The sequence below is a fragment of the Pelodiscus sinensis genome, chromosome 29 (assembly GCF_052426305.1).
Source record: "Pelodiscus sinensis isolate ZL-2025 chromosome 29, ASM5242630v1, whole genome shotgun sequence".
Taxonomy (NCBI): Eukaryota; Metazoa; Chordata; order Testudines; family Trionychidae; genus Pelodiscus; species Pelodiscus sinensis.
Window position 1 is genome coordinate 4082519 of NC_143080.1, and position 141956 is coordinate 4224474.

Consider the following 141956-nt stretch of genomic DNA (forward strand, 5'->3'; position numbering starts at 1 on the left):
TCTTCCCCTCCCAGGGGCATGTGGCGCTTAGAATGAACCAACAAGAAGCCTGCAATGTAGACGTAGCAAGTGCTGCATGCCACTGGCAGGGCGAGGGCAGGGACCGAGAGAGTTTGTGCCTGGGGGTGGGGAGTGCGTGATGCCTTTGCTCCCCCTCCCTCCCAGAAAAACACCAAGGCTATGTCTACAGTCGCGGCTTCTTGCGCAAGTAATACGCAAATGAGGCTAAGCGTGGAATATCGCCACGCCTCATTTGCATATCTAATGAGCCACCATTTTTTTTCAGAAGAGGCTCTTGCGCAAGGAGCATCTACACTGCCCCTTCTCACGCAAGAAAAACCCTCTTGCGCAATGCTGTTCTGCCTGAAAAGTAATAGGTGTAACGGCATTGCGCAAGAAGGGGCAGTGTAGATGCTCCTTCTTGCACAAGAGCCTCTTCTGAAAAAATGGTGGCTCATTAGGTATGCAAATGAGGCTCGGCGATATTCCACACGTAGCCTCATTTGCATATTACTCACGCAAGAAGCTGCGAGTGTAGACATAGCCCAACTGTTCTGAACAGCTAGCAGCTCCCTTTAGGCACCCAGGCCCCTGGCAGCAGGAGAAGATGCGCTCCCCCACTCCCAGGCCAATCAGGGTCTGCAGGTGAGGGAGTGCTGGTGTCCTAGCTTCACCCCTTCCGCCCAAGGCCCATCCTCTTGAGCAGCGGGGGGGAGCAGGAAGCAGGATGACACGACTTCAAAACATTGCAAAGTGGCCCCCTTTTAAAATGATTGCCGACCCCTATTTTAACCTGTGGTGGAAAACATGGGCAGCAACAAATCTCAGGCTTCAGACTGTACAACTGGGGTGTGGAACCACCTAAGCCTCATAGTAGTTTACAGGAGACAGCTGAGGCTGATCAAAAACTAACCTAAGCTGTGTAATTAAAGGACTTTAAAGAACAAATACTAATACCAGACTAGACTACTGCTCTGTATCTGATGCATCTTACTCCTAAGCAAATGGCACGCATCTGTTTGACAAACCACTGCAACGTGGTGACCCTTGGACTACACTGGAGTTTTGTGTACAGAACAGATTAATCCAGTAGATTAGCTTTCTCGGTGGAAGCATGTCTCCACAAAACATCCTGCTAGAACTAAGCAAGTTCCCAGCTAACAATTCTCCTTTCCCTAACGTCAAATTAATTACAATAATTCCCGGTCCCTCTCAGTGATTTTAGCAATTCTCAACAGGGACTGTGCTTCTTTTTATGCACATACAGTGCCCAGGACATTGGGGGTACTAACAACATTAAATGATAAAGTCCTTGTAAACTTGTATTGCTTAGGCTATCAGTTTTCACTTAAGAGGGTTAACCATGAAAGGCACAAATCATTAGCGAATACATTTTAATTTCTTCCTATTTACCATTAAATCAGATTAAGGCTGTAATTCTAAGGAAAAGCACTAAAAAACTACAGGCTGAAATCCAGTGCTCTGACCCCTAAGATATGTGGCACAGAAAGCACAGCCTGGAGACTAGGGGAGTCAAAGAGGGTTGCATCCTTGGGATTCTAGCCTGCTGCATCCCACTGGATAAATCTACATTGGAGCATGCAGAGGGGTGGGCAATAATTTTTGATGGGGGGCCCCTAGGAGGGCCCAGCCCAGTAGAACCAGTTCCGTGGTGGGACAGCAGAGGGGCTGGAACATCAGTGCGGGCTCCCCAATGCTGGGGAGGGGGGGGAAGCCCTGAGCCTCGGGGGCCAGATCCAGGCAAGCTCGGGGCTGCATAAAGCCCCCAGGCCTGAGGTTCCCCACCCCTGGAGTAGTCAGGTAGAGTCACTACTTGGCTACTCAATCTCCCCTCCCACTGCCTCTGTATCAGAGGCAGCAAGGGCTGGGGGTGGTACTGTCTTCATGGTGCATGGGAGAGGGGGCAGGCGAAGCAGAGCCGTGGTCCTGGAGCCGGTATGAGTCGGGACTGCTCAGTCTTGGCTCGTGCTGGCTCTGGGAGCCACCCATGCTGCAGCTCTGCATTTAAAAAGCAGAGCTGGATCAGGGGACCTACCCCCACTGCAGCTCTGCAGTTTAAATATAGTAGGAACTGAGCTGCCTACACACCTGGCTCCTACTACATTTAAACTGCAGAACAGCAGCTTATCAACTAATCACGTACGCAATACAATTTGTATCGAGTACACGATTAGTCAGTTACCCGCTTCTGAATATCCTTACTCCCATTGCCTGGAAAACAGCCATTGGGAGGCGAGACTGTCGGGGCGGGGGCAGCGTGCAAAGCCTCCCCCACCATCCCCCTGGCTCACAGCATTCAGACACACACACAGCCCTTCAGCCAGCTTTTCTGAGCAATATGGAGGTAGGGCAGACAGGGAGCCTGGCTGAGACTCTTGCTAGGCAGCCCACAGGACACATTTTGACTGCCCCTACACTATGGAGATGGTCTTAGCATGCCCCTGGCACCAAGGCATACAAAGGAGACAATCCTATGGTGTACCTGAGCCAGGGGGATTCTCCCCGAGCATCTTGCTGAATAAGTTCTGGCTCCTATATGCCATTAGAGCAGTGGACAGTGTATGAGGTACTGTCAGAACCGGGGTTTCACTGACAGGATGAGAGCAATCTCTGATTTCTAAAATGATTTTTGGTAAGAGTGGTGACTTACACACATGGAAGTTAAGACAGGTCTTGGGAAGCAAAATGCTTTTAAATAGAGACGAGACAATATTTTTACCAAAGAAATGTATTTGCATGTAAATAAACATGTTGGGGTTTTTTGCAGTATTTCCATAAAAGTTGAAAGTACACTCTACATTGAAAAAGAATGAAAAATTAGCAGGAAGTATTTACATGGGTGCCCACAAAAAAGCAGATCTGAAGACATTTATTTACATAATGACCATTTAGGAAAGAACCATTTTCTTTTAATCTCAACATCCATTTCTTAACCTGAGATTAAAAGGTTTGGCTTTTAAAAAAATTTATGTTTGTTTACACATTTATCTTTCCAATACTGAAAGATGTAAAATATCATAGAGAATAACAAAATATTTTAAAAATAAAACATTTGCAAGAGATCAAACATTTACATGTAAAATGTATGTGTAATATTGACAAGTGTACTTTATCTCTGATCAGTGCAATAGAAGCATCATGCAACTGTTGCCTGACTTTTAATGGCTGTCTTTCTCCCTTACTTAGTGTAAAACAAATAAAGGGAAAGGATTACAGTGCATCATAAGAGGATTGAAAAGCTATTTACCTGATACGACCACAGTTCAGAATTCAGTCTCTCTTGCAGCACTCAAAGTCACAGATGCTAAAAGAGTATGCAACTTTGTTCCCTGTATTTCTTTAGGTGTAGCAATTATGCCCACCCTCTGCAGGAGAAATTTAGAACCATGAACTTGAGTCGGAGGTAAGTAGTAAGGAAACACATTCAGCTGTTTCATTAAAATACATTTATAAATTAAATCTTAATTTGCAAAGCTGAACAATTTTTTTAAAAAGCTTTTCACTGTGTCTTATATTATTAAAACACCAGTCCATTTTATTACTTGAGGAAATTATTCCTTGAAAACCCCAACCTTGCTTTGCTTTTGTAACAGGGCTGCTAGCTTCAACTAAGCCTTCACACAGTCCAAAGCACTTTCAAAGATTATTTTAAATAAAGCAACTTCAATGAGAGGAACAGAACTAAAGCAGATGACAACCCGTTGCCATCTGAATAAGTACTATTTCCAAGAGCCAGACACTTTAGCAGGGTCTCAAGATAAAGTCATCTGTATTATACTTCTTATATCCTCTTCATAGACATCATACAGTCATAGGATTCTGATGCTGCATCAGATAATGTTATTTGCTGCATGTGTAGACTTTATTTACTATTTTCTATCACCTCAGCACATAAAGCTGGAGGTATGGGGTGAGAAGGAAACCATGGAATGCAGACCACGAGGAGCAAGGAATGAAGGTTGGAAAACACAAGGAGAGAGAGCTATTGTGTGTGCTAGAGGAATTCGCAAACCTGCTTTCTATGTGACAACAGCAATATCAGCATATAGCCTCAAATAAGCTGAAGACAGAAGGGAAAAGCCCAGAGCTAGCTGCATAGACACCACCCTGCTGAAAAGACACAAGTATTTTAATTTTCCAGGCGCTCTAGATGAGCCAGAAAAAAGAAGCTGTGTGCTCTGACTGTTATCAAGGGCCTGGACTATCTGCAAGACTGGAAATAGCTATAGTGGGAAGGAAACCTACACCTTGAAGTCTTTTCAAACTGCAAACCCAAAATAAGGGATATTCTCAAGCCCACAGGTGAAATCCTGGCCCCACTGAAGTGAATGGCATGACTCAGTGGAGCCAGGATTTCACTCAAAACATTTCCCTAGAATACCTAAAAGGGGTTGGGTTCACAGTACTCTTTCGGTACACTCTACCCCCTTGTTTGAAGTCTCTTCCATGTCTCCTCCTCTATCAAAGCAATCCTAACTGCTTTCATTTATAAAATAGACTTCCAGCTCCTATCCTCAAGGACTGAGACTAGCAGATCCTTCCTGTATCTTCCTTTAAAGTCTTGGTGAGAGAGAGAAAGAAAGGTGTAAATCGGGGCAATTATTGCTTCTATTGCAGCCAATCAGGTTTTACAGAGTCAAGACATTTCAGCATGTTTTTCAGCAACATAAGTACTAACACCAGCACAGGAAGGATTCACACCAATTGGTGAGCTAACAACTTCTCAAGAGGGGTGAGAGGGAGCGGGAGACTGGGGAATTCATGTGTGTGTCACTAGCCATGCTGCTGCGGAAAAACCTGCTGCATGCACAAATTTAAAATGGCCCAGGCACTTTTGCAACAGAATGATTAAAAAAATAAGGCCTGATTCCACAAAACATTTGCGTACACGAATCACAACAGATGCACTGACTTCAAATGGGACTTTTCGCAATGAATGAAGTAAGCATATTCTTAAGCATTTGCAGGATTTGGCCTTATATGTATGTCTGTCAAGGTTGTGAATGGTCATACATACAGCATTCAGGGGAATTTTGTTTCCTTTAAACCTCGCATACAGCTTAGACCATGGCAAAGCATGCTGCGATTTTACCAACTTCACCGAAGCTACAGTGGTTGCACGTTTTCCAAGCTTTCCTAACCCACAGCTAACCAAGCTTCCAGAGTTCCTTCAAACACTGCATCACACAATTTAAATATAAAGACTGCACAACAAACAAAAAGCATGAGGCATTCAAACAGAGACATAAATAAATAGCTAAAACGCAAGGTCAAACATCCACATAAATATCCTTCATCACTTTGACCTGGAATAAAACGCTGATGTCCATCAAAACACAGTGCCTGATTTTTGCAGAGCTGCTGATGTCAATGGAAGACGAAGGTCCTCAGCACCTCTAAGAATCAGACACTAAATGATGAAGAAACTCCACAAAAGAAACCTGCAAAGCATTTCTCTTTTCTCCAGACACCCTTCAAAAAAAGAGAAAACCACAAGCCCTAAACATTAAAATATGCCCTAACTTAATTAGCTCAAAACTAAAAACTTATTATGAAAAGGAAAAGGGAGGGGGGAAAAAGCAGATTCTCCCACAATAACCTATGTTTCTGCACCAGTTTAGGGTCTGTTCCTCCAAACACTTACCAACATGCTTAACTCTACGCCCCTTGACTTTTAGGACTATTAATACATGTAAAATTCAGCATGTGTGTAAATGTCTGCAGACTGGGGTCACAGTCAGAAGACTGGTTTGCCATCCCTAGTCAGAAAAATCAGCACTTGCAGGCAGCCTGTCCAGGTTTTGGATATCTTCAGGAATACTGTTTTCCTTTTAAACCATGTCCCTCAAGGGAAGTGTAGTATTCTGAAACTAACAATTTTTTTTTGCTGTCTCTAGAATCCACAGGACGGTGGGGGTTCTAAAGAGCTTTTAAAATTATTTTAAAAAAATTAATTGCCCATCAGAGCAACATCCATCAGGTCATCATCTTCCTCCCCAATCAGAAAATCAGGGCTTGGCCGGGATGGCCTGTCAGCAGATAGGATAGCACTGCTTGTCATGGACAAAGACTGGTCAGAAGAAATAGGTGATTTAGACCAACTTTCTGGTTTAATGCTGTGAGACTTCTTCTTGTCTCGGTCCTTGTCACGATCTCTATCTCTGTCCCGGTCTTTGTCTTTCACTTTCTTCTTCTCTTTTTTGTGCTTCTTGTGCTTTTCTGAGCTATATTCCGGTAGTGGCCTAATGCCATCATCAGAGCTGGGACTGTTCTGATAGGATTTTTCTGCTATAGAGGAGCCAGACTCGCTCTCACTGTCTATGTTTTGAGGAGTGTATGCTGGTGACTTACTGTGGCTGGGTGAGCAGCGTTCATGCTTTGGAGTAGACCCACTGATCAGAGGGGATCCATAGCTTTTGGAAGAAGCCATCTGAGGCCTTAAGCCATCTCCACCTCCTTCCCCAGGTTTCTGCAAGGTTACTTTGGCTTTAATGCTAGGGGAGCCACCGTCATGTTTGCTGATAATAATCTTGGCCACTCCAGTACTACCAATGTTTTTTGAATCCGAAGTCTTCTTGGAAGAGTCAACGGATCCTACAGAAACTTTAGATTTGTCTTTGTCACTTTTCTCCCGCTTCCCTTGAAACTCGCCTCCAGACATGTTGTGTTTGGAGGACAAAGAATGGCTTGAGGAATTGGAACTTGGCCCCATCTGTCCATCCATTGAGTCTTCGCCTCCAGGCCCACTAGTAACAACCCCATGTTTAAGTTTGTCTATGACTGCAATCAAGGATGGCTTCTTGTTTCTGCTTGGAGATTTGCCCTTGGAGCTTCCATGCTGGTTTTGAGATGAAGACATGGAAGAACCACTAGATGAAAAGGAAGATGAAGATGCTGTCGAAGAGTTTGATGAAGGAGGTGGCTTCTGGGACATGGATCCAGAGGATCCCATTCCTGAAGAGGATTTCATATTTGAGCCTGATCCAGTCCCAGACATATGAGTGCCTCCAGAACCTGAACTGATAGGTGATTTTGCTTTAGATGATGGAGGAGTACCTGGAACAGGTTTCATTGGAGAGGCAAGTTTGTCAGAACCCCCTGACGGTCTAGAATGTGAAGGAGAAATGTTTGGTTTAGGCATGGAAGTGTTCATAAGTGATGAAGGTTTCCCTTGTGGTTTCACCTTGGTGCCTCCAGAACTACTGCTGAGACCATGTTTGGTGATAGGGGAGGATCCAGGCTTTCCCACAGACTGAGCTGAGCTTTTTGACTGACCTGAACCCGAGCCACCCTGGCTGACATAGAGGCTGCTGCTCATCTTTGAGCCAGAAGACCCTTCTGATTTGCTGCTTTTTACTTTGCCTGAGGCAGAAGAGGAGGAGGAGGAAGAAGAGGAGGAATGGCTGTGATGGCTTTTGCTGCTCGAGGAGGAGACAGAGCCACTGCTTGTATACTGGCTGTGGGAAGGTTTGCCAACAGTCACTGTCCCTTTGGGGATCTGAATTGTGATTTTTGGAATAGGAGGAGTGGCTACACCAGGAGGAGTCTGAGATCTGCCTGAACTTCCAGGAGATTTTGACCCACCAGTGCTTGCTGGTGGGGTAAAAGGTCTGTTAGATGAACTATGAGAAGGCGATTTCCCTTCTATGTCCGCTTTCTTCCGCTTTGGAAGCTTTTCTTTACTTTTACCATCGCTGGACGGGGTCCGGCTGCGTTTTCCTGGCTTACCATCTAACACAGCACTTGATAAACTACTTCCAGAGCCATTGCCGCCTTCTTTTACCCGTTTCTGAGACTTTTCCTTTCCCAAATCCCCTGTACTTAGTAAAGGGCTCTGGCTTCCACTGTGATGCTCCATAATGTCTGAGGGCCCCAGGGTTTTGCTCGCAGCTGCAATAATACTAAAGTCAACCATGTCTGTCTGACTGCTTCCTTTAAATTTATTTTCTCCCCCATCACCCCCCAAGACTTGCACTCCCAAACTAGTTAGAGCCTGGGATGGAAAGCCCTTGAAATCATCAGCATCTCTACTCTGACTGCTCTCATCGAAGTACTCCTCCCCAAAGCCACTTTGACTTTGACTGTTCAGTAAGTCAGGATTGAAATCTACTCCATCTGGGAAAAAATGATTGGAAGAGTCACTGCTTGGGCTCACAGTAGCATCTGCTATAAGGTCGGCTGGATCAGTGTATGGGTTCTCACTAGTTGTCTGAAAGACATCTGGGTCAAATAGGGCACTTTGTGAATGTCCTGAACTAGAAGAGTCCCTCACAGGAGTCCCAATGGCTGGGCAGTCCTCATTAGTGCTGGGAAGCTTGGCTGCCTCTTCTGCTATATCAGACAGGATGTCAGTTACATCAGCTCCAATGCTGTCTGAACTAGAAAGTCGAACCATCCTCTGAATACTGGGCTGCGAGTGAGGTATAGATTGGGGGTACGTTGTAGGTGGAGTGCTGCACTGACTGGGAGCTGGAGTAATGTGAGGAGTATCCAGAGTATCAGCGGTCATGTTGACATCAAAAATAGGGTTCTGGGAGTCAACGTCCATTGAGAACAGCTCTCTCTGAAAGTCATCCTCAGTTTGATGCTTGGGCTTGTCTGCTGGTGTGCGAGATTTTTTTTTCTTTTGCTTGTTCCCTCCAGGGCCTATTTCCATTCTGGGGGAGCCAGAAGAAGAGTTCTGCCTTTCAAGAGGGCTGCTCCCATACAGAGTGGAGAAGTCCTGAGGAGGATTGTCTTTAAGGAGGTTCATGAGCATCGGGTGGTTCTTGGTGTTGCTTGCTGGTGAGGATACTGGTGGTGGCGTGTGATGGGGAGGGGTTGGACTTGAGCCTATGGTAGACCCCACATTCCCTGTGATCTGCAACAAACTAGTGAGAATAGGGTTCTGAGACACTTTGCTGAAGTCCTCCCCATGGCCCACCGAGTCATGCCTCTCTTTCATGCTCATGCTCATGTTAAACAGGGTAGTGATGGGCCCCCCAGGAAAAGTGTTTGTTGGTGTAGTGGTACCACTCATTGGGTTGCTGCCTGTGGTCATGCCGTACCCTGGGCTGCTGGCGGGGGGCAGGTTTTTCTTCACCATGTCTTCAACTGTTTCTGCAATAAGGGACAGGGCTGGTGTGTCTGCCTGAATGGTTTCTGCCTTTCTACGGATGGCTCTCATCGTTACCGGAATGGACATACATCTGCAAGACAGAAAGCATGAAGGATTTAATATGCAATTTGCTCATTTATGGAAACTCTCACCTACAGAGTTCTAAAACATTACCGTGAGTTAGGAATTATCCCCCTTTCGCAGGATGGTAAAGTAATGCAAATCCCAAGAGACTTGCTTGAGGTCACATGGCAAGACAGCAAATGAGCCAGGAATTGCCAGAATTAGAATCTTAATGCGTCATAGCTACATTGTCATACTCCTCTAATCACTGAACAACAGAGCTTCTCTACATTGCCTTAATATTAGCTGCTACAGTTCTAATTACAATCAAACTTTAATAATTAGTAACTAAGTAGTACTTAAGAGGAAGAAGGATGATCTTGTAGCTAAAGAGATTGGGAGTTCAGCAGGATGGCTCTGTTCCCATCTCTGCCACAAACTCCAGGTTTGACCCTGGGCAAAAGATCCGTGCCTCAGCTTCCCCAGCTATAAAATAGGAATAATCATACTGACCTCTAAAGTAGGTAATCCACCAATATTGATAAAAAAGTCTGTAGGGCTCTGTGTGTGCAGAGTCTTAATAAGACCTTCTGAATGCTCCCAATGTTGCCTGGAACTGAGTAATTTTGATAAAGGGCCTGTGTAAATATAAACCCTGGAGGCGTCAGGGATATCACATGTTGGAACCATGAGTGAGTCGCACGATAATCCAAAGAGAGGCAGAGACTTTGAAGGCAACTGCAAGCTCCTCATGAAGCATGAAAACACATACAACTAAGATAGGCCTCCAAAAAGCAAGTATTTAATAAGGTCAACAGCTGCTCCACAGTTAAGGCTGGTTTGCCTCGCTTTCTCCTAACCATCATTTGCCTGAAATCCACAGGCGAAGTGTAAATGGCTTCAAAACTGGTAAGTTATATCCAAGGGTGGCGCAGAAACTCTCAACCAAAGTTGAAGTCCATTAGAAACAGGGTTCTGGAATGATGTCACTCAAACAGAGGTGTTCACCAGAATTCAGAAAAAAAATTATTCTTAATGATCTTTTGTAGTGAGCAAATAGAAGATAATGGAAGCAGTATGTACCAATAGATAGGGCATTAAGGGTACATCCAGACTACGTTTATTTCCAAAAGGAGATATGCAAATTAGAACTGAATTTGCATATCTTCGGATCACTTTTTCGAAAGGTTTTTCGAAAGTGAAAGTAGTTTGGATGCATTTTTTTTTTGGAAAAACCCTCCGCATCCAGACTACTTTCACTTTCGAAATTTCCTCTTTCAAAATGTGATCGGAAGAAGATATGCAAATTCCCGTTAAATTTGCATATCCTCTTTCGAAATTAAAACAGTCTAGATGTGCCCTTAGACAGACTCAGGTGACATGGTTTATATTCCAGGCTCTGTGACCTTGAGCATATGACTTTACACCTGATGATGCCTCAGTTTCCCCATCTGTATTATGGGAATAACGATACTTAATAAGTCATGTGCTTTGAGATTTATGGATGAAAATTGCTACATAAGATCTAGGCATTATTGTTCCTTAGTATTCTTGTAGTGTTATTACTATTAAACATAGATTTCTAGCCTCCTCAAATCTATGTCAGATGTTTGTATCAGTGACTGTTAAGCAAGAGTTACTGATTTACTGATTTTCATTAGATACCTTCTGTTCAAAATTGGAAGACTATAAATGTTCAGCTTTGAAGCACTCCCTTTGGCTGAACAAACTGTAGTGCTTTATAAATAACTATGGAGGGGATCCACAATGGGATCTTTCTGCAGAATGAATTGTAAAATCACTGTCCCCTAGATATTTGGGACTGCCCAACAATAGGTGGGTGCTAACATTCTGGAGATTTACAGAAGATGCTCTGGATAACATCTAATAGCAACACTGAGAAGATCTGGTTTACCTCTGAACAACTTTGGCAATGAAGTCATCTGTACAGATGAGAGCATCAGAGAGCCCTTTATATAGTTTACAGTTCACATGTGTGGAGTCCTGCATGTCCATGACCACTGAAAGACAGAGAGAAGGTATTTGGGAGAAATTAAACTGTAGTGACAAAATATCCCTAATTTCACCTGAAACCCATTTATAAACACATGCTTTTCACTGAACCCTACTTACCACACACCAGGGAGTCATTCACAGGATGTTGGAAGGATACACTGAAACAGGAATCGGAGAGGGGACAAACTTCAAATTGCAGGATCCCAGGAGAATCTGAAAGACACAGGAGGTAGTAAATGCAACATCTCCACAGCACAAGAGATGCAGACAGACACGAGCTCAAATACGCCATCAAAAAGAACGAAGAATAAAATGAAGCAAAGCAACCTGGGCTGACTTCCTGTTCCCCAAACCCACCTGATTCTAAAATGCGACAGAAAACAATGCAGGATCTTCTCTAGTCAGAAAATGTTATGTCAGTCAGTGAGTCACCCACCTTCTTTTAAAACAGTTCGCTTGACACAACTGCCAATCAGTGTATTGTAGGCCACTTGATGCCTGATCAAGTTGAGGATGAGAGGGACCCGGCCAGGGTGCTGGAAGGCAATTTTACTAATGAGAGTTCCTTGCAGGCTTCTTCCATCTGGAAGAGGGGCGTCCTTGTTCAGGAAATAGCAGTGCTGCTGTCCTGGAAGAGCCTGGGAAACAATCTGTGCTTTACTCCAATGGTACTGATACAATGAAATAAAGACACCTTTAAATGTAAGTGCAGCTCCAAAATCTGTGCCATGCTAAATTACCTCTGTGGTTGGAATTGGCAAACATTGGAGATACACTTTCTAAGAATCAAATCCTTTTATAAGCCAATTTACAATCTGAACCAACAAAATACCAGTCTAGAAATACCATTGCCAGGAATGAGAATACTACTTTACACTTCTCTACTGCTCCATCAGAGAATCTCAAAACATTTTTATACACCGTAAACTTCACACTCCTTTTTGGGAAGTGGTTAAATACAGTCTCCTTTTTTATAGTTGAGGAAACAGACACAGCAGGTGAAATCCTGGACTCATTGAATTCAACTAGGGATATAAAAGGTTACCTGGTAAGCATTAGCGTTACTCGCATGCTTACCTGGTAACTGATTAACCGGAGGGCCGGGCCTGGTGGAAGCAGCCCTCTGGCCATGGCACAGCCGACCTGGCCAAGCTAGAACAGGCCCCTGCCCGTGGTAGCTGACTGGCAGGATCCCAGCCACAGGGGCCCTTTTCTGGAGCAGCTTCCACCACAGGATCCCAGCTGCTCTGCGCCAGCCCTCCATGGTTAACCAGTTAATGATACAATTTTAATCATTTAGCCAGTTAACTTTTTTAAATGGGTATTTACATCCCTAAGTTCAACCTGAGTTTTATATTGCCTTCAGTGTGCATAGGATTTCACACAAACCATTTCAGTGACTTATTTAAAGGTCATACAACAGTCAGTGGATGAGCCACATACAAAACCCAAGAATGCTAACTCCCAAATCTCTGCCCTGACCACCACAGTGACTCTTTACCTCCCATGACGAAAGCTCAATGAGTGGGAATTGACATGTAAACGCAAAAATATCGATCAGCCCACAAAAAGCCCATTCAATTTACATTAAGAATCGATCACAACTATAGAAGCCAGATCATTCCATGTTAACGTGAGCACTGGCATGTTCAATGGGAACTGCATCTTTCAACAAGACAGCCAACCCAGAAAGTACCTTCCTTTTCCCTCCACACATCAGCTATTAGTTTTCTAGTTCATGGTTTCATAGTATAGATTATTTCAATATCTTCCTATGACTCCAGTCTCTAGTATACCATCACTTTGGCTACCCTCAAAGTTCTCATCTGTCCAATTAACCCAATCATAATGGTCAGTCTGTCCTTTGGTGGAGCAGCTCATTAGCACAGGCACATGTTTAAAAGAGGCCATCTATCAAATGTTATTAGACAAAACTGCTGTTCTTCTCTGGTCATCTTGCCTTCCCTCCTTCCAAGATTTTTGTTTTGATATATGATTCTCAATTGAACATGAATATTAAACAAGACAACCCATGCAGACCAACTCACTGGTTGCACATGCACCAGTTATTTACCAACAGTCTGACAAAGTAGTACATAGCGGTTTTGGGTTACCTTTTCTAATGGTGGGTTGACCAGTTGCAAAAACAAACTGATGCAATTCAGAAGATGACAAATCAACAGTTAAGATAGGAAAATTAACCTATTGTGATTTGTGTTTTTTCCAGCATTCTGTTTTGGCTAATATCAATCATGTCTACACATGAAACTTGTACCTCTTTAAGTGTAAGTGCATCCATTCTAGGGGCTGTACTTAAAACATGCCCCAAATTGACAGTTAAAGTGGTACAAGAGAAGTTGTAGTTGTATTAAAGGTTCCAGTCCAGAGTTTCTAACTCTTTTCAACAGTCCTCAACCTGCTTAGTTCTCCAGTATTAGTGGCATACTTACTGCATAGAAGCGCATGTTGTGGTTTAAAGGTACAGAATCGGTCTCCTTGGATAACTCAAACTGTGTGATCAGCTCATACAGAGGGACAAACGTTGGTGGGGTGTCAAACAATGGGATTCCTGAGGAAACACAGCAGAGCAGAATGACCACATATGGAGCAAAAAGGAGCTGCACAATAATATGGATCTATTCAATCCTCAAAAGTCCATATAAAAGAGAGTAGAAGAGCTTGAATTAAACTCATTTGGTGTGCTTAGAACAATCTGCTAGTAAAAACGAGTGAATACTTGTTTGACAGAGTTACAACCCACCTGTGCAGCTCTGTAGTTTCTGAATGAAAGCCCGGGAGACTGGAATAGGTCGTGGGAACTTCAAGAAGAAGCAAGCTGGCAAGTCAACACTGTTGGCACTGGTGACTGATGAGAAGGATGGAGTCCTAAAACATTGAAATTAATTCTAATTTTTATTGCATAAATATTTATATTTAGTACATTATGTCCCTCTCACCCCAAAGTAGTGCCCGAGCTCTATACAAACATTAATGAATTTTTCCTCACAAAACACACACGTTAGAAAAGTAAAAATTGTTTCTGTGCATACATCATAATAAAGTATGTATATATTTTATGTGTAAGATACACATTTTATCCTATGCCCAAACATAAGTCTCTTATCTGTTACTTCTGAAAAATTATGACACTTGATTTAACACCTAAAAAATATACTTTACTCATGTCTCAAGTGAAAATTATTTCATAGATCGGGCACAAATTACATTACTGATGATATGACATTGTGCTATTGACAGAGCTTGGAAAGATGACTCAAAACAGTGACACACTCACAGCATCTGAATGAGGCCACTGAGTAAGACCCAGAAGAAGTGCCCTTTCCTTACCCTTTGTTGTCAACAGGATGAGATCCCATAATTAATGGTGCAATTGGGAGTTTGGACATAGCCAAGGTTCCCTCGATTGTTATTGATGCGTTCATGCCCAAAGACCGAGGGACTGGAAGAGGAGGCAAGAGAAAGACCATATCAAAAACTGAGGAAAAAAACATTAATCTGCTTTATGAGTTTAAAATATTGCTCACTTATAGATTTGTTATTTATCTATGTATCTCTTTCAAAGTTTAATATCATCTAGTTTGAATGTACAGCCTTTTATTTATGCTATTTGAAGTTGTATATCTCATTTCTACGTGTCTGGTACCTGTCAGCAACAGATTTCAAGTGAATTTACAACCTTGTAGTACATTTCTATGTGCAAAATTATTCATGATTTTGGAGCAGTTTAGTCTTCTTTTTCCAAGTTGTATCATTCTTGCTAGGTATGGAAATTTTGAGTTACTATATAAAATGCTAACAAAAAGCAAACCTGTATGTAGAGATGTGAAAGTTTATTATTACAGTCCGACAAAAAGCCATACAAGTGAAACCAAGGAAAAGAGCTCTCTCGGGGTTTTTTTAATTAATCATTATAAAATCAACCTAGAGTCAAGCATCCTGGATGAAATTCACCTCTGTGCAGACAGACAGCATATTTTGAGGGGTTAATTGGGACTTATAGTGATGCACCAGCTTTGTGCAGGTCTGCACAGAAGTGGATTTCACCTCCAGAGGGCAACTGTTCTCAGAAAAAGGGAGAAATGACCAAGGGTTTGCATGTGCTTATCAAACCTGAGCCCTCAGTCAGTCTGTCCTTGATTCTCTCATATTTCAGAGTGGTGGATGCAGACAGTCAAATGGTCTTGACATCCTGAGCATGGCTGCCCATCCCCAGGTGAAGCTGGAGTAGGAGGGGATCTAGTTTAAATTCTGTCACTGGAGTTAGGCCCTGAATGGATTATGAACTTTACATAAGTGGATGATCAAAAGCACTGGAGCTCTGCTTCACCATGCTCCACTAACTCTTGCAACACATCTGGCATAACCTCTCAGTTATGTCAGGGATAAGGCCGGTGTAGAAAGCAGAAGAGGATCCTCTGCCAGCTTTCTGATAGTGAGGACTTCCCCTATGCAATAGGAATTTTCCATCAGCCAGTTCCAGACATGAAGGCCATTTTGGGCTGCTTGTGAAGCAAATCCCTGCCATCAATCTTCAGAATTCTACACTTTCCTAAAAAATCTAAACTCTCCCAGCAGTGAGACAGTCATGCATGCTATAAGGAAGCTGTCTTCTTCTACAATATTGTTGCCTCTGACTTTGAACAAGTTTTAGACAGACTGAAAATCCTATGTGCCTAAAGTACAATTGGTGGTCAGAAGCAGCCTTTTAGGTGGCATACCGTTGTTCTCGTGCAAAACAATGGGGTTTCCGGTGCCTTCTTCAAATAAATCATAGGGTGAAATGTAATACTTGAGATTCATCAGGTGACCTGTGAAAAACAGGCTTGTTAATGAGGATGCTGATGGATGAGTTACTCCAATCCTTCATAAAAGTCACAAGTAATCATGCCACATTCACTCTGCAAGATTGCACAGCACATGATGTGCAAAGCTATCACTATGCCTTCAAACAGTCACTCTTTTTAACAGAGACCAAGCTGTCTGATGGAGAGAAGTGGTGTTTTGTAAATCCAGTATGATAAGTGATTTTGTAAAAATAAAACTGCCTTACTAGATCATAAGGTACTTAGAAATATGTAGATGACCACAACTCTTAAACTAGCAATTCTTACCCACTATTAGCATCTGATAATATGAAGCTCAGCTACTATCCATTAAGGTTTTAGTCACCTGAATAAATCAGACAACTAAGAAGTGTCTGTTCAAACCCCTTTTTTCTCTTTTGGTTACACAAAAGACACAGATACCTCCACTTCTTGGGGTGAGATACCCAACACTGCCATGCAGAATCTTGTCAAGAGGACTTGCATTGGTGGCTTGCCTACAACAGAGAGAATCGTAGATTTATAATGTGCTGGAGGATAGTTCAAATCCCAAACATCTAACCACTGGTGGCTCCTTTAAGATCTTACAATACAGTTGACACTCAGACAGAAGTAAGCTCCATGCTGTAATTGGAAAATGTTTCAAATTATTTGCAAAACGAGTCATCCATTTCCCCACTAGCTAAGTAGGTTTTAGTCCATTAAATTTACTACAATAAAAGCTATCCTCAGTGGTTCCCAACCTGTTTTCCTGGAACAACTCTTGTGATGGGCTGATCAGCCACTTGCCAATCTCATCTCAGTGTCTCCTCCTACTATATATTAGAAAAGTTGCTATAGCTATATTTTTAGTCAGTCTCTCGTTCACTCTGTCTCGCCTCTTTTTCTCTTTCTATTCTCTTTTCTGCTCTCAGCCTGTTTTTTTCCTCTCTTTCTATTTCGACTGCTCGTTCTCCAATTAAACACAGACCTTGGAAAAGCCTAAAAATGGATTAACAATTTCTATAATACTTTGTATCAAAATCCAGTTGCATTGGGTTGCTTTAATGTCAGCATCAGTTTTTAAAAAGAAGTCAAAATACCAGCTCATCATGCCACCAATTTAAACCCAGGTACTGAGAAAAACAAAGGTGTATAAGTGTCCTTACCAGTACATCACTGCCATCTTTGAGAGATCCAGCTCCAAAGACTGAAGAGCCAAGTACATTTTAGTTTTAAGTTTGCTGGGGAAAAAAAGCAGCATGGAAAAAAAATACAATAAATTGCATGGAACCTGGAGTTACTCAGAACTTCAGATTAAATTACCGATTAAAAATATGACCCTAATCATGGTATTAAATCACTAGAGACAGTCATTTTTCCTATTATGGTTTCAATGTAAACTGATTAAAGCCATATAAACAGTGAATGATATAATGTCTCAAATCTTAGATTGTATAATATATTTTGTTTTCTTAACTTGTACAGAGCAAATCATGTATATATGTATTCCTAATATGATATCTGTGTACTTCATGATTATAATAAAAGATAACATATGGGGATTTACATGTACATCTGTTTTTTAAATAAAAAATCCACAGAACCATAGAGGAGAAAATGAAAATAAACATTTTTATGTTATGGTAAAATACTGTGAAACTACATTTTAATCTCTGTCTAGAACTCAACACTGGCTCCTTAGGTTGCTGACAGTTTTAAGGTCATGTAATCAAGTGTGTGAGAGTGCAATTGGCACAGTATTCGCTAAAAACTGGACCCCGCAAAGTGCTAAGTATCTTCTGGGAGATGCTCAGTGATATGTACTCTAAGAATTTGTTTACACTACAGGACAAAGTCAAATTAAGATACACAGCTTCAGCTACGTTAATTGCATAGGTGAAGTCAAAGTAGCTTAATTCTGCTTTTGGCTCTGTCTACACTGCAGGAAGTCGAAGGAAGAACATTCTTCCTTCCACGTCCCTTACTACTCGTGAAAGCAGGGTTACCGGCATCAACCAGAGTTCCTCTCTAACTTTGAATTAGCTGTCTTAACTAGACCGCCAATTCAAACCCTAGAAGATCGACAGCGACAACTTCAATCTTCCTCTGTAGCACAGACGTAACTTAACTGAAGTAAATGGGAGCTGTTGGGTATTTAACAGTTCAGGCCAGGTCTGTGTCAGTGAAAATGGATTTTGGATTGAAATATTCCCTTGTATTGTTGTTAAGCCCCTGAAATAATACCACTGTGTTAGGAGTGAAATCAGAGAAACAGAACAAACATGAAACTGACCAGTTTATTGTCTAACCTGATATGAAGTTAAATGTAAACATGCAGCATAAATATAGAAGTGATGTTTTAAAAATTCTTTTAGTATGAATTTAGGCCTTGATCCCGCAAACATGTATGAACCAAAGTAAGCCCTCTGAGGCAAGAGACTGTCTTTCTGTTTTGTACTTTTACAATATCTAACATGGTGACTCTCAAACTTTTGTACTGTTGTCCCCTTTCACATAGCAAGCCTCTGAGTGTGACTTGTCTTATAAATAAAAAACACTTTTTTGTATATATTTAACACCATTATAAATGCTGGATGCAAAGCAGGATTTGAGGAGGCTGACAGCTTGTGACCCTCATGCAATAATCTTGCAACCCACTGAGGGGTCCTGACCCCCAGTTTGCAAACCCTTGGACTAACATAATGGGATCCTGGTCCACAACTGGGACTCCTAGGTGCAATGGTGATTTAAATATATGTACATATGTATGCAGAGGATCAGAGCATTAGTTAGAAGATTTGTTAATCCAGTTCAGTGATCTTTAAATATAGTGCTTTTTATGTATAAAGAGAGATGGTTATTAATATAAAGAACATTTTTCAAATCTCTTAGTGTAAGAAAATTGATAAATGGATTTCCAAGCAAATGACATAACATGTTATTGATTTGTAACTTGGGCCCCAACATTATAAACATTTATACACACACAGTCTTAACTTTAAGTACACAAACAGGCCCTCAGAAGCCTGTGTAAAATTAACATGGGTTTAGTACTTGCCAATTGGGGACTGTTAAGATTGATTATATAACCATAAGGAGGGGTACTGGAGGGTGGGGGAAAACACACTACATGGTATATACTTACTTGTCTCCAGGAAGTTTATAAAGATTTACAAGCCCCTTTAGATGCTTAGAGAATTCATCAAAGTTTTTCTCTCTAGGGGTGAAAAAAATTGTCACTGTTAAGTAATTTAGATCAAGTTTTAGTTGTAAGAATTATTACAACTTAAATCACACAGGAATTTACTTTTGCAACACGAAAACTGCAAAAATGTTTCTTTAATGACTGTCCTTAATATTCAAAGTTGATTTACTTTTGGTTTTTAAATGTCTCTGCAAAACCTGCTGGTTATAAGACAATGGTGTGGTCTTGTACAAAAGCTTCAAAGAGTCAGGAATCCCTCACCAAATGAAGCCAGAAAACCCCTTGTGAAAGTGTGGAGGCTTTATGAAGAAGGAAAAGTAACCAACTGCTGTACACTTCCAGCCATAAAATAGTATTCCTGATCAATATCGGAGAAAGGAATCTTTTTCAGGATGCAATGAACTGGTTTTGCTCACCTCAGCTGTTGCACCAGTTCTGGACAGCTCTGAAAGGGAAAAAGCACACACTACATTCACTTCAAATTAATCTGTGACTTTCAAACATTTCTATGACTAAAATACAAGCACAGAATGAGGTTTCTTTCCATTATCTTCTGGTGAGAAAGTTTTACGCTCACTGCCTATGCAGTATGGTTCTGATGCGCTATTTGTCAATCACTTGCAGCACAAATTCAATTAATATATTATATTAGTTTTCAAACTTGGGGGCCTTAAGCTGAACACCTAAATCTGTAGATAGGCATCTAATGGAAGTGGCATAGCTTTCAAAGGTGCAATTAAACCAATGGGAATTGCTGATACTATCGCTTTTGAAAATTCAGGTCACGTCTTTAACATGCCTAACTTTTGGACTCCAAGTTGGAATACTTTGACCCAAGTTTCCACCTTTCACTTATAGAACTGTAAGTTTTATCAAAGATACAGAAGGAAATAGATACAAAGCTGCAGACAACTGTAATTCTGCTTTGTCAATTGATAATACTCTGAATTCAAAGAAAAATATGGACCATTATCTAAGTGGTTTTTGTTCACATGAACAGAACTGAACTAAATACCAAATTTAGGAGTGAGAAGGAATAGCCACAAGGAGGTTTTCTGTGAGAACTAGATGGGCATACCTTACACAACTGATTCCTTGTGTTTGTGCTGAGTGGAAGCAAACCCTTCCCTTTGGCGTTACCCATCTCCTCCTTCTAGGTTATACGTACCACAGGATTTTCTCCATGGTGTGCCACCTTGACATCACACAGCAGCCCTGTAGGATCTAACTGGACTTCCACATAGAACATGTCTGAAGTGATGTAACATTCAGTGCCATTTGCACTAAGGTGAGATCCAAGGCTTACATACAAAACAAAACAAAAATTGCTATGAGATGCACACAAAAAACAATCAAACCAGCAGTGAGCTTATGATGAGTCTGTACAGATACACAGAAAATGCCTTTGCCACAAAGGACGACTTACCCATTTTGCCTAGCTATAGACTCCAAGCGATCTGTCATGGCGGGCAGAGATGATACTAAACAGGAAAGACGCAAGATTGAATAACTCTTAATTTCTCCACAGGATTGTATTCCTTTGGCACTAAACGCTGTCTCAACTATCTTCCTCACACACACAAGCCAAAGTTACTTAAATTATGCACTTATACAATTACACATCTGGGTTTGCACACACATGAATTATAGACATGCAAAATATAATAGGAGCGATTTTTAGAAGAAAAATATATATTACCCACCAGCACAGTCAAAACTGAAAAGGAATGAACTGATATTCTTCCATGTTCCCATACAAAATCACTTTTGGGTTGAGGCCAGGCATATGGTTTAGAATAAAATACCACTAGCAATCTAAACTTCAACATTCTGCTATCGCATTAGTAGTAAATGTGTGTGCACACACACAAATGCACATAAAATAAGCACAGAATGAAACAGTTGCTATTGCTGTTTATTTTTACCATTTTTAATATTTCAATCATTTTTCATTCTAAACACCATGGAAGACATAAGTACATTTTTGTTGTTACATTACCAACCTTTTAATGCTTTCTGCAAAGTCTCCAAACAGCTCACCAGATGTTGATGGCCCCCAGAGTTCAGCACAACTCGTTTTTCCTGAGTGAAAGGAGAAAACAACCACCATTTGTATGCAATGTTCATCAAGACTGAATCATCATAACTGTTAGTCAGGCCCAAATGTCATTTATTCAGACATTGTAAAGTTAATTAAATCCCATCCCAGAATTACTCTTCCATTTAGTGCTCTAAAATGAGAACAAGAGCACAATAACTTAAAGATATCCACTGCATGTTCTTTCTCTTTATTTTCTGAAGTAGCTGATTGAATTGTAAGAATTTACTAGCTTTTTGTATATGCATAATCCTAAAGAAACTGAGAAATAATGAAGAAAAATGGGAGGGGGAAGTAAATAGCCATGCATGCAGATTTCTCACACTACAGAACAATATTTGCAGAAAACTTTGGGTTATCCTTCCCTTACCCAGTGCTGCCATTTTAAAACACACACCAGCTGGGCAGTGGTGCTGAAACTGAAAGCAACGTGTTAGGGACACGTCTGCAATAATTTGGTGAAGCTCTTCACAAATACACTGTACTTCTATCTTCTATCGGTAGAGGAGTCTAAAAGAGACCATGCTGCACAAATGCACCAACAGCTAGTTGCCAAAAGGGATTGGTACTTTAGTTGAGAGTAGGGACTGCAGTCCAGTGGTTAAGGGCAGCAGGATCCTGGGTTCTATTCCTGACTATGCTGAAGCTCCTTTATGGGCTCTTGGGTAAGCTGCTGCTTTCTTTTGTGCCTGTGTTTCCCCTTTGTCTGTTTTGTCTATTTAATTTACAGATTCTCTCAGGCAAGAACTATTTCTTCCTGTTTGGTTTAGCACAATGAAGACCCAGATCGTGGCTACACTCTCTAGGTGAAACAGGTAAAATCCTATTTTCTGTGAGTGGTTGTAAGGATTAATATTTTGCAAAACATCTTGAGCTAGCTGGTCATAGTAGTATTACTGCTAATACAGAAGCAAAATGCAGGACAATGTAGCACTTTAAAGACTAACAAGATGGTTTATTAGATGATGAGCTTTCGTGGGCCAGACCCACTTCCTCAGATCAAATAGTGGAAGAAAGTAGTCACAACCATATATACCAAAGGACTGTGACTACTTTCTTCCACTATTTGATCTGAGGAAGTGGGTCTGGCCCACGAAAGCTCATCATCTAATAAACCATCTTGTTAGTCTTTAAAGTGCTACATTGTCCTGCATTTTGCTTCAACTACCCAAGACTAACACGGCTACATTTCTATCACTATGCTAATACAGAGTCTGTGCCACCATTCTCCCAGGAAACAATCGCATCCAGACTCAACCAATTCTCACCATGACTTGACGGACAAGCTTCATCGTTTCAGTCCAAGGTCTGTTTTGGTTAAACTTTGCATGAAGTCTTTCCAAGAGAGAACTCATCTTATTCAGCTTCTCCGTTTCTACAGGACAAATGACATGGAAACTCAGATAGGGGCATGCCACAGGTTTAATCTCAGTTCTGAGAATGATATTCAAACATTTACTTATTAAAACCCCTACAAGTTCCAAAAAAAAGTGTCCTTTGCCCTTAACAGCAACATAAAACAATTCAGAGAAATTTTACTTATTCCCACTTTACTCCTTCTCTCACACTCTCTCTCTCTCTCTCTCACTCTCTCAAATAATCCAAAGACTGTTCCAATGATCATTAAAACCCAGGAGATTATAAAACTTCAAAGATCTCTTGGGGAATCAATAGGACTACATATGTGAGTAAGATCTGAAAGTGGGATTTGGTCCCATCTTGTCTAGTCTTAGTATTATAAAATAATTGACTGGGTACCCTTTGCAAGAGGATGGTTTAAAGAACTGCTGAACCCTCAAAGAAAATAAAGCAGAGGTGGCATGGCGGGGGCAGGGAGTGCATGGAATTGATAGGAGTAACATAAGCCCAGGCTTATCGGTTAATCGTTTACTTGACTATACGCCAACATCCCTAATCACCTGCTCTCACAATTACTCATTACATATTCCTCAATCATTTGCATTCTGTGGGTCACCAGGAAGGAAGCCGAAGACCACAGTCTGCGAGCCACTGTACTCACATTCACATATATTATTTTCTTTTTTAAAAACACCTTCATGGCACTGAATGGAAGCCATTATAACACTATAAAGACTCCAGCTGGAGCCCATTTACAGTGAAGGTTCCCAGGCAGCGACAGTTGGAATGTGATACAAGGGTGGACAGGGATGTCCAACTGCCAGTGCCTCAGAGCACTCAACATTCTATGATTCAAAGGTATTCTGGCCTGCTGAGGGATGGAGCCAATACATAAGGGTTGATATCTCCTGGGCGCAGTGTCATTAGGTTGCAGCGGTGTCCTTGAACTGGGACTTCACACTGCAAGGAAGTGAAATAACTGAGTATTTCACAGTACATGGGGCTTCAAGGGACACCATCACTTGAAATCTAATAATTTTTTAAAAGGAGTGTCATGTCTCAGTCTCTTCTCTAGCATCACAACCCTAAACTCATATCCCCACTCTGGTGTGGTGTGGTGTCCTAACGGGTAGGGTGGGGGGAGAACAGACTGCACCTGGTGCATAGGATTGCAGTGTCACTCAGGTTTGGCCTAACCACACCTCTATTGCAGTGATTTTCAAACTTTTTCCTCACGACCTAGCTAAAGAAAATGGTTGATGCCTGTGAGCCATCATTTTACTGGAGTGCAGGCTTCAGTGCGGGGCCCCAGGGATGAAGGGTAAGGCAGACTTCTTGCCTGTCCTGGCACAGTGGACCACTTTGCACCTAGGAAGCAACCAGCAACAGGTTGAGCTCCAGAGACTGCTGCTGTCCCAAGCTTTGGCTCCGCATTCCCATGGGCCGGTTCCTGGTTTGTCTCCGGCCTTGCCAAGCAAAAAAGGACAGAGCTCATTTTGGGCTTGGTTTGAAATAGGATTGGCTTCATTTTTAGGCTTGTTTTGCTTTTTTATCTTGTGAGAGTTGGCTCTCACCTTCACCCAGGAGCCAGACTTGCTGCTGACTGCTTCCAGGGCACAGCGCAGTCCTCAGTGCCAGGAGAGGCAGGAAGCTGGCCTCAGCACTAGGGATGTTAAATATTGGTTAATTGAATAGTTGATTAACCTCATGAATTCTTATTGGCTAATCGACTATTCTATAGTCCCCAGGAAGCCCCTGTCTTGGGGAGAGGGTCTGTGCTCCCGAATCTGGCACAAGCCAGAATTGAGCTGGGCTGTCTGCCCACCTGGCTCCTAATACACTTTAAATGCATAGCAGCAGCGGGGGTAGGTCCAGGACCCAATGCAAGCCGGGACGGAGCTGGGTGGCTGGCCAGCCTGCTAAAAAATTTACTGTCAAGTTAGGGGAGGGGGGAAATGCATGTAATCTATAGCATTAACCTATAAGCTTTTGCTTATTGGTTAACTGACTACACTATTACCATACTTAGCACCCCACCTGTCACCTTGTCCACCCTACAGCAAGACAACCCAGTGCCTAACTTTTTGTGACTCAGTACTGAGTCTCAATCCATACTTTGAAAATTACTGCTCTATGGGAGTCAGAGAGGGCTCAACAACTCCGCTCTCACCAGGGCCTCCCCTTTGCATCAAACTGGGAGAAATGAACATTTGCCTGATTTTGCTCCCATGGATTCATTATTTCTGTGTGTGCAACTGAACCCATCCTACAGCCAACAGCTGCTGTCATTAGAAAAGGAACAGGTTTCTCTATAGTTAGACTCATTGAAATGTACAGCAATCACCACCATTTATTTTGGCAACCTCATCTAAGCTGTCAGATCCAAGGAAAACACACAATGATAACACTTTGATGATGTAATTTACTGCTCACGTAAACAAACATATAGGGACTTTTCTAAACTCAGGTTGATGGTGGAATGGATCAGAGGTTCCCAAACTGTGGGGAACGCTGAAGGGTCCAGTCACGAGGGGTCCAGTCCAGCAGAGGAAGCAGGCAGGAATCTTTGTGGACAATCTGGACACTCAACTGTTGGGATCAGGTTCCCTGTTCATCTCATTCTGCCACTGTTACCAATTGGCCCATACCATGCTTTGCTGGGCAAGTAGAAGACACTCTGCAAGCAAGAAGCTGTAGGCTGTTCCCTTACTTTTGATAATCCTGCAGGACACAGCCTCTGCCTGCCCCAACCCATCAGTGCAGCCGCAGAGATCCAAGCCCCGTCTGTTTCCCCTGCTGGACAGTGTCTCAGCAGGGGAAGCAGACAGAGCCTCAATACCCCAAGGACACACCAAAGGGCCAAAGTCAGGAGGGGACTACTAATCATTGGATGCAGCATTCTGCTGCCCTCCTGATCCCAGCCTTTCATCAGGACTCCATTTGCTTCCCTTCATAGTAGGTGTGACAGGCAGGGAGTCAGTTCTCAGCACCCAAGACCACCCCAAACCCTATAGGAAATGGAAACTCCTCCTTGGTACATCGGCTGTGTCTAGACTGGCAAGTTTTTCTGCAAAAAAAAAAAACTTGCCAGCTGTCTACACTGGCCGCTTGACTTTCCGCAAGAAAACTGACTTCCTACTGTCTGAAATCAGTGCTTCTTACGGAAATACTATGCTGCTCCCGTTTGGGTAAAAGTCCCTTTTGCGCAAAGCTTTTGTGCAAAAGGGCCACTGTAGACAGCTCAGATTCGTTTTGCACAAAAAAAGCCCTGATTGCGAAAATGGCGATCGGGGCTTTTTTGCGCAAAAGTGCATCTAGATTGGCACGGACGCTTTTCCGCAAAAGCACTTTCTGCAGAAAAGCGTCTGTGCCAATCTAGACACTCTTTTCCGCAAACGCTTTTAACGGAAAACTTTTCTGTTAAAAGCATTTGCAGAAAATCATGCCAGTCTAGACGTAGCCATCTACTCTGATTCCTATATGTAGCAGGCATCCCTCCCCAATCCTGGGTATTGAACATCCACCCCATTGGTACTAGACATCCCACACAGGTGAGCATGTGAATAGCACATGAATGCCCAAAGGCATGCTCAGAAAAAATTTGGGAACTTTAGACAAACTGTATCATTCACTCACAGTATAATAGCAACTGAAGGGCATGTTTAATGAAGATGGCAACAATCTGGTCTATTTTATGCTACTCTCGTCCCAAGAAGATGTATAGTATTGCATCTTGATAAAAAAAAGCAAGCTATTTTAATCAACAAAGCCTGGCATAGGATGACCTGTTTCTTTCTATGCGGCATACAGGATCAAGTTGAAGCAACATAGCTTGGGTACCCACACTTTTTGTATGCCAGGAGTCCATGCAGCCCCAGATAGACCATCTCATACTAGACCAGTGACAGGCAACTAAGGATAGTGAGTGGCTCCATCTCAGTGGGCCGCAGATTGTCATAACCAAGACGGTCTCCCAGGCTAAGGTAGTGTTGCACACAGCGCTCACATACCTAGATTTTGCAGTGCAGGCCAATTAAACCAGAGCAGTGCTTTGACGGGACACAGAGGGAGCACACAGCTCTCTCGGTCAAGGTGGTGTGCAATCAGCATGCACTTCACGTGCCTTTATTTTACATGTGTGTCACTTTAGCAATACCAGCAGGAGGGAAGCCAGTGGAATCTGGCCACCCTGCATGTGAGCAAGGGGTAAACAAAGTGTCTCAGAGGGTCAAGGGGGGAAACACACGTAAAACCCCCAAGATGGTTTAATAGGTGATGAGCTTTCGTGGGCCAGGCCCAATTCCTCAGACCAAATAGTGGAAGAAAATGGTGACAATTTTCTTCCACTATTTGATCTGAGGAAGTGGGTCTGGCCCACGAAAGCTCATCACCTAATAAACCATCTTGTTAGTCTTTAAAGTGCTGCATCGTCCTGTATTTTGTTTCAGCTACACCAGACTAACACGGCTACATCTCTATCACTGTAAAACCCCCAGGAGCTGCAGGCTGCCCACCACTGAACCAAACAGCTGTGCTGTCCTCAGGCTGCACCCAAGACGACACAGCAGCCGGTGCGAGGGACATGAAGCCCCATGCAACCAAACACACCGGTAGGGCACCAGTGGGCGAAGAACTCCAGTGCGTGCGGGCTGCAGTGCTGTTTTATGAAGGGGGGGCAGCTCCTTGGCCCCCTCCCGTGCAGGGGAGCATGGTAATAATCGGGGGTGGGGGTGGGGGAGGGAGGAACTAAGTGGCCCAGGGCTAGGCAAAGAGCAGGGATCAACCCCCACCCTGCAGAGCTGAGGGGCTGCAGAATCTCGGGGGGGTCTAGAATCTAGAATCGGGGGGCCGCAGGATCTCAGGATCTCGGGGGGGGTGAATCTCCCCCCTTCCCTAGAAGTCAGGGCGTCCCCTACTGGTTCCCCTCCCCCCTGCAGTGCGGGGCTCCCCTCCGCCCTCCAAGGGGCGAGCCCCCCCCCGGCTCGCCGCCCCCCCAGCGGGCAGGGCGGGCCCCCGAGCCCGGACTCACCCTCGGCGCCCCCCTGTGCCGCCTTCATCCCGCGGGCCTGTGAGGGGCCCAGGAGAAAGGGCCCCGGGGCAGGCCGCAGGCGCCGGCCTGGCGCAGAGCAGCGACCCGCGGCCTGGCCCCTCCCGCGCGGGCCTCAGTCCGCGGCGGCCGCCGCCAGCCCAACGGCCATCGCCGCGCTCCAACGCGCGCGACACTTCCGCCTTCTCGCGGCCTCCCGGACGCCTCGCGAGCGCGGGACGGGCGTGGGCTCGTCCTCTCGCGAGACTTGGCGCCCCTCTTGGCAGCCGGGCCCGGCGTGCGGCGTTCCCCGGCCCAGGAGGCACGTGTGCGCCCATGCCGGGCCCAGCAGGGCCAGCGCGCAGCCCCGGCAGCTGCTTCCGGGAGGGAAGAGGGGCGGGGATTGTGCGTCGGCAGCTGGAAAAAAAAATTTCCGCGCTGTAGCCGGAGTGTTGCAAACAAACAAAAAAAAATTGCAAGAAATTGACACAAATAGTTTAAAACAAAAACTTTTAAACGGCAAAGTTACATTGCCCCGCCCCTGCCTTTGCAAAATAGCAAAAAAATAAAAACTTGATTACTGCAGAGGGAAGTGCAGGCAAGCTGTCATTTAAAAAAAATCCAAAACCCCCCAACCATCTAAGCGATTAAGCAGCACAAAATACTTTAAAGGATGCCCGAGTCTTTTCTCGACCAGAAAGAATGTTGTCCTAACTTAAGTTCCTCATTGACTGTTTCAGTTGTCACTTTACTATTATGAAATCAGGATCCCCGACATCAATAGGAGGCAGAACATTTCCTGTGTAAAACGAGGCAGTGAAGAGATTCAAGTGTGTTACTAGGTGATGGGCAGGGGTTACAGAGGAAGCTGCAGAAGCAGCCCCTCTGAAGTCAGACCAGCAATGAAAGTAACAAAATTACTGGTACTGTCCTACTGCAAGCTGGGTTCCTTCCAACTCTTTAAATAGCTCAGTGTTGGCTTTTGCCACAGCTCAGCCAGTGTTTGCTGGAGCTGCGTACACCCCCTTACTTTCTCCTCTGAGTCAGACTCCATAAAAAACTTACAGTAATCCAATCTGAATCCACTTTAGGTTGTAAAATGGGACAAGAAAGGACTTGAGGGACTAGTGGTTTCATTACATATGCCAATTACATCACTCTGTACATACCTAATTCACACTATTGGTGTTGGCTACAAGGTGGTTGAGGCAATCTTTTACTTCAACTTCTTGGTGGTAAGAGAACATAAATACATTGCCCTGATACTGAGATCCATAGGTCCTATACATGCCTACCACATCCTTTGATGTATTTCACCCAGTGCACTAAATGCTCTAATAACTATTTAGGTGAAAGGAGAAGTCAGTATGCTCTCCAAGTGAGCTCACAATTAGACAACACCAAGTCAGCAGTTAACTACATACTTTTCATAAAATTATGATTTATCTGATCTCAGTCCTCATCCTCAAAAGGAAGACATACATATATATATATATATACACACACACACCTTCAAAGTACAAGCCTCGGTCCCAAACCTCACCTTGAATGGTTTCTTGCAGTATATATTAAATCCTTACACCTATCAGTCCCACCTTGCATTTTACTAGGACACTCTTGAGTATGTCCCCCAGACCTAAAGAAGAGTTGTATACATTCAAACAACTGTCTCTTTCACCAACAGAAGCTGGTCCAACAGAAGATGTATCTAATATTTAATGTATTGCAGGTGAGGTAATATCTGATCCATAACTTCTGCTACAGGGATTGTTAGACAAAAAAATTAGGCCATACATTAATGGTTACAGTTCTAAACATACCTGAAGTGAGCTTTTCAATTTACTATAGATTTTAAATTTTTTCTCCCCAAAGAAGTTGTAGTTAATAAGCACCTTTACAATTAACAAAAATCCATGTAAAACAACATCTATTTTCAGAACATATTAAGTATTTTTACATTCTTTTTATCCAGTAGTTATTTTTGCTCCTTTTCTTTGAGTTACATCTTCTGCAGTTGAAGATTTCTTGACCTTTGCAACAGATTGCTTTTAACAGAAGGCCTCAAAGCACTTTACAGGCATTTAAGAATAAAGAGGTCATCACTAGCACTCTAATGGGGGTAACAATACAAGAAAAAAATCCCAAGCACAGGGCATTCTACTGGAGGAAGATAAAGGGTCTAGTTCTTAGTAGGCAGTCCCAGTCAGGCCTAAATGCACAGCTCCAGCTCCCTGTAGCTTAAACAGAAAGATTCCCTTTTGCAGAATTCAAGACTAATGCCTGTTTCATTCCTATAGTTTCACAAATAACATTTTCTTCTTGGGAAAGCCTGCCTAACCATTTTTTCCTCCTCCCCAACTCCAGAAGCACAACCTCTCTACACTAAACACACCTAGCCTGCTTTTGTACCTTCCCTTTTTCTGGCCTTGACTGCCAGTTAATAAGCCACAGCTGAAGACCCTCTTCCTGAGTGGTAGCTCAGGCAATTTTTATGAATGGAGTAGACTCTTTCTTTCCCCAAGGAAACCATGTATCCCCATTCAATGGCTAATCGTGCAGATGTAACTCACACACCTAGTGGGTGTAGTTCACTGTCCCAGTAGTGGCACTTAGACCACTTACAGAGAGATGTAAGAATGCGTGAGCTCTACAGCCCCAACTAAAAGCCACCTACCTTTATAGCTCAGGCTGTAGAAGCTCCTACACCAGCGGTTCTTAACCTGGGGTGCATGCATCCCCTGGGGGTGCAAAATACCTTTTTGGGGGGTGCGAGACATGCCAGATTTTTATGATATATCATGTTTAAAGAATTGACCTACTTCAATGATTTTTAATAAGGGGTATGAGAACATATTTTGAGAACCAAAGAGGTGCAGGCTGCAGTAAGGTTAAGAACCACTGTCCTACACTAAAACAAAATACAAGTCTATGTATTTTGTTTCAGCTACACCAGACTAACATGGCTACATTTCTATCACTGTCCTACACTAAGCACTAGAGGGCCTAGGTTCAAATCTACCCTGTGGCAGTTGCACAAGATACATATGACTAGGGTTACCAGGTAGATTCCCCCTCCCCCCCCAAAATACCAGACACACTTGATCGTGGGCAGGGGAGGTGGGGCAGGCTGGGAGGAAGGGGGGCGGGAAGCAGAGCTGGGAGGAGGATTGGGGGCCAGGGGGATGGAAAAGGAGGGAGGGGGGACGGGAAGCAGAACTGGGGGGGATCGGGGGCTGCGGGGGCTGGATGGGAGGATGGGCGGCCAGAGGAGGGGGAGGAGCAAAGCTGGCAGGGGGGTGCAGCCACTGGCTGCAGCTGCAGTCCAACAGTCTGCACTCCCGGCAGGCACTCCCTCTATTTTCTAGTAGAAGCCGGGTGGGGGCAGGGGGAGTGGCTGGGAGCTGTTCCCCCGTCGGGCTTCTGCATGCAACCAGAAGCTCCCAGCTGGGAGGCTGGACCGCAAATGGCGCTGGGAGCCTCTAGTTGTGCACAGAAGCCAGCAGGGGGAGCGGCTGGGAGTCCGGGCCACTGCCCCTGCCCCGCCCCACCTGGCTTTTGCACACAACCACAGGGCTCCCAGCGCCAATCGCGGCCCCGCCTCCCAGTCGCTCCCCCGCCCCCGCCAGGCTTCCGTCCAGTGCCCAGCTGAAAAATCAGAAAATACTGGACATTACACATTTCCAGTATTTTCTGAATTTTTCTACCGGACAGAGGGCGCAAATACCGGACTGTCCGGTAGAAAACCGGACACTTGGCAACCCTACAATGACTTATCATCACATACACGCCTGGACTTAGGGCAAAGTGAGCAAGGAGGCTGCATTGGGCCCTGTGCCGTTAAGTCCCTGCACTGCCTGGCACCCTCCTACTTGCTTGCTTCCCTTGCTGGGAGTTGCCTGGCCATGTGGTGCAGCTAACCACAACATGCTGCCTTGGGCTCTGCAAACTCATTGGCTGGGCCTGATCACATGTCCAAGTGAGGTAGTGAATACAAATACATGAATATGTAACAAAAAAAGTAAGGGAAATTTGTCCCAATAAAGCAGTAGATTTGCTGATTTACTACATATCCGAGGCTATGTCTACACTCGCGGCGTCTTGCGCCAGAAATATGCAAATGAGGGTAAGCATGGACTATTGCAGAGCCTCATTTGCATACCTAATGAGCCGCTATTTTAGCAGAAGAGGCTCTTGTGCCAGAAGGAGCTGTCTACACTGCTCCTTCTTGTGCAACAAAAACCCTCTTGAGCAATGCCGTTACGCCGATTACTTTTCAGGAAGAACGGCATTGCGCAAGAGGGTTTTTCTTAGCCAGATTCTGTCTCTTTTCTGTTTGGTTTGGTGAGAAGCAATCCCATTCCAGGCATATCCTATTTTCCTGGCACAACCAAACCTTTATGTTCCTTTAAACTCTCTTGGGCTATGTCTACACTCGCAGCTTCTTAGCCAGAATCTGGCTAAGAAAAACCCTCTTGCGCAATGCCGTTCTTCCTGAAAAGTAATCAGCATAACGGCACTGTGCAAGAGGGTTTGTGTTGCGCAAGAAGGAGCAGTGTAGACAGCTCCTTCCGGCGCAAGAGCCTCTTCTGCAAAAATGGCGGCTCATTAGGTATGCGAATGAGGCTCGGCGATATTCCACGCTTAGCCTCATTTGCATATTTCTGGCGCAAGAAGCCGTGAGTGTAAACGTAGCCCAAGAGAGTTTAAAGGAACATAAAGGTTTGGTTATGCCAGGAAAATAGGATATGCCTGGAATGGGATTGCTTCTCACCAAACCAAACAGAAAAGAGACAGAATCACCAGGCAGATGAAAGCAGCTGGCGAGGGGTGTGCCCCCCTCATATGAGACTGCCACAGCCCTGAGGCGCCCACCCCCACAGGGCCTTGTTAGGGAGGGCTCAAACTCCCCTCTCCCAATTTGTACAGGACACTGTTGGCTGTTCCCCTTTGTCAGGGAGTGACAGGGAAGTGCACAGTTTGCTGCTTTCCTCACTATGCCTGGAGAGCACAGGGGACAGATGAACCTGCACCAGTCCCATCTATACCCCTCCCCCAGCTGTGCCCGCTGGAATTCCAGTGGACATGGAGAGGTACTTCTCATGTGGCCCCAATCTGTTGTGGTGAGAGAGAGCTGGGGTTGTCCTCTCTCCCCAGGGCAGCCTGCAAACTGAACCCCTCATCCCTAGCCCCACCCCCAAAACAATGATTCAGATGAAGCATGCACATTTTCATTAAACAAAAACATAAATTAAGGAGCTGAGCAATGCTGGGTAAATCTTCTATTGCAATATAAATGGGGAGAAATGCTACCTAGAACTATAATGGTTGTCATTTTTTTTAAACAAAACAATCATTCTGAAATTCATGAGAGGTGTGGAGATGCAACTTGTATCCTTCCGCTCCAGAAAGCACTAAAGGAGAGTTTCCTTCAGCTGTTAGCAGTATAGGGCCTCTGATGTACAGTTCTGATTCCTTACAGTAGGAAAACTGTGTTAAATACTTCTGTGTGCCAATCAGCTCATTACAATTTCTTAATCAATCACAGAACTCCCTGTGAAACAAACACACATTATAGGAAATCAAATCAGGGTGCAAGGTCATCTGTTTACCACTTTTTTACTGAGACCCTGATTCTGCAATGAGCTCCAAGTGGTAGGAGCCCCAAAAAGGAAGATAGAAGATGACTTGATTGTGGTTTTGAAATAAAGATTTCCAACGATAAAGGGTTTTTAATCTAACAGACAAAAAGATCCAAAGGTTAGAAATGTAAGCTAGACAAAATCAAATGGAAGATTACAAGCATATTTGTTAATAACGTGTGGGTTGAAAAGGTCGGGAGTATTAACAGTTGGAACAGCTTGCTGAGGGGAGTAATGGATTCTCCATCTCTTGGAATGTTTACATCAAGATTGGATGTCTCGCTAGAAGATATACTCTACTTCAGTCAGAAATTATTGGGCTTGATATAGTAATTCCTGGCTGAGTGTAATTCTGTGGCCTGTGTTAAGTAGGAAAGCAAACAAGATGATCACAATAATCCTTTCTGGCCTTAAAATGGTAAAGTTAATGGAGCTCTGTGTGGGCTTAAGTTGCTTTCCATACTGAGCTCATTGCAGAATTGTGGCCTTTAGCAGCAGGAGGTGGATGCAAAAGCAGCCATAAACCACAAAATATTTGTATTTCTTTTGCCATCCTTGAAGACTGTGAACTGAAGTGACCATGATACAAACCTACATCTGTCTTCTGCTGTGACTGTTTGAACCTTACAGTTTTCAATACATTTAATGATGCATTACTGGGGCCACTACTATATCATTCATAGCAATCCTTCATGTATGGCTCTCAAATCTCAAAATCCAGTCCTTTTTACTGTTGTCTCTTTTTCAAATAAGATAGGGATGGAAACTTCAAGAGAGTATTTTTTTTTTGTCAGATGGAGGGGAGGGAGTTTTTACTTGCTTATTCTATTTGATTTAACATTTTAAAACAGGCATTTTTAGGCCCTTACTATACTATTCACTATCTGTCCAATCTGGACGCCTTCACCCAAGCTTTTGCTCAGTCCTTACTCAGATAAAATATCCACTGAAGTGAGTCAAAGTAATTGTGAGGTCATATCTTTTAGGACACCAACTTCTGTAGGTAAAAGAGACAAGCTTTTAAACAAGAGCTCTTCTTATCTTGAAAGCTTGTCTCTCTCCCCGACAGAACTTCATCCGATAACATATATTATCTCACACACCTTGGCTACGTCTACGCTAGCGCGTTCTCGCACAAAAACTCTTTTGCGCAAGAGTTCTTCTGCAAAAACTCTTCCAGAAGAGAGCGTCTACACTGGCATGTGCTTTTGCGCAAGAGCATCCATGCCAGTGTAGACAGTCTCTTGCGCAAGAAAGCTCTGATGGCCATTTTAACCATAGGGCTTTCTTGCACAAGAAATTCATGTTGCCTGTCTACACTGGCCTCTTCTGGAAGAGCTCTTTTGCAAGAGGGCTTATTCCTGAGCGGGAGTGTCAGAGTTCTAGTGCAAGAACACTTGATTTTATACATTAGAACGTCAGTTTACTTGCACAAGAACACAAGGCCAGTGTAGACAGGCAGCAAGTTTTTGCGCAAGAGCGGCCACTTTTGCGCGAGATCGTGCCAATGTAGACACAGCCCTTTTGTGCAAAAAATATGCAAATGACGCAAAGCGTGGAATATCGCTGCGCCTCATTTGCATAATTAATTAGGCTCCGTTTTTGCGCAAAAAAACCCTCTTGTACAAGAGCCATTCTTACTTGAAGAAACAGGAAGGACGGCTCTTGCGCAAGAAGGTTTTTTTGGGCAAAAGACATAGCCCTTGTCTCCCTAATATCCTAGGTCTGCAACTACACCACCTGCTTTAAAGTGAGTGACAATTGAAGCAATGGCAGGACAAACTTTTAGACATTGCTGCTGATTTTGGGTGCTTCATTTTCTGGGTGGAGTCAGGTGAGGTAAGTAAATAAAGTGAGCGACAATTTGAGCAATGGTAATTGGTAAGTAAATAAAAGTTGGGGGGGAGGAGAGGAGATGAGAATCATAAGACTGGGACAAACTTAAAAAACAAGGAATAGTCTATCTGCAGCACCTTAAAGACTAACAAAACATGTAGATGAAACAAAAAACAGGACTATGTAGCACTTTAAAGACTAACAAGATGATTTATTAGGTGATGAGCTTTCGTGGGCCAGACCCACTTCCTCAGATCAAATAGTAGATCTGATTTGATCTGTGGAAGTGGGTCTGGCCCACGAAAGCTCATCACCTAATAAATCATCTTGTTAGTCTTTGAAGTGCATGAGCTTTTGTCGGTACAACCCATTTCTTCAGATGAACGGAGTTAGGACTCCTGGGTTCTGTTTTGGCCATGGAACAGGAGCAGGGTCTAGTGTTTAGAACAGGAGAGTGTGGGTTATACACCTGGCTTCTCTATGAAACTGAGCCTAGAGAGGCACCAACCCTCACCCCCACCCCCATGTCACTGCCTTGAGGGCACTGCTGGCTGCTTCACATGTTTTGTGGGGCCTATTGCATGGCACTCAGGCTCTCTTTGAAGCTGGGAAGGGGCCCTGAGGCTCCTCCACACAAGTATCTGGGGCAGGGGCTTGGTGATTTGACCACACTCTGCATCTCAATAAAGTTTTGCAGGGGAAGAAAGTATGTGGGGGAGGGGGAAAGGAGGCGCTGTCCGCACAGTGCGGCTCAATAAAGTTTTGTTGAAAAGAGCCGTTGCCTTGGGCTTGCTTGTTTCTCTGGCCGCGTTACCAGGTGGCTCAATAAAGTTTTGTTGAGCAGCCCCGCGCGGAGCTCTCGCGAGGCTGGCGCGGGCCCGGCCGGAGCGTCTCGCGGCCTTTGCCTCGGGGAGAGAGGGAGGGGGAAGCTCTCGGCCGTCACGCGAGAGCGTCGCGAGAGTTGGCGGCTGCCCCCTTGGAAGCGGGGCCGTTTCGCTTTGGGAAGTGAGAGGGGAGGCGGCCCCGGGCGCGGGGCGGACAAAGGGGGCGCGAGCCGGGCACCCGCCGCGCCGCGGCTGAGGGGGCGGGAGCCGGGGACTCTCCGCGGAGGGAGGCGCTGAGGGAGCCGGGCCTAGGGATCTACCCAGGGGGCCCCTGCCCGGGGGACCCTCTGCCCAGGCCCAGGGGCCCGCTCCAGGCCCCAGCCACCCCCCTTCCCCAGACCCCCCCCTTGGGTCTTTCCAGGCCCTTTAATTGCCTGCCCAGGGGCCCTGTGAGGTCAAGTCCCCCTCCCCCACCCCAGGGGCCTGATCCAAAGGGCTGCACCCCATGAAGGAGGGAGGGAGTTAGAACCAGGGAGGCAAGGCGCAGGGGGGGGGGAGAAGTGGTTGTGAATGGTGGGAGGAGAAAGGCAGGCCACGGAAAGAGGCCTGTAGCTGGGGGAGGGGTGTCGGTGCCTGGGGTTTAAAGTTTGGGGGCTTTGGAGGATTCCCCCCTCCCCTCTTCCAAGCACAGTGGAGAAGGAATGCCAAATCCAGAGAGACATGGGGGCAAGAAGGATGGAGGAGGAGGGGGGTCGTTGCAGCAGCAGACATCCAGCAGTGGCAGTTCGAACAGCAAGGAGAGGCACCGGCTGGTCTCCAGACACAAGAGGCACAGGTCCAAGCACTCTAAAGATTCGCCGCTGGTGGCTCAAGAGACGGCGGCGCCGCTGGGTGCGATGATCAAGCCACTGGTGGAATATGATGACATCAGCTCCGACTCGGACACCTTCTCCGATGATGTGGCCCTCAAGTTGGAAAGGAGGGAGAATGATGAGAGGAAGGGGAGCTCAGACAGGAGTGACAGGTTGCACAAGCACCGGCACCACCAGCACAAGCGTGTTCGGGAGCTGAACAGGAGTAAGCAGGTGGAAAAAGAGAAGAAGTTGGAAAAGACTCAGGAGGTGTCCATCAGGTCAGGATCCATCAAGGACCGAGTGTCCGGGACCTCCAAAAGACTCAATGAGGAGAATGAAGAACACTTTAAATCACAGCCATCAAGAAGCAGCAACAAGGACTCCAGGTCAGCCAAAGCACACAAGGAGAAGTCCAGAAAAGAGCGGGAGCTGAAGTCTGGGCACAAAGACCGCAGTAAAAGCCATCGAAAAAGGGACATTGTGAAAAGCTACAAAAGCACTGACAGTCCAAAACGGAAATCCCGGAGTCCTCACAGGAAATGGGCTGACAGCCCCAAACAGGATGACAGCCCTTCTGGAGCATCTTACACCCAAGAATACGATCTTAGCCCTCCACGGTCTCATACATCCAGCAACTATGACTCATACAAGAAGAGCCCAGGTGGCTCATCACGCAGGCAGTCAGTCAGCCCACCCTACAAGGAACCCGTAGCATACCAGTCCAACACTCGATCTCCTAGTCCTTATGGTCGAAGACAGAGGTCCATCAGCCCGTACAACAGGAGACGCTCATCCAGTTATGAGAGGGGAAGTGGGTCGTACAGCGGAAGGTCACCCAGCCCGTACAGCCGAAGGCGCTCAAGCAGTCCTTTTGTTGCCAAGCGGTCCGTGAGCCGAAGTCCAGTAGCCAGGTGTGTGATCTCTCTGTTTTTTGTGTGTTGGGAGGGAGATTGGATGGCTTTGGAGGGGTGATTGATTGACCCTCTAGATCAGTGTTTCTCAACCAGTGGTATGAGTACCCTTACGGGTATTTGAGAGAAGTCTGGGGAGGTTACGTCAACACAACTGAAATTTGGAGAAAACTGAATTTTTTTTAAGTTTTACAGCGCTTTATTATTTGTACTTTTTACACCCAAAAATTTCACTGCATGCCCAGCTATGATTAAGTTGTTTAACCAAATACGCTGCAATGGTAGAAACAATTTGTGTGTGTCTGAAAACTGTAGGTCCTGGGGGTCATTATAATTTTTTTTAAAAAGGAGGTACTTTATTAAAAAAAAAAAAAAGGTTGAGAAACATTGCTCAAGATCACATGTTCAGTTCTGACCTAGGTAATTAGTGTGCACTTATTATTGCCAAGGGCTCCTCACTGCTCCATGGGGCTCGTTACCGATCCCTTTGGATAGATGTCCACTTCTTAAAACCACCAGAGGCCAAGACTGAATGAGCCAGTAGGATTGAGTTACACTTGCCTCTAGCTGTGGGCCTTGCAGAACAGTCATGAAGTGTTGTGCGGAAGTTTGCACTTGGTGAGAGTGTTCTGTGGAAAACTTTTAAAATTTCTAGTGCTGAAAATCCAACATCTTTTGCTACCACTAAGTATTTTTAAAAGTTCTCTCATTCTGGAAACTTTGATCCAAATTCTAGGAAAGAGATTATAGTTTTCAGAAGGCTTGTTTAATTCAGCGCATATCTCACTCTGAACTGATTAATTTTTTTCTTTCCTTTCCTCATCATTAGAGTTGTCCATATTTAAGTTGCTTCTTTATAGTTTAACTTGCTTTTCTCAAGCTAAGTGTTCTGCTCAGTTATAGATCATTTGCTTCCATTCGTTTTAAATAGTCCCTTGGCATTCTAGAAGGTCAATTAGGTAACTTTTTTTTAGTTTGGAACACGGATTTTTTTTCTTTTTATGCTCCAGTAACTTTGACACGCACACAGACACACACACATTTTGTTTGAAATTAGTAATAGTGTTGCATTTTGTTTCAATTTTATAGTAATGAAGAGTGTTTTGAGTACAGATTGGTAGATAGCCTAATATGGATTATTTTTCAATCTAGAATTTTTGTCTCAGTGAGCCTCCAGTTCTAGGCATGCGTGTAGTGGAACTGGCTATAGATTTATCATAATTCAGAAAAGAACTTCTACGTGAAATAAGTTCTTATGATAAACTAGCAAAACAATATGTACAATGTTAGTTGTGTTGCTTCCCAGGATTCCATTGGTGAACGAGATTGGGTCTGCACATCTTTACCTGTGTGATTTGAACTTCTCATTTGGGTAGTCCCATTAAATTTAGTGCTTTGGAATTGAGCCCTAAAACAACATCCATTGCTCTTCACATATAAGGTTTTCCAGTGAAAATCAGGACTAGTATAGACTAAAAATCCTGTCTTTGTCTGAACTGCAAATAGCTATCTCAATGTAAAATCCTAGTAGTGATAAGGCATCTGTAAATTTTGCCTCAAGTTAGCTCATTGGAGTCACCCCTGTTCTCCCCCATCTTTAGTTTATTTTGATAAACTATATCGAAGTAAAAGCTTCCTGTCCATTAATTTTGAAATATGATCTAGTGGAGCTGTGTACATGTAAAACCCAAATCTTTTTGGGAAATGAAAACCTTGTTTTCACAGGTCACGTGCTTTTACATCTCTAGAAAAATCCTGAGTGGCAGATGCCTTGTATATCTTTTCTGGCTGTGCTATGTAGCCTCTGGTAAGGGTGTATAGCTACTCTTCTTTAACCAGCAAAAGGGTTGCTGTTGAATTGGAGGGTGACAGTAGGGATGTGAACGACTAGTCAACTATCCTATAAGCAAATGCTTATCCGATAGTCGACAGGCTAGTCGACTAGTCACTTCCCCCCTCCCCTCTTGCTGCCTCTATCAGAAAGAGGCAGCGGGGGAGAGGGGGAATAGAGGAGGAGGTGGTTCCAAGTGGTCGCGCCGTGTGGAGCCTGGGGTCAGCTGGGAACTCTCCCGCTGACCCTGGACTTCATATAGCACTGCTGATTTGAAACACTGTGGAGCCTGATGTTGGGCTCTCTTTGGTGTTTCAAAGCAGCAGCGCCACATGGAGCTGAGGGTCAGCTTTGAAATGCCACAGGGAGCGTGAGGCCAGTTGGGGGACTGCTATAATTTAAAGGCAGAAGTGCCTTTATCAACTTTATTGAATAGTTGATGCAATTTGCTTCGACTATTCGATTGGCCAAATAATTGAAATTTTACATCCCTTGGTAACAGAGGAAGCAACACTAAAGTGCTGTGTTTTCCTTCCTCTTCCCCCCCAACACATCTCAAAAAAAGCAATATTTGATTTGGTCTGTAAAATGATAGTTGCTCTTGTGAAAAATCACTTTTTCCAAAGCTGGTCTTATGGAAGCAGCTTTGAATGTGCTTCCATGAACTTGCATAGCCATGTGAGAGCGTTTTCAAGGATACCTTTGTGGTACAGCACTTAGCTAGTTAATCAAACAACAACAAAAAATTCCAAAGGTCATTACTCATTTACACTATGTATTTGAATTCTTTGAATCTAGGATTAAATTGATAACCCACCACAGTCCCCCCCCTTCTCATAAAGTTGGTCTACACTTTTTGTACAACCCACTGTTTAATCAAAACTCAGTTTCACTGTGCAACACAAAACAAAAAATAAGGGGTCAATTGTATTTGCAAGATGTCTTCAGAAAATGGCCACCCTAATGTACAATATTACCCTTCCACAGGCAAAGGGAAGTTTTCAGATCTTTCTTTTATTTCTAAATGTTAAGCAAACTTAAAAATAAGAACTTCTGTATGTTGTTGGTCACTGAACCTGCATTCAATGAGGAAAGTTCAGTGTAAATTACTCAAGGGGATGAATGAGTCTTTCCTGTGGCACTGATGTTTTTTCATTGGCAGAGGGTAAAATACTTCCTAGTGATTCTTTTAAACTCCCACCCCTTCCCAAAAAGCAGTCTGAAAAGGAAAATGGTGAATACATCTATTTCTCTATAGTCACGGTTGGCCTTTATAGCCAGGGCTCAACAAACCACGGGCGAGTAGATTTCAGCCAGTCGTTCAGAGTGCCCCATTCACCGGCGCTTCGCACATGCGCAGTGCCGGTCTGGCGCATGCACAGTACGGGGCTGGCAAGTGACTCTCGCTGGGGTTTGTCAAACCCTATTTATAGCAGTTGTAATAACTATACCATTGCAGTTATAGCCAGGAGAAAGAATTCGGGTTAACACCCCCTGCACGCTCACGCGTGCGCGCACACACACACACACACACACACACACACACTTGCTGAATGTGGGCTTATACACTACTATGAGATTAGTTTCTGGATTTGTATGTGCACCATAGTCACTGGTGTGCAGCACAGAATCACAATATGGGGTTACCAAATGTCTGTGAAACTGGATTTAGAGGGTTTAATTTGAGGTAGTTTCTTAAGTTGTTAAAATAAGAAATCAGGAGTCAAGGCAGCTAGGTTCTAGTTCAGGGATGGACAAGATATGGCCCACAGGCCGAATCTGGCCCAACAAACTGTTTGTTTGGCCTGCCCTGCTATGGCTCCACATCCAGGCCAATTGAGGCCTGGGGACAGGAGAGCACCTGAAGTCTTCTCCCTCCCGCCAGGGGCTTGCAGCACCAGAGGGAACCATTTGCTGTTCAAAATCTCTGACATTTCCTGTGGGCACCATGTGCCCCTGGCAGGGCCAAGGTAGACCCCCTGCGGTTCCTTGCCCCATGGGGGAGAGTGTAAAGTCTCCTCCCTGGGTATGTGGGGCCTAAAGGGAACTGCCCCTGCCTGAGGCCCCGCCCCTTCCACCAGAGGCTCTACCCCTTTGGGGCCTGACCCATGAACATTTGTGAAGTGGCCCCCCTACAAAAATTATTGTCCACCCCTATTCTAGTCCCAGCTTTGCCACTAACTTTCATTTCACTGTTATACTTGTGATTTGCCACATACCCTCACTTGTGAGATAGCAAGCCTAAAAACACTAAGCCTCTGAGTGCTTCACATGACAGGCTTTCTGGAAGTGTCCAGTTCTGGGCGCTCTCATGTCTTCTTCAGCATTCATCATTGGTTGAGGGGAAACTGTTGCTAACATCTCTTAGCAATATCCAGTTTCATAATGCAGATAGGGCTAGAGATTTCTCCGAGTCTTTCCTCCAAAGATACCTTTCTTTGGTACAGCTCTGTTTGTATCAGGGAAATGAATCTCCTGCCATTGTATTTGGGTTTTCTGTAGTGAGCCATTCTCTTGCATTGATACCTTATCTTAATCCACTAGTCTGATGGCTAGCTTTTTACATGTCCTGTTTCCTCCATTAGAAATGTAGGAATTTTTAAACCATACCGCTATAACTGGAAAGAAAAGTTTGAGAGTCTATAAAGCTGAGAAGTACCTAAAAAGTTGACTGGGTGACAGACACCTTGTGGACCCTCTTTGGGTCTCTTAAGGGTACATTTAAGTACTTTTTAAGTACTATAAACTGGGTAATATGCAGTGCAGTGCGATTTCAAAGGTGATATGTGAGGGCAAATGTCGTTAACCTCTTGGCTAGAGATAAAGTTACTCGAGGATTACTCTAGACAGGGTAAATGCCTTACAGAACTTGAAAACATATTTCAAGGCAGACATCAATGACAAAAACTGTTATTGCCTAGTGAAGAGCAGGTTTCCAGATCAATGCTAGGAATCAGTTGTAGCTGGATTTGGTGCTGTTTAGGTGTCAAAATTAAGTGTTCTCTGTTTGCAGCTAACCATGTCATACAAGTTCTGTTAGGAATGTTGTCCTCAGCAAAGTCTGCAAGTGTGACCTCTTCGTGCAGTGTAAGCATGCTGCTAGCTATTTCAGCTCCTGACAGTTTTGCAGTGGGATGTGGAAAGTGAACTATTATCCAAATGGCAAATTCTGCCTGTGTGTGTGACAGTTAAACTGATTAGCCAGAGTCCCCTGAAGAGGACGGGCCAGCTTGAGGTATATTGTCAACTTCTGTTTAAACACAATTTCTATGAACATTGAAAACAGACTCTGAAATAGGTCTGACTTTTTTATATACTTATTGCTGTTTATATTTATATTTATATATAATATATATATATATATATATTACACACACACACACACTTAGTCACAGTGAAATAAGCCATTTTTATACTTTAGCTTATTTTTAAAGCAGGTATGTCATCAGATAGTTCTTTAATATAATTTGAACGGGATAAGATAATTGTCGTTTTAATCTCTTATACTGCATTTCAATTATAGTTGAAAAATCTGCTAACAGCTGCCACATTAAACACAGTTGCTCTGGCATGTTTCCTGAGCAGTGCGGAAAAAGGAATTTCTCTTAGTATGATCTAAAATCATGCTATATTTTGTACTGTGGTCAGGGAAGTCTATGAATAGACCATATAATAAAAATCATTTGTGAGCATGCTTTGAACAACAGCATTGGTAGAACCTTAGTTTTTATTATTTAGTAACATGTGGCTTCCAAATCCATTAGGGTACATCTACACAGCAGGGCTAAAGTCAAATTAAGCTAGGCAACTTCAGCTACTTCAATTGCGTAGCTTAAGTCGAAATAGCTTAACTCGGCTTTAGGCACTGTCTGCACAGCAGGAAGTCGAAGGAAGAACACTCTTCCTTCAACTTCCCTTACTTTTCGTAAAATGAGGGTTACAGGAGTGGGAGTAAGAAGTCCTCCAGCTCGACATTATTATGAAATAAAGGCTTGTAGAGTAAGTGTATTCTTTGCTATTTTGGAATAATGTCAGTTATTCTGAAATAACGCGCTATGTAGATATGCCCTTAGAGTCCACCGTACACACATTACTCCTCTTGAGAGAACACAGTCCCATGAGCTGCAAAATCCCAGTCTTCCTTGAAGAAGAGAAAATGTTCACTGGTCTGAATTTAAAATATCAGTTTTCTGGCTTTTTTCAGTCTTTCTAGTGACTCTTCATCCTTAATAACCTCTGAATTCATAGGCATTGCAGACTTTTGCCTAATCCAAGCTCATCCTCTGTTCACTTTATGTACTTTTAAAGGAAGACATTTTTCTTCTTATTTGTGGCTCACACAACAGTGCAGATTTCCAAATTCATTTAATATCTCTGCTAATGTAATACATTGTAGCCAAATGTGAGATGCATCCCATTTAGAGCATCACTGAACATGTCTAAGGATGAAAGTCCCAAATTGTCTTTCTGACTTGCAATGTGCAAATGCATTTATGGTAAGAGTAAAACCTCTACTTGAAGTGAAGACATTCTGTGGAGGAAAGTGGCATTCGCTAGGAGAATGCTTTACTGTTACACCATTTATTAATGCCACAGGGTTGTGCAAAACATTCTCACAAGCAGTACTCATGTCTTATCACTGTATCTTCTCTCCTGCTCTGCTGTCCTGAAAGATTCCTAAACTGTCAGCTTATCCTCTCAACTAAAATCCTCAGTCAAGCACTGTGCATCTGTTCTCCTCTTTAACTTGAAGTTTGGTCTAACCTTCATCCTTCAATTCTGTTATTTTAATTATTGATGATTTGTAAACAGCAAGACCGTGGAAGCTCATTAAGTGTTGGATTATTTTCAAGTGTCATCAAACTGATGCTATTAATTTAAGTCTCCTCAGACAATCTTTGGGTATGTTCTGAAGTGTAGTTGACAATTTATGAATGTTCTTGTCTTTAAAGAGAGTTATAGCTTTTGTTAATTTCAGTGTCTAACAAAGTATAGGTCAGTCTACATCTCAGTTTTCTGCTTCCTGCTCTTTCCATAGGAAGTCTGTGAAGTCCCGAAGTCGAAGTCCTGTATATTCAAGACATTCATCATCTCACAGTAAAAAGCAGAGGTCCGGTTCACGTAGTCGCCATTCCAGTATATCACCTGCTAGGCTACCATTGAACTCCAGCCTGGGAGCAGAACTTAGCAGGAAGAAGAAGGAGAGAGCTGCAGCGGCGGCGGCGGCAGCAAAGATGGATGGGAAGGAGGCAAAGAACTCGCCTGTCTTTCTGTCTGTAAAAGAGAACAGCTCGTCCGAGGTGAAGGAGGCAGGAATAGAGTCTAAAAAGGTACCCAAAGTCATTAAATCGGAAAAATCAGCCTCTGATACGGAACTGGTTAATTTAATACACATGAATGCAGAGACTAAAACATCTCTGGAGCCGATTAAAACCAAGACAGAAGAGAATTCTGAGAAGAAGCATGCAGCCCCAGTTAAAGACTCAAAAACGATGGGAACAAAAGAATCAAAGTCTGTAGTAGTGAAAGAGGAGATTGCAACTCCAAAAGAGACAGAGCCAACAGAGAAGGAGAACCCACCCCCACTGCCCTCTATAAAATCACCTCCTCCCCCTCTACCAACAGCAACACCACCACCCCAGATTGCTCCATTGCCGCCTTTGCCTCCATCACCAGCTGTTCCACCTCTACCACTTGCCCAACTGACTTCTGTTCAGGTCCCTACTTCCATCCCAGCCTCTTTGCCATCTTCTTCCCATTCAAGAACATCTGCTTTGTCCACTCAGGCAAACTCTCAGCCCTCTGTCCAGGTCTCTACAAAACTACAAGTGTCTGTGACTGCTGCTATCCCACACCTGAAGACTTCAACGCTGCCTCCACTTCCACTCCCACCTGTCCTACTTGGGGAAGATGACTTGGATAGGTAAGATCACATGGAAAACTTGGGTTCTGCTTGGGTTGGAAAACATTTACAAACACTAACAGAGACAAGATTTTATTTTTTTAATCTTGCTGACTCTTTCCTTACCCTGCACATGTTTCCTAGAAGATATCTAGTTTTGTACTTGATTCCTGTGCCATTCTACTGAAAACACCGCTCATGACCAAATGCCCTCTGACATTGTTATTTGTGAGGTTATAGACTTGTCAGTCTCTCCATCCAGAATACCTCTTTTGAGGGACTTATAATTCAGTGCTGATACTGACACACAATCTCAGTGAGGAAGAGAAGTTTAGAGGCTTTCATCAAGCCAATCTGATTACGGATCCAGTAGTCCTCTTGTCTGAAATCTGCTCTGCATGGAAGTACCTCTGTTAATTTTAATGGGGCTTCACATAGAGAAGAGATCCAGGTGTATGCAGCAACTTGCAAGAGTAGATCCTGAGTTACTAAAAAAAATGAAATGCCCCAAAAAGCTGTGTTAAAGTAACACTAAAGAGCAAGTCATCTGAGAGAGAGAGCAGAAAGCAATGTTGCACTTAGAGCGAGTTGTTGGGACATGAAGGCCTTATCTACCTGAACAAAATTTCAGTGCTTTAACCTACATTGGGTTTTTAAATAATTGTTAATTGGCTTATGCTAAAATAAAAGTGGCGCATGAGAGCCAAATATTTAGTTTAAGAGCTAAATATTTTAGTTTATTATAAACCCAGTTTAAACTGAAATAAATCTGTTGGCACAAGGGTTCAAATCAGTCTGACTAAGCTGCTTTAAAATTGCACCTGGTGCAATTTTGTCCTATAGACAGGAAAGAAAAGAATGTCAGAAGTTAAGTAGCAGATTTGGGAGGAAGGTTGTTAGGAGTAAGCAAATAATGCATATTTCAGTACTTTTGATGGTTGCATCTATATGTAATACTCTGGAGGTTTAATATGGAACATGTTCTTTATCTGTGCCATATGCTGCTGTTATATAGTTTTAATGTGGAAGAGGGTAACTCTTTACCTGTCTATCATTAAAGGCTTTTGTTTACATAGGGATGCTCAGGAAGTTAATCCAAATTAACTTCGAAGTAGATTACTTAAACCATATTAAACCCATGTGTGGATACTCTTATTCAGAATAAATGTGACTTCAATTTTGATTGTGTAACTCACAGGTTTAATGCAGCTTAACCAATCCACTTGAATTTCACACCTTAAATTAATTCTAATTGATTCTCCTGAGACTTCCTTTGTAGATGAGCCCTATGCAGAACATCAAGACTTAGTCCTTTCCCAAGTGAGTTGTAATGTTGTCTGCTACATGAATAATTTCTAGATCTAACTAGATTTAACTAATCCCCTAGATGATTTGAAACACACACTTTTTATGATAATCGAAGAAGGAATGGGCAAAGGAAATAGAATCAATTGAAAAAAGATTAAAAACTTTTTTGTTGTTGCACTATACTGAAGTTTTGGCATCTGATGAAATATTAGGTCCTCACTATTTTTTACTTGACTAATTTGCTCACCAAAACCCTTGCTTTCTCTTTGCTTCTCAGTAAAGAGGTACTGAGATGTGTTAATATAAGATTTAATTACTCTTGCATAATGTAAAAAAACCCAACAATTTCCAAGCATGCTCTGAAATATTATTACCACTTCTTATGTGAGCAAAGTTTATCATTGCGCAAAAGCCTGCGGAGCGTCCACACCTCAAATGAGCTCTTGCGCAATTAAATGGGCAGTTAAACGGCAGAGCAGAGCGCTTTTTCCACCATAGGTAAACCTCCTTTTCTGAAGCATAACTGCTATTAGCGCTACAGCTATTGCTCAAGAAGGCAAGAGTGGACGCTCGAGAGGAGTGCAAGAAACCCCTATGGGATAAAGCACATCAGAGCTTTCTTGTGCAAGAGCGTCCATGCAGTGTGGACACTCTCTTGCGCAAAAGCACATGGCTTTTGCGATGTGCTTTGAGGTGTGGATGTGCTCTTATGCAAGAAGTTTTTGTGCAAAAACTCTTGCGCAAAAGGCTTCTTGCGCAAGAAGCATGTAGTGTAGACTTAGCCTTACTGTTCTCATTGGCTCTTTCAGACATTAGTATTAGCAAGGTATTGTTGTAATTGAGATCATTACAATACATTATAAAATGACCTGTGAATCCTTATGTTGTCTTTCACAAACAGCACTTGATTTAGTGTTGTTCAGTTTGTTTCTGTTCAGCTTTTTAGGGAGCAGTGAGAGTAGAAAGATTAGCCTTAACATGGTACCTAGATAAGTTCTCGCATTGGAAAAGCACACACTAAACATAATGCTGTGGTTGCAAAGATGGTATAATTGATTCAGCTCTGCTGTTGTTAAAACAGCCGTATTAAGCATCACAAACTTTACCATAAAGACTCATACCTCTGTGTGGTTGCGATGAAAGTACTAATATTGTACCTGTTCCCAGATGAGTGGCTGAGTAGACTTTTTCAACTTTTAACTTGGAACTTTGTCAGTTTCTTCCTTTGATCTATAACGTACTTGCAGATTATATTTCCACCCAAATATTGGCAAGCAAGTTCTCAGCCAGTCCATTGAAACAAGGAGACAAGCAAACAAAGTCACTTAATTAGGTTTAGCAGGTGTTAGTTGCAAATAACACATTAACCATGTACAGTACATTGTTTTCAATCACTTAAAAGTATTTGTTGCTTGTGAACCAAACATTTCTTTATTCTGTTTCTAATGTGGAAAAAACATGCCCTTCTTGATTTCTAAGACTATGGTAAGTAGTGATGTTAAATATCGGGTAATCACATGAAATTTTTGCAGTTACACGACTATTCAGTAGTCCCTGGGGGTGGGGCTGGCATGGGGAGCTGGTCCGCGACTCTGATACAGATACAGAGGCAACAACGCAGAGTGGTAGCAGCTCCTGTCTATGGTGGGGTCTGAGCTCCCCACAGACTCTGTCTGCAGGGACCTCAGCCCCCAACAGACAGAGGCTGCTTTGCAGCAGCCTCCTCTGCCTGTCCTTGTCCCCTGCTGCTGCCTCTGATAAAAGGGGGGGACAACATAGAGCCAGCACTGGCTCCTGCTCAGCCCCTTCCCTCCCTGTTGTCTCTGATACAGAGGCAGCAAGGCCGGGGGAAATGCATGTAGTCAAGAAGATTAACCAGTAAGCCTAGGCTTATCGGTTAATAGTATAGTTGACTACACATTGACATCCCTAATGGCAAGCATGAAGTTTAGAATCCCATTTGAATTGGCCAAGTACAAACTGCAGCTCAGTTGAGTAAATACAGATTCTTGTATTTCTCTTCATGCTTGTGTAACACTAAAAGACTTGTGATGTATCATTCCAAAGGATTCACCTTTGGGCTCAGGTGCACCATGGAGTGTTTCATCCTTTAGGGAGGGCCTGAGGAGGGAGTGAAAATGAAGGTTTAGAATGGAATAGTTCCATCATTTTAGGCATGTGATGGCTGATGTCACACCAAGTCTCATAGCTTGAATTCCTCAGGATCTCTGGCGGTAATGACTGTCCCCAAAATAGCTAAGAGATGTGCCAATTACTGTTGTTTAAAGTGGCTACAACTGTTCTGCTGTTATGGGATTTTGTTTCCTTAGTTTTTTGAATTGATGAGGTTTTGCTTTCTTGAAGCTTTGCAATTCACCTTTCAGGTTTTCCAGTCCATCTGTGTGCAGTGCTCTTATGCTTAGGCAATCCAGATTTTTTTTAGATTTAATTTTTAAAAAAAGAATGTCATGCATATAGTCTGAGTGCCCTGACCATAGCTAAATTTAAAATAGCCACCCAGCAGCATTCAAATTAACTCCAGCTAGCCAGCAGCCTTAAGTCATCTAACGAACGTTACAATTTACATAAGTTAGCAGATAACAGTAGAACCCCCCCCCCCGAAAAGCCTCTCTACTCCAGACGCTACCTAGCAACACATCTCCATCCTTCCCCCAAAACCCTGTCTGTCAAATACTTTTGGAGGAGTATCAAATTCAGGCTTTTTTGGATGAAGGTGTGTGGCGCGTGTTAAAACACTGCATAATGTTACAGATCTGGATCAAATTCACTGCTAGCAAAAGTGGTTCATACTCTTATCCTGGTGGTAAATGGCATACGCAGGGTGACGAATCTAGGCACTAAATCCAAATGAATAACTTTTAAATATTCCTCAAATATCTTGCTTAAAACATATGATAAAGCTGGTGAAATAATTCGACCAAGTCTGTCAGACATGGTACTTGAGTTAGGGACCTTTGACCTACATTTAGAGAATGTCTACACTGCAGCTAGGAACATGCTTGGGCTAGAGCACTGAAAATAGCAGGATAGCACAGGCAGCAGCTTGTGTTGGCTGCCCAAGCACAAACCTGCTCAACCCCCCCCCCCCCCCCCCGGAAATGTTCGTATTCCCTCGGCTAATCCAAGCTGCTACTCAGGCTACCCCTGTTTCACTTGCTATTTTTAGACTGACAGATTCAAATCCCATTTTGGGGCCTTTTCTTGTGAGTCTTAACACTGAGGTTCTTTGCATTCATTAAGAGTGACCAATATAGGGGCCATCCTGCTCTTCTAAGTCAACAGCAGTGCTTTGGGTGGCAAGAGCAGGCCCACAGATCTTTCTGTGGTGTCGGTTGTTACTTACACGGATTATAAGGACCATAGTGATGCACATAATGAAAGTTTTCCTCCGGTACTCTTGAGTATTGGGGCTTTTCTGGTTAGTTCCTCAAACCTGTGTGGTGACCTCAGTAACAATGAAAAGACCATTTTCCTCCCCACTCCTTTAAAGAGCATCAGACCTCAGTAATTCCAAAGGGGAAAGTACTTCTCTCAAAACCTCCTTCCATGTTTTGCCTCTGTATTCATTTGTGAAATACACTGTATTTTACCATAGGTTTCAGCTAGTTTGGGAAGTGGCTAGTGAATAAGGTAACTTTCCTAATTTTGTATTCTCATCACTTCAGTTATGTTGGCTTCTTTGTCCTGAGGGAGCAGAGTTTTAGACCTGCTGATGTTGATAAGCATCAACACCGCTCCCCCCAATAAGTTGCCCTAAGAGTGACCCAAGAAAGACTGTCAGTATTTCAGTAGACAGCTTTTCCTTTTCCTGGGAAGGGTGCTGTCTTGTACAGGGTAAGTATTATGAATAATGTGATTTGCCTACTGCCATTCAACTTGGATTTTAATTCCCAGTTTATGCAGCTTCAGGAATTCTCCCTAACCTTCCCCTTCCTCCCGCCCATCCCTTGATTCTGGATGTCAGTCTCCCCAGTCTTCTGCTAGTTAAAGACAACACTGCAACCGTTGGTGCCATAATAAAAGAAGAAATGAACTGTCAATCTATCTGCAATATGCAAAGTTACTATTGCCCCACTTCTGTCTTTGCTAATGAGTTACAAGCAGTGTATGGAGAGATGGTTAATTTTGCTTGTATGTAGTAGGATTGCAATGGCCATTAATAGGTCAGAACATGCCTTTAAACCTGTTTTATTGAGTGGGCAGGAGATAGGAAGTAGGGATCAGTAAATGGATAACAGGTTATATCCCAAATTTGTTAGTGTGTGTGTATATATGACATTAAGAATTTTTATTCCACTATCATGAGAGATTTTAGTTGCAAAGAGCTGTGTGGTCTTTTGAGGCTGGACTGTGGCTTTTAATTTAGTATTTTTCAACTTTGAGTGTCTAGAGCTAGACTCCTAAATCCATGTTTAGTCCCCTAATTTCAGGCACTCAAGTCTGACTCTTTTGACCTATGATCCTCTTTATTTGAAATGACATTTGAAGTCTGACCACATTGTATTAACTTGTAATTTTCCGGGATTTAGTCCAAAGGAGATTCTTCCTCCAAAACTTGTGAAGAAAGAGAGAGAGCAGAGACCACGACACTTGCTCATGGACCTCCCGCTCCCTCCAGAGCTTCCTGGAGGGGATCCATCTCCCCCAGAGTCTCCAGAACCAAAGGCAGCCACGCCACCTCAGCAACCATTCAAAAAGAGACCAAAGTAAGTGCACAGTAAACTGTGTCGTCTTATGGTGGTGATCTTTTGTTTATATGGTACCTCTCATCCAAAGGATCCCAAAGTGTTTTAGAATGTAGCTATAAATCGGACATGGAAACTGCTTTCCCTGCTACAAAAATGCACCCCGTCAAGGTTAAATCTGCAATAGTATTAGCAGTTCGCTGGAACCTTGCAAGTTGCTTTTAGGGTGAGAAAAAAAATTCCAAATGTATCTGATGAATCCGCAGAAAGAAATGTAAATAGGCACAATGCAATTTTCCCATTTGGAGTCTAGCCAGGACACTGCTATTGGCTCCACAAAAAGTATTAGTGGATTTTTAATAACTACACACATTCACGATCTCAGTTTTATATTTCTTCAAGGCATGTTCTATTTTACAGAACAACTAACCTCTCTCCTGGACAACCAATCAGTTTTCCTAGAGACCATTTGACTTCAAAAATTGTTTAAAAGAAACAAAGCCCCTGTTATACTGACTTCCTTTTATTCTTTCCATCCACTCCTTTGGGTTTCTGGTTCACGTTTTACAGGGTTATGGCTGTCTGTGAGTCTTAATATGGGTGTTTGTCCAGGAAGGAGAATGGAGTCCTTTCTCCATCCTTTTGAATATTAACTAACTAGAAGTGGCTACAGTGATGGGAAAAAGAGCAGGTGAAATGTATGTTTGCATCACCCACCAAATAGAGCTTGTAATTCAAACTTTATTTCATCAAGGTTCTGACAGATCCCATTGTTCTATAATCTATCAAATGATCCTTCCTATTGGGTGAATTACTGGCGTGTTTCATGTTCGCCTTAAACCTAGTCTACCTTGAAAATTCCTATCAACTCTCATTGCCTTGAAAAAAAATATTGTGGCTGAGTTTAGAAAAGATCTCTCATTTGGATGCCAAACAGCTTTATGTAGAATCTTCTGTGTTTCTAGGAAACAGTTGTTTATGAAAGGGGCTACATACTTCACCAGTGTTGTGGGGAAAGGTATTTTCCACTCCGTGGGCATACTTGACTTTCTTTAATGCTAATGAGAAGTGTGCATTCATCAAATGAGTAAACTCATTTGTACAATTAGGAGTGTCGTCTGTCTTTTTTTTCCTTTCACGAGGCATTGTGCTACATTGTGCCCTAAATAATCATCAAATATCCTATGTCTATGCAGAAGTTTTCCAAATACTTACCAAATCTAAAATCATTAAAGAGTTATGTTACAGTAAAGAGAGCTGATCCAAACCACACTCATGTTAAGATTTTTGGCAGGATTCCATGCATCATTCTCTGCTGATAAGTCTGGACAGATCCATTTTTTTTTGAGCTACAGGCTAACCGGAGAATGGTGAGAGATACTGAGAACCAGAGTTCCCTGTAAGCTGTGTACTTGGGTAACCACCCAGGAGAAATTCAAATGCTGCCCAGCTGATTAGCAGAGCACCCTCTGCCAGCAGCATGTGTTTCTCCTGGTGGTGCACATCTGTACATGGCTCAGTGCAAATAACAAAATTTATTCCACACGTGAATGGAAAAAACTAGAGGGAATGTTGCTGAAAACCTTTTTGTACTGTGTTTTGGTATATCATAACCCTTCATCCCTGTTTTAGATAATTGTATATGGGAAAATAAAGGGGTAACATTGAATGGAGTTTGGTTTATGCTTTTTGGCCTCGAACAACTGTTAAGTCTGTGCTTTAAATGTAGGAATCTGATAAAGCATAACACTGTGATGACGGGCATAGAGAAATGTTCCATTTGACTATTCTACTATATAGTTCACTAAAGGCTACTGAAGTAAACATTTACAAATTAACACTGAATGAAAGTCTTGAAAATGACCGTGGAAACTAGCCTGTTCTAGGGCTCTTCTTAGGGCAGGTTGAAACAATGACGACAGCTGTTGCCATTTTAAATTGAAGATGGCATTTGTTGCTTGGATAGTTAAAGTTTATTGTGGATTTTTTCCTGTTCTTAGTATGATGTATAAATATTGTTGGGTGGGGTGGGTAAATATAAATGTGTATCTGGTGATGTCCCCTGTACCAAGTAAAGAAAATTGACCTCCATCTAGCGCAGTATTTCTCAATGACCAGTCTGTAGACTGGTGCCAGTCCTGAAATGTGCTTGACACAGCAAGCCAGTCCCTGGTATGGGAAAGGTTGAAAAATACTGATCTAGCGCACTGCATAACATTTCTAACTCTGCACTCAGACTAAGGAATGTGATGGAATTCCTTTGCATGTTGAGGATTACTATCTAGATTTAAGATATACCATAGTCCGCGGACCAATCCTGTGTAATTAGCTGGATAGCTTAAACGACCAAATTGCTCTCCAGTCTATTAATTTTTAGGATTTAAATTTTAAACACTCATTAAATCAATTATGGTCAAGTCTTATTGTCTACTCTTCACTTTTACAGAATCTGTTGTCCTCGTTATGGTGAGAGGAGACAGACAGAAAGCGACTGGGGAAAGCGCTGCGTGGATAAATTTGATATCATTGGGATTATTGGAGAGGGAACATATGGGCAAGTGTACAAAGCCAAGGACAAGGATACAGGTAAAGATTAGATATAGTCTTAGTCTGAGGCCAGGCCTACACTAAAGGGGAAGGTTAGGAGCAGGCGTACTGTCCGCTCATGGGGGCTCCCTTTGAGTTTGATTTAGCAGGTCTAATAAAGACCTACTAAATCTAACTCTGGAAGATCAGTCACAGCAGCAATCTTTCCTCTGATGAAGACATGGCCTGCGTAAGGTAATATTGAAATAATTTCCTTATGTAATTCTTGGGTATCTTTTTTAGTATTTTTGGTGCTCTCACAGTGAGCCTGCTTAAAAGTTCATTCCAGTTTAAGTATTGTCACTACTCAATGGGGAATACAGCTATGATTCTAACTGACATTATTCTTTTTTCCATTTTCCCCTCCCCATCCCATCCCCTCTCTTTCTGTACTATTTATTTGAACCCTGGATCCCTTAACTCCATTCATCTAAAGAAGTGGGTTGTGCCCCTGAAAGCTCATGATACCATTTATGTTTTTTGTTAGTTCCTAAGGTGCTGCTAGACTATTTGTTACTATTTAAGTTTATGTAGCTATGACCAGTAATGGACTTAGAGGCCTGTGGGAGAACCAAGCTCCCAAACCCCAATGACTCTGTCAGAGTTGGGTGCTTAATTGTCCTTTTGTGCCTGTGAAAATCTCCCCAGTGTGCACCCACAGTGTTACCCTGTCTTGTAAACCCACAAATTTGTTTCATTTCTGATGTTTAGCAAGCCAGCCATGGGATCATTTGCGCAACAAAGCCTCTTAACATAAAGAGACTGAAGCAAAGAAGTCTCCGAGAGATAGCAATGTTAGTCTCTAACTTTAACACTATTGATCATTAGAGGCGAACTTAGAGACGAACACATTTATTACATCATGAGCTTTCGTGGGGAAAACCCCCTTCATCAGATGAGTTGGAGTGGGAATCACAGAATCCAAGGTCTCATGATCTAATAAATGTGTTAGTCTCTAAGGTGCCCCAGGACTGCTCATTGTTTTCAAAGCAGAGAAGTTCAACAAAAATGTGATCCTGTTCAGAACTCGCCTTTTTCTGCCTAGGTGTTGTAGGACCTGTGGCTCTCCCCCTCCTTGGTTTTGTGGGTATACTATGGGAGAGTGTGCTAATCCTGCACTTTGTAATTTGCATATAGATGGTATTCTCGCCCCATTTAGCAGAGTTTAGTAGATGAGACAGCATTGTACAGAGTGAGGTTGCTTATTACGAAGTGTTTCACACAGTGTCCTACAGTGTTTTTTCTGGTGAATTGCAAAGTAAGTAAAAACAGTAAGATGGAATTCAGATGGAGTAATATAACACTTTTGGAAAATGTCTTAGTGCAGGGATAGTGCAACAGTGACTCAGGGCTGCATTTGGCCCATCAGATCATCGCATTTGGCCCACCATGGCTCCGCTAAGCAGGCATCTAGCAACATGTGGGGTAAAGGGATAGGCGAGAACATACACACATTATCTGACTGTGTTGAGAACCAGCAGGCCAGATCAGGGAGCTGGACCTAGCTTTCTGAGATAATAACTGTTGTTATCGGATGAGCTCGTGCTCCAGCTCCCGCTCTGGAGTCCAGGACCTGATGCAAATACACCCCACATCGCATCCTCTGTGGGGCAGGACCCAACAAACACATACCTGAGCCCAGAGGGTTGTAGTGGTTTTTGTGGCCGCCTACTACCTTAATGTTGCCCATCTGTCTTACTTTAAATTGCAGTGTTCTTTTATTACCAAAATTACTGAATTCTAGAAAGGTCTGTGGTAGGAACATAATTGAAGACTAAATGAGCCATTTTCTTAATGAAAACTAATTATGAAAAGCATAATTCAAAAGCCTGGGCAGAGCAGAGGCAGGACAGTATTGAGACTGGATTATTTGGAGTATCTGCAAACACTTTGACACTGATTTGTTTTGGCAGGTGAGCTGGTGGCTTTAAAGAAAGTGCGCTTGGACAATGAGAAGGAAGGCTTCCCCATAACAGCCATCCGTGAGATCAAAATCCTTCGGCAGTTGATCCATCGCAGCGTTGTTAACATGAAGGAAATAGTTACGGACAAACAAGATGCACTGGACTTCAAGAAGGACAAAGGTATTGCTAGCTGCATGGTGTATTTAACTAACAGACATTCTACAGCTCTTTGTTAACTTCTCCGGTGTGAAGGTGGCTCTAGCAATCTGAAACAGTATGAAAGAGTTACTTGCTAGAGAAAACTCTAGAATTGTCTGTTGCTGCATATCTGCCTCTGGATTAAAAAGAAGTTTGCCTGTATTTTATGACTGCAAAGCACAGCAATAAAATCTGCGCAGCCTGCTGCTGATTTTTCCCTTCAGTGTTAATAGGTACCAGATATTATCCTTTTTGTGGGTTGCCTGCAAAAGGATACACCCTTTCTGATCACTTGGAAGCGTTCACAAGACTCAGGGCATTCATACAAGTAACCATCTTTGCAGCAGTCATATAGCAGCCACTATCTCACCAGCTGCTACAGGCTGAGATCAATAGTTATAGTATTTGGAAACTGGTATCGTCTCTGATGCACGAAATAACAGACTCCAGCTTTTTCTCCCTTACCTTGCGGAGCCAATGCAGGTATCAGATCATCTGCAATGTTGGGGATAGGAAATTTGTTCCTACTACTTATTTCTATTAGCCCTCCTGAGCAAACACAGTTGAGGGACTTAGCTGGAGTCTCTCTTGTGCATCGACAACAGAATTGTGGCTTAAATCTTAATCGGTTACACTTGAACAACCCTGTTCTTGTTGAAGACTATCATAAGCGTAAGAGATGCAGCTCCTTTATTAATGGGGTGAGGCAAAAGGTCCAGGCTGACTTTGCAGAACTGACTGTTAGAAGGAATATATTTGTTCTTGTAAACTAAGCAGTCTTGATATGAATGTGACTGAGAGAATGTCACTGTACCAACATGTCACTTAACAGAGCAGAAGCACACTTAGCACGTCCCAAAGGTAAAGTGTATTGGTTTCTATCCCTGGAGGTCTGTGAGTGATTGTCTTTAAAACTGAGTTAGCCTTTGCTGATGTAGCTGTGGCAATTTTCTCCCCAGCATGGGGCATAACTTTATGATGCTGGATAATCATAGAATGATAGAATACTAGAACTGGAAGGGACCATGAAAAGCTGTTGGCTGTCTCAGGAACCAGTTAATGGTGTCGAAGGTTTTCCATCCTCTCACTTCTAAATTTTGAAGGTGCTTTTAAAAATACAACCATTCTAGGTTGCACTTGGAGAGTCCTTTCTTCCAGTGGATTCAGGTCCTCGATTTCCATAGGCAGTCTATGCTGATGCTTCCACTCTGGCCTTTTGTGACTTGCTATGAAAAGAAAAGGGCTACACACCCACCTTCTGGAGATTAGAACCAACCCCGCCTCACAAGTATGTAGCTGAGCACATAGTCACATTTTTCCCCCCTAAATCTCGGCCTTTATCAAGCAATTCCAATTCATAACCACAAATTTTGAAATTGTTGAATCTACTTCTCAGTCCCTGTCTTAAACTCTGTTTCTGTGGCAGGTGCCTTTTACCTTGTGTTTGAATATATGGACCATGACCTCATGGGGCTGCTAGAATCCGGCTTGGTGCATTTCTCAGAGGACCATATCAAGTCTTTCATGAAACAGTTGATGGAGGGTCTGGATTATTGTCACAAAAAGAACTTCCTTCATCGAGACATTAAATGTTCCAACATCTTATTAAACAACAGGTAACCTGTCACTGGATAGGGCAGAAGATGATTTTATCAAACTGGCTAATTTTAAGTTTGAGCCCACTGATGGGTAGGGATGTAAGTGACTAGTTGAGTCACTACTCGACTAGTTGTTCCCCCCCCCCCCCCTTGCTGCCTCTCTTAGTGGCAACAAGGGGGGGAAACAGGAGCCAGTGCAGGGAGGGAACTGCCTTAAAAGATGGCTCTTGCTGCATTTAGAATGCAGAGCCTCAGTGGGGATAGTTCTCGGGGGCAGTGTTAGTGGGGTCTGCTTAGTCTTGGCTCACGCCGCCCTGGGGAGCTAACCTTGCTGTGGCTCTGCAGTTTAACTACTTTTAATCCATAGAGCTGCAGCAGGGGTAGCGAGTGCCCCCCTTATCAATTAATCGAGTAGTCAATGGAAATTCCATCAACTACTTGATTAGCTGTTAATCCGCATTTTAACATCCTTACTGATGGGAAAGAATACAAGGGTATTATCTGCTGTAGTGATGTGTGTTTCCGCTAAAGTGACAGATTGTTCTAATTAAGCAATAGGTTCCCTGGGAGCGGCATCTGTAGTAGGAGTGATCTTGAACCAAAGGTGAATGAGCTTAATAACCTACTGGTTAAGTTTCCGTTGGGGACAGCCTGTCCACAAGAGACCTTTTGCTGGGAAATGTTCTGCTCCTTATCTCCATCTCTCAAGAATGGCAGGGAGTGTCCTGGTGCAGTTTCTGACTCTACAACGTTTCACCCAAACGTGTATTTAATGCAGGTGTTTAGGGGACTGGTTTGGTTATGTTAAAGCAAACATTGGAATAGGAAATGGCGTCCTGGAATGGATCGTTCCGGATGCATCACAAGGTTAAACCTTGCTGCTAAAAACCCTCTGCAAAACCATCATAAGGGACGTTCTAGAAAGGCTGAGGTCTAATAAATAAGGTGTTTGTTCAGTGATAGAGCCCAAAGGAGAATTCCTGCAGCTATTGCTGGTAGGTTCAAGTCCCAGATCTTCCTGGGGGAGAATGTAATGGTTTTATTCCAGCACCATTTCCCTTGGGTCCTTCGTTGGCACGAATGAACGTGAGAAAGGAGTCATTATCACTCTCAACGTCTCTTGGTTTTTCTGATTCTTTCCTCCCCCACTTCCCATCAGATGCAGTTACCATTTGGGTTCCCATGTCATAGCCACCACCCGTGCGCTGCACTGTCAGAGTTGAATTCCTTTGCTGTTTAGAGGCTGAGAATGGGGTGGTGGCAGTGTATTGGCGATGGGTTCTTACATCCCTCCCTCTTGATCACATGGTGACCAATTTTACGAATGGTATAAAAGTCTCAGATCGACTTCCAGTGTAGTCTTCTGCTAAAATCGATGAGTGCAGCATAGTTCTTTGTGCTATAGGTTATAAATTGGAGACAGTATGCTTGGATTCTTCAGGTCTCTTATCTGAACTCCAGTGAGGAACATTAAAACTGATAGACTCACATACCTTGGTATTTGTATAAGAAATAATGGTTCTGGGGGGACCATAGCCCATTAGATGTCATAAAATTGTATGCTTTTATGTCTTTATCCTTCCATAGAGCATTGAGCAAGGATCTGGAATACTGCATACAGATGTGGTCTCCTCATCTCAAAAAAGATATACTGACATTAGAAGAGGTTCAGAGAAGGGCAACTAAAATGATTAGGGGTTTGGAACGGGTCCCATATGAGGAGAGATTAAAGAGACTGGGACTTTTCAGCTTGGAAAAGAGGCGACTAAGGGGGGATATGATAGAGGTCTATAAAATCATGAGTGGTGTGGAGAAAGTGAATAAGGAAACGTTATTTACTTGTTCCCATAATATAAGAACTAGGGGCCACCAAATGAAATTAATGGATAGCAGGTTTAAAACAAATAAAAGGAAGGTCTTCTTCACACAGCACATAGTCAATCTGTGGAACTCCTTGCCTGAGGAGGTTGTGAAGGCTAGGACTATAACAGGGTTTAAAAGAGAACTAGCTAAATTCATGGAGGTTAAGTCCATAAATGATTATTAGCCAGCCTGGGTAAGGAATGGTATCCCTAGCGTCTGTTTGTCAGAAGGTGGAGATGGATGGCAGGAGAGAGATCGCTTGATCATTACCTGCTCGATTCACTCCCTCTGGGGCACCAGGTATTGGCCGCTGTCAGCAGACAAGGTATTGGGCTGGATGAACCTTTGGTCTGACCCCGTCTGGCCATTCTTATGTTAAAAATCAGAGCGATATATCGAACATGATCAATTGCCAAACACCAGTTGTCATTGGTTCTTTCTATTATCTTCCTTACTGTTTCCACAAGTGATCCAATCTGTAGCTCATGCCAGTAGTTGTGCTTTTGTTTTTCAGTGGGCAGATCAAACTTGCAGATTTTGGGCTTGCCCGACTGTACAGCTCTGAAGAGAGGTGAGTCACTCAAAGGGGGAATTTGCAAACATGTGACTCGAACCTTTGATTATCTTGATGCCCCAGCTTGGGAAGCTATCAGGCAACCCCTTACAGAGTAAACATGTAATACTTTGCCCTTGTCCAATAACCTTTCTTAAGACAAACCCAGCTGACTGTGCAGAAGTTTCACTTCCTTAACTACCATGAGTTTGCCCTTTAAATTTTAGTAGCAATATTTTTCACTTTTTGCCTTAACTGGTGAGTAGGGTTGCTGTCAAACCTCAGCTACCTTACCCTGCACTTCAGTGCTTGGTGAAGCGATTCCTGTATGTGGGTGTTTGGGTGAGGATTTCTGAAGCTAGCCACTTAACAAAGTGGTTTGATTTTCAGACGTGCGGCCCACCTGTGATTCTCATTGATTTACAGAGGAACTGTGTGTTCCCCGCACATCTGAAAACAGAGTTGCTTTTGTTTAGATGCCCAACTCTAGGTCCCTACATTGGAAAGCCAAGGTCATGGTTCTTAAAGCATTTTGCGATCCACTGACATGAACAGAACTGTACAGATGCAAATCTGTTATTTTACCTTACAGCCGTCCATACACAAATAAAGTCATTACGTTGTGGTATCGCCCTCCCGAATTGCTGCTAGGCGAGGAACGTTACACGCCAGCTATAGACGTGTGGAGCTGTGGGTAAGCACCTTGTATTATTCGATAGCATTTTATTTGAGTTGTGAGTCAGAAAAAGTCCAATCAAAGTGCTAAAGGTTCTGCTTGAAGAGCCTCCTGTAATGTGTGTTATCTGTTGGACACGCAGCAGAAGCCATGCAACTAGATTGCACTTGAATTCATTGCTGCGTTAGACATTTGAGAAGTCCTAAAAACATAGTGGTGATGTGACCTTTCTGTCTTTATCAGAGCTATCGTTAATTAGACTTTAACATAAGGGATCCTCTAAATGGGTGAGGATGGCCTGCTAAAATTAAATAACAGTATCTCTCACTGTGAAGGGCTTAATTCCTGGTTATATAATGGCTTTCTATTTCAACATGTGTAAGACCACCACCATTAGTATACATCGCTGCTTTCATTGTGACCCTTTTGGACAAATTTTCAGCTGAACTCAGCAGACAACAGGCTGGGCTCTGTTTTGTAAAACTGCTTACTTACGTTGGCCTTTTAGTGGAATCTGAGCTCTCTGGACACTTGGTGTGCGTCTGCACAGCAGGGCTAAACTCGAAATACACCATGCAAATTGAGCTACATAAATTGCGTAGCTTATTTCAAAATTGGGAGCATCTATATAGCACTTATATCGAAATAAAGCCCTCTTCCTCTTACTTCCCTTCTCTTACAATGAGGGTTACAGGAGTCCTCCAGCTTGACAGTATTGACACTATTTCAAAATAACTACCTGCTGTGTAGATGCGGACTAAGTTATTTCGGAATAGTGCTGGTTATTTCAAAACAATGTTGCAGTGTAGATGAACCCTCTGGCCCTGACTAGAGGGTGGTGATCCCTTTTGAAATCTGTGACCATGGCGCAGAGTTGTTGTGCAGAGTCTAATATAGAAAGAATTCATGTTAGCCCAATACAGCTCATACCATCTGAATTTGGCGCTAATTGGTACTCTTTTCATAAAGCTCAACACGGAGGCCAGGGACTGAATGGATGATGGAGACTGAAATCTTTTATTTGCCTAGCTGGAGGTATAATACTCAATTTAACTTTTTCAAGGCATTAGCCTGGCCCAGCTAAGCCTTCACGATCCTGTTGGCACTTCTCTTTGCCTGAATAGAGTTAAGACATCACAGGGTTGACATCTTAACAGGGCCCCTAGCAAATGTTGCTTCCCAAATGTATGTGGTGGCTGACTCTGCACACAGGTTAGTCGGTCAGTTCCCAGTTTTGACTCTGATGCAGATGAGCCCCCAGGCAAAGCTGCTTATAGACAGAAACGCAACGCTAGTCAAGTGATCATCCCCAGTGTCTGCTGTTGTGACCTGTCGGTTTTTCTCTTCCAGCTGTATCCTCGGGGAACTGTTTACAAAGAAGCCTATTTTCCAAGCCAATCTGGAACTGGCTCAGCTTGAATTAATCAGGTAAAGCATTGCACACGCATGCCTGGGAGAAGTAGTACTATGGAAACTGCTCATGCACTTAAGCTTAGCTATTACAGCAGTTCTCATTCCCTAACCAGTTAACAAAGTGAGACCAGCAGTGACAGTAACTACTGATATAAGTAGACAGGCCTCTAGGTGTTTGTGCTTGCAAATCAGGCTGATGCCTGACTCTTCACATCTGCCCCACTAGTAAAGTGAAGGGGTGGGTATTTGAGTATAAAAATCACTCCTGCAAAAATAGAATTCAGCACTGTTAACTTTGTCAAATGGTTTTAAAACCAAGGTAAGGCTCTATTTCAGATATCGCTTTTACCTGAGCTTTCGTCTAATCTTCCTCCGTTTGCCCCTATACCTAGGTGTTGGTATGCTAAGCTGATTCAGAGAGGAAATTGTTTCACTTGGGCAGCTCTCCTGCTGGCTGTGCTGCGCTTGCTGATCGTGTTCTTGCTCTCTGGTTCTCTTGTAGCCGACTCTGCGGGAGCCCCTGCCCCGCTGTGTGGCCAGATGTCATCAAGCTGCCCTACTTCAACACTATGAAACCGAAGAAGCAATACCGAAGGCGCCTGAGGGAGGAGTTCTCTTTGTGAGTTTGACAAGAGCAGATGAGTGACTGTGTTTGTGGCTTTGTGATCGTCTGTCGCTGCCTGATAGTGATGTTACTCTAACATCTGCTGGGTACCTTCTTCTGTCTTGAGTGGGAGGGCAGGTAGTAGTGGGATGAAGAGAGAGGGTTCCCATTTCTCTGTCCCCTTCGGGAGGAGGGGGACCTCTTTCCTGTCCCAGGAAAACTTTGAATTTAATTTACCGCTTTGAATTTAATTTTTGCTAAAAAATGAGCTGGCTGCTAACCCCACTTACAGCTGTTGGCAGCAGCACTTGCTTTAAGTCCACTGGCTAGAGAATCTCCTGCCCAGCAGCTCTGTCAGACTCCCTTCATGAGAACCAGGCCCAAGGGACTAGCTCTGCACTGGCTGCCTGCAAGTCTTGTCTCGGAAGTAATTAATCATGCACTCTGCCTTGTGCAGTCAGACATGAATTTAAAGTCTCTGCTGGCTAACGTGATGCTGAAAATATTATGATTTACTGCCACAGATGCTTTGGAGTGCGCCCCTTGCTTGGGCCCGGATGGTGGATATTTCTCCTGTCTCAAGGGGAGTGGGAAGCCTTTTTCTGAGCATGGGGCACACTTTGCTCCCACCCTCTCCTTTGAGACTGCCTCTTAATTCTAGCCTTGTCCCTATCATCTGTACCCAGCATTCCTTCAGCTGCTCTTGATCTGCTGGACCACATGCTGACGCTGGACCCCAACAAACGTTGCACAGCAGAACAGGCCCTGCAGAGCGATTTCCTTAAGGATGTTGACCTCAGCAAGATGGCTCCTCCAGAGTAAGTATCAGTTGTCTTTGCCCGCTGCAGGTTGCCAGAGCTCTGATTCCTAGGCTCTTTGCTCTGACCTGGCGCAGCTGTGGGCAAGTCACTTTACCTTTGTGTGAGGGTCCCACATCTCTCTCTCTGGGCCTGATGCTCAGTTTATTAATGCTTGTAAAGTTCTCGGAGATCCTCGGCTAGAAGACGACGTAGAAGGGTGAAGTATCATTGGAAACCTCCATCCTCTTTGCCTGGGAGTTCAGTACGGCTTATTCATTGACTAGAAGGTTTGCTGTTTAGAACAGCATCCCACATCTCCACCCCACTAGGGATGTAAAATCCCAACTAATGGGTTAGCCAGTGAAACCTCTTTAACCAGTTAACCAATTAAAGGGGGAACTGGCATGGAGGCCCCTGCCCGCAGCAAATAGGGAGCTGCTCCAGCCCTTACCGGTTAACTGGTTAAACATTCACATGCCTACACCTGTGCAACCCTGTTCTGTATCCTTTCGCTCTCTGCTTGCAGGGATGACAGGCTTTGAAATACCTGTGACCTCTTCAGAGCTGCAAAGGGCAGCCCCGGTTGTGAGACAGTCACTTTGTCTCACAGTTTAGCACAATGTCATGTGAATGGCCAGATCCTGATGGCTTTGAGTTTAAAAAAACTGCTGGAGCAGCTGGCTGCTACCAAGCAAAACCTAGCACTGTAAACACAAGAACATAAGAGCGGCCACACTGGGTCAGACCAAAGGTCCATGTAACCCAGTGACCTGTCGGCCGACAGTGGCCAATGCCAAATGCCCCAGAGGGAAGGATCACAACAGGCAATCCTCACGTGATCCCTCGCCTGTCGCCCATTTCCAGACAAACAGAGGCTAAGGACATCATTCCTTCCCATCCTGGCTAAGAGCCTCCTAACCCCCTAATAGCTACCTAACCTCCGTGATTCCATCTAGCTCTTTTTTTAACCCTGTTAAAGTTCTAGCCTTCACCACCTCCTGTGGCAATGAGTTCCACAGGTTGACTGTGCGCTTGAGTGAAGAAAAACTTTCTTTTGTTTGTTTTAAACCTGCTGCCTTTTCATTTCATTTGGTGGCCCCCTAGTTCTTACATTGTGGGAAAAAGTAAATAACATCAAATAAAAAAGACACTTGAATTGCTAGAGAGCTATCAGTGAGGCAGTGGTTATTGTGTCTCATCTCTCTAATTGCCGATAGAGGAATCCAGAAATATGTAAGGCAGTGAAATGGGTGTCTGGGTTTTCCCTGGGCCTGTGTACTAGATTTAAGAGGGCTGTTTTTTTTTTTTTTTTTTTCATGCAATCTGAGTCTTCTGTCTGAATTACACCCAGTTACCCTTTTATTGAGCCCTAAATAGGAGCTAAGTGCACCAAAGATAATCTAGTTCTGGCTTAAGCTTCCTCTACAGATGAAGCAGTGTGAGCACAGAAAAGTCATCTTGATCACAATACCCTCCTTGTGTTACGCTGCCATCAGAGCAGTGTCTCAGTGCTGCTTTTGTGCTATTGAAAATTTCCTCTGCCCATGCAAGTGTTTAACTCAGGACTTCCCAGAAGGTGTTTTTGTCGCATTCCCAATTTTTTCTCTTCTCACAAAGTCTTGTCCTCTTCCAGCCTCCCTCACTGGCAGGATTGCCACGAGCTGTGGAGCAAGAAACGCCGACGGCAGCGGCAGAGCGGGATCACAGTGGAGGAGCCTCCATTGTCTAAAGTTTCTCGGAAAGAAACTACCTCTGTAACGAGCACAGACGCTGTCAAGAACAGCAGCAGCCCGGCACACCCACAGCCTGCCCCACTCAAGATAGAGCCGGGCGCTGGAGATGCTATAGGTCAGTTCAGTGTCGTCACAGTGGGTGCCAATGGGAACTTTGTCCATTGAAAATGTTTCCAACTGGTCACTAAAGCCCCTGGACAAATTTATAATTCAGCTGGCGTATACAGTGTCTGAGAGGAAATGAGAGTTTAGTCCATATCATTCTGACCCGCCTGCTGCTTTGCATGTTTGGCGACAAGCACTAAAGAGAAACTTGAGTCCTTTTAAGAGCAGCAATGTATCTGCGAGTGTATTGAAGGAAACAATTGTGCACTGGCAGGTGGATGGGCTGGATGGCTTAAGAATTTTATTCTGTGACTGTTTTTGACCTAGTTGTATGTTGCGTTATAATGGCTAACCTTCAGAGTGGGAGAAGATGGGACTAGATGAAATCCAAATTATCTGTTGGTGTTTGCCCATTAATCATTATAGTAAAGATTATGCCTGATAGAAAACATTTGCAGGATCAGGACTGTAACCCGTTCCTGAAGCTGCACCTATTCATGCTGGTTCCTAAATATTCTGTAAACACAAGGGAGTTCTATAGACCCCGGCAGAAGACACATCCAATGGTGTCTAAAGAAATCTGTTGTCTATATTATGGCATCAGCAAGGAACCCCAGTCGGGGGTAAAGACCACTGGTTGGCTGAGATGGGGAAACTTTTTCCAGTTGGGGCCATTGGCCCTCAGAAAAATCAGTTGGGGCCCACACAAGTCAAAAGGAAAAAGAAACCTCACTAAACTCACCCGTAGTCAGGGCCGGATGAACTCTTCTGGGAGTTTGGGGCTATAGATTTTTGTGGGGCCCCCAAGCTCTGGGGTGGGGCCAGAAAGAGGGGTTCAGCATGTGGGAGGGGGGTGTGGACTGAGGCCAGAGAGTGGGTGTAGTGGGGGGGGGGGGAGATAAGGGCTCCAATGGGTGATTCAGGGTGGGGGCTAGGGACGAGGCATTTGGGGTGCAGAAAGGTGCTCCAGGCTGTGGCCAAGGGGTTTGAATTGCAGAAGGGTACTCAGGGCAGAAGGTTGGGATAGGGGTGCAGGGGCTAGGTGGGACTCTGGGTGCGGGGCACTTACCTAGGGCAGCTCCCCAGTGGTGGTGAGGGGAAGCAGGTAGCTCAGTGCAGCACTGCCCTATGCTTTCCTTTAGGCACTACCCCCTGTAGCTCCCATTGGCCGGGAATTCCCACGCCCACCCGGCCAGGCAGGGCCAGATAATGTGCAGGGGCCTCCTTAGCCCAGGGTCCTGGGCTGCAGCCCCCCAAGCCCCTTTCTTAATACTGCCCTGCCTGTGGTGGGAGCAGCGTCGGGGTGCCAGCACTCACATTCCAGTCCTGCACAGGCTCCGGCCCTCCGGCCCACAAGTGAAGCAGTGGGATCGAATGCGATCCATGGGCCAGAGGTTCCCTGCCCCTGTGTTCGGTGCTATAAAGACCAGTAACAAAGAAGGCAGTCCTTGCCCATGAAGATTGTGAGCTGGGACGCGACAGGTGGGATGAAAGGAGAAGGCAGTGGGATTGTGTGTTTTATTGTTCCCTGGAGTGGCAAATCAGAAGTCACAGCTTGCTGTTGGCCTAACGAGTAATAGAAGCTTCTTTTCAGGCTCCGGACTGTTTTACAAAAAAAAGAACAATAGCTGGTAAAATAGCTGGTTCCTTGGCAGTGGTTTGAGAGTGTCCTGGCAACAAAGCCTCAGAGGGGTAGCCGTGTTAGTCTGGATCTGCAAAAGCGACAAGGAGTCCTGTGGCACCTGATAGACTTACAGATGTATTGGAGCATAAACTTTCGTGGGCAAAGACCCACTTCATCAGATGCAACAAATGGCACTCACTTGCAGTCAGCACTGCTGCTGTGCTCCAGCTTAGTATGGGGGTGTGAAAGGTTAACTGGTTAACCAGTAAGCTTACTGCTTACGGTTACCCAGTGTGGCTGGGGTAGGGGAGGGGCTACTTCAGCCTTGCAGCCAGGGGCTGCTTTGGCTAGGAGGCTGCAGGCAAGGACTGCTATGGCCTGGCTGAAGAAGCCCCTGCCTGTGATGGCGGGAGGGGGATGTGTTCCAACCAATGGTTGGCATGGGGGCCACTTGCTCCCCCACAGTCAGTTTGGGTAGCCAAATACATGGGATTTTACATCCCTAGCTTAGTGTGACAGGAGGCTACTCCCCGGTGGGATCCTATTTCAGATGAGACTTTGACACATGCTGATCGGGACCGAGTTCCACTTGCTCTCAGAGCAGATTCCAGCCTGAGAAATTACATTTTGCCCAGCACAGTTTCCCCTGCCACTTTAATTGGATACACCCTCATGTGCACTTCCTGCCAAAATTCGTCCCTCATGCTGCTAAACAGCTGCTGTGTTCCACCCCAGAAGGATCTGCTTTCCAGCACTTCCGCTCTGCAAAGCTCTCTGGGGAATTCTTCTGGTTCAAAACTGCTAGGGGAATGTACTGTATTAACATCAGAAAGGAGAATGAAGATAAGCCCAAAGAGCCAACACTGGGTGCTCAGATCCGGCCATCAGAAGGTGTTTTAATAAACTGACATGGAATTTCTTTCCTAAAACTCCCTCTGCTTTTTAAAAAAAGGGGGGTGGTTTTTCTGCTCTCTTTTCCAAAGTAATGGTTATGGATGTGTGGGCAAGCCCTGTTCTGTGACACTTCTTGTATTCTCGGCAGGCTTTGGAGAGATCACGCAGCAGCTGAATCAAAGTGAACTGGCTGTTTTACTGAACTTGCTGCAGAGCCAGACTGATCTCAGCGTGCCACAGATGGCCCAGCTGTTGAACGTACACTCTAACCCAGAGATGCAGCAGCAGCTGGAAGCTCTCAACCAGTCCATCAGCGCTCTGACAGAAGCCACAACTCAGCAGCAGGACTCTCAGAACATGACTGCGGAGGAAGCCCTAGAAGAAGAGCCACCCACAGAGGTCCACCCGCCAGAGGAGCAGGCAACCCCAGAAGCGGCTAGCACTCAGGGAGATATGCAGAACATGCTGGCAGTTCTGCTGAGTCAGCTGATGAAGACCCAGGAACCTGCTGTAAACCTGGAGGAAAGCAATGGGGAAAAGAGCAGTGAGCCATGTGGGCCAAGGCAAACCCCTACCACGCAGCAGGAGGAAAGCACAGGTAAATAATCGTGACTGTTGCTTGTGGACCTGGGTGCCATTCACCCTTCTGAGGAATCTTAAGCCTTCCATAAAAGTGCATCTTGTTTATTACTGTGACGGTGGGGAGCCAGGTCCTGTGCGCGTTGTAAGGAAGGTTATTGACAGAGGATTGGAAAGAAGCTTGGGGCCAGGCTTACACTAGCTTTGGTGGGGTGTCAGACTGCAGGGCTCTCTGGGGGAGGTGCATGGCCACTCACTCAAGTCCTTTATGTGAGAGACTGGGTGCAGCGGAACCACTTAAATAGGCTTGAGCAGCTAGGGCACATGGTTAAACCTTCCTGAGTAGCTGAGTAGTCCACAGAGATTTCAGAAATCTGTCCGCCTACCTCATTTCTCCAGAGCACTTAAAAATCCTTTCCAGTGCGGTGAATGGACAGTAAAGTTTGAAACGATTCCTCTTGTAAAAGACAAACCTGACAAGTTCTTTCTTGGTGTGATATGATGCCTAGGGACTGATTAACATTGGCCAGTGGTACTATGCTAATAAACTCATGTTGCATTTACACACATGCAGGCAGGTTTTGCATGGGACATCAGAGCTGCACAGCGACTATTTCCTCTTAGTGTCTTCCTCACGCATGCAGAAATGTGTATAGAAAAGTCGGAGGGGGAGGGGGTGTTGGGAATGGGACCGACAGGGAATGCAGCAGCAGTTCTGAAAGGAAAAAAACTTGCACACCTGGCTTCACTGCACCTGGTTTTAGACCATTCTAATGGCCTCTCTCATGAGTCCTAAAATTCAACACACTCAACCAAAATTGAGCTGAGTGGCCGTTCCTAAGAGGATAAATGAGCGTTTTTTTTATAAAAGATCTGGCTTGGGTCAGTAGAATCTTGGATTTCCTTTCCAGAGGTGAGTTTAAATGTGCATCCATATTTTCCATTATTGCCAACATAGCATCACAGGATGATAGGAGCAGCAGACTATAAAAGCTCCTGCTGCATATGAATTACAATTTATTTCTCCTGAGAGCCTCTTTCAGCCTTATTCACAGCTCCTCTCTGTAGTACAGCAGAAGATACTGTTTTTTGGTAATAGAAATCGCTCCTTCCAAATGCACGCATCCATCAGCATTTGGTCATGATCATACTTTTGCCCCAGTAAAGAAACATAATTAGGTTACGGTAGAACTGGTTCAAGTGCAGTGCAACAGCTTGTATTATTATTAACTGTTTGAAAATTAGGAACTGGTCCAAAAGAGTCTGTCTTGTCCTCTGGATTCTAACACAACCTAGTTTTAAAGTGCAGTTAATAGTCAGAAAAATAAACTTTTTAAAAAATACGACAGGGAAGCATGTGCTTAATGTTCTGACCAAATCTGATCGGCTTTAAGTCAAAAGATGGTTTTCATAATGACCTTTGTTGGAAGCCCCACCTGGGCTCTGACTCTCAAGTGATATTATTGCTGCCTATCTTGGCATCACCTGTAACAAGAATCACCATTCAACTGATTGTGTTGTTGACAATGAGCTCATGTTGAATGACACGGTTGGCCCAACAGCCAAAACAGGTTTTGTGAGTAAAGCCAGCACATCAACGCAGGGACATCCAGGAAAGCAGATAGGTCCAACAGGAAATTGCATTCTCTCTCTCATTTTTTAAATGCATAGTCACTTGTCTGACTTGGCTGCACTTTAACTGGGAATAGGATGGAATCCTTCACTGTTGCAATGTACGAAAGCAGACTGCTTTGTTCTTACCACTGGCTCAGTAGCAGCAGTAAGTAGGCACCAGTGACAGTTGTGACCCCACCAACGTGCAAAAAATGGTAATTTGTTCTCACAAGGAGAGAGAATTTTGAAGCGAACATTCTAATAGTTCAAATGTGGGCAAAACATCACAGCAGAAACTGATTGTCCTTTTTGTAACTGGCAATCTGTAACTCATGTGAAACCACTTTTATATTTTTAAAATACATACATAAACTTAGACTGTCCTTGTGCACATTTATTTCTTAAGCTGCTAGAAAACAAGCCAAGTAAAGAATACAGTTCTTGGCACAAGTTTCCTAATATGGTGGTGAAGGGAAATTATGGTTTACTCTGGGGCTCGGATCTCGGTCAAAACTTTGTTCTTGATTTTTACACAGTGGGTCCTTGCATCATCAGTAACATTGCATACAGTTAGCCCCAGGATACAGCTTCTAGTACGTGTATTAATAGAGCACTGAGGCCCTTTTGCAGCAGCAGGAGGTACTGCTTTCACGATGCACACTCTTGTCATGTGGCTTCATAGCTGTCTTTCTCACCCTTTCTGGGTTAGCCTTTGATCTAAAAATAGGAATTGTGTCCATGGGTAGCCATGTGTTAGGAAAGCTGTTCTTGATGAGCCAATAACGTGGGGCGGGGGTAGTAATAAAAAATGATAATAAACATGTACACTTACCTTTCAAGGATTGCCAGCTTTTAAAAACTCCGCCTCTTTCTCAGTCCATCCCTGAGAGCAGGCTGTCTCCAGTGGTGGGCTGTTTTCTGTGAATGTGTTGATATGTTAACATGTGATTTGAGATGTTTAAAAGAAGTAACCCTTCCACAGCATGTCCTCCTCGCATTCTCCCACCAGAGAAGAGACCCCCCGAGCCCCCTGGACCACCACCACCACCACCTCCTCTGTCTGAAGGAGATCTCTCCAGTGCAGCACAGGAGTTGAACCCAGCCGTGACGGCTGCTCTGCTGCAGCTTTTTTCTCAGCAAGAGGCGGAGCCACTAAGCCACTCGACGCACGATCACCAAGCCTTGAGATCTGCGGACGACGTCAGATCGCAGTCGTCCAGGACTTACGACACTGAGGGTTCGGAGGGGGGATTCGGTGCTGACGAGCCGAACGCTGGCCAGACTTTAACAGAACCCTCAGCCCAGACTCTGGGGAAAAGCAGGACTTTTTTGGGCTCTGTGAGCCACCATGGGGAGGCAAGCAATTACCAGGGCACAGGATCTGTCCAGTTTCCAGGGGACCAGGACCTCCGTTTCACCAGAGTCCCTTTAGTGTTACATTCAGTTATTGGGCAACCCTTTGTAAAAGCTGAGGGGAGCAACAACACACTGGTACATCCAGAGGCCAAAATTCAAAACTACAACGAGCTGGGGTCAGGGACTGCTGGCTCCAGTGGGACAGGAACGGGTCACAACTGGGGTGTTTATGGGAAGGCCTATCGTGGGCCTAGTAGAGTGCCTCCAAGAGGGGGAAGGGGGAGAGGGGTTCCTTATTAAGAGACTTGAGTTTTGTGATGATCTCCTCCGCCCCTCCCCCTTGCCTCTCAACCTTTAGTGAATTTTTTTTTGTTTGTTTGTTTGTTTTTTGCCAGAGCAAGGTATTGTCTGCGTTTCGGCTACTGCAAAGCTCTATGTTGTATTCCTTGCTCGCTAGCTGGTGCCCTCTAAAATACTGTAAGAGTCCTGGCTGGGCATTGTGCTAGCCAAACTTCTCACTTGGTTAGTGACAGAAACAGTGAGTTTTCAGCTTTAGGCTGCAGATGGTGGGGATCATTTAAAACTAGGAAATAAACGTTTTACTAGCCTGGCCCTAGGGCTTCTCAGAAAGAGAACCACCTTGGTGTTCAGGTAGGGCTCAGAGAGGGTCAGTTTCCCAAAACAATTTGTTTTTCAGGGTTTTTTTTTTTTTTAATTATTCATGGAATGGTGCCTATATGACCTATACTGGATTTGGAGAACCAGGAGATGGCACTGGTTGGTATTACAAATTTTTATTTAGCATCCCTTCTTTCCACTAAGCTGCTGGACACCCCCTCCCCCACCTTTTCAGGTCAGATCTTCTTGCAGAGTTTTACACTTGGGAGATTAAGAGGTCCGTGTGTCTCTCTTCCTCCCCAAATCCTACATTGTTTGTTTTGATGGTAGCCTTAGTGCATTGGCTTTCGAAAGGGCTCTTTGTTTTTTTTTGTTTGTTTTTTAAATTTCATTTTTATTCTTCCTCCATACATTTGCAGTGGGAATGGTCTTTTTAGATGCTCAAGAGCCTAAGAGAACTCCTAACTTTAAAAGAGCAGCAAGAAAAAAAAAAAAAACCTTTGTAATTCTTAAATTCTAAAACATTTTAAGATTTAAAGCAGAAATTTTCTCTGGGGGAAACTTTGCCAGCTGGGAGTGTCTTTTGTAAATGTCGATCATGCGCTCAGGGCTGGTGGTGTGTGTCTGCTGTTTCAAACCAGGCTGGCAGCAGTGGAATACTTCGAGGGTTAACAGGTGTTAATGTATCATTTCTATATACATATATATATTTTTGGTGTGGTCAAGAAAGTATTTACAATGGATTTTCTTCTCCTGCAGAACATTGCAATGTTGTCCATTTCAGTAAGACTTCTAAACAAACATGAATAAAACAAGAATACACATTTGGGGTTTTTTTCTTCCAAGTGGGTTTTTCCGAAGGAAAGCATACAACTATTCTTTCAGTTTTTCAAATAACAGTGTTGACGTGTGAAATGGATCAGAATCTGTATGGCCGTGAGAGCTTCTGATCATTGTGAAAGGAATTTGATAGGATTTCTTGTTTTTTTTTTTCAAAATTAAAACCACACCATCACTACCTACAGGGAGAAAATCTGCCTATAAACACAGACAAGTGACGGTAGGAGAGAGCTTTCAAGAGGCTGGTAGAAGGAGAGAAAATATATATTATTCTGTAACGTATCCAAGTCCATTTGTATGAACACATTTTTATATTGTTGATTCAGCAAAAACTAGTAACACAATTTGCCAAAATTCCAAGTGTAAATTTGTGGATTTTTTTCAATTGCCAGTTCATGCCTAATGTGCAAAAATAGTCTTGTAAAAATGCAGTGTGCCCTAAATGAAACAGTAACCTCTCCAGACAGTTATTTAGCTCTGCCTATATTTTTATTTTCAACATGTAGCTGCCAGACATCTTGGCACATTTTTTAGATATCCTGACTCTTCCTCCCAAGTCTGTTGAATTTGGAAGAATTGGTACAGGCCTGAGTCTGTGCATGAAGCAGATGCATCCTTTTAGATTGGATTTCCTTTCCTCTTTTGTTTCCAGTTTTTATCCCTGGAACTTTCACTTACCCCTGGAGTTTCTCCAGAAACTAAAGGGGGAAATATACTTGAATTCCTCTGACCTGTGTGATTCACTGTCCAGCAGAACTGAATTCCAGGAGTTCTAGTCCAGAGCCTCCGTCTTGGGAGCTGCTTCGTGTGACCAGACCAGCTGAGCTCCATGTTCTGAGCGCAGCAGCTCTCAAGATCCAATCTCTCTTGGCTCTTGTAGTGAAACTTGGCTCCAAGATTCAATGCTCTAAACCCCAATTGATAGGTAGCCTGTCCTGCCAATTTCACCATAAGCGTGAATAACGAGAACAGCCATTCACACTGTTTTTATACATGTATTTGTGTTATAAACCATCAAATGCTATTATGGTTGATTTGATTGCATCAGTCAATAAAAAACTACATGGGATGCCCTAAAAACATGCTGAGGGTCCCAAAGGCAGTGGTAATGTGAAAGTGGATGTTTGTTCCCCTTTCAATTCTGAATTGAAAAAAAAACCTGTTTTGTCTTGGTTTTAGTTTTTAATTTTAACCTCCCCACACCCTCATGTGCACCTGATATTTGACCTGATCCGGCACCCATCTATTTCAGTCACTATTGGATCATGCCTTTGAATACCAGGGCTTCTAGTATTTGCTGTTCATCTGTTACGTTTTAAACATGCCGAGCAAAGTTGGACAGAATTAAATCTCCATGATTAGAATGACGGCGGGACAAAGTCACTGAGCGCCATCCAAAATGTTTACTGAATTGCGCCATGAAGACATTAATTTCATTGCACGTGTGGAACAGAAGAGACAGTAGCTGGGTTTCTGATGAAGGGAGCATGTAGGTGGAAGAGGCACAAGCCTCTCCTTTGTGTTTATAATCATGGGGAAGGTTGGTGACAGCTGTTTATTTTCTCCCTTTCATTAGCCATAGCTGAATTTATCCTGAGGGGCTCTGTACATAGAAGACTAAAGGATTTAAAAAGGAAAAAAAATTGTATGTGACCATAAGCTGATGGGACAAGTTACAGGCAACTTCTTAGATGATTTTTTTTTTCTTAATGTTAGATCATCTTTGGGTTTAACAGCAATGTCTTAAAGCTGTAGCCACTGCGTTCCACAGCGGAGAAGTGTCTGACACCCTCACCCTATTGTACCTCTCCCGAGTTTCGTTTGAGACTGAGCGCGCCTTCTTTTGGTTGTACCTTTGTCTCTGTACAGATATTTTGTAATATATTAATTTTTTTCTTTTCAGTTTATAAAAATGGAAAGTGGAGATTGGAAGATTAAATATTTCCTGTTACCGTATTATCTTTTGCTCCATTGCTTTGAGTTATTACGCTCCTCCTTGTAGTCTTCAAAGTATGTTTGGTAACTTTTGCTTTTAAAGGATTCTTTTTCCTACTTCTCCCATTCCCAAGTATAGCTTGATGCCGAATGGCCAGAGATAACGGTAAGTGGGTGTAATCTTAATGCTGATCGCTGTGGGTGAATGGGATTTGCCATAATCCACCAGCATGTAGTCCCGGCCTCTTAGATTCACTGTTTAATACCAGTGTGCCAGACAGTAGAAACGAGACCAGAGCTCCAGGGGGCTGTCAGTCTGTCCTTCCCTGACTCTTGTCTGTTGCTCAGAACTGTGGCTTTGAAGTGTTTGTTACTTGTGCTTTTCTAATGCTCGCTCTGATTAGGGCAGTGGGGCGGGGGGGGGAGCAGGCCCTGGACACTGGGGCTTTTTGCTTCTTTGGGCAACACTTTAATTACATCTTACGTTGATGTAGATGGGGGGTGGGAAATAAGGGCCGTACAAATCAGGAGGACCATGTGAACAGAAGGAGGGGAAGCAATGCTAGAATAGGGACTGAGCCGGGTCAGAGAGGCTGTTGGGCGTGTTGAAGGAAGATTGTTATAATGGCACTGGGGGTGTATGGCGCACACCCAACCTAGCGAATATGCCAAACCAGGGCAGATTTCCTGGCCAAGGGGCTTGTGAAGAAACAGGACGGCCCCTTCTGAAAGAGCTGCAGGAGAGCAGATCAGTGTGAGGTCTTTGTTCCTGGCATGTGTTCCAGAAGAAGCATCTGAGCCGGGAGGGGATTTGTTGCCCATTGATTGGAAAAATCTTTTCCAATGTAAAAACGTGGTGTGAAGGTTAGGGATGTAATAGTGGAGTCAATTAACTGATAAGCAAAAGCGTATAGGTTAATGTTATAGATGACACACATTTCTCCCCCCCTCTGCCAGTACATTTTTTAGCAGCCCAGCTTAGTCCTGGTTCATGCTGGGTCCGGAACCTGCTCCTGCTGCGGCTCTGCATTTCAAGTGTATTAGGAGCCGGGCAGGCAGACAGCCCAGCTCCGTTCCAACTCGTGCCAGGTCTGGGAGCTCAGACCCATTCCCCCCTTCCCCCGACAAGGGCTGCTGCCACCCCGCACTGCTGCCTCTTTACCAGAGACAATAGCGCAGGGCGACTGGCAACCCGTCTGTGAGAGGGGCTGGTTTTTAAACTGGCTCCCCTCACAGACCAGCTCCTGCCTGGCACCCCGCGCTGCTGCCTCTGATACAGCGGCGGCAGCAGCACGGAGTGGCAGGTGGCTCCAGGGGAATGAGGCGCACTGGCTGCCGGCCCCGCCCCCAGGGACTATAGAATAGTCACCTCACCAATAAGAACTCATGAGGTTACTCGACTATTCAATGAAACGATATTTAAAATCCCTAGTGAAGGTGCCAACACAGGGAGCAGCCAGATGCCAGTCTGGGTCGGACTAGGCGGGTGATGCCTGTGGAGTGACTTGAACATAAAGAGGAGCTGAAGCCAGCGCAGTATCTGAGGAGGTCGGGAGACATTGGCTAAGCCAGAGTTTCGCAAACTGGGGGTCCTGACCCCCCAGGGGGTCGTGAGCAACTTAGAGGGGGGGTCATGGTATCACAAGTTTGAGAACCCCTGAGCTAAGCCATTGAGATGGCCTCAGCCAGCAGGAGGGAGAACAGGAGAACAGATACTTCTGAGTGGGGACCGTGGTCTGGAGACCGCTGAGAAAGCAGCAAGAAGGTTTAGTAAGGGCCTGGGAAGGGAGAGCGAGGAAGGGGAGCTGGCTGGCAATAGAGATGAGAGTAGAAGAGCGGGGAGCAGAGAGTGGAAGGAGATGCAGGGGTCTGAAGCTAGAGCCTGGCAAAGAATCGGCAGCTCACGAAGGGGATGGGAGTTCATGCCAACAAGAGGAGAGAGCATGTGGAAAGGATGCTCTGATGCTCAGGAGGCAACCTGGCTCCTGTTCCTTCCCTTTGTGGGGGTGACCTGAGCAGCCTGGGGGAGGGCCTGCCTCTCAGGGTATGTCTACACTGCACGTGTTCTGAATTCCGGTTGGCTAACTTGGGTTAAAAGAGCAAGGAGGGGGCATAGCAACTCTTCTCACGGGTTGGCAGGGAAGCTGCTGGATAGGCACTAACCCGAACGCCAAGCTGAGCTGGGTCCTCCCCTGTTGCAACTGGAGGGCAGGACGTGCGTTTTGCATTGAAAGTGCACCCTGGAGTCGGGTTTTCCAAAGATCTCAGTAGCCATCTCAGCGTTTCCTGAATGGTTGCTTTTCGCAAAAGGGCAGCACAGTGCCAAGCTCTTCGGGGTGAGCATGGCCCTTGCCTCATGGGGAGACTTGCCCCATTATTTTGCTAGTGGGAGGGAGGGCAGGCAGGCAAGGCATCCTTACTGCTATCCATCCATCCCCTCTGTCTGGACTTGCCCTTTCCACATGGCAGCTTTTGCCCTGCCCCCAATACCAGAATGAGCCAAAGCATGCTGGCTGTTGACTCATGCAAAGCATGGCAGTGGGGAGACTTTACAAATAAAAAGGGGCCCTTTGCCCATCATGGACAGGGGGCTCCTCCTTACAGCATAGGATTTGGGGGTGCAATGAGGCCAGGCCACCTCGCCAAGAGGGCTGGCCTTCTGCTGCTGTGCCCCTGGGGAGAGCCGTTCCTCGGGTTTTACCTGCGCCATTGGATGTGAGCGCGAGCCCTACCAGAGCAGAGGGAATGGAAGGGTTAGTTCCGCCTGAGCTCCTGAGTTTAGTGTCTGCTGCTTCAGAGCAGGTCCTCAGAAAGCCAATTAAATATAGACATTTGACGGGGGAGGGTTAGAAACCAAAGAATCTTCTTGAACTCCCCCAGAGCCACCTCGGTATCTCAGCGTGGCGTGGTGCGTTTCCCAGCGAGGCTGTTGGAAAGTTTGTAGGCCAGGAGTTCTCAAACAGGGTTGGGACCGTAGGGGGTTACGAGGTTACTACAGGGGGCGTTGCGAACTGTCAGGCTCCACCCCCAGCCCTGCTTTGCCTCCATTTCCAGTGGTGTTAAATATCAAATGGGGTGTTAATGTATAAGGGCAGAGACGCCCAGAGGCGTGCGATGTGTAGGGGGTCACCCGTACACCCGTTTGAGAACCACGAATAGCTCGGCCCAGCAGGGTGAGCTAAGCACATCAGGACCAACTTAGCTTGGAGTCTCTCTTGCTTGGTCTATTGGCTGGGATACCTGTAGGCTACCCGGGCTCCCTTCCCGTGGGCCCATCTCCTGCCTTGGCAGAGGGTCAGGCAGGATGCTGTCAGTCGGTCTCTGCCCATTGTGAAGCTAGCTCCCAGCCCTATGCTGGTGGTGTGAATCTCATTGTGACGGCAGCTGCCGTGACTCTGGAGTGGCCCAGGGGAAGGGAAAAGGCGATGAACTGGATCCAAACTGGAGTTAGCTCCTTTCTGTCTTCCAATGGAAGCAGCCGTCTGCGGATGGGAACACCTTGAATGGTTTTGCCCAGTACCCTCTTGCAACTGGCATGTTATCTTTGGCTGGGTGCCCTTGCCGGTGTGGGTGCAGCAAGCAGCAGGCTAAGAGTTAACTCCAGCTACTCCCCAGGCCCCCCCTGCACAGATGGAAGTGGAGGGAGTCAGGAAGTGGGGAAAATCAGGGCGTGAGCGCTTCCACCAGGGAGCCTTAAAAACCTTAGCTTACTGGGATGCGGTGTAATGGTTAGTCGGCAGATCGGTTAGCCTGTCTTCCCACCAGAGCCTTCGAGACTGGAGTGTCTCATTGCCTGATGGAGGGCCCCTTTGCTTCCCTGTTCCGGCAAAACTCTTGGTAGCTGTAAAAGCCGGCTGAATTATACACCTGTGCGCGGGAAGTTCTATCTGCAAGCTGCTTATTGTTGGATAACCTGGGTGGATTCCCAGCAGCAGGCATTCACTTAGCTTGTTACCTGGCCATGGGACATCCTGGGAAGGCCATTCATCACCCCTGATATGACTGCTTCCGACTTGATTTATGTCCCTGCTGAATGAGTCCTGCAGGGAGAGGCTAACTACTCAGAGCTTCATGGGGTTTTGATCCGTTTTAAAGGTTGGGATCAGGAAGATGCTGTTGGGCCTATTTGGTTCATCCCTTTGCTGTTGGGAGTTGTAAAGGTTCTTGTAGGGAACTGAAACTCTAATCCTACCTGTGGGCCAGCTCTCCACATGCTATTCTGCCTTGCCCAGCAAGAGTCCAACGACCTGCACAGGACTTACTCCTTAGTCATGCAGAATTCCCACTGCTTTTCAGCAGGAAACTTGTGCGAGGAAATTCGGCAAGATCCAGGGCTGAGAATTGGGCTCTTCATGGCTTCATGTGCGTGTCATCCATGTGCAGGTTCATCTTCTCTGTATCGTTCCAAGCGGTGGCCCTGATGGGGCGAAGTAGAGAAATCCGAGGCTGATTTTTTTGACCCCCCCCCCCCCCCCCGGTGCCAGATTGGTTTGCGGCTCTGATGGTTGTCGCTACAGAGGAAGGCAGCTTAGGGGAACGGGGTAGGGAACTGTAAGGTTTGAAATGCCCGTTAGTGCCCTGATATTGCAGGGTCCAATCCAAAGAAGGCCCCCTCTAGCCATAGAGTTCTGTGCAGTTTGCTTTTGTCTAGGTCTTTCAGATAATTCATGGAGAAGCCTTCTCTGTTGGGCATGGTGGAGTATCCATGATCATGGCTCCCCTCAGGAGGGGCGAGATCATCGTTTCTGTGGAGCATTTAGGAAGGGAGAGGTTATTCCGTCGAAAGGGCAGCTCTAAGATAGGTGAAATTCAAGCATTGAGCTACTTTGCCCTGTGGAGTTGTTCCCCTTTTCCCCCCTGTCCCGTGTGTTGCATTTGCCAACAAAAGGAGGTTTCTTCACTGTGCGCGTTGTACTGGTGTAAACTGCTGGATAGAGAGCTCCTGGGTCACAGAGCAGGCAGCTGTCCTGGCTCTACTCTAAGGTTTGGGGAGTGGTTCCCTGGGCTCCTTCAATCCTAGGTTACTTTGCTCACAAAAAGCCCCAGACCTGCTGGTTTCTCCAGGTTGAGGAGTGCGGACTTTCCTTAAACCATGAGCTCGCTGGAGCTAGAAAGGCCCCTTCTCAGGAAGTGCTTGGTTTGTGGCAGACGTGGCTGTGAATGCCTAGCTGGCGAGACGGTAGCGTTCCACAGGGGTGTGCCATCACCAGCAGCAAATTGGGACTTCGTCCTCGTGTACCTGGGCCCGTTCTGCACTCGGGGGGAGGGGAAGGCTTTCTCAGTACCGCAGGAGAGCGCGCTCGGTGGGTGTAAGCTGTGTTCACCTCAAGCCGGCAGCCCCACCTCAGAACTCACGGGAGATGTGAACCCTGAAAGGTGACTTGGGAGGGATTGGTTTTCGAAGGGCGCGCGTGCTTGTGTGCTGCTTTGTGACGTGAGGAAGACGGCAGGCGTTGGCTCGTTAACCCCCGTCAGAAGTAAACTTGTGACCTGGCACTTCTATTGCTCATGAAATAGACTCCAGATCCGCTTGGTCCTAACCTTGTGCCTTACCCACTGCCTCAGGTCTGTCACCTCTTGTCGTCCCTTTGGCTGGAGGTTTTGGGGGATGTCTCGTGTTGTGTGAGTTGTCTTAGCCCTGACTGGCGGGGGTGAGGGGCCTTGCCAAAGAGACTTCCTCCCGCATGTTTGAACGAAGCCAGGGTTCACCAAAAGTGAGCTGCTAACAAGCCATGCATCAGCCCGCTGTGCTGACCGTCTCTGCCAGGCCTGGCCTAACGGAACACATTTGAAATGCTTATCTAGTTATTGCCTCTCTTGCCCTCCCCCTGCCCCCTCCCCCTACACAACAGCAGTCCCACTTCCCATGGGTTGTCTCGTTTGGGGAAAAATCAGGTCTGTAACTCTCCACTGGACATAGCAATGACAGAACTTCTGGAGTCAGATGGATTTCCTGCCATCTCATTCGTCTAGGCCTTCTAACCCCCGACTGCCCTCTTTGCTGACTCTTCCCACTGTTGATTGCACCAAAGAGAACAGGAATCTCGATTTTTATTTTTATTTTTCCCCTCTCCCTAGCATGGACAATACTCTGTTCATTCACACGCATCCCTCTGGATTCGGACTCTTTCCTCAACACTTAGCCTAACCAAAGTATAGGTCCCAGCCTGAAACAGGGAGATGAGAGCCCTTGTCAAATAACCCTACGTTCAAACAAGCCTCACCAGGACTTCAAGGGATGCAATTAACTTGCAAGGTAGTCAGTTTAGAAGGGGATGGTGGAAGTGGCAGGGGCTGTAGTTGTGTAAAGTCTCCCCTGGCTTTACAACCACATTTTCCAAGCAGGTTTAAATGGCCCTTTTTTAAAACCACTTCTGTGAAACCCATGCAAGCAACTTGGGGAAACGGACTAGATTCCAAACACCATCAAAATTGCAAAGTAACCAAACTGGAAACTTAAAGGCAATTTTTCTCAACTCTGTTACAGGAATCTTGGAAGGGGAGAGTTCCAAATAACAGTAGGGTTTGGGTTTGTTTGTTTTTAAATAATTCAGACTGGTTTGGCTGACTTTATCTTGAGAGTATGGGTTTGTTACTGGAGTTCCTTGTGCAGTTTGTGTCTGGGATGAATTAATTACTGGGCCAAAACTCGGCATGAGGGTGCTAAAAGAGCGTAAGAAGGTAAAATCCCAGGCCTTTGTAGCAAAAAGAAACAGACCCCCTTGAAATGCCAGGCCCATCACTGAAGACTTATTTTAAATATCCCATTGCCTCTCTGATTTGTAGTCAAGGAGGGATTCTTGTTCTGGGTGCCTACAACGTCTCATATTGATATCACGGTAGCTCCTGGAGGTCCCAGTGCTGCACAGACACAGCAAGTGACGTTATTTGCCCCATAGAGCTTACAGACACACTTGTTAGAGTCCTACTTATTTTATTAGCCCCCCCCAAAAAAAACCCTTAAGTCCAATTTTTTTTCCTACTCTTTCTGCTTTATTTTCCTAAGGCCTGATCCAGCTGCAATCCTTCTGCTGCACTGTAAATGCCCGGGTCTGATTTATTCTCATCCTGTTCTCCAAGCAGTAAAGTGTCTCCGACTTATTAATTGGACTGGGCTTAAGGAGGGGGAAGCTGGTTAAATCTTCTGGGCTTTGGGTTGCCTTCCTGAAGGATCCCATTAGCAGATTCCTATGAACAATGGTCATCGTCTTTGTCAGTTCTTCCCCTTTAAAAAAGTCTCTGCTCTGGCCTTCAGCTGATGTGAGCAAGGGCCGTGGGAGTCTTCCACAGCCAGTTCTCGCGGTGAGGCTGTTGTGATTCGCTGCAAGACAAAAGGTTCCGTCTGTCTCCTAAACTGACCTAGGCCTTGGGCAACCCCAGGTGTCGTTCCCATCAGCCTCCTCGCGCTGCCCGGTCTGTCTCCCCAAGGCGTTGTCCAAGTGGCTTTTCAAGCTGGCTGCTTACAGTGTCGGGGAGACTGTCCTGTTAATGCCAGAGTAAGAACTCCAACATAGCCTGTGCTTCCACCCTCCCCTTTCACCTCTGCCTGCCGCTCGCTTTCACATGTGGGCCACAAGCATTCGGCATCTTTGGCTTCCCATCTGAGATCCCCAAGTCCTTCAGCTCATTCTACCCAAGCCCCACTCCATCAGCTGCAGAGAGACCAAAGCTCTTTTACATGGTTAGACATCTTAAAACTCCCTCTAGCCCAGTGTCTTGAGTGCCATGCCAGAAAGTGCAAACATTTTTGCAGGAGACAATTAGGAAATGATCGGCCTATTGGAGGGATTTCTTCCTACTCTCAGGCAGTTAGAGATTGGATTTGCCCTAGTATAGGAACATTCCAAAACTCTTGGTTACTTTTTACATCTTTGCTGTGGCTACTCTTGTTCTCCATAAAGATGTTTGGTCCTTTCTGGAACTCTGCTAAACTCTTGGCTGCTTTGAAATCATGGGGCAATGAGTTCCACAGGCTAGCCATGCCCTCACTGCTCCCTAGATGAGGTTGGATGAGTCTGTAGATACCTCCCTCTTGGTCTGATTTGGAATGGTGTGAACCCAGGTGGAATCTGGTTATTGTACATGTTGGAAGATTCCTATTTTAACTCCTTGACTAGTTAAGCTTGTGTGGAAGAGTACCGTGCAATGCTGCTGCGGTAAGATCCAAAACCGAGGGTAATGGCATTAAATGCTTTAGTTTGACCCAAGAAAAGCCTCTTGCCTACATTTTGGTAACTGAGCTGCCTTGTTTCTGGCTATACAATTTCTGTTGGGTTTGATGATTGCACTCTGTGTTCTTGGCACTGTGGGCACGTCCACACTACATGTAAGATTGACGCTGCTGCAGTCAATCTTCCAGGGCTCGATTTAGTGGGTGTAGTATAGCCCCCCCAATATCGAACTCAGAGGGCATCCCCGTCGGCACTGGCACTCCGACTCCTCGCGAGGAGTAAGGGATGCCGACAGGAGCTTTTGCTCCTGTTGACCTCCCGCTGTGTGGACAGTGATTTATGATACGTTGACCCCAGCTACGTCATTTACATAGCTGGAGTTGCACATCTTATTTCGACCTTCCCATGTAGCATAGACCAGGCTGGTGTGGATAGAGGAGGAGCTAATAGTCCCTTCCACTCTAAATTAGATCTGCTACATAAGCTGAAGGTCCACAATTCAAGTGGTTCTGCCACTGGTGGTGGATTGCAGCCAAATTGGAGGGAGGGAAGGGGAGGGAGAGTGTGTGTGTGTGTGGGGGGGGGGGGGGGGGAGGCGCATTGATGCACCATTTGCTGTCCTAATATTTTCATGAATCACATTCACCAAGCCCGTCTTTTATGCATTGTTAGGACTTTGCTACAGATCGGCTTCAGCGCAATGCAGCGAAACTTTAGATTCCTGGACATGAAGCTTGGAAGTGACTGTGATGATCATTCATCCCGCTTTGCAGCCTCATGCAGGCCACAGATTCGTAACCCACGGTACCTTTCTGGATGCGTCTCCTGCATGTGCCCTGCTCTGTGGAGACTGGATTATGATTCAGTTCTTTATGGCAAAAATCCTGACCCATCTTAATTAGCTCAGGCTGGGACGCTGGTAATGGAATGGAGCACCTAGGCCATGCCACGGGGACCACCCGGCCAAGCTCTCTTTGGTTAGGAAACAATTGAACGTTCAATCCATTTACACCCAGTTGGCCAATAAAAGCCATTCTCAATGGCCAAGGCCATTCTGAGTAGCTGCCACTGAGTCACGGATTTCTTTTGCGTGTTCTGTGATCCCAGTCTTACAACTCGTGACCTGGTCTTTAGCAGAGCTGGTTGAATTTTCTTTTGTCCCCCCTCTGGGAAAATTGTTTTTTGTTTTTTGTCCAGCAGAAATTTGAAACCAAAAAAATAAAAGTTCAGTGGGAAACCTAACTATTTTGATTTGGGTCTGGTTCCATGGTGCCTCATGGGAGTTGTAGTTCAGAGGCTTCCTATCTCCATTCTCCTTGGCAGGCCATGCTGCCTGGTTGGACTACATTTCCCATGGTGAGGAGAAAGCAACGCATCATGGAAACCCCTGGCGGTGTTGCGTTAGGGGAGGCGTCCACTTGGGATACTTGCCCCATGCAGAAGAAAGGGGACTTTCAGGCAACTGTACAATAACTCCCACGAGGCCCAACAGCAGCATATCCAGATTGAAAAATAGGTTGAACCTCTCTAGTCCGGCAACTTTGGGACCTGTTTGGTGCCGAACCAGAGAATTTGCTGAACCACAAGAGATCAATATTGTCTAGCAGCATGGCCAACGCTTCCACTGCTCACTGGGCTCTTAGAAGACATTTAGGGTCAATTAGAGCTAAATAACAGCACAGAACACTGAGAGCCAAGACTGATGGCTCTAAGCAAACTTTATGGGCCCACAGGAAACTTGGCCACACTCATGATAAGTGGACATCCAGCTAATTAACATCATGCCAGACCACGGATGCTGCCGGACCAGAGAGTGCCGGGCTAAGGAGATTCAACCTGTATTTCAATTTGGGGGAATATGTTTTTGATGAAATGCAGAGATGCTTCCCATCCTTTCCTGCCAAGGGACAGGACACTCCCCCCCCAAATTATCCCGCCTCCCCCCAGTTGCAATGAATGAGGTGAGGCAAAATTCAGCTGATCTAGCTGCTGGAATATGCTGGTGAGGAGAGGCAGGTCTAATGTAGCTGGTGATGGTTGATGGGTTTGCTCCTACAGTGTTATTGCATCCAATGTACTTTGAAGTGTCATTGCAGTCGGTTAGCTGGGCATTTTAGTAGCCAAATGAGATATCTGCAAAGGACTTGGTTTTATCTGGGTTTGACTCTCCTCTTACTTTGCTGGAGAACTCCGGACTGGTCTGAGAGGAGGTTTTTTACTTGAATTGAATAATGGGTGTTCTTTAGCAAAGGCTTCTTTTCTCCAAAATGTTAACAGACCATTTGAATAAATAGCTCCTGATGAACACAAGCCAGCCCACCCACCCACAGTCTGTCTACTCTGCTTTCCCTGGCTTGCCTCTTGTGAGCTTCTCGCCGCACTAGGCCTTCAGACCAGAGAAAGACTTTTGCTTTAGACAAGCCATGAATTTCTACTGTAAAAAAACAGGGAGAAATCCCTTCAAAATAAAAAGATAAATAACCCTTCCACAGTTCTCAGCCTCGAGGCCAAAAAAAAAAAAAAAAAAGACTACAAGGCTTAATTTTCACCCTACCTCATCTTCAGGTCACCTGTATAGTACTTGGCCAAATTTCCAAAAGTACCGAAGTTTCAGTTCCAAAATGTTTTCAATGAGACTTAAGTGCTAATGCCCTAAAGTGCCCTTAATTTGATTCATTGCATTGTGATTCTGCTCCAGGTCCAAAAGAGTTAAAAGCTATAGCGTGGACAGCATCTCCCCTGTATCTTGGTACCAGGCTGTGATGCTTTGGAGAGAGGATGAACCATCAAGTGGTTGAGGCATGTTTCTTTTCCCATGTCGGTTTGGGGTGAAAGAAAATGTGTGAGCCACATGCAAACCACTTGTTGTAAGCCTAGTAGATTCCTGGATTAGAAAACGGGTTTCTAACATGGTTCTATTCACACAGGCAAGTAAAAATAGCTGTGATGGCCAAGCTATTAGGTTTTGGGGACCTAACTGGAGATCTCTTCAAAAGGCCCTAATTTTTTTTTGGGGGGGGGGGAAGGAAGGGGTTTGAGGATTCTCTGGGAGTTATAGACTCCTAAAACTGGAAGGGACCTCGAGAGGTCATCAAGTCCAGTCCCCTGCCCTCACAGCAGGACCAAGCACCATATTGACCAGCCCTGATAGATGTCTAACTTAATCTTAAATATCTTCAGGGATGGAGATTCCACAACCCTCCTAGGCAATTTAGTCCAGTTGTTAAACCACCCTGGCAATTAGGAAACTGCTGTCATGTCCCCTCTCTGCCTTCTCTCTTCTAAACTAAACAAGCCCAATTCTTTCAATCTTCCCTCATAGCTCCTGTTTTCTAGACTTTTAATAATTTGTATTCTTCTCTGGACTTTCTCCAATTTCTCCACCTCTTTCTTGAAATGTGGTGCCCAGAACTGGACACAACACTCCAACTGAGGCCTAATCAACGCAGAGCAGAGCGGAAGAATGACTTCTCGTGTCTTGCTCCCAACACTCCTGTTAATGCAGCCCAGAGTCGTGTTTGCTTTTTTGCAACAGTGTTGCGCTGTTGGCTCATATTTACCTTGTGGTCCACTGTGGCCCCTAGATCCCTTTGTGCAGTGCTCCTTCCTAGACAGTCGCTTCCCATTCTCTGTGGCTGTGTCTAGACTGCATCCCTTTTCCGTAAAGGAATAAGGGATCTTTCAGAAAAGGCTTTATTTTCCGAAAGATCTGCGTCTAGACTGGCGCTTTTTTCGGCAAAGCTCCGAGCTGGAAAAACGTGGCAGCCATGTTTATGCAAATGAAGGGGGGGGATTTAAATCCCCGCTTCATTTGCAATTGCGATGTCTAATTTTCCTTTTGTGGAAAAGGGATGCAGTCTAGACACAGCCCATGTGTGAAACAGAGTGTTCCTTCCTAAGCAGAGTATTTTGCATTTGTCCTTATTGAATTTCATCCTGTTGACCTCAGAAAGGGTTTTGAGTGGGACCCCTGAGTGACTAGCCACTTTTGGAAATCTTGCCCATTTTCATGAGGTGGCTGGAGGGGGGTGGAGCCCAGGTAGACATGGCTAATTCTCCTCCTCCGCAGGATGGATGCGGGCCATGGCACAGTTCCCATACAAGGAGGCACTACAAAGTCTGGGACAGTTCAGCTTAGAAGAGAGATGGCTGGGGGAGGGGAGGCTATAATGGGGGTTGATAGAATAAGGAATGGGGTGGAGGAAGTGACTAGGGAACTGCCATTTGCCCCTTGTAACATAAGAGCCCACGGCTACTCAATGAAATTAATAGGCAGCAGGGTTACGACGAGCACAAGGAAGCATTTCTTCTCCCACTGCACCGTCAGCCTGTGGAACGCCCTGCCAGGGGACACGGTGAAGGCCAACAGGATAACTGGGTTAATAAAAGAATGAGCTAAGTTCATGGAGGATAGAGCCATCAAGGGCAAGATCGTCATAGAAGCATCCCCATGCTCTGGGTGCCCCTAAACCTGAGAGTGCTGGAAGGCGGGACCGGAGGATGGGACGGATCACCCCTTTTCTGTTCATTTCCTCTAAGGCAGTGTTAGCTGTGATGGAGCCAGGCCCCTGGCTTGCTGAGAGATGTGGTGTGGATTTAGCAAGGAGGAGGAGCTGGCTAATGGGGTCTAGTCTCAGTTGTCCAGCCATGAGGCTGTGACGGAGTCGCTGGTGCATCCTTTGCCCCTTTTGCAGTAATTCAGATCCGCAGGCCCCGATTTTGCAAGTCACCTATGCGCAGCGCCATGGACTTTCCCGTTAAGTCAGCGCGTGCCTGTGGATGGGCCTCAGCTATGCTGTGGCTAGCTGGGCTGAATATTTGCTATAGGAGGCTAGGGAATGTTTTTAATAAGCTGGCTTTTCCACACCTCTGTGGGTGGAGCAGTGTAGTCCAGTGGCTGGAGGGCTGGGTTGGAACTTGGGAGACCTGGGTTCTAGTCCTGCTTTAGCTGTTAGCCAGCTATGCTTTGCCTGTCTGTAAAATGGGGGTAATCCCTTCCCCTTTTTGGCTGCTTTGAGATCTACTGGTGCTGTAGGAGCAAGGGGTGGTTGTTATTAAACGCAGTGATGGGAAATCAGTGTGTTCTGTCTCTGCTCTTTTGGTTTCCAGCAAGAACATTTTTAAGCACCTGTTTCTCTTTCGCCAAGTCTTATCACTAGGGCTGTTGCTGCTTTCCATACTGAAGGGGAAGGAGTTACTGGCTAGAGCAGGAGAACAGGCCTTCAGTTTCCTGGGCTCTATCCAGCTCAGCCAGTGACTCCCCGAGGGAGGCTGACTGAGCTCCTGTGCCTCCATTTCCCTCCTTGTGCAATGGCTAACGAGACTGACCCGCCTTTTGTAACGTTCTTTGAGATACTCTGGGACAGCCACTAGAGACGGGCTGACGCTTGTGGCTCCTCTTCCACGTCTGCTGCCGTGACATGGAGGGAACCCGGTTCTTGTCCTAAGGCAGCTGGGCAGGTTAGCTCCCTGCTAGGGTTTGTCTTGACTTGGGCTACCGTAAAGACAGTGGTCACCGTTCCTTGGGACTTCCTCCATACCCTGCTCTGGTGCACTAACTCGGGCAGGGCCTCTGAGCAGAAGGGAAGGCGTTTTCTCATCAGACTGTCGAAGGCAGGGCTACTCAACACGCGGCCCATGGGCGGTAGGGGGTCTGCAGCCCGTTTGTTTGTGGCCCACGGTGCGGTTTGGGTTTACACACGGCCTGCAGGTGGAACATGGCCTCCACTGGGAACATGCTCCACAACAGGCAAGGTGAGCATTGAAAGACGCAAGCAGACGGGCTGGCTGGAACAAATGGGTACAGGGCGTCGGCATGTCTAGGCCCCAGGGAGGAGGTGCTGGGAGCGCCAGGGCATTGTGTGAAATTTGCATATATATTTGTATGTGTATGCAGCCACACTTAAGGTGTGGTCCTCGGTATGTGCTGAGAGTATCATTCTGGCCCCCAGAGTTTCCGAAGTTGAGTAGCTCTGGTCTAAAGCTCTTTCCTTCAGTATGAACAAGTCTAACAACCAGTTAACATGCTGGAGAAAAGTGGTCTGTGCTAAATTACTGCTAGTTTCTATGTTTTCTTGTGGTAGCACCTGGGAGCCTCTCTGCTGGACCAGGACTCTACAGTGTGAGGAACAGATTCAAAACTTTTTTTTTTTTTTTTTTTTTTTAAACAGAGGCTTGAATAACCTCCCTTCAGGGACGGCCAGGTTCATTCTACTGCCCCTTCCTCCAATACACCCTCATGAATAGTTGTCTTCTTTGTTTTAGGTCGGGTGCTGACACGTCTCTTGGCAGCTGATGCCTGACTGGAGTCTGCTTAGCCAACAGCCGTCTGAGAGCGACTGCTCCTTGTGGAGGGTGCTGGCCTGCTGCGCCGTTGCAACATGCAGCCTTCTTCCTTCGTAAGTAACGGATGGTCCAGGAGCTGCACCAGCCTCGGCTGCAAGGGCTGGTGGGAAACTCTTCAGCTGTGACAGGGTCTTGTGTGTCTGCTGAGGCGGGCGGGGACAAGGGAAATCTCCAGCCAGGTGAGGATGGTCCAGAGTTCCCCATTCCTCTCTGGCTAGTAAGGCAGTGAGGAGATGAGATGCCACTAAGCCAAATTGCACTGAATAGAGCCTAATATGCATAGGTGCCGATTCATGATAGACTCATGGAGGTTAGGTCCATCAATGGCTATTAGCCAGGATGGGTAGGAACGGTGTCCCCAGCCTCTGTTTGTCTGGAGGCAGGTGACCGGGAAGGGATCACGTGAGGATTCCCTGTTGTGTTCCCTCCCTCTGGGGCATCTGGCATTGGCCACTGTCAGCAGACAGGACACTGGGCTACATGGACCGTTGTTCTGACCCAGTCTGGCCGTTCCTATGGTTTTAACTCATGGGGAAAAAATGGAGCCCTGGAGCACCCCTGGGGGGAAATGGTAGGTGCTGAACACCCACAGGCAACCCCCCCCAGATCAGCACCTTCCCCAAAGGCCTCTCGCCTGCTGCGATCAGAGGAGTGAGGGTGTGGCACGCTCCGGGGAGGTGTTGGTCAGCTCAGGTGAGGGGGTGGGTTAGAGATGGGAAGAGGTGGGACCCTGGGGCAGAGCTAGAGTGCAGCCCCCTTCCCGCCCCGACATTACACATGGTTTTGATGTAATGAACACATGTACTATAGCAGATCTTTGAATGGAAGCGCTGTTTTCAAAAAGAGGTAGGAGCGAAAAATCAAGCAGAAAGAGAACGTGAATAAAATAGGAAAATCAGTAGAGTTGGGGGCGGAGGGGGGAGGGGGTGAGATGCACAGACAGGCTATGGCTGGTGTTTTCCCATCACAGTAAAAAGCACTGAGACAAAATCAGCATGTTGATGTCCACACACAAATGACCTTTTAGCAGAGGCCAAAGGAGTAGAATCTTACGCAATGTACCGCTGCTGAGACGGCAAAACACGCCCTGACTGTTCTTCAGGCGTGTGTGGTGCTTACATTGCTTTAGGGGCGTGTGGTGCCGTAAGTTCGTACCAAAACAAGGCCACACCGGTGAGCACCCACAGAAAGGCCTGTTCATGGTCAGTCTTCGGCGAATGCCTAGACCTCTGGGGAAGCAGATCCCATCACGGCACCTGAGCACAGAGCTGAGGTGATTTCACAGGAAATAAGGAGAAAGGGGAAAGGCCTTTAGGGAAATGTCCTTTACCAAGGAGGCACAATTCTGAACGGTCGGTGTAACGCTGTGCAGGCATCGCCTCCCTGAGGTGTCGTCATCCTGAAGCTCATGCCTATTACAACGCATCTTTCCCAGCCTCGCGGCGCTGGCGTGGCCCTGGGTTACACAAGGCAGGCAGGGGAAGAGCCTCTGTTTCGAGGCAAGAGAGCAATGGGTGCTGGGTTTGGAGCTGGTCCATCTCAGCAAGCTCCTACTGGTCCCAGGAGGGCTGTCTGGTCAGGCAGGCCTCCTACGTTCAACCCAGGTTGCTCCAACCCAAGGCCCTGCCGCTGAGGTCCCCTCAGCCCCTGGCAGCCTGGCCGAGGGGGGCGCAGAGCCAGACCCCTTCTCTCATGGGGGGCTAGATGCAGACTGACCTAGGCCAGCCTAAGCGCGCTTAGTTGACTCCATGTAACCCCACCCCCTCCTCATTCCCCACCCTGCCTCACGGGCCGGGCTGTGCGAGGACCGGTCACTGATGTCAAACCGGACCTGGCTTTTTTTGGTTGCTGGTGAGAAGGGGCAGCGCCTGTGGAGGTGCCTGAACCAGAAATACCGGTGGCTGCAGCCCCCGCCCCCCTTTCCGGTGTGGCAGGTGAGCGTGGTGGCAGACGGGCCCCAATCCGCTGTAGGAGCTGGGGGTGAGGGGTCTGGCCAGGAGAGGAAGCGGCAGGCATGGGGTAGTGTGTTGCAATCGCCTTTTCTCCCCCAGGGTCTCTTCTCCCCTAGTGTGGCACCTCCCTGGGTGAGCCTGGCTAGCTCAGACCTTACAGCATCAGACTTTTCATCTGGGGGTCCAGGGTTCAAGTCCCTGGTCAGGCAGGTGAGTCTTTCTCTCTGCATTTCAAGTCCCCCTTTTCTCCTGGGGCAAGACCTTCCTGTCACCTCTTGACCTTCCCTCTCAAGGGCCATTTCTTGCTGCCTTTTCAACAGGCTTCTTCCTGACATGCCTGCTAGGCCCTGCTGTAGAGCCAGTGCCGGGCTGGCCAGATACCACGCAGGGCTGTCAGGGTGATACTGTTCAGTTCGATAGCTGGGATTTACACAACTCCTCATTCAGCTGGGACCCAGTCAGCCCCACTGGCTGCAGCATGGACAGGGGGAGGCTGGACTAGTGGAGCAGCTGCTGGAGCCTGGGATTGTGGGTTCAAGTCCCACCACCAGAGGCTAGAGCACCAGCACCATCTTCCTGTTGATGGGGAAAAGCCCTCAGGGGGACGAGCAGAGCAGGGACCCACTGCCTGGAGGCCACTTACAGTGCCTCCCTCTCATGCCTGGACCCCCAGGCCTTTCGCACACACCCCAGCCAGCTCCTGCACCCTCCCCAGCCCACCTCAGGCTTTTCCCCCAGTCGCCAGTCGCCACACCAGAGCCAGAGCCAGAGGGAGGCCATCCACCCTGGGAGCAGCCAGGCAGCCACCACCAGCTTCTCTAGGGGTGGAGCTGCAGCCAGGGCAGGCTGCATGGCGGGCGACTTGCTCTGTGCGCCAGAGCTGAGGCCAAAAAGGCCACAATCCTAGCACATGGTCAGGCTCCCACCTGGCCCCCCTCCTGATGCAGCACAATCCAGCTGCAGTGATCCTGCCCCAGCCACGTCAGGTAATCTAGCCCCAGGGCCTCCCCACATACTCTAATTCAGGCCCTGCCCTGCCTCCTGCACCCCCCACCTCCCCAGCCCCTGCCATAGGATTGACAGAAGACAGCCGGCAGGCGCGCATGGCTCTGGATTTGACCAGTGATGGTGTAAACTTCAAAGAAATGTGTGAAAAGATGCAGGAGCAGACGTCCCATTAAATAACGTCTGGGCGTCCAATCTTTCACTGCTGCTTTTATTAATCTACACGTCCATTATCCATCCTATTACGTTGTATGTTTTCAGTCCTGCAAATGGACAGTCTTCTACGGCTCTTTGTTGACCGCTTGTTCTGAGTTTTGCTGTCATTTGGCTCTTGGGTTTGAAAAGGTTGCTGACCCCTGCCTTAGAAAGTCAGCCTGCCTGCTCACATGCTTATAAAGTGTTCCCCCTCTGGTAGCTGGTTCCCTGTGGATAACAACCTCCTACTGCTATCAGCTCATTTTCCTTTTGTGGCAGCACCTCGCAGCCCTGGTCACAGATCCCGCTTGTACATCTAGGTTGTAGGGCTGCTAGTACCGGTAATTAGCAAACCAGCAGGACTCAGAGACGTTTAACAGACTGATGCATCCTGAGCTTAGAGCGAGCAAGGTTGGCACAGGGTAGGAATGTAAAACTTAAACCAGGAGATGGCATGGGAAGCTAAATTGTAATGTACCATTCAGCTGTGAGCAGGTGCCATGTCTGACATACCTGAGTGGCTAATAGCAAGGGCTGGTGGTGAATTGAAGACACATCTCTAGTACCCCTCTCTGGGACAGAAGCTCTACAGTCTGTCCTTATCCATAGGGATGCTGGAAGTGGCATGTGGAGTGATCTTTCAGTCTTGGTTGCCTCTCGCCCCCACCCCTTACTCCTGCTTGCAGCCTTTGTTCCTGCTTTCCTCCCGTTTCCGCTGTCCTCGGGCTGCTTTTATTTCTGACGCCATGTCATGTCCCTCTTGCACCCGGCAGGCTGCTGGGCTGCTACTCGCAGGTCAGACTCTTGTACTCGGCGTGGACTAGCTACAGAACCTGGATCCAGATCAGGATGTTTTGGCTCAAGGCTCACCTGTGACCAGGAGCCACTGGGTCGTCTGGCCATAGGAGGCTGTTTTCAGCTACTCCATAATCTACTCCCTATGGCAGGTGTTGCTTTTTTTTTTTGAAGAGTGGGCAGGGATCCAGCCTCACCTAATTCATTGATCCGTTTCCAGATGCTGAGGGTTTGTCTACACTCACACTAAGCCCAGGCTCTGACTTAGGTTTGAGCCCAAGCGGCCAACCTGTCCACACACACGTCAGTCGGATTTAGGTCAGCAAGCACTCAGGACCTGGATCCTAGTACGGGGGGTGGGGCCCAGAGCCTACGTCCTGCTGTGTCTCGCGGTCAAGCCCGGTCGTTCTGCAGTGTGGACACAGCAGAACGAGTCTGAAGGTCTGGGTAGCGTGGGATGGACGTGTGAGATTGGCTGTGAGGCCTGGCTCCTGCAATTCCAAACCCAGGTTTTATAATGCAGGGGGGATGGTCAACACCGAGAGTCCATGTGCCCCAGGCCCCAAAGACCTGGGTGTGGAGGAGGCGAGGGCTCAGCAGCACCCCAGGAGGACCCTGCAGTGTGTGGAAGTGTGAAACAGCCACCAGATGTCGCTCTAAGCACAGTGACTGTAGCGCCGGGGTCGGGGTTGCATACGGAGCTCGTTTAAAGTTAACCAAAGTCTGTCTGTCACTTTAAATTTTCACAGCAATGTTTCTCCGTCGGGAGGTTATGTAGATCTGTGTAGTGGGCTTCTTCAGCAGTAGCCTGTTTCCTTCCAACCCTTAAGTGTTTGAGAGAGAATTGTCTTCTCACACGGATGATCTTACAGGTGGGGAAACTGAGGCAGGGTGCCGTGCCCAAGGTCATGCAGGAAGTCGGCAGCAGAGCTGCAAGTAAAACCCAGGGGTTCTACCTCCCAGTCCGCTGCTGCATCCTGTGGGCCGTGAGGCTTGGTTGCTTGTTCTAGACCTGTTGGTGGGAACGGCTATCATGTGGCAGGCCATTTTCCCTGTCATTTTTTAAGAACAGTTTGGGTGACACAGGGCTAGAGCTGATCTTGTGAATAAGTCACTGGACTGAGGTTCTAGACATCAGAGGGCAGTTCCTTAGCTCTGCCATGCTCTCTTCTGGGACATTGGACAAGTGACCGTCGTTCCCTGTCTCACTATGCAGGTGGGGGGGAAGGAGAGGAGGATTTGCCCAAACAAATAGATTCATGTGTGCCAAGTGGAGGGATCCTGCCTCGGCAGGGACTGTGTGAACATCCAGAGAATGTGAAAGCCACTATGGGCCACCCATCACCTGCACCATCCCTGCTGCCACCCAGGAGCGTGCAGGGTATCTTCTACTTGGGCCAGTACTCACAGAACGGAAGCTCCTGTTCTTCCAAATGACAGATCTGGGCTCTAGTGCCCGTGTCTGCCCTGCTTTGTTTATCTGTGGAGGAGCCAGTCTCTGGTCTGGCCACAAGAGGGCGCTGCAAACCAATAAACTCCGCCCCCCTCCCGCCCATCAAAAAATCTTAGAACTGGAAGGGACCTCGAGAGGTCAAGTCCAGTCCCTTGCCCTCACGGCAGGACCAAGCACCATCTACAACATCCCCGCCAGGTGTCTGTCTCACCTGCTCTTCAATTTCCCCAACGATAGAGATTTCACAATCTCCCTAGGCAATTTAGTCCAGTGCTTAACCACCCTGACAGGAAAAAGCTTCCTACCGAACTTCCATCCTAAACCTCCCTGGCTGCAGTATAAGCCCATTGCTTCTTGTCCTACCCTCAGAGGCCAGGGAGAACAATTTTTTTCCCTTCTCCTAATAACACCCTTTTAAGTACTTGAAAACTGCTGTCATGTCCCCTCTCTGCCTTCTCTTTTCTACACTAAACAAGCCCAGTTCTTTCAATCTTCCCTCATAGCTCATATTCTCTAGACCTTTCATCATTTTTGTTGCTCTTCTCTGGACTTTCTCCCATTTCTCCACATCTTTCTTGAAATGCAATGCCCAGAATTGGACACAATCCTCCAGCTGAGGCCTAATCAGCACAAAGTAGGGAGGAAGAATGACTTCTCGTGTCTTGCTCACAACACGCCTCCCAGAGTCATGTTTGCTTTCTTTGCAACAGTGTCACGCTGTTGACTCAGAATTAGCTTGTGGTCCACTAGGACCCCAGATCCATTTCAGCAGGGCTCCTTCCTAGACAGTCGCTGTCCATTCTCTGTGGCTGTGTCTAGACTGCATCCCTTTTCCGTAAAAGGGATACAAATTAGACATATCGCAATTGCAAATGAAGCGGGGATTTAAATCCCCCCTGCTTCATTTGCATAAACATGGCTGCCGCTTTTTTCCGGCTCAGAGCTTTGCCAGAAAAAAGCGCCAGTCTAGACGTGGATCTTCCGGAAAAGGCTTTATTTTCCGAAAGATCCCCGTCTAGACTGGCACTTTTTTCCGGCAAAGCTCCGAGTCGGAAAAAAGCGGCAGCCATGTTTATGCAAATGAAGCGGGGGGGATTTAAATCCCCGCTTCATTTGCAATTGCGATGTGTCTAATTTGCATCCCTTTTATGGAAAAGGGATGCAGTCTAGACACAGCCTGTGTGTGAAACAGATTGTTCCTCCCTAAGTGGAGCACTTTGCGTGGGCTGGTTGAGTTGGAATCTTGCTTTGCATCCCAACCAGAGACCCTATTCCCAACCCTGCTTGCATCCCTCCCCCACGTGCATTGCCTCCAGCTGGGGAGAGCGACCTCTTGTCAATGCAACCTGGGTTTCTGTTCCCCGCTGCCTGCTTGTTCTGGCGTTTCATGCTCTGCCTCTGGGCGACAGCGGCTTGACTCGCACGCGATTAATTCTGGCCATGGCTCTTGTGGGCCAGGTGGGACTAGGGAGCTGTAGTGAGGTGTCGGCTTGGGGAATGTGCTTGGTGAACATGGAGAGGTGCTGGGTGCCCAAAGAGGCTCCCATGCAGGATCTAATGTGGTGGCTCCATGGGATGAGCCCTTGCAGACTGGATAAGCTGGGCTGCCAATGGTGCTAGGGAAGGCGCTATGGCCTTAGTATAGGAACAAGACAGTAGGATGCAGACCTGGCCTCATGCTTAAGGCCCTGGATTGGCGCACTGGAGATCTGAGTTTAATTTCACACCCTGCCACAGCCTCCCTATGTAACCATGAGCATGTCACTTAGCCCCCTCTGTCCAATGGGGCTAAGAGCCATCCCCTGCCTCCCAGGAGCTGTAGTGAGGATAAATGTGTTAGATTGTGAGGCTTTCGGATACTGAAGTGCTGGGGTCCAGAGAAGCCCCAAAGATAGGCAGTGACTGGCCTTAGTCTGGGAGTTTTTTGCGCTGGCCCCGATGTGCGCTGTGTGAACGGGGGACTGTTCCACATGGAGCACGTGTCATCCGCACTCAGAGCCGTGTCATGCTCCTCTTGTGCAGGTGAGCGGCAGGGTTTGAACTTGCAACCTGTAGCACGACTGTAACTGAAATCACCTAGGTGGGAGCTGCAGTGTGTGTGTGTGTGAGTGACACAAGCCACTACAGGGAGACACAGAACATGTGCAGAACAATGCATTGCTCCAGCAACTTCCTGGATACAGCTGGACTTGTCTGTCTCCTCCTGGGCTTTGCGTGTTTTAGGAGCTTCTCCAAGGGCCTGCTTCCCCCCACCCCCAGCATCTCTCTGCAGTACTGACTTTCCTCACCTCTCTGATTCCCCTCCAGTTGGGGCCCAGGGGTGACTCGTCACACCAGGAACCGTGGAACTGGTTTGCGTGGAAACTTCGTTGGGGAATTTTGAACAGCGCACAGAAACGCATCCAGTTGTCTCTGTGGAATGCTTCAGACATCTTGAATTGTACCTGCCCTCTCCGGCCTCACCCTCCCAGACCTGTTGTGTGTGCAAACCCCACTGAACAAATGCAAAACTCGCCCCTCATACTGTGTTGTTCCCGGCCAGTCTTTGAGCTGTTGAACACGCTTGTAGATTCAGAGCAACCTCATCCTACTTTACTCTGAAATAGCTTACTGAGAACACCAGGGGTGAAAGGAACTTAAGATTTCTTACAGGCACTGTCCTATCCCAACCCAGGTCCCTGCTCGCTCTTTCAGTAGCTCCCTGCTGGCTTTTACTGCAGCTCAACCAGCTCTTGCCAGAGCTGCGCACCGGGGCGCGCCCGTTTAATTTCACCTCTGGAGAAAACAGAGCCATCCTCAGAGATGGCTGGTACAGTGGTTAGGGCCCTAGTCTGGGGCTTGAGAACTGGGTTTAATTCTCTGCTCTGCCACAGCCCCGCCCTCCATGACTATGGTCAAGTCACTTTGCCTCCCCGTGCTTCCGTTTCCCCATGTACAATGGAGAAGACAGCCCACTCCTGGAAGGCCAGCAAGTTGTGAGGATCAAAACAAGATTGGGGAGGCAATGCAGGGTAGTGGTCCTAAAAGCGTTTAAGAATGACAGACAAAAAGCCACCAGGCCTGCTCATTTAATGACCAGGTCAGGGTGTTTGGGGTAGAGCAGTTGATCTCACCCTGGGGGTACATAGAGGTTATCTGGGGATACATCAACTCATCTAGATCTTTGCCTGGCTTTACCACAGGCTGCATGAAAAGCACCAGCAAGGCCGGTCCAGACAAAAACGTCATACCCACATGGACTTGTTTGTACTGCTCTGTGTCAGCGTTTCTCAACCAGGGCGGCTGTAGTTTATTTTGTAATTATCCGATTAGAAAGAGAAAGTAAGAGATTTTCCCATCCGCGTGACCCTTTTTGTAGTTTTAGGTTTGATTTCTGTAAGCAAGTAAAACTAGAGGGAATGCACCGAATCCCCCTCTCGAAAGAGGCACAGCCGTCTGGAAAGGTTGAGAGCTACTGGATTAGAGTGCACAGAACCCCATTCCTTCCACGGGCGTGGGGGGAATGTCAATGAAATGAGCTTCTGTTTTGGCAGTTGCTCAGGGGAGCCTAGAAAAGCCTCCGTATTTGGAATGTCCAAAAAGACGCCAGCTTTTTTGGGAGGAAGAAAAAAGTTCACTCAGTTTTCTGCCTTATTTTCTGACGAGGTCCGGTTCTGTCTGTTCAACCCAGGTGTTAAACCGGAAACCCGATTCCCATGAGCAGGGCTTAGCCTGCTGCCCCTGGGCCTGTGTAGAAAGGGCCCTGCAGAACTCCCTAGAGCTCCTGCTAAATTTGCAGTTGCCTCCCAGAGGCGAGTCGGTGCAAGAGGCGCCTGCGTGAGGCACTTGAGAAGGACGGAGCTGAGCTCGGCGAGCGGGTGCCTGCCTCAGAGGCAGAGTTAACTGCAAAGAATGATGTGAACAGCTCAGACGTGGCACTAGATCCTGCCTGGAAATGCAGGGAAACAACCTCTTTTCTCTCGGGGCTACTTACCTGGCCCCCATCGCTGGAGTGGCTGGACATCACCCAGTCTCTGAAGATATCTATCTTCACGGCATCCCTCGGACAGTGCTGTTATCCCTCCTGTACAGGTGGGGAAACCGAGGCATAGAGAGACTAAGTGACTTGCCTAAGAACATACAGTATATTTGTGACAGAGCAGGGTTTCCTAAATCCCAGAATAGCCCCTAGTCCTTGGGTCATCCTTCCTGAAGGACCAAGGTAGCTGGAGAAACAGCCGCCTGAAAACCTCCATTCCGTGCCGATCCCTGTTTGGCCATCAACTTTCCACGAGCCGAAAAACGTCATGTCCGTGAGCCAGAATGGGTGGGACTTGGCGTAGCGCTAGGGAGGCTGAGAGGAGAACCGTGTGGCAAATCCCATAGGTGGCTTTGTCAATTTCAGCCTATATCTCGCCTCTTTTACTAGACCCTGCCGGCAGGTGCTGTAGAAAGTCCACGTGCCAGTCGGGCCGAGTTGCCGTGTCTCCCAGATCGTTCTGTTCCCTCGCCTCAGTGCGGGTGATTTCCTTACGGAGCGGGATCAGTTTCGCGCAGAGGGAGATTCCAGGGTGAGTCGATCTGTAACGAGCTAGACAGGGAGAAGATTCCCGCTAGCACGAGGCTCCAATCTAGCGGAGAAAGGCAAAGCAAGGTGCAGCCCTTTAAGGGAGGGGAATGAACCACTTGGATTGTCCAGTATCTGGATGTCTCTTTCTAGAACCTCTTTGGCTGAGCCGAAGGATCGGGGCCGCAGGGAGGGACCTCTGCAGGAGGGTCTCTGGCCCGGGCCAGGCGGGAGGTCAGACTCCATGGCTGGGATGGGCCCTGCTGGACTTAAAACTAGGAATCTGCCCAGGGAGCTGCATTTCTCAGATTTGCAGCATCCGCCTCCTCCTGCCCCAGGCCTCTGGAACTCAGCCCGGAGCTGCAGGGCCCCAGCCTCTAGGGGCCAGGAGGCAGTCTGGCCCCATGGTCCTTTCGGTCCTTGGGCTGTGTTGGGAGACTGGTATCCAGCTTGCGCGGGAACCGGGAATGAGAGCTCCCCAGCCACCCTTTGAATCCCCAGCCTTTACCCTGGCCTGGGATCTCTGAGCTCCGGGGTTGGACGATGGCTTCCCCAGCAGTCCCCACCCTCAGCACCCTGCTTTGCACCCTCCCAGCCCCACCCCGTATGGCGAAGCCGGTGCAGGTATGATTGCAGCACAGCTGGCCTGGCGGCTGGCACCCCCAGCAGCAAGTCCCTGACGATTCGAACCGCCAATTCGCTGTCCAGCCAAGCCCCAAATGCTCTGGCCCCCTTGAACCATCTCCTGGCTGGGGGCATGAGCCCCTTTTGGGTCCATCCTTTGTCGCCCGGCCCTTCCCCCCAGGCCCGGACAGTATTTACCTTGTGATGCTCCTGCCTGCAAGCTAAATGGAGCAGAGATCTCACCCCCCCATCTCCTGGCCCCTCCTGCCTGCTACTGTGCCTTGAGCGCACGGCCAGGCGCTCTACCTGGCTCCTGGCTGCCCAGTGGACAGGTCCTGTCTTAGCCCTGCCCCTACTGGCTTGGTGGCTAACGCAGGGCCCTTGCTGCCAGCCCGCCAGGGGGTTCCCATCGCTGTTGTTTCCACGTCTCCTGCCTCGCATTCCCTTGGCTCCAGGTGTGTCTGCAGCAGGGCGTGCACACATGGCGACAAGTGGCTAGGCAGCCAGGAAGCACCTGGTCGTTTAGCCAGCTGCTGTTCTCTGTGCCAGAGGCAGCCCAGCCACTGTGGCTGGGGCCAGGGCCCCTGAGCGCTAGGCCCGGCACAGAGTAAGAGGCTGTCCTAGCCTCTGCGAGTTGATGGTCTAAAGAGGAAGGGAAACTGAGGCACGGAAGCAGGAGACGACTGGCTCAAGGTCCTGCAGGACATCAGAGCTGGGTTCTAGGCCACCGATCTCCTGGGTCCCCGCTGGCCTCTCTGCTATGGGGCTGTGCCCCCTCCGTCCCCTGTCTTCCAGCTTTTTGTCAGGGCTCTGCCATCAGCCCGTGCGCCCCTCCCCCCCACCGCATGGCCTGCTGGCTTCTCCCATCTTCCCCGCCCTCCCCAGCCCTGAGCGGGAATGCCCGCCGGGCACCCGGGCTCCTCTGGCCCATTAGGATTCATTTCTCCCAGCGGTAAGGGCAGGGGGGGAGTTGGCACCGAATCCACCCCGCCTCCGTGGGCACAATCAGTAATGAGCCTCTCGCCGGATTCAGCCATTCGTATCGCAGCTGTCACATCATTACTCCACGCGGCTCCCCAGGCCTGTTCTCCGCTGTCTGTCCGTCCCCTCCGTCGGGGGCAGTGCTCGGGCAGGGACGATCTGCCTCCCGTCAGCCCTGGCTCTGCCCAGCCCGGGCCCTGGGACCTGCGCCACTTGCAGGGCAGCTGGGCGCAGCTGAGGCCCCTCCAGCCTGGGAGATCAGTGTGTGCGTGCACACGCACTCCACCCAGCCAGGCTGGCACGGGCGCTGCTGGCTGAGGTTCAGAGAACCCCTCCCCTATTCCTCTCGCTCAAATCAAAGCGCAGCTGAGCCAAGTCGGAAGGGAGACCGGGGGTGGAATGGGCCTGGAATTGCACGTTTTCACCTGCCATTTAATTGGATGTGTTTTTAATTAATGGTGCCTCTGGGACCAACATGAGACAACATGATCTCTGAATAGGGACAAGGGAGGAATTGGGAAAGGTACGAGGATTGGACTACGGGGTGCGCTTATCACAAAAACACCGCCATCAATCACCGGGTACTTTCAGCTCTGGACTCTTGGCTGGGGCTCAGCATGGAGAGAGGGACTGGGGGGAGGGAGATGGAAGGGAATATTTTGTCCGTGGCCCTTAGCCCATGTGAGGGAGGGGGCAAGTTCACCCTAAGAGAGTTACAGGGAAGAGAACCCTTCAGCATAGAGTAGAGCCACGCCGGATGCATAGTCTCAATGGCAGGGGAGAAGGGGCCCCCTCACTGTTGTCTCTCATTCCATCTGTCGCTTTCCAAAGGAGCACGATCATTAGCCCCTTTTTCCCAGGTGGGGAAACTGAGGCACGGTCCCCTAGCCATGATCAGAACCCAACTCCCCCTCCGCACCTGTCTGGTGCTTGCTCTGCTAGCTCAGTGGTTTCTCCTCTGTGCCTTCCCCCTAGCAGCTGGGGCTGTCGCCTGGTACAACAGGCTGGGATGGCTGGGGTCAGCCCCACTGCTTTGGCACTGGGGCTGAGAAAGCCAGAGGGTTGCTCTGTGTGTCTCACCTCCAAGGTGAGAAATGTAAACCATCCCCATGCACCTCGTGCTCCGAGCCTGGTGGCTGAGGCCGGGTCTATGCAGGCAGGCAAGTGGATGTAAACAAAGATGTGGTTTGAACCCTGCTGGGTAAAATCCTGGCAGCCTGGCCTGGTGCACACGGAGAGTGTGTGTCCCAATAAGCAGGTCAGGAAGGGGTGGTTTTTATCCTGCTCTAGTTCGACTCTTGCAACACCTGCTGGGGCTGCAGCTGTCCCGGTCTGGCTTAGCGCCTTCCGTCTGGGCACCTTTCCACTGGTTCTGTCGCTTCCCTACGCGGGGGCACAGGGCCCCTCTGCAGGGAGGGGTGGCGCTGAGGGCAGCCCCCCGGTCAGTTTCACCGGGGCATCGCCGGGGTCAGCCCTTCACTTCAGGCCAGGGCAAGGGGAGGAGACAGCGGGTGAAATCCTAGGGGTGGGTCCTTCCTGGTCTAGCCCAGGCCTTTCGTAGCTGAATGCTGGGACCCAGCCACCTCGGGGCACCTGCTTGCAAGCCAGCTGGGGAGGACTTCAGAGCAGGGGCAGGTTTGTCTGTGGGCCAGCCCTGCTGCTTCTGCTCCCCCCTGCACTCTCAGCCACTGTTAAATCCCTCCCTCCCCAAGCAGCCTTCCCATATTCCCCCCTTCTGGCCAGTGGCTTGCTCTCTGGACTGGGGCAAAGCCAGGCCCCCATGTGCTAGGCGCTGTACAAACAAGGGGCTGAAGCAATAAGGGCACCGTGGGTCCATTCAGGTAGGTGGACCTGTTTGGGGTTTGAGTGTGGGACCGAGAGGGGCAGCTGGTGCCTGGGAGGGGGGCAGAGGCCCGAGAGAGAGGGAGATGGTTCCAGCCTGTCAATGAGCAACCTGTGCTGGGGGGGGGAGATCCCTGACATGGTGTCACTCCAGCAGGAACCCCCCAGCCAGGCCCTGAGCCACTTCCTCTTGGCCACCGGGCTGCCCCCCACCTGGGACCGGGTGGCCGTTGGAGCTAGCCCCTGGCAGACCAGGCCCTTTGTGTCTGCCCCCCACCCAGGCCCGTCCTCTCTCCGCGGTGGTTTGCTAAGGCGGGGTCTGCGGTGGAGCTCCACCCCGCACTCTGGGGAAGGAGAACCCCTGGGAGCCTCTTCTGAGCTCGCGCTCTCTTGGATCAAGCTGGCGGCACCACGTGGCGCCTTTCCGCGGGGCTCCATGGAACCTGGGGCTCTCTCTTCTCCAGGAGCCGCAGGTTGCCCACCCTGGGTCTGGAGCGGGCACCGAACACCTCTAAAGGCCTGTGTGTTGGTCCCCCCCAGCCCCAGGCCTCCACGTGGGGGTGGGAGAAGGTGGAGTAGAGACGGTGCCAATCCATCCGTCCGTCCAGAGAGGGAGCCGTCCTGGCTTAAGGGGACGCAGGAGCCGCTGGGTCTCGGGCCGGCTCACTCCGCCTGAAGGCCCAAGCGATCTCCTGGCGCTGGGCGTGGGCCGTGGGATCTCCCCGGAGTAGGGTTGCCAGGTGTCCGGACAGTCCGGTATTTTCGCCTCCTGTCCGGTAAAAAAAGTCAGAGAAAACCGGGCACCGGAAATGTCTGGTATTTTCTGAATTTTACTCCGGCCAGAAGGCGAAAATGCCGGGCACCTGGTAACCCTACAACCATTTAGCACCCGGCTTCCCCCCACCCCTCCGAGCCCTCCCCCACCCCCCAACACTCCCAGCTCCCACGCTTACCTGGTTCCCCAAGGCTGCCAGCACAAAATGGCTGTGGGCCAAAAGACCTAGGGGAAGTAATGCTTCCCTTGGGTCTTAGTGCTCAACCGTTCCCCTGTTCCTAGCCCTGCACTCACTCTTAAAGGGGACATGCTGTTTTAATGCTGTTTTATTTTAATTTTTTTTTTGGCTTAAGTCCTTGGAGTCTTTTTTTTTTTTTCTCAACAATGTTGGTTTCCCCCCCTTTTTTTCCCTTCAACGGAATTTTTTCCCGCATTTTTGTTTCAACCATCTGGCTACCCGGGAGCCAGAGGAGCAGACGCATCGGCGAATCTGGAGGTCACTGGGGGAGACTCGTTATGGGCCCTCCCGCAGCTTGCGTGGCTGTGTCTGCCTGTCTGTCCCACAGCACCACGCGCAGCCACTCACATGAGCCACAAGTCCCTCCGGTCGGCCTCAGGCCTGGCTTACCAGGGCTCCCAGAATGCACTGGGGTAGCGAGGGATGTTGAGGTACGCCAGCCAGTGGGTACCAGCGGCTCCACCCCACTGCACTGGGGACGCCCAAGACGGAGCAGTTTGCTTCGAGGCGCCGAACCCAAGACGAGACCCAGCTGCCCATCCCTGCCTGCGCAAGGTGCTGTCTCCGGCCCGTTCTGGGTCCCTGATGGAACAGCCCAGGCCAGGCCCAGGCCTCTCCACCCTCTGGCTCTCCAGGGGCTTCTCCTGGCTGGCGGGCAGAGAGAAGCACCTCGGCACCAAAGCAAACTGCAACAGGGCGGTGACCCCGCCTTGCCCAGAGGCTGAGAGAGAAGGGCAGTCGTGGCTCCCTGTGGCCAGTGCCTGTCGGGGGCTGCGGGCAAGTCTGCAGACAGAACCCAGCTTCGGGTCCCAGGACAGGAACCTGGCATGGCTGGGTTGTATTTCACACGGCCCAGGAAACCCACTGGGCTATGGCGGTTTGGGGCAGCCATCCCCCCAGGCTTTCTCCACCTCTTGGCCCTAGGTGAGCTGCGAGCAGCGCTGGAAGGCGAGGAGGGGCTGTGCGCAGGGCAGAGCTGGGTCGGACTTGGCCAGCCCAAGTGTGCTGCTGCGGTGAACCCCCAGCAGGGCCTGAGGCGGGCGGGGGGGAGAGTTCCCAGAACGAGGGGTGATCACGCCGTGGGGCAGGAAGACGCTGCCCCAGGGGAGACGGGAAAGGAAACTCTCTTCAGTCCTGGGCGACAAAGTGGAATTGCCCATGACTGCTCCCTCCTCGCAGCGAGGCCTCTGGGACGAGGAGCCGGGGTCCTGCCTATGCTGAGTGCCAGATGGACAAGGGGCCCATCTACACTAAGCATTGCAACAGTACCGGGAAGCCTGGCTCTTGGATGGAGCCTTGTGCCCACGAGCCGGCCCTGGCGCGCCACGTGCATCGGTCGCATGGATTGGCTGGGCTGGACTCAATGGGTCTTTTCCCATCTCCAGCCCTCCGCCAGGCCCTGTCCCCGGAGCTGTGGCCTTTCAGGGCCGGGAGGCCTGTGACACTTCCATTGGGCGGGTTCTTTCTGTGGCCTGGATCCCATCTGCTGCCTCCCTGCACCCAGCCTCCCACCCCTGCTGCTGGATCCTCCCCAGCCCTGCTCCCCAGCCCTCTGCTGAGACCCCCCCAGCCGGTGCTGCTACCCTTGGGGCGAAACCCACCCCTCCCTGGCCACCCAGAGAAGCCTCCCTGCTCCCTTTTAGCACTCAGCTCCTCTCCTTTGTTTATTTCTTCTCCTCCCTGGCTCCCGTGCACACCGATGCCTGGGAGGTGGGGGGGAAGGGGGGGCTGGAAACCTCTGGAAAGGGGAGCACAGCTGGTGCACAAGCTTCCTGCTCGGCTGAACTAGCCCCCCCCTCCCGCCTTCTGGCGAGTCCCCGTGAGGGGGAGGGCGTCCTGCCGGTCGGGAAGGGAAGGCTGTCTCCCGAGCCGTGCGTGAGGGCAGCTGCCCTGCAGAATGGAAGGGGTGGGCAGGGAGCGCGTCTCGCTCCAGTCAGGTGCAGGCTGCCTAATGTAGGGCAGCCATTAATATTTAGTGTCATTGGGGGGGTTTCGGTGTGTGTGTGTGCGGTGTGTGTGCGGCACGGCCGCCTTCTGCGCTGGAATGCAAAGTGCAGCCGCCGGCGCGCCTGCGATTCCGGCAGGGTCTCGCGCTTCCTGCCCGGGCGGGTGCCCCTTGCAGTGCCGTGTGGGTTGGCCCGGGCTGCCAGGCCTGGAGAGGGGGTGAAGCACCCCCCCCCCCGTGCAGGGTCGCCTGGCGGGAGCCTGGGCTGGGTGCTGTGAGGGCTCGGAGGGAGGGACACGTCCTGCCCCAGAGAGGCTCCCAAAGGCAGGAGGGAGAAGCAACCGAGGCACAAAAGGACTTTCCCTGCTCAAGCCCAGGTCTCCAGATGCCCAGGCCAGGCCTTGCTGGTCACTTCCCAGCTGGGCGCACACGACCCTGCCTAGCTCGGGTGTCCGGCTAAGCCAAGCGGCAACGCATGGGGGCTTTGAGAGACCCCCCTGCCCAGGTGGGCTATTCCAGTGTCCACTCTCCAGTCTTTGCACCTTCCTGTGACGCTCCTGCTGCTGTCAGAGGCAGGGCGAGGGGCTGGCTGGCCCTTGGCTCCGAATTGCTCCAGGGCAGGGGGAGGGAAGCGATTCCTCTACCTCCCCACCCCCTTGTCATACTCGTCTTCCCTGCCAGCTGGCGCTTGGCATCTCCTCTCCAAAGGGGGAGCGCTCCGTGGTTCATCTCCTCTTCCCCGCGTGGCTCCTGGGATTAACCGGGAGTCCTTGGCTGCGTCGCCTTTCCTCCCGCTGCCATGAGTTGACCCTCCGCTCGGCACGGTTCCGCTGGCAGGGCGGGGCCAAACCGGTGCCAGGCCACGGACAAAAGTCTTCCCCCGAGAGCAAGCAGCCCTCTTTGCTGGAACGGCAGGAATCCCCCGCCCAGGACGGCCCCTTGCTGCTAGCATTGGCGCGGCTCAGCTCAGAGGCTCGCTAGGACGACGGTTACCCAGAATCCCCCAGTCAGCGGCATGATGGGGGGCGAGGTGAACCCTGGCACTCCGCCAAGTGCACGGGGCCCGTGCACCATCCCCTGCCTCCCTGCAGAGCTGGGGTGTGTCCGTGTCTGTGCAAAGCACCCGGATACCGTCTCTGTCACACCTCCTCGGCCCTCCGCAGTGTCTTGTGGGAGCATGGCAGAGAACGGGGGGGCAGGAGAGATGGGAACCCATAGCAAGAGACCTGAGTGCAGAGCAGTTGCTTTCTGATCTCAACAGACCTAGAGAGCCACTATCTCTGCGGCTACGATCCTGGGGGCAGCATCCTTAGCTGCCCTTCCGGCCCGGGCGTGCTGGAATCAGCAAGCCCCTACTGCCCTCTCTAGCTACCCCCCTCCCTCTCCAGCAGGCAGTGCCAACACAGCAGCTGGCAGGCCTGTGCCAGCTTCCGAGGCTGGCCTAGCCTACAAAGGCAGGATCAAGCTCTCAGGCTCTCCGCGCCCTCCCTCCATTTGCTGTTACACAAGGTGCATGCGGGGTCTCTGGTCGGCCTTGCAGGTCCTGGGGAGCCGAGGAAACGGGTCCCAGGGGTGCAGATCTGGTTTATGTGCCTCGCAGGCGTCCGGCTTGCTGGGCAGGTTTTTTTAAAGAGGGTCATGGCCCCAGAATAGTCGCATTGGTGTGGTAAAAATACTGGTGCCCCATGGATAGGGGGCATAGCGCCTCTGAAATTCCTGGGTGGCTTGGATTCACCCCCTCCCCCCGCCGCCCCTATATCCCAGACCTTCGGGGACGATTTTTCTCATTGGATCCCTACTCCACAAACTACCAGAACTGGACACTTCAGGGGCTGCTCATTAGAGAAAGCTGCTGCATTTGGGGGGCTTGAAGAGCCTGTTCCCCTCCCCCCACTCTTGCACCCCAGAATGGGCCTGCCTGGCTTCAGCCTGCGAAGCAAAGCAGCTTGCACTTCCCTTCCACCTAGGGTTGCCAGCTGGTTTAACAAAAAAATACCGAACACACCTTCCCCACAAAAAACCCACTGGGGAAAAATTCTGTTGACGGGAGGAAAAAGAAAAAAAAAAAAAAAAAAAGCACTGCACCTTTAAACGGCCCCGCACTCCTCACTCCCCCGCCCCCACCAGATGTGGCAGGGGAAAATTGTCTCCGCTGGGCTTCTGTCTGAAGGAAACAGGAAATACCGAACATTTCACATGCCCAGTATTTTTTTTTTAAACTGAACGAGGGACCCGAATAACGGACAGTCCGGGCAAAAAACAGACACCTGGCAACCCTACTTCCACAGGGTAACAGGTTGCCAGCAAAGGAAAGTTCTGGGACTGAGCCGTCGCTTTCTCCGCTCGGTGTTGTCACCACACAAGGGCTCTGCCTCTTTCAATGTCCCCCGCCTGCTACCGCCTCAGGCCGGCAAGGTCAGGTGTTGCTTTGGCCTGGCCTCTACCAGAGGCTTTGAAACTGGGCAACTCACTGGCAAGTGGAATTCAATGTTGATAAAGGCAAAGTAATGGACGTTGGAAAACGTCGTCCCACCTCTGCCTCTAAAACGATGGGGACTAAATTAGCTGTTCCTGCTCAAGAAAGAGACGGTGGAGTCACTGTGGCTAGTGCTCGGAGAAGATCCTCTCTGGGCAGCAGCAAAAAGCCAACGGAAGGTTGGGAAGCGTGAGGCAAGGGATAGAGACTCTGACAGAAAATATCATAAAGCCTCTCTGTAAATCCCTGGCACGCCCACGGCTTGACGGCTGCGTGTGGAATGGTCGCCCCGTCTCAAAAAAGAGGCATCGGAATTGGAAAAAGGCAACAAAAATGACGAGGGCTAGGGAGTAGCTTCCATCGGAGCAGAAATGAATAGGGGCAGGGCTGTGATGAGTGCAGGGTGGACGACCCTTGCTGCTGCCCCACATAAACCCCCAGGTAATCCCCTGGGACCCTGTAAAGGGCTGCGCCCTTCTTGTGAGCACCCCTCGGTGGCTGAGGGAAGTCTTGTAGACTCTCTGCTTGGCTGTCTGCAGGAGACGAAGTGTCCGGTATGTGGCCTGGGACCAGGCTTCTTCTTACCCCCCGTTGTGGCTGCTGGAGGTTGGGAGACCCAGGCCCGCCCACTCCTCTGGGTCCTGGCCCAGGGACCCTGTAAGTAGCAGTTACCTGCTGAGCCTCAAAGAGGTCGGTTGCTTGTCACGTTCCCTGGGCCACTTCTCCGGGAAGCGGCTCTGTCCAACCCTTGTGCTTGGGTAGGGTTCCCAGATACCTTCACAAAAAATCCCAAACATGGCAGGTTGAGCAAAAAACAAAAAACAAAAAAAACTGCACCTTTAAATTCCATTGAAGAAAACATTTTACATGTCCAGTATTTTCTGAGTTTTTTTACTGGACAGAAGATGCAATTACTAGACTGTCCAGGCAAAAACCGGACACCTGGCAATCCTACGCTTGGGCTGTGTGGTCAAGTCCTCCCTGTCCAGGGTTCTGCAAGGGTTGCCGCTGGCTTCTTGGCTAGTCTTCAACTGTTGGACCTGGTCCTGACCAGGTCTGAAGTCCAGCTCCCACGCGGAGCTGTCCAGAGTGCCTCTGTTCTCCCAGTCAGCCCTTAGGTCCGCCTGCGTCAAGCTCCAGCAAGGAACTGGCAGGCCCTGGCCCAGCAGCTTCTTTTTATATTGGTCTGCTGAGCCCTGATTGGCTGCAGCAGAGGCTGCCACTCTATTCTGCTTGGAGGACCTCTCTTCTGCTCCTGTCACTGGGCAGGGTGTGGAAAGGCCTCTAGCCTCCAGCAGGGATGTCCGGGCCTAGTCCAGTTTCCCATCAAACTCCCATCCAAAGGATGGTTGAGGCAGCCACTGGGGGCCTCCCTGAACCATCCTATGGACTGAACAGCTCCAAGACTGGGACTTTTCAGGTTAGAAAAGAGATGACTAAGCAAATAAGGAAGTGTTATTTAGTCCTACTTATAACACAGGAACTAGGGGTCACCCAATGAAATTAATAGGAAGCAGGTTTGAAATAAACCACAAAAAAGATTTCTTCCCACAACACACAGTCAACCTGCGGAACTCCTCGCCAGAGGATGTTGTGAAGGCCAGGACTTTAACAGGGTTCAAAAAAAAGAACTAGATAAATTCATGGAGGATGTGTAGGGATGGTGTCCCAAGCCCTAGGAATGCGTGATGAGGGGTGAAGGATTCCCTGCTCTGTTCTCTCCCTCTGGGGCACCTGGCGCTGGCCACTGTGGGCAGACAGGACACTGGGCTGGATGGGCCTTTGGTCTGACCCAGTCTGGCCGTTCCTATGTTCGAGTGCAGCTTTTGTTCTGTGCCCGGAGGGCCTGGTGTCGGCCACCTGGGGAGGCCTCCAGAGAGTGGCCAAGCCCCCAGCCTTGAGTCAAACAGAAAAGAGCCCGTGATGAAGCCATTGGATGCTTTGCAATCACAGAATGGTGGATGCCAACGTAACGCCGGCAGGCGGCACTGAGCCTGGCACCGCGGGAGCTTAGCGCGTGAGCCTCTACCCCGTGAGCTAACAGCCAGCTGGCGCTCAGCAAAGGCTGCCGAGGCTCATGCACTAAGCCCCAGCGGTCCCAGGTTCAGCTCCGTCTGTCAGCGTTACACCAGCTCTTACCACAACAACCCTTCTATCGGCGCCCCAGAACTCCAGACTGAGGCGCTCTGGTGACCTATCTGCATTGCCAAAGCATCCACCCAGTGCTAGCTAAGCTCCCGGGCTGGAAAACCCGGGCTGGGCTCTGCGGCATGGAGAGCTCCGATACTGACATTGTCCTTTTAGCACAGGGGCGGGAACCTGCTTTGGGTCGGGGGCTGCCCACCCACAGAAAAATCAGTCGGGGGCTGCACGCAGGTGAGCAGCCCTGGACTGAGAAGGAGAAAGACCCTCCCCACATTCCCCCTGCACACCAGAGCCTACTGCGGCCCAGGCTAGTAGATTTAGGGTGCTCCAGCCCTGTGGGTAGATGGCAGGGGGGCTGGAGCGTCAGCTCTGGCTCCCCAATACTGAGCCTAGAGGGGCCGGCCCCAGCTCCCGGGCCTGAGGTTTCCTACCCCTGTTCTAGATTTGCCACATTCCGTGCTGTTCTCTTTTCATTTAAAACATCAACTCCCCCCTTTGTGCCCCCATGAAAACCACTTGGGGGATCTGAGGCTGGTGATTTGGGAGTGCCAGAAACACCCTCAAAGGGCCTGGCTTTCACAAAGTGCTGAGTGCCCGCCCTCTGGAAACCAGCCCCTTTTAACGGTGTTCCCCGTCAGCTGTGTGCTCCGGTGGCCTCCAAAGAGAAATCCCAATGCCGCCCTGCGGATTAGCAGAGTGCCCACTGCTAGGTTTTGTGTGGCTGTCGGTGGTGCCCATTCGCACACACCTTGCTGCCCGTAAAAATCATTCTGCGCATGGATGGAAAAAATCCGCACACAGATGGAAAAGCTTAGAGGGAGCGCTGGTTCTGGGAGCGGCCTGCAAAGCGCTAGGCACGTTTGCGAAAGACTCCCTTTAGTGCCTGTCCCGTTTAGCAGCAGAATTGGGGCCAGAAGGGGACCTTGGGGAAAAAGAGGTGCGTGGGCAGCGCCGCACACACAGGAGCCGCCGTGCTGAACGTTAAATCTCCCTGTGTACCTATTGATGGTTGTACAGGGATAGAGAGGCACCTATAACATTGAAGGATGGGCCTATTCATCTAAGTGGCTGCCTGTAGGCGCCTACACATCCAAATGTGGGCCTAACCGGGGCCTGATAGGTCTAAATTTAAGGTCTTGGTCTTGTGAGTGGCCTAGTGGGCGAGGTACCAGACTGGGAACTCCCAGGCCTTGGTTCATAGAGTCCGAGAATGGGAAGGGACCTTGAGAGGTCAAGTCCAGTCCCCTGCCCTCACGCAGGACCAAGCACCGTCTCGATCATCCCTGACAGCTGTCTGTCCAACCTGCTCTTCAATATCGCCAGGGATGGAGATTCCACAGCCCCCCTAGGCAATTTAGTCCAGTTGTTAAACTACCCTGACAGGAAGTTTTTCCTAATGCCCAACAGAGCTGGCCTTACCATGAGGCGAACTCAGGTGGCCGCCTCAGGTGCCAGACTCTGGGGTGGCGCCACTAGGACCCAGAGTGTAGAAAATTGTGTCTGCTGCTGGTGCATCTGTATTCTCTCTGCTCTAGATGCACAGAGATGGGGGAGTGCTGTGCCGGAGGAAGGAGGGCACAAAGAACAGGAAGAAGGCAGAATTGAGACCTTTCAAAGTTTTGGCCCAAGCGAGGGAGCATGGGGGCGTCATTTGAGCTCCCCGCCTCAGGTGCCAAAATGTTGTGGGCCGGCTCTGGTGTCCAACCTAAACGTCCCTGGCTGCAATTTAAGCCCGTTGCTTCTTGTCCTATCCTTTGAGGCCCAGGAGAACAATTTTTCTCCTTCTTCCTTGTGACACCCTTTTATATACCTGAAAACCTCTATCCTGTCCCCTCTCCGTCTTCTCTTTTCTAAACTAAACAAGCCCAGTTCCTTCAGTCTGCCCCCACAGCTCATGTTCTCTAGACCTTTCATCAAATGTGTTGCTCTTCTCTGGACCTTCTCCAATGTCTCCACGTCTTTCCTGACACAGGGAGGCCAGAACTGGACACAACACTCCAACTGAGGCCTGCTCATTTCCTAGCTCAGTCGCAGACGCTGTGGATACGTGTCTGTCGACCCTGAGCTCTGATTTCCTACCTGTAAACTGGGGGTGCAGCTCCTCTAACTGTCCGAGGATTGAATCCTTTCGTGACTGAGCAGCTCCCATTCTGGGGTGCCGAGGAGGGCCTAACAGAGACCCCCTCCAGAGCGTCACTGACATTGTGCTCTGTCGCCTGCTGGATCAGGGCCTCTGACCTCTCCTTGTGGTATTTTTCAGGGCGAATTATTCTCCATTCTCATTTCCCCCTCCAGAGCAGCTGCGCAGCCCACGCTCTCACCCAGCCTGGACAGCAACCTCAGCTCGCCATCCCCTGGCCCGTCGTCCAGGCTCCCCAGGTCCAGTGCGCCCCTCTCCCCCCCGTGACCCAGTGCGTGTGCGCGGGTGCTTTATTAGCGTTATTTCAGCATTGTGATGCAGAGAGAGTCAGCGTAACAGCTGCTCCTTGCTCGCCGTGTTTATTGTTACCTAGAGACAGCCCACTGGCTTTTTCCCAGCTTCCCCCCGCAGCTCCGCGCTCCCCACTCTTGGATGCAAAATTTATAGCTTACCCATCCTGTCCCTTTAACCCTCTCCCATCCGGATGTCTGGCGGGAAAGCCAGGCATCCTGGTAGAAGGGGAAACTGAGGCAATCAGCCCACATGGTGCCAACTTGGTGGTGTGAACAGACCTTGGCCAGAGAAAAGTCTCAGGGGGCAGCCAAGTTAGTCTGTGTCTGCACAAACAAGGAGGAGCCCTCTGGCACCTTAGAAATGCGGGGCTTGCCCATGAAAGCTCGTGCCCTAATAAATCTGTTCGTTTCTAAGGTGCCACAGGACTCCTTGTTGGATAAATGGACTGTAAGGTGGATCGAAAACTGGCTAGATTGTCGGGCCCAATGGGTAGTGATCAACAGCTCGATGTCTCGTTGGCGGTCGGTGTCAAGCGGAGTCCCCCAAGGATCGGTTCTAGGGCCGGTTTTGTTCAACATCTTTATTAATGACCTGGACGAGGGGATGGATTGCAGCCTCAGCAAGTTTGCGGATGACACTAAGCTAGGAGGAGAAGTAGACACGTTGGAGGGCAGGGATAAGATCCAGAGTGACCTAGACAAATTGGAGGATTGGGCCAGAAGAAATGTGATGAGGTTCAATAAGGACAAGTGTAGAGTCCTGCACTTGGGACAGGAGAATCCCAAACATTGTTACAGGCTGAGGACTGACTGGCTAAGTAGCAGTTCTGCAGAAAAGGCCCTGGGGATTCCAGTGGCTGAGAAGCTGGATAGGAGTCAACAGGGCACCCTTGTAGCCAAGAAGGCTAGCAGCAAATTGGGCTGCATTAGGAGGAGCATTGCCAGCAGATCCAAAGAAGTGATTATTCCCCTTTATTCGGCTCTGGGGAGGCCACATCTGGAGTATTGCGACCACTTCTGGGCCTCCCTTTATGAAGAAGATGTGGATGCAGTGGAGAAAGTCCAGCGGAGGGCGACCAAAATGATTAGGGGGCTGGAGCACATGACCTACAAGGAGAGGCTGAGGGATTTGGGCTTGTTTAGTCTACAGAAGACTGAAGGGGGATTTGAGAGCAGCCTTCAGCTCCCTGAAGGGGGGTTCCAGAGAGGATGGAGAGATGCTGTTCTCAGTGGCGGCGGATGGCAGAACAAGGCTCAAGTTGCAGTGGGGGATATTAGGAAAAACTCTTTCCCTGGGAGGGTAGGGAAACACTGGGATGCGTTCCTTAGAGAGTGGGTAGAATCTCCATCCCTAGAGATTTTTAAGTCTCGGCTTGACAAAGCCCTGGCTGGGATGATTGAGTTGGGTTGGTCCGGCCTTGGGCAGGGGGCTGGACTCGATGACTCCTGAGATCTCCACCAACCCTGGGATTCTCTGATTCTCTGAGAAAAAACCTGGCTGTGCTGTTAGCAGTGGATGGGAGCTCAGCTTGGGGTGGGTGGGTGTGTGACGTACAGCTCGGCCATTCCAAACATCTCGTCTGACCTCCTGCCTCGCACAGGCCAGAAAATCTCCTGCCCATTCATTGGGGGTTGATAAATGTGTATTTGCATTTCCCACTCGACCGGCTCATCATCCGTCAGTCGGTGGTGGGGAGACGGGACTTCTGGATTCCTCCAGACCTGCCCTGTGTTCGTCCCGCACAAGGGACTCAGAGTCGTAGCACAGAATAACCCTCCCGTCGGGAGGAAGGGTCAGGCCTTGCACGGTTTCCACACCTGGTAGGAAAGTGCAGTTTACCGGCTCCCAGCCTCACCTTGCTCTGGGCACTAGATGGACACTTCCCTCCCGGAACCGGGAACAGAAGGCAGGCCTCCTGTTCTAACTGAGATTGCTGGGGCTGGTTCCTGGCTCTCCCACAGACTAGCTGTGTGGCCTCAAACAAGTCCCAGCCCGGGGACTCAGTTTCCCCACCTGTACCGGGGGCGGGGAGGGGATGACACTGACCTACCTGGAATAACCAATGTGTGTACCTTAAGAAAGTGGCCGAAGGGCTCAGAGTCTCGTGGCCATTTATTATGACCATCCTACTGAGAAATGTGCCGGACAATATTGTGTTTTTGGCAAGACGCCACCAACTATCTCTAAGTGGCTCCATGTCATGGTTCCCCACCCCCCCCTTTTTAAATCTGAAAAATGCTTGTTCAGTCTCACTTGACGCCATTGCCTGCAACATGCAAAAGCCGGATTGTCTGCCCTTCGTAGCGCTTCGTGTCGCACGCAGGCCATCGGCCAATCAGAGAGCAGGGGGCCAAAGAGGTCCCTGGTAGGCTCAAAGTGGGCTTGAAAATCTGGGGGCGTGGCTGCAGGGTGCTGTGTGGTTTTCCCTGGATCTGATTGGTCAGAAAGAGCAGCTTGCAAATGAATGATGCACCCTTGGAATGAGAAGCTGATGGCTTCTGATTGGCCGAGAGAGCGTTTTCCCCTAAACAGTTTCCTTTATACTGAATAGCTAATGCAGCAAAGGCCAAGTGATGGGTGGACTTATTAAAGCTTACATAGTCAAGGGTGTGTGTGTGTGTGTGTGCGTGTGCGCGCGCGCACGTGTACCACAGAACATATTTTTAAGTGCTTTCATTCTGTTTGTTTTCAGAGCAGCATCTCTGATCTGGCTCCCTTGGGAGACTCCGTGGACAGCGGGAGAAATGCTCGAGAGACGGCACCATGAATAGCCCAGGAGAGAGCCTGTGGGAGAAGGGAAGTGATGTTCATTCAGACTTTCTCAGGGACACGCGTAGGAGGAAATGCTCTTTGGGAAGGATTCTACGCCCCTTCGACGAAGGGTCGAAAAAGCACCCGGCCCTGATCCCAGTGGCCTCCAAGCAGCTCTCCGGCAAAGCCAGGGAAGATCAGAGGTGACCTCCATGGGATTTCTAGGGAGGAAGAAGTGGAGGAAGAAACAAGCTTTCTTCCCCCACCTCTCTGAACCACACAGGGAGCTTCCCTTTAAAGTGCACCTCTCTGAAAAAAGGCTGCAAAATAGACCCGCCAGGACTGCCCCCATCCCAGGCATCTTCTCTAGACTCGGAGCGGCCTCGCAGCAGCTGTGCACTGACGGGTGACAGGAGAACTGGGCGCTGCCCCTGCATTTGGGCCGCGAGACTGATTTCACCTGCTTTCTCCGGCTAGAAGCAGAGTGTTCAAAGATAGGAGGGAGCCTGCTGTGGATTCTACATGGGCAATGTCAGTCGAGTGCCCCCATCCTGTGATGCCTGGTGGCGCCAGCCACCTAGGGCATGTGGCGGGGTCTCAGAGTGCTGGGATGGCTGAATGCTCAACACCTGGCAGGGGGAGCATTGGCCCCCAGCGTTCACTTTTGGCCAAGTTGAGCCTTCCCCATTCCAAGCCATGGAAGGGGAGCGGCCTCTCTTTGCCCCTTTGGCCCTTAGTTCCTTTGCTGAAACCAAGAAGGGCTGTTTGGGATCCTGGTTTCTTGTGAGGTCAACTCCCAGCCACAAATAATTAGCCTGAGTCCCAACACACGCATTCCCACAGGCTGTGATGTTGCTTTCCAGTTGACATGACTAGGCCCTGGGTCAGATTCGAGCCAGTCCCTGGGCATGGGGGAGGCTGGCAAAGGTGTAAGGGAGACTTGTTGCAATAAAATAAGCTCAGGAGGGAGTGGTGTGTGGTTAAAAGTATGGGGTAGGGACTTGGGAGAGCCTGGTTCTTGTCCCGGTTCTGCCAAAGGGCTTTGTGTGACCCTCAACAACTCCCTTATTCTCTCTATCCCTGCGTCCTCATCTATAAGATGGATGAAGGTCTTTCCCTTGCCTGTGCAGATTGTCAGTTGTTTGGGCGGGGCTTGTCCCTGTGGTGCTGGGCACAAGTGGGCTCAGGCCACGACTTCGCTAAATGGAAAGTTGATGCTGCCGCAATCACTCTTCCGGAGTTTGATTTAGCGAGTCTAGTTAAGACTCGCTAAATCGAACTCAGAGGGCGCCTCCACCGGTGGCCGGTACTCCTTGTTTTGCAAGGAGTAAAGGAAGCCAATAGGAATGGTTGCTCTGGTTGGCCTCCCGCTGTGGGGACGTCGGGGAAACTCAAAACAAGGCACATCGATTCCAGCTACGTCATTATGTAATAGCTGGAGTTGCATATCTCGGGTCAATGTTTCCTTTTACTGTAGACCTGGCCTCAGCCTGCCCCTCTCTGAGATACCAGCAGAGCGGTAATAACTGGCTAACTGCAGTTTATATCAATCTGAGAAATCCCAGAGCAGGCTGGCGTGTGGGGATGGACATTTTCTCCCAGGGCAGGGCAAAGTTGCACTCAGAGAAACGTCGTCTGAAGAGTGGCTGGAAATGTCCTGTTTCATCCTTCAGTCAGTCACGGGGAGCCTCCCATGTGCACGGGCCATTTCCGGTTGGCCAGGATCCGTCTGGTCCTGAGAGAGGCAATGGAGCAGGCAAAGCAGGAAGCTTCCCCTACCAGCGACTTAGCTCCGCCTCTTTTTCTCAGCTCTGTGGGCGGAGTTAAGCCCCGGGAAACCCAGACAAGTTCAGGGAGCACCAGCCGTCTGCAGAATTGACATGACTTGGAACTCCCCTTCCTCAGCGTCCGCCCACCCGACGGGCTCGCGAGTGACTTCTCCCCTCAAGCCCCATGTGCAGCCCCTCTGCTAGTCCAGTTCTGGGGCCGGCCGGCTCTGCCAGCGCTCTTCAGGCTCCCCCCGTATTGATTCGCTGATGCCCCTCTGGCAGTAGCACCCCCTTGTTCCGGACATCTCTAGAGGCCACTCAGCCATCTGGTGGCTCTTCTGCCACGAGGACTCGGACCAACTAGCTGGTTTCACGTGGGAGTCGGACTCTGTAGCGGATGCCACTTGGCTGCTCTGGCTTGTGTGCTGTGCTCCCCCCTATGCATGTGCCCTGGCCCCAGGTTGGTCTGACTGGGCAAAATCTTTTGGGGAAGAGGGGGCTGGAACCCTGCCTGCCCTGCCCATGGCTGGCGGGGGTCGGCGTGCCTGGCTCACGCGGAAGCGCTGGCAGGTCAGCGGGTGCTGTGAAGAGCTCCGTGTTGGTGTCTCGCAACCTGTTGTTCTTGGCCCTGCCCACCCCAGGAGTGATGCTCCATCGTGTCGGGTGCCAGCCTGAGGTGGGAGCATTGCTATAAGCGGAGTAACAAAGTCACTGGCTCTCACTCCCTACGCTCTTCTGTGCTTCGCTTTGCTGCTCCTTTGGCCTCCTGCTCCCTGCTGTGGCTTTGGTCCTTCAACCACAAGTCTGCTACAGCGTCCTCTTCCTGCTCTTACCGAGCCCTAGGCCCTCGCTGACTCGCCGGGCTCTCTGTGACAGCTACTCCGGTGTTTGGATCTTGCCCACCATGCGGCCCGTGCCGAGTCCATCGGAAGTGGCTGGGAGCTGGACTGGGCCGCCTTGCCGGGAGTGCGAAGGCGCGAGGAATAGGTCTTGCTCGGCCCCAGGCGGGAGGAGACGGAACTTCAGCGCTGCCCTTGTTTATGGAGCAAAGAGAGGCGAGCTGGCTAGGCTAGCGGGAGTGAGGTACAGCAGCGCTCACCTCGTGGCTATGGGTTTGAAATGCAACCCTGGTCAACAGCAACCCACTGGGGACAGTCCCATGCCCGTGAGCAGCGGGTGAAGGCCCAGCGGGGGAAGGCAGCCGAAGCTCCGCCCCTTCTGCCCAGAGCCAAACCCATTCCCCTGAGACCACGCCCCTTCACAACCGCCCCCCCGGCCAACCCCAACTGAGGGCCCGGGCTGCTGTGTGGTGGCCTCTGGGGAGCCACACGGCACGGCTCCAGCCTTCCCTTGCCTCCATTACCTGCCACCCGTGCCCATGCCTTTGTGGTGCCCTGGGAGTATTCCACAAGGGAGCAATCCGTGAGGATAAAGGTGGGTTTGTAGGTAGGGTGCTGGCCTGGCTTGCAGGTAACTAGGTTTCTGGGGGCAGGATTCTTGTCTCTGGAGCAAAACTCCATCACGTCGAGTCTCAGTTTTCTCATCACCGTCCCTTTGTCTATATAGACCGGAAGCTCTCCGGGGGCCAGGGACAGCCCCCTACTGTGTCTGGCCGGCAGGATCTTTCCTGGCAACCTCGAGGTGCTACTGTAAAGCACAAACCCAGCAGGCGAGTCTTAACAGGCCTTGGAGTTGCTCTGGATTTGAGCAGAGGCCCTGAGTGTGCATCAGAGCAGGAAGCCTGCGCAGCAACTGCCCGGGTCATCCCATATTTCCACGGCGCACGGTCGACTTGCACAGGTGCGAAATTCGCCTCTCAGCGAGCAACACAACCCCGCCCAGCCTCTCAGGACTGGGGGGCAGGAGTAAAAGGAAGGATCCGAATCGCCTCTGATCTGTTCAGAAAAGGTCTTTTTAAAAGGCCGCTTATCTCCGTTTCTACTGGGGGCTACTGGCTTTAATTCCTTGCCGAGCGGTAGAATTAAAAGAACAACAGAAATATTATGTAAAGAGGAGATGACTTGATTTAATCGTCGCGGCTGGAGTTTGAGTCGTCATCTTAAAATCCCACCAGCATTTAGGAGACAAAAGGCAGCTCATGCATGTTCTCTGCTGCTACTCAGTCATCCAGGAATCTTCCCTTTAGCTCTGCTCTTGTGGCGAGGCGTGGGGTGAAATCCAGGCACTGGTCCTTTAAGTGCATTGCCTTTCTTTCTTTCTTTCTTTCTTTCTTTCTTTCTTTCTTTCTTTCTTTCTTTCTTTCTTTCTTTCTTTCTTTCTTTCTTTCTTTCTTTCTTTCTTTCTTTCTTTCTTTCTTCTCTGTCTCTCAGCAAGTTTTTTATGTGATTACAAGCACTGCATGGTAATTAGTGCTAAACTCATTTGCACAACTACAGTTAATTGGCTACAACAATTAATTAATGTGTTGGAAATTTGGCACCGGAAAAAAAAAGTTTGTCATCAAAAAAAAAAAAAAAGGAAAAAAGAAAAAAAAGAAAGAGCGAGAGAGAGAAAGAAAAAGACTGTAATTTTTTTCTAAGTAGGATATCCCCTAGTCCACCACCGTACAAAAAGCCCTGGGTTTGTTTGTGAACCACAAAGACTTCTCCAAACTTTTTTTCTGGTAATAAATCCTGCATTTCTCAACTTTTGTTCTTTCTTTTTGTCTTTTCATTCCCCCACCTCTCCTTTTTTTTACGTTCTTTTCTTTTTCTTTACAACTTAAGCAAACTCATTTCCCTGATAAAATATAGCATGACTAATGACTGAAGCATGTAAAAATCATTGGGAAAATGTCCTTGGAAGACGAATGCATTTTCAGCAGAATAATTAACTTAATTAACAAATTCACATGCATATTCATCAGGCTATTAATGTCTTCTCAGCTCAGCTTGACGAACATTGCGGTAATAACCATCTCATTTGCATACTGCATTCTACTGCTATCCAAAAAAAAAAAAAAAAAGGAACATATACATACACACACACACATACACACAGAGGCAGGCATACACTCTGCAACATACATCTCCATGTCTTGTGTTGGCACATGCTTAGAGTCTTGGTGGATTTCAAAAGAGCTTATAAATTCATGGGCGTCTAACATACAGAAGCCATCATCTGTGTCTTGTGTGTGTGTGCGTGTGTGTGTCCTCTCAGTGTGTGTCTCTCTCTCTTCTCCCCCCCCCCCCCCATCTCTCCCGAGGGAAAACTTGGCACCGGTTCCAACTTTTCTTCACTTTCCCCTGCTCCCAACTGCTGCCAGCCGGCATCAACACAGAATTGCCATTTCCCCAGTTCTCTGCGGAGCAATCTTTAAAAGCAGTAAGGTGTGACGCCAGCGACAGCCAGCGTTGGCAGAACAGCCTGCGGAAAAAGCGCCGAATGGAGGAAGATGAAGAGGAATAGAGTGGAGGGCACTATTTCTATCGGCGTGTGGAGCGCCGAGGAGGAGAGAGAGAGAGAGAGACAGAGGGAGGGGAGGGGAAAAAAAAAACCCACAGCAGCTGTCGTCCTAATTCCACTAACTCTCTGCTTGTGGTCATATTAGAAAAACAGATTAGACACCTCTGTGGCAGTCATTTATTCCTGACATACGGTAATATTCTATATCTTCATTCGCCCAGCTAGAGGTGGACAGGGTAAGGGGGGTTCGGCTGCGGGCTTGGGAGCAGGGGGCTGCTAGAAAGGGGTGACTCGTCCCCTCCTTCTGCAGCCCCGGCCCCTGAGGAGCGAGAGAGGGCCCAGCCTGGGGCCTGTGTGCAGCAGAGCTCTCGTTCTGCTGTCTGGAAGGGCCCTGCCTTGAGGTGTACCCGAGGTCAGAGATGAGGGATCCTCCTGGCGTTGGAATCCGTGGCGGCCCCCCCGCCCGGGGTGGTGGGTGGGTGGGGAAAGGCAAGGGGTTAAACGGGAAGGGGAGGCAGCTGGCGGATGGGGGAGGGGTCGAGGCGGCGGGGGGGGGAGCATGTTCTGAGGAACTTTGAACCTCCTCTCCCTTAGGCCGGTTAATTGGCCAGGTTTGGGCAGCGTCTGGCGCGGCGCACGGGGGCAAAACTCGTTGGCAGCCAAATTAGAACCTGCTGTCTCGAGTTATTCCTCTCGACTGGCTGCGCGCAGAGGGCGGCCTGGCCTGGATACCCAGGCGATGGGCACTTGGGGGCCGCGGGGGGAGAGGGGGAGACGATCTGTGTTGTACACTGCAGGGGAAGCGCTGAAAAACAGAACCTCATCTCCGTGCCCCCTCAGGCTTCCCAAGGCGGCGCTGCACCAGGCTCAGGAAGGGGCAGAAAGCCTTTAGCCCCGGTGTCGTTCCCCATTCGAGGGCCTGGACTGGAACCCAGGCGTCCAGGCGCCCCCCCCACCAGTGCTCCCTGGAAAACAGCTCCGGCTGCTGCCCCCGTCCAGCTTGGCAGTGGTGATGCGACAGCTGGGGAGGAGGGAGGGGGAGTTTCCTATCCATTCCCCGTCCCCCCAGCCCCGTTAATCTCTCCCTGCCGCCCTAAACTGGGATGGGCTGATCCTGCCAGGCCGGGCTCAGCCACAGGCGCTCCTGGGGTTGGCTAAGTCCTGGCTTGAAGCCCTCGGCAGGGGCTGGGAGGTTCCAAGTGCCCAAGTTTTGTCCCTTCCGAAGTCCAGGTGACTTGGCTCTCGCTTGGAAGCTTCCTCTCTTTCCCACCCCCATTAACCTCCCCCCCCTTTCCCCACCCCACTGGGCATCTCCCCATGGCCTCTTCTCCTCAGTCTGGTTCGTACAGGCCCTGTGGTTCCTCTCCCCCCCGCTCCCCACCAAAGCATCTGAGGATGGTTCCTCCTCCTGGCTCTCAACCAAGAGTCACTCCAGATCGGGCCAGATGTTCACCAATCCCCTTTACAGCCGCTCTCCTCTCCTTCCCCTCCAGTGAACGCCCCCTCCCCCCTGCAGCATCACTGCTCTGGCTGGAAGGAGGGGGAGGGCATGGGGGGGGTCTAGGCAATTGAGACCAGGGAATTGAGACCAGAGCAGGGCTGCCCTGTGCCATGCCAGGGTGCCAGCCCACTGGCCGAACAGCTGCTCACCCGCTGCTTCAGCTGAGCCTGAGCACGGGGGCTCTTTGGGCCCTGGGCTAAATCCTCCGCTGCTGTAAATCAATCGAGCACCCTGGATGGCACCTGCCAAGCTTCCAGGGACAGTGGTTGTAGGCTCTGAACCCCTGGGAATCTCCCACCAGCCGCTTCCCAAGTGGCCTCGTGGTGACGCCTCCTGGGGGAAAAAGCAGAAGGGCTGGAGTGTGCACTGCTACCCCCTATGGGGCAAGAGTGGCACGGATGGATTGCGTCATAGCCCCCACACTGCACACTGTTAGTAGGGATTCTCCTTTTGCTTGGGCAGCTGGATGTGGCCGTTCTGAGTTCTCCCCACACTTTATGAAGAAGCCCTGTAGTTAGAATGGCCACTAGTGGGCCCCCAAAATGCCGGGAGCACATGCCATTGCAGTTAAAGGAAGTGCTTGTTTTCTCAGCCAGCTTGGCCTTCTGTTTGGACTTTCCTGCTACCAAGAAGTAGGTGTTTACATGTGTCTGGTCTGCAAGGCGTTGGAGCCGGCCTGCTCCGCTGGTCTCGCTCTGGGGAGGGCTCAGATCCCCCTCCCCAAATGCCCCTGTGAGGCCGGGCTGAGCAAAACTGGTCCTGGAAACTAAAGGGTCTACAGTAGGATTTGGGGTGGAGCCATGAGTGACTCCAGCACATCCTGAGCCTGTGATGTGCCCTGGGCTGTGTACCTGCACATTGCTGGGGCTGACCGCAGAGGGCGCTGCTGCACGCAGTTCCTTGGCAGGCGAGCAAGCTTTGACTCTTGCGAAGACGTGCTGGGGAGGATTGAACGTTTGGGGCTGGGCGCAGAGGCGGCTTTGGGAGCCGTACAAGGAACAGGAGAGTTTGCACCCTGCCTCGAGCTCAGATTGGAGCAAATAACTGCTTCTTGGGAATGGAGCGCTGGCACTGGTCCGAGATCCCTAGGAGCAAGGATTGTCTATGCTCTGTGGCATCATTGAATCCAGGAACCCGACTCCATGACATTCATTTCTCCTCTGGGAAAGCGGACTTGTAAGGCCCTCAGCAGAGGCACCTGACTTGCAAGGCAACTGCTACTGCAGGGCAGAGGGGCAAGGTTGGTGTCAGCGGTGGGATACTGGTGTCAGAAGAAGTGGCAACAACTACCTATAATCTGCCCATCCCAATCATCCATCTGATCTGAAAAGCAGGATTTTGATCTGGAAGAGCCAACTTGTCCCATTGTTATCATTCCTTGGGGGCCAAGTATCTGCCTCCAAGAGAGGGCCAGGGTGCAGCCACTGCGATGAGGAGCTATGCTCCATCTTTTTATTCCATTCCTTGCTATGTCCAGCATCAGTTGCTTCAGATGAAGGGGCAAGAAACTGCCCTAGTAGTCAGTTATGGAATAATTTGCCCATAGGAGAAGTTTTCCGACAACTCTTGTCAGTAACTCCTTTTGCTGATACTAGTGTTTATATCTCCTTAAAAAAATGCTTTTCCTCCTCTCTAATGTGACTGTGGATGATCTGCGTCTTCGTAAGTGTTGGGAGTCATCCTAAACCCAATGATCTCTAGGGGCAATGAGGTTTGCAGGCTACTTCTCAAGGGGGTGGCCCATGATTAGCGAGCATGTGTTGTGCAGTTCCTTTTAAAAATTCACTTTCTCCAACTTTCCCAGGAAAAATGTTTGACATTCTGTGCATTTTCTCTCTTGGATTTTTCTTTCTCTTTCCGCCGTCCACTTTCTCCCCTCATTTTGCCACCGAAGGAGTTGAGAGAAATGAAAATACGGAGAAAGCAGGATTTTCATTTTGAAAATGGAAAGATTTTTTTTAACCTTTCAGTGATGATCATTATTTCGTAGACCTTTAACAAGTCTGCCGTTGAAATGACCCCAATGCTTCCAGCCCCTCTTCATGCAAAAATCTCCCCAAACCGCTAGCCAATTTTATCACCTGTTGCCAACCCTCCTCTCTTTTGGCTAGATCTTTTCTGAGACAGGTTAGCCAGCAAGGAGGAGTGGGAGGCAGGGATCTGGGATTTGTGGCTCAGATTGGCAGTGGAACTTTGCAGCCAGTGGCTTAGCCTCACTGTGCCTCAGTTTCCCCATGGGTAAAATGTAGGGTCACAGTCAAACTTCCCCGTCATGGCGTGCTTGCAAAGGGCTCGGTGACTCCGCTGGAAGGGGATAGAAAAGAGCAAATTCTTGTAATTATGTTGGACCCTGTTGGGGTGGGGGAGGGGAAACCCATGAGAAATGTCAGCCCAGCCCCACTGCTGGTTCAAACCCTCCGTCCCTTTGGCCTTGGATTCAGACGAGTGGAGCTGGTGACCCTGGGCAACTGGTCCAAAAGCACCTCGCGCCAGGAGGGCATCACGTCGCCTCTTCCGACAGTGCTCCGTGGAGACCTGTTGCTTAGCAACCCCCGCTCCGTGTTTCTCACTTGCTCCTGGCATTGGGGGCAGCGGGCCTGGGGGCCGGTTACTGGTACTGGGGGGGCTTTTCCCTTTGCTTTGGATGAAACCGTCACGTGACTCTGGGTGATGAAGCTGGAAACCACAGGAGCACATTGGGCAGGGCAGGTGGCATGAGGGCAGGTAAACCCGGCCTGGTGCAGCCTCAGACAGAAAAGGGAGCTCAGGGTTCTCCTCACGGGAGTCACGGTGTCCAGTTCTGGCTTGGGTCAAAGGCCAAGTCCCCGCTGTTCCGGCTAAGGCCGTGCTCCATCTTTGCACAAGAGAAGCACCGAGCCGCAGTAGCGGAGGAAGGAGGGTGTAGTGGTTAGAGAGGTGGGTTGAAGGACCTGCTGGGCTGGACTTTTGTCGTGGCCGCTAGGGTTGCCAGGTGTTCGGTTTTGAACCGGGTATTCCAGTATTGGAGCTTTCTGTCTGGGAAACAAATTGAGACAATAGAAATGAGACAATAGAACTGTCGGGTATTTTCTAAATCAGATGGAATGTCGATTGTGATGGACTGTCATGTGTGTCCGGTATTTTTGGTCAAAGCATCTGGCTTCCCCAGTGGCCGCAGGTGCGTCGCTTCACCTCCCTGGGCCGCAACACCGCCTCTGGGCAGCGGGAGTAAAAGCCCTGCCCTTCCCTACAGATAGGGTTGTCGGGTGTCCGGTATTCACCCGGATAGTCTGGTATTTGCGTCCCCCATCAGGTAAAAAAACCCAGAAAATACCGGACATGTAAAATGTTCGGTATTTCCTGTTTCCCTCGGACGTTTCTGGTGGGGACATTTAAAGGCACAGCGCTTTTTTTCCCCTCAACAACTTTGGTCTCCCCCTTTTTTTTTCTGGAGAGAATTTTTTCCCCAGTTTTTTTTTTTTTCAGGGGGCGGGGGTTCGGTATTTTTGGTTAAGCCATCTGGCAACCCTACCCACAGAGGGGCTGGGAGGGTAAACACTGGAAGCAAACGTGATGGGATCTAAGCCAGGGGCATCCCACAGCCAGGAGTGGGGCTGCAAGAGAGGGGCAGGGAAACCCAGGGGCAGAGAGGGACTTTGGCAGAGAGGGACTGGACGAGCAGCGGAGGATGCAGGTCAGGACTGAAGGCTCAGGCGTGGCTGGAGGCAGAGCCCAGGGCTAGAACAGCAGTGGGGCTGGCCTGGGAGCTGGGGCTGACGGGGATCAGCAGGGCTTCAATGCCGCTGGCGCTGGCTGGAGTCGGGGAAGGCATCAGCCCCAAGCCCTTGGGCTCCGGGAAACATGCTATGAGAATTTGAGGCCTGGGTAGCAGGGGCAGGTTCCACACCCCGCCTGCTTCCCTCGCCCCGCTCTGCCCTGGCCATTCAAGGCCAAATCAGAGGTGCCCATGGGCCGCACACGGGGGCCCTAAATCTGGGGCAGGCCTGGGCTCAGGGGCTTGGGAGTTTCTTGGGAGGCTCCTGATGGGGGAGTTTATTGCAGAAAGGATCTGCCCAGGGTGGGGTGGGGCGTGCTAGGGGGGAGCCCAGCGTTACGGGTCTGGCAGCGGGAGGGTGCAAATCTTGCATGTCAGAAGCGGCTCGAGTGAATCCAAAGGCAAGTTCCCCCTCCCCCGCGCTCGAGGGAAGGGGCTGCCCCTGTGCCCATCCCCCCCTTGGCCTTTTTTCTGCTCAACAATTCTGGTGCGGCTCTTCCCATTTTTTCCACCGCTGTTTCGGCTCTTCGTTCAATGGGTTGGCTACCCCTGGTCTAGCACAAAGCCCTGTTGCATGCGATCACAGCACTTCCTCAGCCCCTCCACCGGCGCTTCCAAACCTGCCACGTCCCTTGTATGGTCCCAGTAGCCTTCCACAAGGAAACCACAGCATCGAACGTGGCAGCCTCCCAAGGTCTGGACAGCAGAGCTGGTGCCTCCGACCAGCCTGCCCCTTGCAGCTCATCATCAAGAGGAGAGGGTCATGGGCCTTTTGGGTTCTTTTCTCCGCTCTTCCTCTCTTTCTGATAACCTTGGGCATGTCACTTAACATCCGTGCCTCAGTTTCCTCACCTGGAATAACGCCAGATAGCAGTCTTGGGAGGCTCAGTGCACGAATGGGCCTGCATGGCTCCAAGCTTCTCGTGGGTGCTGAGGAAAGCCAAGCAGGTGTTAATAACCTGGGAGCATGGAATCTTTTTTTTGGAAGGGGGGGGGGGGGACAAATAGCCCAGTGCATGTTTGCCAGGAGGTGGGAGAAGGGAGCTAGGAATCAGGGCCAGCTGGACTGGCCAGGCAGTAGCAGACAGGGTATCATGGTGAGATGTTACTGAGCAGATGAACAAGGATCCTTCTCAGTATCGGCGGGGATTGGGCAAGCACATCTGATGCCATTTCAGCCCAGGAACCTGTCTCCTTGGGGCGGGTACGCAGGAGTGCAAGATGCACCTGCCTCCCCTTCTCACAGGGGCAGTGTGTCCTGGCTGGCCCAGCAGAACTAAGACCTGTCCTGTCCTATCGCCCCAGGCCTCTAATCAACAGAGGCCTAACTGGATCCGTCTTGGGCAAACCCGTGCAGGAGAGCGGAGGCTATCTGGCCACTCTGTCACCCACTCCAGGGCTGGGCAGCGCGGAGGCCTGGCGCCGTGGGTGCGCCCAGCTGTGGGGCAAGATGCACGCCCACAGCTGCACCACGGGCGATCAGTAACCGAGCGGCGTCTCTGCGCGTGCGAGAGAGCGCCACCGCCCCCCGCCCCCGCCCAGGAGGAGTGAGGCAGCTTCCTCCCCGTCCTTCGGTCTGTCAGAACCAGCCCGCGCGCCGTATTTTATGCGCAAAGACACTCTGTGGAGAATTGAGCACGCTCTGACCCCACCTGTTCCCCCGCTCAGTGGAAGCCCATTAATGAAGTTGGGCTGCACAGGATCCCAGCCAAATCCTCATGTCCTCATCAAAGGAGACATCTGTCCCTTCCAAGAAGGAAGATATCACCCAAGGGGGAGAGGGGAGGGGAGTGGGGGGCTGGGCTAAGGGGGAGTGTGCGAGCGAGAGACCTTCCCTTTGATAATCAAACCCCTCAAACTGCCCCTTGCAAATGCACCGTGCTCTGCTCTCGGGCCCCAGCAGGACCCCTGCATTCCACCGCACGGTGCCCATGGGGACCTGAACCCCCCCAGCGCCGAGCCCCCAGCGCACCACCCCCCTGGCCCCGCTCTTAGATCCTCCCCGAGTACAAAGCTACCTTGCGCTCGTGTGCCAGGGCGACTGACTTTCTTTTATTCATGTGTTGTTTTATTGCTGGCAAAAGCTGTCGGAGGGTGCCTCCTGCCAAACGCGTCCCCAGCATCTTGGCCTAACATACAAACGGCATGCTAATGCGGAAATTTAAAGAGGCGCTTTGGTTGAAATCGGAATTTTAAATGAGCGCGAATGCACAGAAGGGACCCAGTCAAAAGCTAACAATATCCCAACCCTCCCCACCACAAACACACCCTCCCCTCTTCAGCAATTCCATGGGCATGGATGGAGATGGAAGGAGTGTGTGTGTGTGTGTGTGTGTGTGTGTGTGTGTGTGTGTGTGCGCGCGTGTGCATGTGTGTGTGTGTGTGTGTGTGTGTGTGCATCCCCCCCCCCACATCCACCATGAGATGTTCTTGAAGCTGGGGGCTGTCGATGAGATCAGAGTTAAGGGGAACTGAGAGTTGATGCTAGAGCATCCTGTTCTTTGGCCAACCTTCCCTGACTAGAGAGCTGGCTCTTGGAAGTGAACAGATAGGCGATGTCTACACGGCGGCGCTATTTCGGGATACCGGAAGTACCCTGAAGTAGCTATTCTGTGTCTTTAAAGCAACCCGTTATTTCAAAATAAATTTCTAAATAATGGGTGCATTGTTCCGGCGTCCCTGTAACCCTTGCTCCATGAGCGTTAAGGGACATTTCGGAATAGCACTTTATTTCGAGGTAAGGGTGCAGTGTAGATGCACTGTGATTGAAGAACCAGTCAATGAAAGAAGTATCGGGGGGAAGCCGTGTTAGTTTGAATCTGCATAAACAACAAGAAGCCCTGTGGCACCAGAGGGTATGTCTACACTACCCCGCTAGTTCGAACTAGGAGGGTAATGTAGGCATACCGCACTTGCAAATGAAGCCTGGGATTTGAATTTCCTGGGCTTCATTTGCATAAGCGGGGAGCCGCCATTTTTAAAACTCCGCCGGTTCGAACCCCGTGCAGCGCGGCTACACGGGGCACGAACTAGGTAGTTCGAACTAGGCTTCCTAGTTCGAACTACCGTTACTCCTCGTGGAATGAGGAGTAACGGTAGTTCGAACTAGGAAGCCTAGTTCGAACTACCTAGTTCATGCCCCGTGTAGCCGCGCTGCACGGGGTTCGAACCGGCGGGGTTTTAAAAATGGCGGCTCCCCGCTTATGCAAATGAAGCCCGGGAAATTCAAATCCCAGGCTTCATTTGCAAGTGCGGTATGCCTACATTACCCTCCTAGTTCGAACTAGGAGGGTAGTGTAGACATACCCTTATAGACTAACAGATTTATTGGAACATAAGCATTTGTGGGCAAAGACCCACTTTATCACATGCATCTGACAAAGTGAGTCTTTGACCACGAAAACTTATGCTCCAATAAATCTGTTAGAGTATCTTTACACTGCCACCCTCGTTCGAACTAGGGTGGCTAATGTAGGCATTCAAACTTGCAAATGAAGCCTGGGATTTAAATATCCCGGGCTTTAATTGCATGTTCCCGGGCGCCGCCATTTTTAAATGCCCCACAGTTCGGACTCCCTGCCCACAGCTACACGCGGCACAGACTAGGTAGTTCCAATTAAAGCTCCTAATTGGAACTACCGTTACTCCTCATTGCAGGAGGAGTAACAGTAGTTCGAATTAGGAGCTTTAATTGGAACTACCTAGCCCGTGACACGTGTAGCCGCGGTCAGGGAGTCTGAACTACTGGGCATTTAAAAATGGCGGCGCCTGGGAACATGCAAATAAAGCCCGGGATATTTAAATCCCGGGCTTCATTTGCAAGTTCGAATGCCTACATAGCCACCCTAGTTTGAAGAAGGGTGGCAGTGCAGACACACCCTTAGTCTACAAGCGCCACACGACGTCTCAGTGAAAAAAGTTTCTTCCTGACCCACTAGCTTAGAGGTTGGTTTGTGCTCTGGAGCATGAGGGTCTAGAGCAGCGGCTCCCAAACTTTTTGGCATCAGGCCCCCTTTTTGATTTTGGAGAAATCCTCACACCCCCAAAATAGCAGAAAAACTTGTTGAGAAAAAAAAGGAACTGACCAGGGATGAAACATAAAAATAGCAGCAAAACTTGGGAGAAGGGGATTGACGGGGGAGGGGACTGGGTCACCTCACGTCCCCCCAGCACGCCCCCCAGTTTGGGAACTCATGGCCTAGATGGTAATTTCATAGGTACCAAAGAAATAGGAGAGAGAAAACACTTTCACCCTTTTCGATCAGATCTTGCAGGTGAGTTTTAATGGCTTTTGGTGGAGCAAGTCTCCTAGAAGTCGTATGTAGCAGTGTCACAGGTGGGGTGAGACTGTTCTAGTGGCATGTAAACAGCTGCTGGTTCAAATCTGGCTGTCCCTTGAACAGCTGCCTTATTTTGGGGGGAGATAGTCTGGGTGTGCAGCAGAAGGCACTCACTTACTATTGTGGGCCTGGCCTGGCCTCCCCATCTCAGGATTTTGGTGCTAGAGGGCCATTGTTTACTAGAGGGAGGAGGCTCAGTCCTTCAGTGGTGTGGGGCACGGCCACAGGGCGCATGAGCGAGGGAGACTTACACTGGAGACCCACGACACGGCTGCAGCTAGCCCAGGTCAGCCGGCTCAGGCTTGGCTCGTAGGGCTGCAGATTGTGGTGGAGACGTGAGGACTCGGGCTGGGCCCCCCTCCTCATAGGGTGGCAGCTGGAGCTGCAACGTCTGCATAGCACCTTTACAGCCCTGCAGCCTGAATCAGCTGGGTGGGAGCCGCAGTTGTTGAATTGCCGTGTAGATATGTCCGATAGAGACCAGCCCTGGTCCAGCAGGAGCCTCCAGCCCGCTGACCTCCGTGGGAACAGACCATGCCGAGAATCTCGGAGGCAGCTGATCCCGCAAACACTAAAACCTGTCGCTTGCCTCCCGGGAGCCAGGGAACTCCCTGTTAACCCCCACAGCGCCAGCCAGCACAGCCCTGGCAGGCCCGGAGCCCTCGGCAGGGTAAGCCTGGGATTTGCAGGTGCCCTCGAGCTTTAACAAACCACCCCTCTGCTTTGCGGGCTCCGTTTCGCAGGCAGCTGCCCTTCGGCATCCGGGCATCGGAGTAGCTGACACGCTGCTTGACGCACTACAGGGCGGGGCCGGACTGAGCCATTCCGGCACCCCGGGCAGACAGTTTAATTGCACCCGTGCCAGTGCGTGGGGGAGGGCACGCAGAGCTGGCGGCGGCAGGATGCACATGCCCAGGCTGGCTCAGCCCGGCTACTGCCGCTGGTGCACAACCCAGGGCCGCCCGGGTCAGGCTGAACCTGGCCGAGCAGGGCCCCGCAGCCGCGGGAGGAAGGGCGCTGCTGGCCGGCGCTGTGGGGGTTAACGTGTCCCCCGGCCCGGGCAGTCGCTGCAGGGTGGCCGCTGGGGGCTGCTGCAGCCCACGATCCGGGAGCCGGGCGCGCTGCGCGCCCCCCATAGGTTGGCGCCCAGAGGCTTTGCTCCTGTCCCAGCCAGAGGGCAATCTCAATATGAGGGGGCTTGCGAGTGTAGCACAGGCCTGGAGACTGGGGTTCTGGACCTGCCTGTGCTCCCCCGCCGTAAGTTGTTCAGGCTGATGGGTGCTTATGTGTTTATGCAGCACCTAGTGCAACGGGCTGCCGGCGGCCCATGTAAGTCCGTAATAGCACACGCCGAGCTCGGAACACGCCCCCTGCTCCAGGCGGGTGGGAGCGTTTCGTCCTGCGCATTTGCATCAGAACAAAAACTTTTCCTGGACACGTCTCGGTTTCAATGAAAACTTCCTTGGGAAAGTTCTCAGGGCACAAGGGAATTTGTGGTCAGAGCCAGGGAGAACGAAAGCCAGGGCAGGGCGAAAAGTAGCCTTGCGGCTGGCCCATCAGTTAGGGTGCTTTTCCGGGTTATTGGAGTTGTGGGTTCAAATCCTTCTGCTGTAGGGAGAAGCAGTGGACCTGGGATACCTAGACTTTAGTAAGGCATTTGATATGGTCTTGCATGATCTTCTCAAGAAACTAGGAAAATACGACTTAGATGGGGCTGCTATAAGGTGGGTGCATAACTGTTCTCAGAGAGTAGTTATTAACGGTTCACAGTCCTGCTGGAAGGGCATAACAAGCGGGATTCCTTAGGGGTCTATTTTGCAGAACTGTTGACTCGAGTCTCACGACTTAAACTCGAGTCCAACTTAAGTCACCTAGGTGACTCGACTTGAGACTCGACTCGGGTTCATTGTTTGTGACTTGAGACTCGACTTGAGACTTGCTAATTTTGTTAAATCGACTTGGTGAAAAAATTGTCCAAAAATGCCGATCTTGACGGCTTGTACAAAAGTGACTTGACATTTTTAAAATTAAGACTTGAGACTCGTCTTGGGACTTGACTTGAAAGTGACTGTAGGGATTCGAGACTCGACTTGGACTTGACAATGACGACTTGAAGACAACACTGCTGTCTTGGGGCTGGTTCTGTTCAGTATCTTCATCACTGATTTAGATATTGGCATAGAGAGAACAATTATTGAGTGTGCAGATGACACCAAGCTGGGAGGGGTTGTAACTGCTTTGGAGGATTGGGTCATCATTCAAAATGGTCTGAGGTTAGTAAACAGGGTGAAGTTTAATAAGAACAAATGAAAAGTGCTCCACTTAGGAAGGAACAATCCATTTCACACACACAGAATGGGAAGTGACTGTCTAGGAAGGAGTATGGCAGAAAGGGATCTAGGGGTCCTAGTGGACCACAAGCTAAATATGAGTCAACAGCGTGACACTGTTGCAAAAAAAGCAAACATGACTCTGGGAGGCATTCACAGGCGTGTTGTGAGCAAGACAGGAGACGTCATTCTCCCACTCTGCTCTGCGCTGATTAGGCCTCAGTTGGAGCGTTGTGTCCAGTTCTGGGCACCACGTTTCAGGAAAGAGGTGGAGAAATTGGAGAGGGTCCAGAGAAGAACAACAAAAATGATGAAAGGTCTAGAGAACGTGAGCTATGAGGGAAGACTGAAGGAATTGGGCTTGTTTAGTTTAGGAAAGAGAAGGTGGAGAGGGGACACAACAGCAGTTTTCAAGTATCTAAAAGGATGCTACAAGGAGGAGGGAGAAAAATTGTTCTCCTTGGCCTCTGAGGATAGGACAAGAAGCAATGGGCTTAAACTGCAGTGAGGGAGGTTGAGGTTGGACATTAGGAAAAACTTCCTGCCTGTCAGGGGGGTTGAGCACTGGAATAAATTGCCTGGGGAGGTTGTGGAATCTCCATCAGTGGAGATATTGAAGAGCAGGTTACACAGACACCTGCCAGGGATGGGCTAGATGGTGCTGGGTCCTGCCGTGAGGGCAGGGGACTGGACTCGATGACTCTCAAGGTCCCTTCCAGTCCTAGTGTTCTATGATCCTATGACTTAGAGCTTGACTGGCTGTCGCTAGCCTCACTCTAACTGGGTCCTGGAACAGCCCTTTCCCAAGGCTGTTTTTAACCCTTTTTATCCTGGAGCAGGGGGACTGCCCCACTACAACACCCCACACCAGGCAATATTCCACTCCCCTTTCTCCCCCCCCCCCCCCGGCAATACAACCCCTTTCCATGGATGTTACCTAATCCTCTTAATACCCTGGGGGGAGGGGGGAGGAGAAGGAAATAGCCCATCCCCCTTGCACAGACAGGGAAACTGAGGCATCTGTCCATGTGACGAACAATGAGGAATCTAAGCTCTCTGGAGAGGGTTGGCTCAGATTCCCTCCTACCAGCCCAGGCCAGAGAGGTGACTCCCAGCCGGGACCAGCTCAGAATGGCTCCTACCAGCCCGGACAGGAACTATGCTCTTTTGTGGCTCCCCTAAGGAAGCTGCTGGCTCTCGCCCAGTGGAGCAGGGTGGCTCTCAGTGGCAGTAGGATGGGGGTGATCAGCAGCCGGGGGGGGGCAGACGCTGCCGTGCTTGGCCATTGAGAGGCCGACCCCAGGGGGAGGAAGGGTTTCAAGGGAGAAGGTAACTAGATCGGAAACGTGCTGGAAGCAGATTGGACTCCGGGGCTCGTTCCAGCCGGCTGAGCTTTCTGCTGCTGCTTTTTGGGCCTAGGGATGTGGAGGCCGGATGGAACAGCTCCGGTACCTTGCTCCAGTGCCGGTGCAGGGGGAGCCCATTCCGGTCGGAAGGAGCAGGCAGCATGTCACTTCTAGAGCAGGGAGCCCAGGCAGCCGGGAAGCTGGCTCCAGAAGCTTGGTGGCTCGTCCTGCCGTAGAGCTGGCACACATGGCACCGTGGAGAGCGGAGCCATGGCCCCTTTCCAGGCCCGCCCCACCGGCTCGTATGGCACTGAAAGGCAAGGCAGGAGGGACTGGGGTGGTGGGCGTCAAGCTACGGGTGACAGCGTAGGGGAACCCGAAGGAGAGGGTGGTGGCGGATTGAAGGTGGAGCTGTTGGTGGTGGTGCTGGATTTGGAGTGAGGGTGTCGGTGTGATGGTGGTAGCGGTGGGATGATGGTGGAGATGCTGGGGTGATGGTGATGGTAGAGGTGTTGGTGTGATGGCAATGTTGGAAGTGTGGTGATAATAGGGGTGATGGGTGTTGTTATGGTGATGGACAGAGGTGTCAGTGTGATGGTATTGGGGGGATGGTGATGATGGAGCTGCTAAGATGACGGTGATGGCAGATAAAGGTTTTGGTACAATGGTGATAGTGGAGATGTCGAGGTGATGGTGGAGATATCACTGTGCTGCTGGAAGCATTGGGGAGTAGTGATTGGGGGGGTGTTGGGTGATGGTGTTGATGTGATGTCATAAATGAAGGTGTCAGTGTAATGGTGGTGTTGGGGGATGGTAGAGGTATTGGACGATGGTGTTAATATGATGGTCATAAGTGAAGGTGTCAGTGTAATGGCGGTGTTGGGGGACGGTAGAGGTATTGGGCGATGGCGTTGATATGATGGTCATAAGTGAAGGTGTCAGTGTAATGGTGGTGTTGGGGGATGGTAGAGGTATTGGGCGATGGTGTTAATATGATGGTCATAAGTGAAGGTGTCAGTGTAATGGCGGTGTTGGGGGACGGTAGAGGTATTGGGTGACGGTGTTGATATGATGGTCATAAGTGAAGGTGTCAGTGTAATGGCAGTGTTGCGGGATGGGAGAGGTATTGGGCGATGGCGTTGATATGTTGTTCATAAGTGAAGGTGTCAGTGTAATGGTGGTGTTGGGGGATGGTAGAGGTATTGGGCGATGGCGTTGATATGATGGTCATAAGTGAAGGTGTCAGTGTAATGGTGGTGTTGGGGGATGGTAGAGGTATTGGGCGATGGCGTTGATGTGATGTCATAAGTGAAGGTGTCAGTGTAATGGTGGTGTTGGGGGATGGGAGAGGTATTGGGTGACGGTGTTGATATGATGGTCATAAGTGAAGGTGTCAGTGTAATGGTGGTTTTGGGGGATGGTAGAGGTATTGGGTGACGGTGTTGATGTGATGTCATAAGTGAAGGTGTCAGTGTAATGGCGGTGTTGGGGGATGGTAGAGGTATTGGGTGACGGTGTTGATATGATGGTCATAAGTGAAGGTGTCAGTGTAATGGTGGTGTTGGGGGATGGGAGAGGTATTGGGTGACGGTGTTGATATGATGGTCATAAGTGAAGGTGTCAGTGTAATGGCGGTGTTGGGGGATGGTAGAGGTATTGGGTGACGGTGTTGATATGATGGTCATAAGTGAAGGTGTCAGTGTAATGGCGGTGTTGGGGGATGGTAGAGGTATTGGGTGACGGTGTTGATATGATGGTCATAAGTGAAGGTGTCAGTGTAATGGCGGTGTTGGGGGATGGTGATGGTGGAGGTGTCAGGTGGACGGGGTGATGGAGGTGTTGGGTTGATGGTCTTGACGTGGTGGTGATGCGCAGAGGTGTCCCAGTGCTGGTGGAGGCACTAGGGGATGGGGGAGGCACTGGGATGAGGCTGTGCTGGCTGTTGGTTGCTCTGAGGCAGGGCAGTGGGGGTGTTGGATGCTGGGCGGGGTTCCCGAGCCATGGCAGGGTGGATCTCCCCCTCACCCTGCCCAGCCTGCCCACCGGGGGAGCACCCTGTGGGTCAATGGCAAAGGGAGCCGTCCCTACTGGCTGAACTGGGCTGTAACTTAAGGGGTGAGTTCTGGGGGAGGGGTAGGAGCGTTGCCAACAGCAGACCCACCACGCCCCCGTCAGTCCCAGCCTGGCCCCCCCTTCGGCCAGGCAACGGGAAGGTCTCTGACGCTGCACGGGCCCAGAATCCAGCCTGGCAGCCAATCCCTGGGCCCGTCTGCCATCTTGGAGCTTCCTGAGCCGATGAGGGGAAACCAGGGAGGAGAGAGATTGGACCTGGGCCCCCCGATTCTGATGCCAAGTGAATGCTGCCGGGGTGCAGTCGCGTTGGGACAAACCCAGCCCTCAGGACCCTCCTGCTCCGGCCCAGCCCAGCTCACGCAAGCACCGGACCCGGAATCTCTGAACCGTCTGGAGGACTTGGCACCGGTTTCCTCTCCTCGGTGCCCCTGCGGCGAGCCGCCACGCATGGCAGGTTGCAGCTTCATTACGGTGATTGATTCCTTTCGCTGCTAGCACACAGTGGGGGCCTGGCTGCAGAGGAAAACAGGGGGCGAGCGACATCTGGGAAAGCAGCACAGCCCTGCCCCGGCACAAGGCTCCAGAGCGTGGCCTGGTGGGGCTGGGGTGACCACTCGGCATGGGTGGGGATGGGGTGGGAGGCATGAGAGCAGGCAGGCGCCAATGGAGATGGAGAGGAGGGAGTGTGGTAGGGGGATGGAGATGTTTTGTTGCTTTCTTAAGTGGGAGGTATGAATGCAGAGCCTGAGGCAGCGGCATGGGGGAAAGGCCCTTGCAATGAGATTCACTGATACTCGGCCTATAAGCTCTGGGTGGTCCCTAGACGCCTTCCTGACCCAGCAGGCCAGAATGGCTCTTTGGCTTGGCTGGTTATGGGCCATCTCCTAGCACCGCACTGGAACAGCTGTGGCTGGCCCAGGGACCTGGCCCTCCATCTGCACAGCATCTGCAGCGAGGAGGCAGTGGGGAACGTGGGGCCTTCTCCAGACGGGTTTTTGTCAGTGCACGTGGCACCGGAATACCGTGGTGAGACGTGCAAGAGAGAGATGAAATTAGACGCTGTGTCTGGGGGTGGACAGTTAGGGAGAGAGATGATGTACGTGGGGAGGGAGGGGTGATGTGGATGGAGGGCTGGATTGCTAGATGTGTATGGGAATGAGTGGATAGATGAAAAAGTGTTTCTGTGAATGGAGGGATGGACGGAACAGTGCATGTGTATGGGGCTGGCTGGCTGGGTTTATTAGTGTGTATGGGGTTGGAAGGATGGATGGATGAATGGAGCAATGCCTATGTGGATAGATGGATGGAGGAGTGCTTATGGGGATGGATGGATGAATGGAGAAATGCCTATGTGGATAGATGGATGGAGGAGTGCTTATGGGGATGGATGGATGGAGGAGTGCTTATGGGGATGGATGGATAGATAAGTATGGGAATGTGGGGAGCAGTAGGTTTGTGGATGAATGGATCAATGGAAATATCAATGGATGGAATAGTGCATATGTGGATGGAAGGATGGATCGATGAATCGATGGAATAGTGCATGTGTGGTTGGTTGGTTGGATGAATGAATAGATGGAGGGAGGGAGTATGGATGGGAATGGATGGAAGTGTGTGGGTGGATAAATGAGTGTGTATGGGGATGGATTAATGGATGGAGGCGTATGTATGGGGATGGATGGAAGAGTAGCTATGTGGATGTCTGGCTGGATAGAGTAATGTATACATGGTTGGATGAATGGATGGATAGAGGAATGGATGGATAGAGTAGTCCATACATGGTGGATGAATGGACAGAGAAGAGTGGATGGGGAGGGAGGGATAGAGCAATGCATATATGAATGGATGGATGGATGGAGGAGTGTGCATGGGGAGGGATGGAGGGATGGAGGGAGGAGTGTGCATGGGGAGGGATGGAGGGATGGAGGTAGGAGTGTGCATGGGGAGGGATGGAGGGATGGAGGGAGGAGTGTGCATGGGGAGGGGTGGAGGGATGGAGGGAGGAGTGTGCATGGGGAGGGATGGAGGGATGGAGGGAGGAGTGTGCATGGGGAGGGATGGAGGGATGGAGGGAGGAGTGTGCATGGGGAGGGATGGAGGGATGGAGGGAGGAGTGTGCATGGGGAGGGGTGGAGGGATGGAGGGAGGAGTGTGCATGGGGAGGGGTGGAGGGATGGAGGGAGGAGTGTGCATGGGGAGGGATGGAGGGATGGAGGGAGGAGTGTGCATGGGGAGGGGTGGAGGGATGGAGGGAGGAGTGTGCATGGGAAGGGATGGAGGGATGGAGGGAGGGAAGTGTGCATGGGGAGGGATGGAGGGAGGAGTGTGCATGGGGAGGGGTGGAGGGATGGAGGGAGGAGTGTGCATGGGGAGGGGTGGAGGGATGGAGGGAGGAGTGTGCATGGGAAGGGATGGAGGGATGGAGGGAGGAGGGAGTGTGCATGGGGAAGGATGGAGGGATGGAGGGAGGAGTGTGCATGGGGAGGGGTGGAGGGATGGAGGGAGGAGTGTGCATGGGGAGGGGTGGAGGGATGGAGGGAGGAGTGTGCATGGGAAGGGATGGAGGGATGGAGGGAGAAGTGTGCATGGGGAGGGATGGAGGGAGGAGTGTGCATGGGGAAGAATGGAGGGATGGAGGGAGGAGTGTGCATGGGGAAGAATGGAGGGATGGAGGGAGGAGTGTGCATGGGGAAGAATGGAGGGATGGAGGGAGGAGTGTGCATGGGGAGGGATGGAGGGATGGAGGGAGGAGTGTGCATGGGGAGGGATGGAGGGAGGAGTGTGCATGGGGAGGGATGGAGGGAGGAGTGTGCATGGGGAGGGATGGAGGGATGGAGGGAGGAGTGTGCATGGGGAGGGATGGAGGGATGGAGGGAGGAGTGTGCATGGGGAGGGATGGAGGGATGGAGGGAGGAGTGTGCATGGGGAGGGATGGAGGGAGGAGTGTGCATGGGAAGGGATGGAGGGATGGAGGGAGGAGTGTGCATGGGGAGGGATGGAGGGAGGTGCGTGTATGGGGAAGAGTGGAGGGATGATCTGACACAATTTCCCTTTGGCCAAGAGAAGCGGAGCCCCTTGCTGGTCCTACAATGGCCAAATGGCTTCATGTGGTGCCCAGACCTTGCTCCCTGGCCAGCTCAGAACCAGCTCTCGTGCCACCAGTGACTAGACCAAGCAGTGGCTCCGATCTGCTCCCACTTTCCCTGCAGTGCCAACGCGCCAACACGGCTGTGGGGGAGGGAGATGGAGTCCTGCCCGAGGGCTCTAACTGACCCTGGGGGGGGGGGGGCCCGCACCAACTGAGGGGCGCAGGGGTGTCTAGGCCTGCACTGGAGCAGCTGAGGCCTCCCTCTCTCTCTCACGGGGGTCAGGGGCCAAGCGGCTGGCCTGACATGCCCATGGCAGGGCCAGATCTAAGACAGGAAGGCCGGGTGGGGCAACAGGCCCGAAGGCTGGAGTGTCTGTTCCTGTTGCTGTCCTGGCTGACCCCGGTGGGGAGTGGGGCGGGGCAGGGCCCCCAGAGGCGCTGTCCTCCTCCAGAGACCCGGAGCTCGCGGGCCCTCCCGGGGGGTTTCTTATGAGACGCCGGACGGCTCCGAAGGAGGCGCGGGCCTGGGTGACGCCGTGTCCGGCGGGCTGGAGCTATGAGGCCCGAGTCCGCTCAGCGCTGTAATTGTGCACTAGCCCTGCTGGCCTGGTTCTGATCCCACCCGGCCCGGGAAGTGACCACATCGGCTCCAACGCCCTGGCCAGCTCAACGGGCCCAGCTGACAGTGAAACCGCCCCATACAGAGGCGCCAGCTTGGACCCCGAGGCACCCGCTCCATCCCATCTGAGCCCGGAACCAACACGGGCCGACCCCCAGCTCCTGTGAGTGGACTGCTGCTGTTCAAGGGTTGTGCTTACAGCTTCTCGCAGAGTCTGTAAAGCCCTGTTCGAACAGCCAGAGGGCTGCCGGCTCTCGGGGGCAGGTTACAGCTCCGCGGGGGGCTCTCTGGCTGGGCAGGGGCTTGTGACTCAGCTGCCTAGTGGTTAGAGCTGCGGAGACCAGGTGTGGGGGGTTAGACTCCAGCCGACTCTGGGGAGGAGATGAGGTCTAGCAGCTGGAGGTGGGAGGACCAGGAGTCGGGGTTCTCTTGCGGGCGCGGGGAGCGGAGTCCGGTAGTGGGGATGGAGATGGGCCCACGAGATTCGGGATGCTGGGAAGGGGGGGCGGTGCAGCGTGGGAAAGGCTGGGCACAGGTGTGACGGCAGAGCTACTAGGAGAGGTGGGATTGCGTCGCTTTCGGGGGGGGCACAACAACCCAGCCTGCACAGCTGCACGCCCCCCCCCCCCCGGCTCACAGCAGAGCCCCTTTGGGCCAAGCAAGCATCGCCTTTCCTCCAAGGCCCTGCCCTCCCTCCAGCCTGGAGCAGGCTGACGAGAGCCAGAGCCGGGAGAAAAACGGGACGGTTTGGCCGCGTGCGACTTCACTCTCATTTCTGCCCCAACGCGCCCATCTCTGGGGTGTGATCCAGGGGGCAGAGCGAGATGAAGCCGAACAGCCCTGCAGCCGGGGAACCCAACCAGACCGTGCCAGGGACACCGGCTCGAAGGAAGCAGAGCCGGGAGGCCCAAAGGACGAGGGGCTTGACAGGCAGCCGCAGAGAGGCGGCAGTTTCCACGCCACGCTAGGGTCAGGAGTTTGGTCGTTAACTAAAAGGTTGGGGGCGCTGAGCCCCTCTCAGGATGGGGTGCCACCGAGGAAGGATGGGCTAGTGGTTAGAGCCATAACTTAGCTTCATTCGATTCAGTGCCCTTTACAGGCTTCTTGTGTGGTCTGGGTCAGTCTCTGGGCCCGCTCTGTACAATATCCCTGCCCTGCCTGTCGGGGCTGTGAGGCTCATGGGGCCATATTCGTACCTTACGGGGCCTATAACTAAATGGGCCCGATTCTGATCGAAGGGGGAGGCCCGTGTGTGCCTCCTGCGGGTTGGATCTGGGCTGCGGGGAGAGTTCTGGGCCCTGCGCAACGGGCTGGGACAATTCTCCGCTTCTTGTCAAGTTTCTAGCTCTTGGGATTGGGAAGGAAACTTTCCCAGGTCAAGTCGCCTGCCGTGCGGCCTTCCTGAGTCCGCAGACAGCCGGGGACGATGACTCAGGCGGGTGAGACACCTCCCCTCCCCCGGACCCTCCATTTGTCTCGCTGGCGTCGCAGCGGAAATGCTGCTCAAGCTGTGACATTAACTGTGGCCTTGAGTGATGGGGCTCAGAACCCTTGCCCTGAGCAGGACGGGGTTAATGAGCGCCCCAGTCCCCCCACCCCGTCACACCGGGGCCAGGCGTCCAGCCTGGGGGCAGGAGCTAGGGGAAGAGCCCAGTGCACCAGTGGCCCTAGGAGGAAGGCCCAACTAGAGACTCCTCAACGTTTGACCCTCCTTGGAGCCGGCAGGCCTGGGGTGGGGCCTTTGGTTCCCCTTGGGGGCTCTGCAGAAGAGGCAGCCTGGGAGGAGACTGAGAGGCCAAGCGGTGTGGAGGCAGGAGGCAGCCCGAGGATGCAGCAGACGGTCTGAACGAACAGGTCTGCTTCGGCCGGGGTCCCTGCACAGGCCTGGAGCGCCCCCAAAGCCGGAAGTTGGGCTGATGCGCCGGCACGACGGCGCCAGCCTGTGAGTCTGTTGGCCTCAGTTTCCCTCAGAAGGAGGCAGGACTGACAGTGTCCTGGCTGGGAGGTTGGGAGGCTGGAGCAGCGGGTGCCGGAGCAGGAGGC

The 141956-nt window shown here is 49.1% G+C and overlaps 2 protein-coding genes across 5 annotated transcripts; one reads left to right on the top strand and one right to left on the bottom strand.

Annotated features, from left to right (window-relative positions):
- Window positions 1-2733: 2733 nt before the first annotated feature.
- MED1 (mediator complex subunit 1) lies at window positions 2734-27936 on the bottom strand. 2 transcript variants are annotated; one of them, XM_075911638.2, is made up of 17 exons: window positions 27715-27936; window positions 22595-22701; window positions 21232-21310; window positions 20655-20709; window positions 20397-20529; window positions 19645-19673; window positions 19169-19240; window positions 17190-17264; window positions 16465-16538; window positions 15937-16026; window positions 14546-14657; window positions 13959-14083; window positions 13648-13766; window positions 11634-11835; window positions 11315-11410; window positions 11097-11202; window positions 2734-9209 (listed from the first exon to the last, which is right to left on the bottom strand). In XM_075911638.2, the coding sequence occupies exons 1-17, from the start codon at window positions 27740-27742 to the stop codon at window positions 5972-5974; spliced, it is 4740 nt and encodes a 1579-aa protein (XP_075767753.2). In that variant the 5' UTR covers window positions 27743-27936; the 3' UTR covers window positions 2734-5971. The 2 variants fall into 2 exon arrangements, with proteins under 2 accessions (XP_075767753.2, XP_006126279.3); XM_006126217.5 differs by lacking the exon at window positions 27715-27936 and adding an exon at window positions 23347-23503.
- An 8167-nt stretch (window positions 27937-36103) lies between these two features.
- Window positions 36104-119766, top strand: CDK12 (cyclin dependent kinase 12). 3 transcript variants are annotated; one of them, XR_012898075.2, is made up of 15 exons: window positions 36105-37775; window positions 44645-45529; window positions 51367-51543; window positions 53969-54108; window positions 56022-56192; window positions 57637-57826; window positions 60186-60242; window positions 60817-60918; window positions 62251-62328; window positions 62816-62932; window positions 63604-63735; window positions 65351-65565; window positions 68222-68671; window positions 89451-89584; window positions 115630-119766. XR_012898075.2 is itself a non-coding variant. In XM_006126219.5 (14 exons), exons 1-14 carry the CDS (start codon window positions 36712-36714, stop codon window positions 71920-71922), a joined length of 4425 nt encoding a protein of 1474 aa, XP_006126281.3. In that variant the 5' UTR covers window positions 36104-36711; the 3' UTR covers window positions 71923-75036. The 3 variants fall into 3 exon arrangements, 2 of the variants coding, with proteins under 2 accessions (XP_006126281.3, XP_006126280.3); XM_006126219.5 differs by lacking the exons at window positions 89451-89584; window positions 115630-119766 and adding an exon at window positions 71276-75036 and having other exon boundaries at window positions 36104-37775; XM_006126218.5 differs by lacking the exons at window positions 89451-89584; window positions 115630-119766 and adding an exon at window positions 71249-75036.
- Window positions 119767-141956: the final 22190 nt, after the last annotated feature.

Excerpts from the sequence above, each read along its gene's own strand:
- MED1 (XM_075911638.2), bottom strand. The coding sequence starts at position 27,742 with ATGAAGGCGGCACAGGGGGGCGCCGAGG. Across the intron at positions 16,027-16,464 it reads TCTCACCCCAAGAAGTGGAG|GTCACCTGATGAATCTCAAG; the intron begins GTATCTGTGTCT and ends TGTTTTTCACAG. Across the intron at positions 14,658-15,936 it reads TGTTTTGCACGAGAACAACG|TCCCTCGGTCTTTGGGCATG; the intron begins GTATGCCACCTA and ends CTCCTCTTCCAG.
- CDK12 (XM_006126218.5), top strand. The coding sequence starts at position 36,712 with ATGCCAAATCCAGAGAGACATGGGGGCAAGAAGGATGGAGGAGGAGGG. Across the intron at positions 63,736-65,350 it reads AGCAAGATGGCTCCTCCAGA|CCTCCCTCACTGGCAGGATT; the intron begins GTAAGTATCAGT and ends GTCCTCTTCCAG. Across the intron at positions 65,566-68,221 it reads GGGCGCTGGAGATGCTATAG|GCTTTGGAGAGATCACGCAG; the intron begins GTCAGTTCAGTG and ends TATTCTCGGCAG.